Here is a 144179-nt window from a genome sequence, read left to right on the forward strand (position 1 = left end):
TTCTTTGCACATGCAGGCAACTTTTGAGTTGAAAATGTTTTGGACTTCCTAAGACTAACATTAATTTTTCTTCTGTTTCCTCTACTTCCTCCTTTCTGAGATATTGAACCAGATCCCCTGTGGTAGAAGAGGTGGCTGGGGAAGAGCCACAGAACCAGCTGAGGGGTTGGGAAGAGAGAGTGGAAAACTGTCAGAAATCTTTATTGGGAATTAGATTTTCCCTGTCTCGCCTCCTCCTACCCAAAAAGGGCTGCAGTTCTTCCGGGCCATGGTTTGAGTCTGCCATTCTAGAATGTTCCACAATGCAAGTATTACTTTCCTGCGGAGGTCATGAAATGTAGATTTTTGGCTTTCCGGTCTTGCTCAGAGATCTTCATTTCAGTGAAATACCAATCCAGAAGCTACTTTGAAAAGTGTCATACACTGTCTCCCCTCGGTTTAGGAATAACTTGTGCAAAAGCCACAATTGCTCTTCTTCACAATACCTCTACTGTGGTTTTCACACATCACTGCTAACTCGAGCGCAGTCTTTCCTCTTTCTTACAGGAGTAAGAGAAAGTATTAGCACTGTCAGCTCTGTTCACATTTCCGGTTTCAGAGGAGCTAACTCTGAAAACGCAGTAATGTTCATTGCTCACCAACTCTGAAGGATTCTCCCAAATCCCACCCACTGATGGAAAATTTTTATGTGTCTTAAGCTGCAAATGAACATTCTGTTCCCAGATGGGAGTGGATTTTGAGAGAGGTTTTGGTGAAGCATGAAAATAGGAACATTACTTCATGGGTTCAGCCACATGAGTGAAATCCTGGATGGGCCTTTTGTACCTAGTGGTTATCAGTGTTGCAAACACTAGAAAGCTGGGGGCAGAAGTATGCAATGTTGGAAAAGAAAAAGAAAACATCCTCATGACTCCCCTCCCATACAGCCCAAAGGCCCCAGAATACTTCCTTTCCCAGAATACATGTGGCTCTACCTGTTCACGAAAATGCATGATCTCTTTTGCTATCAAAATTGCACCTCGCCCCTTGTGTAGCAAATTAGTTAGAAATGATCCTTGATTAAGACGGTGGTGTGAGCTTGCTTTTTTAGGCAACTTCTTTACCTGCAATTAGTTGGTGCTTAATCCTCTTCAAGCTTCCTCTTCCTGTCCTGGGGTGTGTGGAAAAGGCCAAGGGAGGGGGGAGGTTGGGGAGATTCCTACAGGGCCCCAGAGCTCTGCTCCCTGACGCCAGTCCTCAGAGGCCCCCTGCCAACTCTCCTCTTTTCTATTTCCCTGGCCTCCTCCTCCCATCAGTCTTTGTCAGCATTGAGAATAGCCACATCCTCACCCCCCAGGCAGGGGAGGGGGCAGTTTTAATGCTTCCTGGAACTTCCAGGAAGCTTTCCCAGGATTTGTACTTGAAAAGGAGACCCGGATGGGGAGCCCGCTCCTCTGTACAAAGTCTGTCCTTTGGGAGACCTGGTCGTGACCTGGTGGAAAGGTGTCACCTGTTTCACCAAGATCTTCCTTCCTGACTTGTTTTTGGACACCTTTTGTACTCCTCTTGTCCTGTTCCAAAACTGTTTCCATCCACCCTTTTGCCACCTTCTCTGTCTCTGGCATTTCTTGATGTGTCCTGTTCCTTGGCCCAGAACTGAGTTATTCTGTGAGTGAAAGCACACACATCTGCAGGGCCTGCCCTCCCATTGCCCCTGGATCTTTTTGCTGGGTGGCACTAGGAAGCCTTTCCAGCCTCACCTTGAACCACACCACATAGAAGCCTCACTGTAGGTGATGTGAGGGGGCAGCCCTAGGAATTAGCTATCTCTTGTCTGGGGATGGGGGCCAGATGTGGAAAGGCAGAGATCAGGAAGAGAGCAGAACACCCTGTATTAGTCTGTTTGTAGTTGTTCATAACAGAATATCTGAAACTAGGTATTTATAAAGAAATGAAATTTGTTTCTTACAGTTTTGGAGGCTGGGAAGTCCAAGATCCAGGGGGCACATCTGGTGAGGGACTTCTTCTTGGTGGGGACTCTGTGCAGTCTAATGGGGATCAGGGTATCAATGTGCTTACTTGCTCTCCATATAAAGCCAGGAGTGCCACTCCCATGACAATCCAGTAAACCATTAACCTATTACTCCACAAATGGATTAATCCACTCATGAGGGCATAGTCCTCCTGATCCAATCACCTCTTAAAGGCACCACCTTTCAAATACCATAATAAGATTTCCCACCTTCTTAACATTGTTACAAGGGAGACCAAGCTTCAATGAATTTTAGGGGGAGAGTCAATCCATAGCACTCCCTCAGCATCCCTGTTTGCCTTCTGTAGAGCACAAAGGCCTGGCTTGAGCAAAAAATGTTCCTCAGGCAAAAATCACTTCTCAGGAGGAGCTTGCTTTCGTTATACTGTAATTATACATTTATTCAATGAAAATTTACTAATCAATTGCTATATGCCAGGCACTATTCTAAGTGCTGGAGATACACCGGTGAACAAGACAGACGAAAAGCCCTGCCTTTATGGATCTTACACTCTGGAAACTACTACCGGAACAGGCATCGAGACCATGAATTATTGGGTATGAGACCTTGGAGGAGTTTCTTAACAACTCTCTGAACCTCAGGTTCCTTATCTGTCAGAGGGACATCAGGTTGAATGTACCAATAGATATGGAAGTGTGCCCTTTCAAGAGTATCCAGTATCGTGTAAACATTTGGTTTTATTATTGTTGGCCCTGGTCCCTGCCATAGCTTTTAGGGAGTAGTTCCTAGCCTTGGGCCTACAAGAAATGATGTACCCTGGGATGATTTCACTTGGAAGGTTTCTGTGAGTACATGAAAATATAAGTAATTAAAGATAGGTAGATGGATAAATAGGTGATGGGCAGATAGAGCTATAGATACATATTTTTTACACAAGTAGTACATATTCATTGTGGGAAACTTCAAAAATGCAGACAAGTTAAAGCAAAAGGATAAAAATATCTCAAACCTATCACCCAGAGACAAACCTTGTGGTACTTTCCACCTTGTTTCTCTGTGCACGTGAAGAACAGAATCAAAGGAGCCCCACAGTCCCTCTGCTTGGAGTGTTTGCTCTGTTGATGAGCGTCTTCTTCCTCATGTCATGGTTGGAGCAGCATTTCAGAAGATGGGGCCGATGTCTTCTACAGAAGTGTTATATTAGTTTCCAAGGGCTGCTGTAATCCAGTACCACAAACCGGGGGCTTAAAACAACAGAAATGTATTCTCTCACAGTTCTGGAGGCCAGAAGTCTGAATTCAAGGTGCTGGCAGGGCCGTGCTCTCTGTCAAGGATTTAGGAGAGGATCCTGCCTGCTTCTTCCTACCTTTGGTTGTTGCCAGCAATCCTTGATGTTTTTTGACTTGTGGCAGCATCCCTCCAGTCTCTGTTTCCTTCATTTTATGACCATCTTCCCTCTGTGTGTGTCTGTGTCCAGATTTCCCTCTTCTTATAAGGACACCAGTTACTAAATTAAGGCCCACCCCAATCCAGTATGATCTCATCTTAATTAAACTAATCACATGTTCAAAGACCCTACTTCCAAATAAGGTGGCTTTCACAGTTTCCATGTAGACATGAATTTGGGGGGAGGGGGCAGTATTCAACTCCGTACCAGTGTCAGTCCCACTGCTTATTTGAACATGCTTCAGATGTGTTTGGTTCCCCCATATCAGGAGAGAGGTCTCCAGGCGTCAGCCCCTGTAACAACAATGGGCACCAGGACTTCTACTCCTCTCTGTCAGAAAGCGTCTTGATGTCAAAATCAGGAACTTTTGGGTTAGATGTGGATGTGCTCTAGTGGGGGCTGTTCCAAGTCCACATTTACCAAGATGGCACAGTTTACTGTGAGACAATGTGAAGGAGAAAAGTTCTCGACTCCATGAATTCGCAAGGGAACACCTGTGCTACCATAGCTTCCAAAGGTCATGGTGATCATTTTCCAACTATCAGCCTGGGGGGCAAAATTTAACACGGGTGCAGAGAACGGAGGGAAACACAGAGATAATTTTTAACTACCACTCATAGACACTTTGGGGACACTCTCAATTTATTTTGACAAAAGTGGACCCATAGGAACATATTCTTGCCATGATATTTGCACTAACAATGTCTTACAGGCGGTCCTTCTAAGCCAGTAAATATACTTCTGTACCAAAATGTATTTAACCAGCAATCCTAAACCTTTTAATGTGGCCCTTCCTCTTTCCACCCCACCCTCATGGTCCCTGTGGTACATCTCAGGCTGAGAGATTTACCTTTCATTCAGATTGTACTGTTTCACTGAATCTCTCCACCTCCTTTTGCACCCACCCCCCAGCCAGAAAAAAAAAATGCTTCCTGCCCCTGGAGTTTCCTTAATCATATGCAGACATGGCTGGATGCTATGTCTTTGCTAGGCTGCTGAGTCAGAAGCCTGGATGGGCCAGCTTTGCTTTTAATGCAGTGGCTCAGGAAGGAAGTGCTAACAGAGATGGGTGCACAGTGCAGGCAGTGGGTGGGAGCTGATGCTGGCTTGAACACCGGGCCTTGTGAGACGCAGCCTGATTCCTGGCAAAGAGCATTGGGCTGGAAGTCAGGAGGCCTGGGCTAGTCTCAGCTGTGCCACTAACTTGCTACGTGACCTTGGTAAGTCATTCCCTCTCTTTGAGCCTCAGTTTCCCCACTTATGAAACAATAGGGCTGGTCCCAGGAGACACTGTGGGAGAACTAGAGGTCTCCTGGGCCAGGTTTCCAGTAAGAAGACAGTCTCTTGTGAGGATACTTAGGAAATGAGTTAGAAGCAGAAGGCTCATTTCAGAAACAGCCCCTGAGGGATTATTAGAAACAGATCACAGAAGGGATCAGAGAAGTACTGCCCAAGCCTAGGATCAGAACTGAGGAGGGCAGCCTGGAGGAGAGCAGGTAGAAGTTGGAGAGAGAGAGAACCATGAACGAGTTAAGTCAAGAAGGATTCGGGTAGGGGGAAATGGGGGGGCCAGGGAAAGGTTATATAAAGGGGTGTCTAGGCATAAGAGCTAGGAGCTAGCCTACCAGAGTTCTGGAACTCTGGAGGAGATGCAGAAAGCAGGCTGAGACTGGAGCAAGGGAGGTAAGAAATAGGCTAGCACCACACAGACCAGTCTTACATGTTCAATTATGTCAGGCTGAATTTTGTAGGAAAATGGGTACCCATAATGTACCCACCTGCAGAGCACTCAATCCCCGAGACTCTTCACCCTGGAAAAAAGGGCTTTTTTTTTTTTTTTTTTTTTTTTTTTTTACTGTAAAGGCCTTATATTCCATGTTCTACATTAAGGGCCCATTGGGAGAAACTGGGGTGCTGTGCAGAGCCCAGAGCCAGGCTTTGGTCCCAAGCAGACAGCCTCAAGAGGAGAAAAGCCACTGATCAACAGCCTCTGGGTCCTTCTTCTTGCCATTCCCTGTACCTGGAATGTATTCTTCCACCACCCAGAAAGTTCCCTTGTGGCTCTGATGTTACCTCTTCCAGGAAGCCTTTCCTGATCTGTCACCCTCATATGCTTCCTCTTCCATGCTGCCGAAACTTCACTGTGGTGCTTACACAGTACACTGTGGTCGACTCCTTGCTTTTCTAGCTCCTTAACTAGCAGTCCTTTCTTTTCCATTTTGGATCCCTAGAGCTATCAGAGAGCCTTGCTAAGTGCTGGGCAAATATTTGTTGAGAGGATATTGACTACTTGGTGTCAACCACAAGACCCCTCAGGCAGTCCTGTTGTAGGAAACATCAATGGGAGAACTTTGGGGAATTATATAAAAAGATGCCATGGGGGCTTGTGTCTTTCTGCTAGACACACAACAGTAGGTGTTAAAGTTATACAAGGAGTTTGACGGTATCTAAGAGCCCAGTTATGACTAGAAATTTCTTCCAGAATTTTCTTCAAAGCAGGATGCTCCTGCTGTGTTCAGGAGGTAGGTGGGCAGTAGTGGGTGAGAGGACAGAATCCTGCCTCTAAGACAAAATTCTGGAATTTTTACCTTAGAGCCAGAGGAAGGGGAGTTGTCTATCCAATTTCCCTCAGATACTAAGCCACTGACTGCCTCAAGGACGATCCTCTCTCCCTTGCCCTCTTTCCAGGCTTTCCAAGAAAGGCAGAGAGGACACTAATGAACATTTACTGGGTCAGGCATGGAGCAAGGAGCCTTATATAATCTTTTCACAGAACCTCAGGACAACCCTGCAAAGCAGAAACTGTTATTATCAGAAACTATTGTTATGCTTTATAGACAAACAACTGAGGCACAAAGAGGTTAAATACTTTGCCTAAGCTCTCACAGTAAGTAGAGTAGTCCAGAATGCCCACAATCAAATTATGGCTTTTTCCACCACAACTCCAATCTGCCTCTTGGAAGGATTGTTGCACTCAAAGAATATTCCCTAGTCAGGTTAATGGTGCTAGTATTTTCAAGCAAGTTTTAAAAATAAATGATTACGTCCTATAATTATGAAAGATCTTACCACCAAAGAGGACATATGGATGGCATATGAGCACGTGCAAAGATGTTCAACACCATTAGCCATTAGAGAAATGCAAATTAAAACCACAATGAGATAATACTACAGACCTATGAGAATGACTGAGATAAATAATATTGATGATAAGTGCTAGTAAGATAGGGAGCACCTGGAACTCTCAGTCAAAAATCTTTGGTGAGAGAAGAGATAATAGTGGTTACCTTTGAGAGAAGTGGAGGTGATTGGAAGAAAACAGGGAGGGGGCTTCTGAGATACTAGTAAAGCTCTACAATCTGGGTGATGATTACAGTCAGTGTGTTTACTTTATGAAAATTCATTAAGCTTATGACTTGTACACTTTTCCGTATGTGAAAGTTTACTTCAAGAAAAAGTTTTTCGGGGCCGGCCCGTGGCTCACTTGGGAGAGTGCGGTGCTGATAACACCAAGGCCACGGGTTCGGATCCCATATAGGGATGGCCAGTTAGCTCACTGGGTGAGCATGGTGCTGACAACACCAAGTCAAGGGTTAAGATCCCCTTACCGGTCATCTTTTAAAAAAAAAAAAAAGTTTTTCAAAAAATGAATTATAATGAGGAATGGGTCAACGGACACAAAGAATGATTGCATACTGTAATGATGAATAAGCTAACTATACTGATCTAACCACCACACATTGCACACAATTATTGAAAATCAACATTGTACCCCACATTTATATATAATAAATTATCTTTAAAAAGTTTGATTTCACTTATAAAATTAATTAATCTCACCTAAACATTTTAAGCTTTATATTTAATTTTATTATATTTTACTTCCTATTAAAATAATTCAATTGTATAAGCAGCAAACCACAAATAAAATCTACAAACACTTGAATAATTTTAAAAATCTAGTAAGGAGAGCCTATAAACAAAGTGAACCTTATATTTTCTTAAATATTTCTATAATAAATATGTGCTTAATACAATTAAAATAAATAAATAAATTAATATATAAATATAAAAGTAAAATATGCTCATTGTAAAATTAATGCTAGGGCCAGCCCGTGGCTCACTTGGGAGAGTGTGGTGCTGATAACACCAAGGCCAAGGGTTCGGATCCCTATATAGGGATGGCCGGTTCACTCACTTAGGAGAGTGTGGTGCTGACAACACGAAGTCAAGGGTTAAGATCTCCTTACCAGTCATCTTTTTAAAAAATAAAATAAATAAAATAAAAATAAATAAAATTAATGCAAAGAGCAAAGAGAGTATAGAGTAAAAAGTAAAAATTGTCCACCCTCCCCATGTCCCAGTTCTACTTCCTAGTAGTAGCCACCATTACCTGCATTTCTTTCTATCTAGACACATCTACAAATATAGCCTTTTTTCTTGTACAAATTGGGAGTGGTATCAGAGCACCCCACGAGTCAGAAACAGAGAGTGGATATTTGCCAAGAAAGTTTACCTTGGGGACCTGAGATGGAAGTAGGCAGCTGGTAGAAAAGGAAATTGAGGATTCTGGTCACAGTCACAAAACTAATACCTGAAACCAAGCCAACACTCCAAACATCCCTGTTCCCAACCACACTCGACTATGCTGGGGATGATTATCCCCAACCCCCTCCTACCTTACTCCTCCTGAGCCTTTGGATTTTCAGAGTAACTGTAGCCAACTAGAAGACTTCTGCAGAATAAAAAATGGTGGAATATTCCAAACTAGAAAAGCCAAGGACAGCAGATGGACACTGAACATTGGGATTCATCAGTGGAAAGCTATAAGTCAGGATGCAAAGTTACAACAGGGGTCTCTTCTTCCAAGCAGCCTTCCCTGCTATCCTTCTATCCCACCCCCTGGGTAGGTACTCCTTCTTAAGATTCCCACAACATTCTGTATTCACCTCCACTTTGGCACTTTTTACGTTGTTTATGATTGTTTGCTCATGTATAGGTCAGCTCCTGGTAAGACAGGGACTATCATCTTTTTCTTTGTATCCCTAAGGTCCAGCTCAGCACCTGGCCCACAGTAGGCACTCAGTGAATATTGATTTAAACATACGAGCTGATTCAAAGAGGTGTCTCCTGAAATTGCTTCTTACCAGTCCAGACAACAAATGGGGCATCCTGTGAACCCACGTGGAAAATACTGTGGTGCAACCCAAAATCCTTAAGACCAGATAGGACTTTGCATTAGGAAGCTTTAAAATGCAATGTCTGGCTTTAAAGAGGCTATATAACACAAATAATTTACTGTGCATTGATCTGACTAATAGAAAATAAACAATAGCTCTTAAATCATCTTCCTTTGAGTGTGATGTGTTTAGGTAAGATGTTGACTGGTCAATGTTAAAATAATTGTGAATTTTAGTGTTCCAGATCCCATGAAAATGTCTGAAAAGAAACTTTAAAAAATGAATAAGTACAGGGTTATTTGTTGCAGCATTTTTTTAATATCATATGACTGAAAACAACCTGAATGTTCATCAATAGTTAAATAAATTATGGTACATCATTCATACAATGGAATACTATGCAGTTGTAAAAAAAGAAAAAAGAAGTGTTTTGCTGACATGGAACCATCTCCAAGATATACTGTTAAATGAAAAAAACAAAGATGTAGAACAGTGTGTTATGTACTACTTGTGTAAAAAGGGTGTAAGAGAATATCTGTGTATTTGCTTGAATGTGCATAAAAGCATCTCTGGAAGATATATAAGAAACTGACAACACTGGTTGACAATGGAAGACTGGAAGGAAGGCATGGGAAGAAGACTTTGCATTGCATACTATTTTGTGTCCCTTACATTTGTTACTATGTAATGTATTACTTAGTCAAAATTACATGTAAAAAGAAGTCAGGCACAGAAAGAGAAATACCACATGTTCTCACTTATTGGAGGGAGCTAAAAATTAATATATAAATTCACACACACACATACACACACACACACACACACAAACGGGGGGGGGGGGAAGAAGATATAACAACCACAATTATTTGAAGTTTATACAACAAACAAACAGAAAGGACATTGTTGGGGGGGAGGGGGGGAGGGAGAAGGGAGGGAGGTTTTGGTGATGGGGAGCATTAATCAGCTACAATGTATATCGACAAAATAAAATTAAAAAAAAAACAAATAAATAAAAAAAAAAAAAGAAAAAAATAAAAAAAAAAAAAGAAAGAAACCACAACAACCACGGGCAACAAGAAAAGGTAACATGAATGTGACATTACACTTTGAGGGATACCAGGAAGCAAGAAAGGCAATGAATTTGGACTAACAGAGAAATCAGAGCTTTTTGCTCATTGCAATTCAAGAAATCAGAGGTAAGAGTATGTTTTTCCAAAGAAGCACTAATCTCAAGAGTCCATAAATGTGAAGAGCAGGGGTGGGCTGGGAGGCAGTGTTATGGTAACTCATTAAAGAGCTGCAATGGAAACAGCTGGGACAGATGGGCCCTTTCTCCCTCTCTGCTATCCCCCAGTGAACTGTTTGTTAGCAGTAGCATTTGGCCTTTGCCCTCAGGCTAAAGTGGCCTGGGGAGGGATCTAGGGAGGGTGCTGAGACCTCTACAACAGATAGGAGGAAGAAAACAAAAGGGAAACCAGCATCAGCTAAGAGTGAAACCTTCAAAAGGGGTCCACCCCCAGAGAAAAGCCCTCTTTTCTTTATCAGTTGTGGGGGTCCCTGGTCTTCCTGCTTCTCTCCACCCACATAACCTAAAGGGAAGCCTGCCTGTTGACAGGCCCTACCCACTTAAACAGAACCCACAGTCAGCCTTCCCATTTTGGAGAGAGGTTTGTGGGAGAAAGAGATCAACACGATTACAAAGGAAACCCTTGCCATCTACCCATAATAACCAACAAAGTTTTTCATTCATAAATATGACCACACAACTAAGGATCACCAGGCATTTGAGGGAAACTGTCAACATGAAAGAGAAGGACCAAAATAAACAAATGGAACTGACTCCAGAGGAAAGTGAGATAATTTAAGATATAGAAGAAAACTTAAAGGAAATATATTCTTATTTGTATTACGAGAGAGGCTGGCCAGAGCCATTCATCCAGCTTAGAATGTTTTACAACTCCACCTTTTATCTCCTTAAAACAAAATTTAGTAATTGGGCAAATATTTACTGATTTCTTGCACTGCATCAAGACCCAAGGATTCTGAAATGTTTTTATTCTCTTTTCTCTAAAAAATAATGGCAGAGAAACAATAAAAGTCAATTATGATGTGATGTGGCCAGTGCTATGATAGATTAAGCATGGAAGAGAGCACCTCATTAGCTGGGAGGGGATATTTCACTTCAACATTAATCATAAGAAAGGAGGGAATCCGCCTGTGCACAGGGAACAGCATGAAAGAGCACAGCACATTTAGGGAAATAAAACTAGCTTAACATGCCTGGTGCTCAGGGTTGAGCATGAATGAGTTGTGGAAGATGGGAGAAATGTGGGCAGGGGTCAGCTCATTTGCCATGCTAAGAATCGAGACCCAGGGCCAGCCTGTGGCTCACTTGGGAGAGTGTGGTGCTGATAACACCAAGGCCACAGGTTCGGATCCCTATATAGGGATGGCTGGTTAGCTCACTTGAGAGAGCATGGTGCTGACAACATCAAGTCAAGGGTTAAGATCCCCTTACCAGTCATCTTTAAAAAAAAAAAAAGAATCGAGACCCTGTACTCTAGGCAAGAGTTTTCCAGACATACTCAGGGAAAAGAGTCCTTGTGAAGCCTTAATAGAACAAACAAAATACTGATATACTTAACTCTTTCATACGTACTGGAAATAATTTTCCTAGCAGCAACTATGACTGTGTTCTAGGTTATCAATATAAAATCACAACCACAAGCATATTCACATCAAAAACAAGCTGTTGAAGTATGATCCATTGTTTTTTTTATTTTTTCCCTTGATACTTATCTGCTACAGATCAATCATTAGCTAGGAGAAAAGCAGTAGTAGAAAGTGGTGACAAAGATTTAAGGAAATTCTGTGTAAGAATAACTGAAAAATAAAACATTCAGTACATTAACTTAATCCTTTCTGTAAACTAAGAAAAAGATGACCAATTGTCTTTGGCTACACACACTTTCATGCACTGCATAGATCTACAAATTTCTTGGAAACTAAGTCTGAAGATCATTTCTGGATGTGTTAGGCAGTGGAAGATTTAAAAAAGGAGGCCCAACACCACAGCCAGCCCTCATTAGGGAGAGAGAAGTATGGGAAGTCCTGACACAAGGGACTTCTGATACAGAATCAGAAACTGGAAAATAAAGTTTAAGTTGGAAGCTGGAAAGGTAGTCAAGTGTTGCATCAAGCTAGAGCACAAGGCTGAAGAAGGATGGGAGAAAGAAGAAGCTTCAAGGATTGAAGTACAAGCAAGGCTTTCTGGAGCTAATCCCCTTCATGTGAACATTCAAGGGTATTTTGTCAATATGTTTCCTTGGGTCTGGGACAGAGTCTTAGGGGATCAAATCAGATTAGATAATAGGATCATTTATAAGATTTAGAATTAACATTCTGCCAGCAGTGTAGAAGATGGATGGAGTGGAGCAGAAAAGGAAGCAAGGAGGTAAGTTAATCCTAACAATTCAGTAATGTGGGAGAAAGAGGATATGTGGGCCTAGGCTTAAATGTTGGCAGGGGACATGGAGGGAAGTGGTGGTGATCACAAAGCTTTGGGGAAGAAGAAGCCACTGGGATTGGGGAGCAATCTGGGACAAGAGAGAGGGAGGAATCATGGATGAGTCCCAGGTCTCTGACCTGGGCAGTTAGGTGGGTGGTGAGACCCACTCAGGCACTGAGATACTGAGATAAAGAGAACCTTAAGGGAGAACAGGTCTGGGTTGGAAGTGGAGTACAGAGATGAATTAAGTTTAGGGCATGCCAAGTGTGAGATGGCTTTGGGATATCCAAGTAAAGATATTCAGAGGTAGCTGTACTTAAGTCTGAAATTCAGGGTTGCAGTTATAGATTTGGGATTTACGACAATGAAAACCATGAAGGTTAAAATCGTGAAGTGAAAACCATGAAGGTGGTTGGGAATCATCCAAGGAAAACGTGGAGAAGGAGAAGAGAGGGGAGGGGGAAGGAATGGAATGGGACAGCAGAAGAGAGGGGATAGAGAACGCCAAAGTTTTAAGGGGTAAAAAGAGAAAATGAGATCACATGAAGAAAGATTCTGAGAGGCAGAAGCCCTTAAGAGTATGGCGGTATAGAATTCAACGGGGGAGGGTATTTGTAAGGATGACAACAGAATAATAGGTCAACAGAATAATTCGGAGGTCATTAAAATGGAACCCTACAAAGTATTCAGCCAAAATTACTATTGAGCTAATAATGGTGGGAGCAGTTTCAGGGCAATACTGTGGGCAGAAGTCAGACTGCAGGAGGGTGGAGACCAAGAAGTGGAGGCAGGGAGGTTGGACAACAACTCTTTTGAAGTTGATCACATGAACAAATTCTGACATTGTCTGCATCTCCGTGGCTCCTCCAGCATCCTCTCCCTTGGGGCTAGGCTAAGCTGATAGCAGGGCCCTTGCAGCTCTGGCATTATGCAATTGTATGAAACTGGCCTTGGAGAAGTCCTTGAGCCCACTTTGGCTCTTGTGATAATTTTCCTTCAGCGGAACTAAGTTTACTTATCTAAGAACTGAAGCCTCTGACGTGACTGATCAAAGCTCATCACATTCATTGAAGCCACCTACTTGGCAGATGTAGTGAAAAGCTACACGGGTCTGAGCCCAGGACAGGATGCTGGGGCGTGGGAGGGAAAGAAAGCAGGTGCTAACTATACAGACAGCATGCCTATCAGAGCAGTTTTTACATTTCCTATCTGTCTCTCAAAACAATTTTATAGGAATCACCAAAGCAACCTTATCATGGTTTCTAGACCAGGTTGGAATGTGGGGCAGGGATTTCCACAGCTGCTTTTAGTTTGAAGGCAATCTGCTAAGATGACACAAAAGCCATTCAGAAATGTAAAATCCTACACACCTCAATGGTTCAATTCGTTGTCAAAACTTTAGGTGTTTTTGATGCTGTTACTCATTTTTTGTTTTGGGTTTTTGTTTTTGTTTTTGTTTTTTTTACCAGTATATAAGGAGTTGGCAATTATTTGGAAAACTCATGTCTTAGGCTAAATTCCGAAAAATTGGGGATGAGAGTTGTCTGTTGCTTAACACATTTCAAATCTCTTTCATGCACATCTTTATTTGATCTTCACAACAATCTATGGGATAGGCGAGGCAGGTGCAACTGCCTCCTTTGGGTATGAGGAAGCTGAGGTCTAGAGAGGTGAAGTGATTTGCCCAAGGTACACAGCAATATATTGGTAAGGCAAGGACTAGATTCCAGGTTTCTTAACTGCAGCCTATTTCCCCTATTCTGAACCATTACATCCGCATTAGAAATCATCTGATAGATAGGAAGAGTGTAGACCGGCAACTTAGTAAGTCAAGCAGATATTCCTACTTTCACTTCAACCCCAGAGTTTTGCCTTGATTTCCATCAAGACCTTACTTTTTTTTGCCTTTGAGAAATTTATTTTTCTTGCATTATCTTTCAGCTAAATTTTATTTAATAACTGTCAGCATCCTCTTTTAGTTTATGTCATGTAGACTTGACTTGAAAAGCTGCTGGGAGTTCGTTGAATTTAAAGATGAAAGATTGGTTAAGGGTCATGAAGAACAATTACATTTTGTAATGATGAATATACTAATTATCTTGTTTTGATCATCACACACTGTACATAGGTATTGACATTCAATCCTGTACCCCACAAATATGTCTAATCAATTATATTTCAATAAAGAAAAAAGATTAAGGAAGTAGTCTTGAGAAGCAATTAGCTAGCAGCATACTAGTCATAAAATCAATCCAAACTTTTGTTGGCATTTGTTTCTTTCCCCATGTATCAGTTTCCCGCTTTATATTAGTAAGACTGAAATTGAAATAAGTCTGTTGCTGGTGGATGAATTTGTCACTTTCCTTGAAACGGGTGAACCCAAAAAGTTAGACAGCAATAGGAAAATACTGCCATTGTCTGTTAAAAAGTCTATGACATTTCAAGGCAAAAATGAATGTATGGAAGAAGAAACTTGTTTCTTCTTTACTAACAAAAAGGAAAGCCTGGAAGTGAATGATATGGGTATAATTTAAAAAAAAAAAAAAGTCTTTACGTAACTTTTTTGCCAGGAGAGAAGACTACGAAGCACATTTTCCAGGAAGTGTGGGCTGCAACGATTGTGCGCTCTTAACTAATCCTGAGTAAGGTGGCCACTTTGACAGTCTTCTCATGCTGCCTCTGCCACCTTCTCGGTCAGAAGATACCAATTCAGCTTTAACACAGCATGATCGAAACATACAGCCAACCTTCTCCCCGAACTGTGGCCACTGGAGCGCCCGTCAGCATGAAAATTTTTATGTATTTACTTACTGTTTTTCTTATCACTCAGATGATTGGGTCAGCACTTTTTGCTGTGTATCTTCATAGAAGGTTGGACAAGGTAAGATGAACTGCAAGTTTTTCTTAACTAAATTTGGGGTCTTTATTGATTTGTGGGTTGATCAGTTTTAGTTCTACCCAAATGACAGACGATGGTAGAAACCCAAATAGATGAATGGTCTTGTGGCAAAATGTTTGTTGTCTAGTCAGTGAAGTTTGATATTCTTGTCTCTGGTTAAGATTTGGGGATCTGGAGTCGGGCTGCCTGGGTTCAAAGTTTGGTTCTGCCCCTACCAGCTGTGCGATCCTGGGGCAAATTACTTTACATTTCTATGCCTCAGTTTCCACATATGAGAGATGGTGATGGTAATGGTACCAATCTCATAGATTAAATGAGTTTAGCCTTGTAGAGAGCTTAGAACACTGCCTGGCACATAGTAAGCACTATGTAGGCACGAGCTATAATTATTTGCTGAAGTTTTGCTTGAAAAGTAAACTTTTTCTTTTTCTGAAGAAGACTTTTTACTTTTAAATTTCCTACTAGGGAAGAAGAGCATCAATTCGATCTGAAATTTCATAGTGCTTCATATTATAGACATGAATAATTCCCAAAATGTATAGTCTTTTTTTAGTAAGAGTGGCTTTCTCTGTATAATTCTTCGAACACTGTAGTTGTAAGCGATTCAGTTTCCCTCTGAGATGTTTTACATTCTGAAAGGATTGGACTTACAGGAACAAAAGAGTAGAGTCACATAGTATGTTATTTTGAATTCTTAGGAAAAGATAACAGGATTTATCCTGTTTCCATGTATTTATCTACTTCCACTGAGGGGTGTTATTGCCTATGTTGACAAAATACCAATCATACATGAAAAGGAGAAAACTGATCAATTGTCTGGCTGTTCCTAAAAGTCTGGATGTGGGAACTGTAGCTGGACAGCATCTGGGTGACTGCATTTTCTCAGGAATGTTTGGGTGTTCTCTCTTGGGATGTAGACCTAAAATTAAGGCCATGAAGTTTTTATCGGCATAAGGTGAGGCAGTGAGGATTGAGGCAATCCACCAGGTTACTCAAATTTCAGGTTTTACTGCTGAGAAAAGACAGGAATTATGGGTCTGGTTGATTGGTTGTTTGTGTTGGCCTGGTGGGCTCTATCAATCAAATGCCTGGACATAGGCCTAGCGTTTAAAAGGGGAATAGTGACCTGATTAGACTAAATTTACCATAGTAAATAGGTGTGCTTTTAATTACAGCAAAAGCCACCGGCTAACTGGATCTTATTTTGAATCTAAAAAAATCCACTCTTAAAACAAGAAAATGGTACAGAATTACTTGATGATGCTTGTGAATTTCGTGCATTTAACTATTCTAAGACATTAGAAAAAGAAATATCTTGTTAACTTTGGGGATTAAAGATGATTTCTTTAAAAATGCAAATTTGTTTTTATAGATACTAAAGTTAGAGACGTGACTAGAATTCACATTAACTGACACATATTGCAAGTTAACTACTTTTTGTAAAGCACTACATCACAGACAAGAAAATAAAGTGGGAAAATCAGCTCAGCAGAAAACTGTTTTGTAGGCTGCTCTTTATAATGAGCAATCGTTACTGGAGCAATGGGAAATATGACAATTATAGAAACTATATTCCTAGGAAACGTTTTTATGATTACAAAATATTTTAGTTGATTGCTTAAAATACTGAAAGGTCTTTATTTTAAAGTGATGTGTACATATGCATGTTTTGGGGACTTAGCCCTTCTGATGAGAGGCCCTCCTCAGTACTCTGAATAGAATATTGCTGCTACAGTACATTGAAAAACTGTACATTTTGTAATGAAAGTTTATTAGATCAGCTGTGATTTTTACCTAGAGTTTTAAATAGTGTGACATCTTAATTGCTGGCTATTGTAGATTTTTAAACTGCAAATACCAAATAACAATAATCCAGTATAATTTGTCATTCCTTTGTTGATGCCATGGAAGTGAACGTGGAGGCAGACGTCCTTAGCTGCATTCTTCTTCAGAATGACATTTCTCATATTTCCGTTATTTCAAAATAGATAGAAGATGAAGGGAATCTTCATGAGGATTTCGTATTCATGAAAATGATACAGAGATGCAACAAAGGAGAAGGGTCCTTATCCTTACTGAACTGTGAGAAAATTAGAAGCCAGTTTGAAGGCTTCGTCAAGGTAAGGAGTTTTGTTGTTGATAAAAGTGTCACTGAAAAGTTTTGCTTCGTGTGCTAGGTTGAGAAACTGAAACCCAACAATGTAAAAGTTTAAACATTCATTATCCACACACAAACACACATATCCATATATACTTATATGTATATATGCACATACATGGGTGCGTGTGTGTGTGTGTGTGTGTATTTTAAAAAGCTAAAAATTGAAGCCAATATCCTATGTAAGAAAGAGAAAGTAAAGTTGGAAATATACACATTCCTACCTGATAAGAATAAAAAAGGCTCTCTCTGGGGAAAATACGCACTGACATGGCGTAGTCACACGTACTCACGAGCTCACATGTGCGGCTGCCACTGAGCAAAATTATGAAGTACACCAAGTTTGTTTTTGGCATTTTTGTATCTCCCCATCCACACCTTGATGCCTCACCACTGTGGATCCATGATCTGATCCCCATTTTCCAGAGAAGCAATGACCACTGACCACTGCCATGTTGTCAGGCCACAAGTGAAGGTATTGCATTTACTGGGAGTAGTAGAAACTACTGAAGACTGATCCTGTCTCTGGTGCTTCTCGGATGATGGAATTTCAGGTGCTATGAAAGGGAGATCTTTCCCTTTTATTGTGGAAAGAGGTGCAGGGAATGGGTAATGAACATTCTCAGTGCCGCTCAAACCAGACCCCACATAACATCACTTGCTCATGAAGCCAGTCCACTCTAGGGCCAGTCATGATCGGAGGCAGAGAGGGTTTGGAACCTTCTAGCCACCAGGCTGGTAACCAGCATAAAGTCACTTCAGGGACTGTGGCCTATAATGGGTAGCCAAAACAAGAATTTTCAGGACCTTTAGATTAATTCCATCATCATAGACACGGGGTCTGGGGTTCTTTCTCCTGGCAGAACTTCAAGAATTGTTTCTGCTCATTTCCCTCTCAGAACACTGCATCAAATCCTGTTGGCCCTCACCTCACTTAGGGGTCCTGTCTAGGAGGTAGCACTCTGCACTGAGGGCAGCTCCATGCCAGGTGGGTGGCAATCTGGATAAACTAACAGGAATTAGTTCTCACATGTAGAAGATGTGTGATTTAATGTGGGAGTGGAGGGCTTAAGATCTTATTTCTGAGCTATCTTCCTGTACTGTCACCGATGTGTAATTTAATCTAGTAGTGAAGACTCTAAGAGCTTATTCTTCAGCCACCTACAGGGATTAGAAAGCGGCTCAAATCCACTGCTGGCTTTCAGGTTCTTTACACTAATCCAGGTTTTAGATGAAACTCCTAACCCTTTATCTGCAAGACTGGCCAGGTCCAGGAAATGATTTACATTTCTTGGTTCTTTGAGGATTCTGGCCACTATTACAGGGTATTGGAATGTGTTGCAAATTTAAATGTGAATAAAAGCACTTTCAAAACAGTGGTTAATAATTCAAACAGCATATTGAATGTGCTTGATTGTGTGACCTTGAGCAGATGGCTTCACCTCTCTGGGCCTCAGTTTCTCATCGACAACATAAGGGAGCTGAGGTTATCTGTAAGGGCACTATCGGCTCTGATATTCTGTAATTATGTGATCAACTTTTAGTTCTCTCCAATGGCAGTGAGAGCAGCACATTGGTTCTTTCCCCCCTCTCTCCTTCTTCCTGAGAGTTTTACGGTTGAACTGTGGGTTCCTCATGTCTTTATCTAAAGTTGGATATGTGAAGCTTCCAAAATCAGCTACCAAGAATGGGAGTAAGGAAAACAGTCAGTTTGGCCTCCCTGCTTATGCTTGTATGAAACAAGTGACAGCTTCGAAGTTCCATGGTCTAAAAAGGCAGACCTTCTCAGCATGTCAACTGGGGCCCCCAGGATCTCTTCCTTACATGTGACAGAGGAGGCTCCTTGCATTTACTGCAACTGGTGGAACCCTAGTTAACTCTATCTGTACCTAGGATATGCGCAGTGATTAGATACAAAGTCCTCCAGCTACCTCGTCCAATGACTGACTCCCTTTCCAATATTCATTCGTCCAAATTTCTCACTCTATAACAATATTTTAGACTTTTTTTTAACCCAACAGGTCAACTACAGAATAACTCCAGATTGGATCTTTCTCAGCTAATGTTAGCAAGATTTCTTTCTGGGCCACTTTCTGGGTGGTCCAGAGCAACCTTAAGTTTGAATCTGGGGGCTTTGAATCATAGGGCTTGACAGGGTCTTAGAAATCATCAGATTCGGTTTTCAATCCAGAGCTTCAGCCTTCTCTCCACCATTCCTATGAAATGGCCACGCAATCTTTGTTTAAACACCTCTAGTGACAAGGAACTCATTGTCTCCTGAAGCGGGTAGCACCAAGCTCTCATGTTGGGGAGAGGATGGGATTCAGGGCTCATGTCAGAGTAAGCGGAGGCATCATTTTGAGTAGTGTGATTTCATATTAAAATTTACTACCCACCCCAAACCCTGCTAGAAACATCAGTTACACGATTATCTGCCCACTGATGCCTGAGGTACCTTTGATAGGGTCCAAGCATTTCCTTTGCCAGTTAAAAAGCAACCTATTCTTATCTGCCACGTAGAGTGCCCACTAAGAGAGAAATAACTAATTCTAGATTTTTGGAAAGCCAACTTGTAAAAGTCTTTCACTTGAGGTGGGGAGTGAAGCAAGAAAAAAAAAAAAAAAAAACGGCTCTGGGGAGTGTGGCTGGGGGAAAGTTCACAAAAAGGCAAGGCTGGGTGCATGAAAGACAGACTTTGCTGACTTCACGTTTTCATGTTGGCCAGGCCCTGACACCAGTGCAGCCACCTAGCCTAAAAGTATCTCGACCTCAAACATCACACTCCAGTTTTTGAAAAGACACTAAGTAGTCATTTGTTTACTTGTTATCTCACAAACATTTTCCTGTTGCCACCCTTTCATAGCGCCACATTTCAGCTCAAATGGAAAGTTCAAGCCTGGCGGCCCATGTGAGCAATTCGAGGCTCAGGTTCCCCTTGGGGCTCTGTGACCTACGCCCTCACATCTGGCAACTGAGCTGAGCCTACAGCAAGACACTTGACAGTAAAAACAAATTCCTTTTAGGGAAGTAATGAAAAGGAAGGGCCCTATAGACAACTGATTCCAGGAATGGGAAGGAGCACAGGACTTTGAGAATGAGAAGATGTGATAATATCACTGTCTTCCTCCATTGCTTTCAGAGTATATGAAGAGAGATGGAATGAGTTGAGCCCATCCTGTGACTGTGATCTTACACTTTCGACTCTTGGTATAAGCCTCAGACTCTTTGGGTGACCTCTAGGCCTTTTGTTCAGTCACTTTGAAATGGCAGCCGTAGCCTTTATTCTCTTCCAACATGTGTTGATGGAAGTCTCTGTTAGCTTCTTTAAGTACCTCTAGCCTTCCTGCAGTTTATAAGTGAAAAGAAATCTTTTAGGAAGTGTTGCATTTGCCTTTGGACATCAGCAGCATTGGGAGATTACCTGTGTGTTTCCTAAATGCTGATTATTCTAAATAAACAGGCTGTGTAGGACAACCATCAAGAGAAGCTCTTTAGCCCATTGAAAAGGATAACAAAATTTAAAATATCTAAGGGTCTTTTCAAAGTCTGGAATCTCTCTCCTAACGTCAAACTTACTCTTAGCCTTGGCTATGAGATTTCAGACCAATTTTATTCTAATAGATGTACACCATCCCTTTATGTTTAATAATATACCATACACCAGCTCCCCGGGTAGAATCATCTCCTCATTCAGCACTTTTTGTCAATACCTGTCAAAACCAGGGAGGTCAGGGTCATAGCAAGGATCAGTATCATAGCCTCTGGCCTGGAGAGAGCACCAGAATGGAGATAATAAGGCCCGAATTTTGTTTCCTAGTTCTCCCCTGGGCTTTCTGGGCTGTCAGCTCATCTGTCAGAGCCATGGGTTCCCAATCAGTATGATGGAATTAATGACAGGATCTGAGTTTATATGATAATCCTCACCAGAAACAGGCAACAGAGTAATGACAGATGCCAGATGAATGATACCTCTAACTCCCCATAGCAGAGCCCCTGTCAAAATAACCTTTTGCAATGATTCTTCTTTTAGGATATAATGGTAAGCAAAGAAGAGGAAAAGAAGAAAGAAAATAACTTTGCAATGCAAAAAGGTAGGTTGCTATTCACCAATTTCTAGAAATGCTTGAAAACTAAAAGGAAGCTTTAGGCTGATCATATTGGACAACCCAATGTTGAATCAGGGAACTTTTAGCCTTGGAAATAAAACACTAACACAGTTGTCAGATTGACACCTTCTCTGGTCCCTGTGATTTAGAAAGACTTTATATGTACGTATTTATGGGGAAGGCTATGTCCTTTTAATGCTGACAATACCAAGTATGAAGAAATCCCATTATGTTCAATACCCAAATCAAAGCAACCATGCAGCCTGGTACCACCTACAGAGGAAGAGATGACAGGAAATTCATCCTTTCGTAGCAGTGGTGTTCATCGCTCAATAACTGTTATTCATGGGGAACAGAGTCCAGTGGAGTGACAGTGTGGCCACATTCGATTCTTTGCACTGTACGTGAAGTCAGAGTGTCCTGAACATCTCAGGGTTGGAAGGGACCTTGATGGGTCTCAAATCGAGCACCATCCCCATAAAACAAATCTCCTTCACAACAGCACTGACCATCTAGGGATGAAGCACCTTCTACTTCATAAGGCAGCCTGGTTCATCTCTGAACGGCTCCAACAATTATAGTAAGATTACTGTACTGCTGGAGAGAAGTCTTTACTCCTCTTGAGTTTTATTTGTTCCTGTAATCTCCAACCACTGGACCCAGTTCTGCTCTTTGGGGCTGTACTAAACTACTGATCTGGATGCTAAAGGGTTCTCTAATTCCAATGAAGTTTTCATCTTCAGAATGATGGCAAGATATGTTCAGTGGTACCATGTTGTCTGTTCATTATAGTGAAATTTGAGGGAACAGTTCCTGTGGATGCTGCCTAGCAGTCTTCAGGAAAATGATACGCGTAACCAAACTGGTCATTCAGGTCATGCAACCTAAATGCAAATGACAACATTTATAAACATTTATAGGGCACCTACAAAGTGCCTGGTACCAGGCTCATAACTGGAAAAAAGGAAACTCCCACACAGTCTCTGTTCTTAGTAGATGGGCACATCTAATTAAGGAGCAAGCCTTTTACATGAAAAACAATTATAGATAGATACAGTAGTTTGGCCAGTTGCTTGACCAAATCAGACACCACAAGCATCTTACTAGTTAAGGGGGGACAGGAAGGGAAGGGGGTTGGGGAGTGATTGGTTGGGTAAGGGGCATAAAGAATAATTACTATTTGTAATAATGAATATGCTTATAAAAAATATTTTTAAAAAGTGTGCAGACACAACCTTGGGGCCCACTAAGATCCCCAATGTATAGGACTTGGTCCTAAAAGCAAGATTCAAGAAGGTATGTCTAACAGAGACCAGTGTTTTTAGCCTGTGTCAGTCTATGTAGAGTATAACTGAGTATTGAACAACTGTGAGGAGGATAGGATTAATGGAAACAGCCAATTCAATTATTAAGATATTAGAAACCAACTTTACCTTCAGGGGAAGGATTTCAAACTGTTTTATCCTTCTTTTTACATAACCTGTGCTAGCATAGCCACTATTGCACAGTTGTAGAACTAGATCAAATAGTTCTGTGGGCAGTTTTGTATTACTTTGGCTTGACAGTTTGCTATTGGTTTCATTTCAGGTGATCAGGAACCTCAAACTGCAGCACATGTCATAAGTGAGGCCAGTAGTAAAACAGCATCTGGTAAGTCCCATAGCATCTGAGCATCAGCCACCCAAGGGGGAAGGCTGGGATGCCAAAGCAATGCAGCCTGATGATTGGGCTCGTCTATTCCTCTGGGGCCCAATTTACAAACCTACCCATACATCTCTCATATGCTCTCCTTTGTCTTCAAAGTGAGCTCAAATGCACAGATGGGACTTAGAGGGACAAAAGGAGGTGGGAAGCAATCCCGATGTTCTCATTACGTTCTTGCTCAATGGCTGATTCTAAATGATGAATTACTGGGTGGAGGGACCAGTATTCTGACGACATAGAAGAGATGGCAGTTAGTCTCCTGCCTGGGAGCATCCTTCCTCCTGAGCCTTCTACACTGTGTGTAAATGGGCCTCAGGGGTTATTTTCTGCCATCGGTCAATCCCTGTATGATTAACCCCAGCCTCAATAGGGCCAACCTCAGGGAAATTAAAAGTAAAATCATCCTGTAAAGATCAATAGGTGGCAAGACGTTAGATTTTCCAATGAAGTAACAACAGACGACACACTGTGATCTTTTCAACTATGAACGATTTTATTTCCATATACGTTCTGCCATCATTCTAGCCCTTAGAGGTTTTATTTATTTATTTATTTATTTTTTACCAAATCTGTACCTTGCAATAGCTGGTGCTGGAGAATGTGTCACATCTGATAAATGGATGGAAACATGCACGCTAGCATAAAATCCCCCATTGACATAAAGGCAAGAGCATCAGAGCAGTCTTTGAAAGAGTTAGCAGAGTGCTCTGGAATGGAGTTCTAAACAGTGTGTTAGTATGTGTGTGTGCACGTGTGTGTGTGTGACAGAAAGAGACAGATAGAGAGAGAGAAGACACAGCTTCTTCTCTGAGGTAGCTTGAGCCCTCAGTGCTTGTAACACATGTACAGTTATCACGGATCATAGTATGGGACTAAGAGCACTGGATAGGTAGTTTTTGAACACTGGGGTTCAATAATCATGGCCACCACTTGCTAGATGACCTTGAGCAGGTCCCTTTACCTACACAGCAGTTTCCTGCCTCGTCTACTTCACAGGTTGGCTTTGAGATCAAATCAGCTAATGTGGGAGAAAGTTATTCTGTTGAGCGCTGTACAAATGTAAGGTGCCACGACTTAGCTTACTTTACTGTGGTTTAGATGTCAAAAGAGTGACATAAAGTCTCTCATTAATACTAGTTATTCCCACAATATTTAATAATTCTATGAAGTACCCCTTTCTCAAAAATACACTTATGGGAAACCATCACAACTATATTGCCATATCCAGGGTAGCCACCTACATGACACCTTCTCTTTTGGATTGGATGACAGCAGAGAAATCTCCTAGATGAATAGCTTCCCACTGGTCTTCGTCCACCTGTATCTAATTCCTTGCCCCTGAATATATTTCATGGATATATATTTGACTATATTTCATGAATATATATTTTTTCTCCCGAAAAGCTCATAATTAATATTGGTCCTACAATATCTTACAGTCTGCATCACAGTAGGTCTGCAGGGGATCAGGTTGGAAGACAGTAACATTCCTCCCCCAGTCCCAAACTCTCATTCCTACCTATAGTCATGCTGCTACAAACTTAACCTACATCCCACAGCAAGGACTAAAATAAGGTAAGGACTTACCAAAGTAAACTTAGTGGACTGAAGATACAGAACCTTCCCTTTTTTCTCAATAAAATGATCCAAGAGTGAAAACATCATAAAGAGGCATCATTTCTGGAATGGTCTGGGGCCTGGGTATGTCAGGCATTTCAGGATGCCTTCCTGTTACTCAAAGATGAGTCTTAGCAGGTAGGATCTTGTGCCTGATAGACCTACGACTAACAAATAAGATTCTTTAAAAAAAGCTCCAGGAAACAAATGCATCAATACTTTCACCTCTCCCCACCCGCCCCAACCCCGCCAGTCAGTCTAGCTCTGTGCAGTAACTGAGATTTGATATCGGGTCACACACTACTTTGAACCCACTCAACATCTCAGCCAAGAAAATGGCACATTGTTGGTGGGTACACCAGCTCAGCCACAAGAATACAGGTACTTTCAAGTTGGTGGCGCCCACTACAATGGGAGATCAAAACACACAGTGAAATGAACACACAGTTTATTTTCATACTTCCTTGTCTAATTTTAGTTCTTGCTTTGGGAGGCAGGTCGAGTTTGCAACAGCATGATCAGGTAGGAAGAAATGGGGTCTTTTCTCTGTGCTGAGGCTGAGCTAAGTAGACTGACAACTCTTTGACTTTGTAAATTTCAAGGCAAGCAAGCTGTCGATGTTAATATTAGCAAGGATTTTGTCTGAATAATTTGGTATGCATATTTCATGATGTGGAATTTTGAAATCATTTGCACTTTCTTAAGTTCAAGGGCAAATTGACTTAACAACTGTAAAGAGATAAGGAAACTCAGTGTGATCTGTTACTTTATGTAATCTTCACAAGTCTCTGAAATACTCTCTAATATTAGCCCCATGTTGTAGATGAGGAGATTAAGTGAATCAAGTCTGGACTGGAACCTGGCTCTGTGTGCCTCTAAACCCACGCTGATCCGTTAACCATAACTCCTCCATAGATTCCGAAGGCCACAAGGGCACTCGAGAATCCATTCCTATACAAAACCAGTATCCAACATTCAACTCTACTTTCTGTTAGAATGGGAGCCATGCTCTGCTTCACCTCACCATAAGTTTTTACTCTTTTTGTTACAGTTCTACAGTGGGCAGAAAAAGGATATTACACCATGAGCAACAACTTGGTAACTCTCGAAAATGGGAAACAGCTGACCGTTAAAAGGCAAGGACTCTATTATATCTATGCCCAAGTCACCTTCTGTTCCAATCGGCAAGCTTCGAATCAAGCTCCGTTTATAGCCAGCCTCTGCCTGAAGTCCACAAGTGGATCCGAGAGAATCTTACTCAGAGCGGCAAATACTCACAGTTCCTCCAAACCTTGCGGCCAACAATCCATTCACTTGGGAGGAGTATTTGAATTGCAACCAGGCGCTTCGGTGTTTGTCAACGTGACTGATCCAAGCCAAGTGAGCCACGGGACTGGCTTCACATCTTTTGGCTTACTCAAACTCTGAACAGCATAACCTCACAGGCTGCGGCTGAGCTGCCGCTGGCAGTCTTCATAATACAGCAAAGCAGTTAAGACCACCCCCTGTTGAACTGCCTATTTATAACCCTAGGATCCTCCTCATGGAGAACTATTTATTATACACCCCAAGGCATGCAGAGCTGTAATAAGTGAATTACAGGGTGGGCGAAATCAAAACAGGCCCTGCTCCATAAGAGCTTACATTCTTTTTTTTTTTTTTTTTTTGTGACCGGCCGCACCGCGCTCAGCCAGTGAGCGCACCGGTCATCCCTATATAGGATCCGAACCCGAGTGCGCCACGGGGTCGGCCCAAGAGCTTACATTCTGAAGCAGCAACCCCACTGATGCAGACCTCCAGAAAGTCCTGTGGAAAGACAAGGCCATTATGCACAGATTGAATTCTGAGTAAACAGCAGATAATTAGACCAGCTCAGGTTTTTTTTGTTTTTGGGGTTTTTTTTTTGCATGCAGTGGATAATGTAGTTGATTTATCAGTGAAGATGCAGAAGTGAAATGGGGAGCCTCAGCTCACATTCAGTTATGACTGACTCTGGGTCCCTGTGGCCCTACTGGAGGGGGCCAGGCTCTAGAAAGTCTAAAGCAGTGGGGAGTTGAAAGACTGCCCCCACCACCCACCCTGACACTCATTCAGTCTCTCTCAATCTCACGCTATCTCTCTTTCTCTCAATCTTTTTTTCTCAGTATCTCTCCCTCGATCTTTCTCTTGATCTCTCTCAATCTCTCTCCATCTCTTTCAATCTTTCTCTTTCTCAATCTTTTCTTTCTGTCTCTCTTAATCTTTCTCCATCACTCTCTCTCTCTTTCTCTCTCTCTCTCTCTCTCTCACACACACACACACACACACACACACACACACACACACACTCAGGCTGTTGCTACTCAGTTATCTCATTCCCATCTTGACTTTATCACCACCACTGTAGATGAGAGGGGGAGCAGAGAGAGCAGCTCCAAGCCTGCCCACTCCTCATCCTGATATGACTGTATTTAAAGGAACCTATTGTATCTACCCACAGTCTCCATTGTTTCCAGAATGAATTTGTGATTATCTTGTTATTTATTTTTTGAATAATAAAGATCCCTTAACATTATTGCTGTTGTTTAGTACCTAAAGCTTTCAACAAGATTGGAGGAAGAGGAAGCATCTGGGGAGAATTTTCCCAACTTTCTGATGTTTTTATAAACTTGGTCCTCAAGCTTGTTACACCACAAAATATCTTGGTGACAGCACACTCCCTGGAAGTCTGTGATATCCTTTGATGAATGACATGGAAGCCTATTCAGTGAAAAGCAATCTGGGTCTTTATTTCCACCTTGCTGCAATAAGGTTGCAGGAGATTGAGAAGGATTTTTTTCTCCCTGATTTATCACAGCTAAGTGAGGCTGGAGGGAGGATCTTAAATAAGAAGCAATAGTGTATCTTTTTAATAGCTGTCTAGGTAGTTCCATCTTAAGCTAGAGGAAATGCAGCTGGGACAACGTGAAGGGAAGTATTGGCCTCACAGTCTTCTACTGATGCCAATGGAGCCATTTCTTATCACCTCTAATAGAGCAATTTTTCATGGAAGAGATCCAGAGTGGCTTCTTCATTTTTACTGGTAGAGTGCTTTGCTTAAGACAAGCACCACATTTTTATCTGAAAAAATCATTACTGTAGGAATAGGAAAGTGGAGTGATGGGGGGTGAGGTCAACTCTTCAGTCCTGTGGATAGCACCGTCCCTTCTTGCTTGAGTGACTCTGAAGACCTTGAAGCATGAACATCTAACACAATGCTGAAATCATGCCAGATAAACTTGCTTGGTTGCATACTTTCTCTAACAAGAGAACTTTGGTGTGAGCGGGGATGACATTTGTTGATGCAGAGACTTATTAGGGATATATATGTCCACAGTACTATCTTGTCCTCCAGGAGCAGAGATTCTTCTACAATGTCAACTTTTTCAAAATTGTTCCAATAAATGATGAGGACTTGAGTACATTTCTGATCTAACTGAAATATTCTGGTCATAAATTATCTAATTTTGTTCCATTTTTATAAGCATGTCACTTCTGCATTCCTTCTAAGGAGGGGTTCACACAGGGCCTGATGCCAGTGTGTTGGAAGCTGCACTGCCTTAGGCATTCATAGCAGTCTGAAGTACTTTGAAACACAGAACATGGCACTAAGTATGATTTTTGTCATGTTATTTTTCTCTGTGAACCACATACTCATTTAAGAAAAAAAAAACAAATATTCATTGTAGTGTAGTAGTTAAGTGTAGAGTGAGATAGATATAGTCATAGCCTAGGATCCACTATTTATCAACTTTAAAACCATACACAAGTCATTTCACCTCCTCTGAGTCTCAGTGTCCTTATCTGTAAAGTGAGAATAATAAGAATACCTATTTTGCAAAGTTTATAAAGATCCAATGCGATCGTCCACAGAAAGTCCCTAGCAGAGTTGGTTCTCTGGAGCAGAGCATCATATAGAAAGCGCTAAGGTGGGTCTCCACATGTTGCCGAGCAGACCTGTGTGCACCCAGTGTTGCGAGGAGACAGGATGCCTTGAGAACGAGGAGAACGCCTGGCAACCCACATACACGTGAGCAACCTGGCCCATGTGGTAGACCAAAGACCACACCCAATGTGAAGTAAAGTGAAAGCAAACAAAAAGAAAAAGCAAGGTTTGATTATGGAAGGACATACACATAATATTAGAGTAGATCTGTGTGTAGCAAAGGTTCTTTTTTATAGTTTCATTGTCAAAAACAGTTAACTACTGGGGGCTTGAGGTTGCCAAATTTTTCAGTAGGCTTAAGCCTATTTATTTAGGAAGGATTGAAAAGAGTATAATCATTGATTCTCAATCTAAAGACATCACACAAACCTACTGCTTCTGTACCACACTTCTCTGAGCAACACTGTAGGCAACTCAGCAACTCTCAGTAAAATCAGTTAAATATGTAGTTTTTTCCCCATTTCCCCATTCTGGAGTTCCACTGAGCTATCTATAAATCCACATTTTTCCTGTTAATGTAATCTCATTTAAAGCCCAATAATTTTTGGTCACAAGCTGTACTCCTATCTTCTGTACTTCTCTGACTGCAAACTTCTTTGGAGTCTAAAATGCAACCTTTTAGCACATCTTATCAGCACCACACTGTCCCGAGTGAGCCACAGGTGGGCCCAGCACATCTTATGTTTGATTCACATTCTTGTACTGGGGAGTTAAAGAATTTTTTCATCTATCCACCCACCCATCCAACCCTGATTGAAGTTATACATTCTATACTATGCATTTGGGGTATACAGAGATAAATACGAACCAGTCCCTGCCCTCAAGCAGCTTACAGTCTTTTACAAAACATGTTGAAACATTTCAAGCCCAGTGTAAATGCTGCAGTAGGGTAAGGATTGGTGTTACAAGGAACACACAAGAAGCAAGGAGATGCCAAGTGCCAAAATTAGACAATGGCCATGAGGATGGAGAGGAGGAATTCAGGGAATATAGTAGAGTTAAAAATGGTAACATTTGATGACTAGATTTATAAAGGGTTAGTATATACATTTATAAAGGATTGAGGGAGAGAATAGAATAAAGGATAATGCCCGTGCTTCTAGCTGGGGCAACTAAGTGGCAAAGGGTGCTGTTCACTAGGATGGGAAACATCAGAGGAGTAAATTTGGGAATAGAGATGAGGAGTCCAGTCTTGAACATGTTGAGTTTGAGGTGCTATAGAACACCCAAGCTGAGATGTCCAGAAGGAAGCTGCATTTATGGGACTGGAACTCAGGGTAAAAGTCATAATGGAAAAATATGGACACGGGAGTCCTCTGCATTTTGGCAAATGAAGCTATAGAAGTAGACAAGGCTGTCCAGGAAGAGGCCGTAAAATGGAAGGGAAGAGGAAAAGAGTGTTGGGGATCAGCCATGTTCAAGGTATAGACAAAGGAAACTGAGGGGTGGTCAGAGATGTTGAATTAATACCAGGAAAGTGTGGATCACAAAAATCAAGGAAGGAGAGATTTATCAAGAAGGTGAGGGTCAAATACTGCAGAAAGGGCAAGATGGGTGTTGAAAATCATCCCCTGGATTTGTCAATTAAGAGCTCCCTGGTGACTTCACAAGGGTGGATGTCTGAGGGTAGAAGCCTTAGTTAGCAGGCACCAAGTGCAGAGAAGGAAATGTGGTAGAGAGCATGGGTCTGAGAGGCAGATAGAACAAGGCTTCAAATCCCAGCTCCACTATGTACTAGCATGTTGTTCAACATTGCTGCACCTCTGTTCATTTGTAAGATGGAGATAACAACAGTGGATGCCTCATAGAGTTGCTGTGAGGCTTACATGAGCTTGACAATGTAAACCACTTAGTACAGTGCCTAGCACACGGGAAGTGCAAAGTCACATCTATTGATTGGTTCAGACTGAGAAATATTTTTATTTTTATTTTTTTTATTTTTTTATTATTTATTTATTTATTTATTTATTTAAATTTTATTTTGTCGATATACATTGTGGCTGATTATTGCTCCCCATCACCAAAACCTCCCTCCCTTCGCCCTCTCCCCCTCCCCCCCAACAATGTCCTTTCTGTTTGCTTGTCATATCAACTTCAAGTAATTGTGGTTGTTATATCTTCTCCCCCCCCCCCCCGGTTTTGTGTGTGTGTGTGTGTGTGAATTTATATATTAATTTTTAGCTCCCACCAATAAGTGAGAACATGTGGTATTTCTCTTTCTGTGCCTGACTTGTTTCACTTAATATAATTCTCTCAAGGTCCATCCATGTTGTTGCAAATGGCAGTATTTCATTCGTTTTTATAGCTGAGTAGTATTCCATTGTGTAGATGTACCACATTTTCCGTATCCACTCATCTGATGATGGACAGACTGGGAAATATTAACCGCTGAAAGTTTCTTGGGCAGAAAGGTAATGAGGTGTCTACAAAACCATTGGGCTAAAGAAGTGGAAGTCAGGGGCTGCCACTGGACTAACGGCTTCAAAGTTATACCACTGCAATTGTGATCCAAATGTTAGCAAGCTGCTGCTGCTACTACCACCACTACTACCACTATAGCCTCTCACCCACAAAGCTTGAGTAGACACACTGTAATGGGGAGTACAGAAGCCACAAACATGTCTTTGGAATTGCCTGCCTGCCACCAAGCCCCAAGATGACAGCCTCTGCCTAACTTAGGCCTTCTAAACCTTGTTGGCTGAACTGAAAATGTATCAGAACCCACATTGTATCCAGAACCCTAGCTGCAAGGGAGTCTGAAAATGTATTTTTTTAGTGTTTATGTTTTGGGGAAGAAACATAAAAGGGGTAGGAATGGATGCTGAGTAGCAGATAATATCCAGCTCATCTATCTTGAAGCAGAACAAATATTTTCATCCTGACTGCTGACACCAACATTCCAAACTGTGGTCAAAATATAGGATTATCTCAGATTGACAAAATCCTGCAAAATATAAAGAGAGATGGGGACAAGATCACGGGATAAGCCTGAACAGGAAAATGGATGTATTTTCCTCTAATAGTGGAAGGAAAATGGTGAAAAGGGGTATAGACAGTGTATAGGTTGGGGCCAGAAGAAGAGAGGTGGAGACATTAAGGAAGCTTCTATCTTGTGGTATGTATTATCTCTGTAAAGCAGGGAGCAATTGTCATCTGCCCTAAGTGGAAAAGGTAGAGGCTGGCTACAGGTCCTGATGAGAGTGGACAAGCTAATGAGAGAAATGGCAGAGGAAGGTGACATGGCACAAGAAATCTTTCTGCACATTGGCTAGCATAAAAAAGAAACAAAGGACTTATTTTATAAAGCACTGTTTATTCTTATTTATTGAAAATGTCCATTTTAAAAGTCTTCAAAATAAAAACGAGTTAGAAAATTTGAGCTTGGGACATGACAGAAAAGGAACTGAAAGGCCTCTAAGGGCAGCAGTTTCATTACAGGGTAACAGGAACCCATTTATAGAGGATTATAAACAACACAACTACGGAGACACTGCTCTCAGGTTAACATGGCTTCATTTCCTTTATATTACTGTTTAGTGTGTAAGAGCGGACACCATTCTGCACAAACTTCATTACCCAGAGTACCAAGGAGGGCCTCTCCTCAGAAGGGCCAAGTCCTAAAAACATGCATATGTACACATCACTTTAAAATAAAGACCTTTCAATATTTTTAGCAATCAACTAAGGTATTTTGTAATCACAAAAACATTTCCTAGGGATATAATTTGCACATTTATTGCAAGCCATTGACTAACCACAGACAGAGCAGATGCAAAGATCTGTGTTGGTTTTGTTGTTTTTAATTTTTAGGTGAAGGATGTCACATCTAAACCGCTGTGCTTAAAAGAACACCAGCCATTCTTAGAAATCTACTCTTCAGCTTCCAAAGATTGTGGTGTGTGGTTGGTTGATGTTGAACTGCAGGAATTAGTCCATTTCCTGTGGATGGTGTAATTTCTGCTGTGCAGCTAGCAGACAACAGTCCTGTACCATGTAGCTATGGAACCTTGAGACACACCGTACCAGAAATATAAAGGGCTCCTCAGCAAGCTATGGGGTTCAAGTTTCAAGTTTGGTTTCTAAAGAACATTTGCAAAACTCACATTTACAGAGACCCATCAAATGTATCTGGAAGACAACTTTGATCAGTCCATTGGCCCCTTGCTAGTCTTTCTGGTGACCTTCTCCACCCAGCTGAACTTCCCCTCTCTTTGGGGAAGGAAGGGGCAGGTTGCACAGTTCTGTCCTACAGCCTTGGGCTGACTTTCAATTTGCTGAATTTGGATGTGCACTGTTCTTCTGTGGCTCTGTCTTACACCTAGTTTCTCACAGTTCTAATTTCTGGGATACTTACAAAGTTGATGGTCTGATTCAATGAGCAGCTTGAGTAAACCAGTTCCAAGTAATCAGCTTCACTAATAACAGCTATTAGAGGGGGCCTTTCATTCTGGATATACAAACTAGACAAACAGCACATTTCTGCAAATAATGCTTAGAGTTCTACTCAGACAGGACGATGAATATTACAACTTCTCACAGCATATATAGAGAGCAATAAAGTGAATGAAAGCTGTCTACCAGGACACAATATCTCCTCAATGCACACTGTTTTAGAGGATGAAAGGTTGTAGTTTGGATATGCAATGTAGATAAAGTAACTGCTCACAGTCTAACTACATTTTTTAAAAAGTAAGCAAAGGACATACATACTAGTTTACACACTGCTCCATACAGTTGGCTAAAAGCACTGGGAAAATAGAAAACTTACACCGAGGCAGAAGGCTAGGGGGAAAAGCTGTCATGCATTGGGAAGAGATGGCCAACTCTGCTGAAGGGGAGGACTGGCCAAGGCAATTCACTGATGGATTTGGGGTTGGCCTGGATGACCAGAGCTTCTGCCTCACTGAGTTAAAATGTATGCCTACACAAAAGAGTAAGGTACTACAGTCTTCTTCATCTTACAGGCAACATTGGGTAGTAATTTTAAAAAGGCATGATTGAGGGGTGGTTCTTGACAGTCTAGAGAAGGGCAGCTGCATCAGGGCAAATGTGTTAGTCTTTCCTCCTACTCTAGTCATAGCTCAGGAAGCTCTGCTTCAGTGAATTAGGTTCTGAGGGGCTTGCAGGTACAGGAGAGCACTGTGGGAAAAGTTGGATTCACACGTAATAAGCCATGGCCAGCTGCTTTGCGACAGCAGCCAGCCCAATGAACGTGACCCGAGGGCAATGGCTGTTGCAGAGGCACTGTGAATTGGAGGTCATCTCAAGACCCTGTAAGTCATTTTCCTGCATCACCTTTCCTTTTCTTATTGAATGGAAAAGACTCTGGGGGCACTTCCACCACTACCTCCTGCTTTTCTCTCCTGTTGAAAACAAACAACCAATCAATAACCAAACAACAACAAATACCCAGGCAAACACGCACACAAAGAAAAAGAGAAAGAGAGAGACTCAAACACAAAATAAAAGCCAAAGAAGTGAGCAAACTGAGTCAAATCATTTAGCAGGACATTACAAGACGCCCTGCAGGTACACTCTGCCCAGCGGCACAGTGACAGTTATGGAAGAATCGAGGTCTTGCTACTGGATTCAGCTCGAATACACTCATCTGTTTGCTTCAACAGCCGTCGAACAAGCTTTTCTAGGTCCCTTCTTGACTTCAATTCTTCTTCTAGGCATTGCTTCATTCTTTTATTCTCCTGGGATGGGAAAAGACTGGTTGACTACCAAACAGAGGGAGGCCCTCCTACGGCTCCTCCTGCTCATCTTCTTGGTAGACTGCACTTTCTTCCCCAAATCCTCTCCTTTAGCTTCTGAGACAAGGCAGCCTCTTGATTCTCTGACCCACCTTTTGCATTCTTCTTCCCTGAAATCCAAGCATTCTCTAAGGCTCTGGCCCCCTTCTCATCCAACACTCATTTTGATTAGGGACTCTTCTCTTTCAACCCCGGTATCTATCAAGGGGCCTCACAAATATCTCTGGTGCTAACCTCATCTCCTGAGCACCAGGTCCACAATCCCAAATGCCAATTTGGTATTTCCACCTAGATACAGTACAAACACCTCAAGGTCATTAGGTCCTAAAGTGAACTCAGTATCTCCCCCGCTACCCCAAACTTCTCCTCCTCCTGTGATTTCTGATCTCCATAAGGAGCACCACCATATCAAACTAGATACCAAGGGAAGAGAGAGAGGCTTAATCTCTAATTCCTGGCTCTCTCCTGATTCCCACATCACGTCACCATATTTCACAGATCTGAACTCTGTAATATGCTCTCCTTTGCATTCCTTCTCCTCCTCCATGACAATACTGGCTGCCTGAATTCAGGACTTCATCATGTCTCACCCTGAGTTTTGTAAGAACCTTCTAAGTGGTCTTCCAGTCCCTGATCTCTCTCCCCTCCCATCCATCCCTTACCCTGTCACCAGGTACATACAGTCTGTCCTTGCACACAAGGCAGCATGTGCATCGTGGAGCACTGCACCACACCTGCAGAGGAGCTCACAACCATGATTTATGGTTCTCTTTACATTTACACCCTCATAAATAACTTGTGTTTTCTTACAGCCTGCTTTACAGATATCAGGGAACAGGAAAGTCGTAGCTAAGTTTGGGACCCTACTGCAAGACACCCGATAGGAATGTAAGCAAACCCAAGGTCATGAGGCAAAATCAACAAAACACATCTTGACGACACAAGGGAAATGAAAATCCCCCCTCACCATTTTGTTCCTGGACCTTTCCTGACAGCATCTACCAGTGTGTGGCAAGGAAGAGGGAGTGGTTCTATCACCTGAGAAAATGACTTTTATATTTTATTACCTGCTTCAGTTCTTTAACTTCATCCTTCAAGGCATAAACAGTATCGACAAGGCTCCTAAAACATAAAGGTAAAATTCAGAGATGAATGGCTGTCACTGAAGTATTGTTAAGTAATAAAAGCAGCCTTATAAAAATGCAGATTCTGAAAAGCAGTGGACATTCTAGCTGATCAGGAATGGTACTGCTCTGAATGAGCCTCATGTTGCTCATTGTTCAGGGAGAATAAGCACCACTTCACATGCTAATTCAAATGCCAGGTCATGGCACCTTTTCTGTACTACCTTCCTCCTTTGCTACTTGCTCCCCAGCTTGGGAGAGTTGAAGAACAAGAAAATAGGGCCCATCATAAGGTTTTTCTTTTTCCAGCTTTATGAGGTATAATTGACAAATAAAAAGTGTATATATTTGAGGTATATAACATGATGTTCTGATATACATATACATTGTGAAATGATTACCACTATCAAGCTAATTAACACATCCACCGTCTGACACAGTTAACATTTTGTGTGTGTGTGGTGAGAACACTTAAGATCTACTCTCTTAGCAAAGTTCAAGTATACAATACAGTGTTGTTAGCTATAGCCACCATGCTGTATAGTAGATGCCCTGCCTACTCTATAATATGTGTCTTATAGCATCTCCCCTCTCACCCCTCTGACCCTACACAACACCACATGACACAAAGTCAGAAGCATTATTTCAAGAGGTCCTATATGTTATCAAAAAAAGGATGAGGCATGCTGGCTGACTTGTGGAACAGTCTTTTCCTAGAAAAAGAATGTTTTGCCCTCTCCCTGGACAAGGACTTTGGAGATCTGAGTTCCAGCTATGATCCTGCCACTTTTTAGTCCTCTAACCTTGGGTAACCAGTTTCTTTCTCATACTCTCTTGGTCTTAGTTTCTTTACATATACAATGGGTATAATACCACATTTCCTGAAAAACTCACAAAGTTGTGAAGAATAATATAGCTATAATAATAAGAATTAGTATAACTATCATTATTTATTGAGTGCCAGCCTTTATACTTATCATTCCATTTAACCTCACAATAATTCAAAGTATTATTATCATCCCCATTTTACAGATGAGGAAACTGAGGCACAGAGAGTTAAAGAAATTTGCCCCAGGTTACACAGCTAATGGGTAGCGGAATTGGTGTTGAACCAGGACCCTTCTTAAGCCCAAGCGCTTTACTTTTTTGCTGCATCATTTCATACACCAGATGTAAAAATACATTGACAATATCATGCACTTCAAAATATGCTGTGCTATGCAAATTTAGGCCTGACTTCAGAAATGACTCAAGTTTAAACAAATTAATTATTTGACTACTTTGCGTTTATTTTGTGAGCTGTTAAGGTACTTAACCTGATTTTCCCCCATTAGGTCACACTCATTACTGTGCACAGGTAAGCCAGAGACATCATTTCCCTGAACCTCAGTTTCCTCATCTGTAAAAGTAGTGAGAATAACACATCTCACTGGATTACTATAGGATTTTAAATGAGGTCAAGTATGTGAAATCCAACTCCTGACTCAAAAAATATGAGAGGCATATGCTATGGGGCTAAATGTATCCCTCAAATGTTCATGTGCTGGAAAACTGATTCTCATTGTAACAATGTTAAGAAGGTGGGAAATGTGATTATGGTATTTGAAAGGTGGGGCCTTTGAGAGGTGACTGGACGGTGAGGACTCTGTCCTCATGCATACATTAGTCCATTCATGGATTAATGGGTTCATGGTTTAGTGAGTTATCATAGATGCAGAGTGGTGGCTTTATAAGGAGAGCACATGAAAGACTTCTTGCCATCCTCACCATGGAACATCCTGTGTTGTCCTGGACCTCTGAAGGGAGTACCCACCCAGAAAAAGACCCTCACCAGATGTGCTCCCTGGATGGTGGACCTCCCAGCCTCCAAAACTATAAGAAATAAATTTCATTTCTTTATATATGATCCAGTTTGAGGTATTCTGTTATAAGCGACAGAAAATGGACAAATACAGCATTCCTCCAGGCAGGGAAAGTGGTGCTGTGGTCTTCCCAGGCACCTCCTAAACGCATCTAGAGCACTGACATTCTCTTGTATCTGGAAGCAGCTTACTATATGGGGGAGCTGGCTGCAGGGACAGCCACCCACGTCCAGCTGCTCCGGAGGGCTCTAGCCCCTCGGCCTCTTCTTCTCCCTTCCCTCTGTTGGGGAGACTCTCAAGAGCATGCTCAGCAAAGAGGACCCCATTCTCAGATGAGGAGGGGCTGATCTGCAGTGCATGCTTTACAAGAGCCACACTGCCCTGCCCTTCTTGCGGGCCTCCAGGCAAGCCAGGAAAGGTTCTGTCTGCTCTACTCACTTTTCTTCGATGATGGTCTGGCCATTGCTTCTGGTTTCTTCGATGATGAGTTTCTCTTCCTCAGGGAGTAAGACTTGTGGAACAGAATCTTTGCGAGTACCTATAAACAAGGGTTGCAAGAGGGAGGGGAGGAGAGAATTACTAGTGAAGGCTACTTATCAGCGTTAATTCCTTCCCACTGATGTTACAGAAGAGGCTTTGTTCATAGCACGTTGCTACCTTGCACCCAGAAGGCAGTCACCCGACACTTACTGGCTAAATCTTCCTGACTTGAAGAATTCTAAATGGCCAAATACACTGATTCAATTTTCGGCAGGGGGTGAGGGGGTGGATTTCATATTCAGAGAAATAATGTGAAAGAGCTGTTGAAATACCTGTTTTCAGCCAAGACCCCCATACTTTCCTGCTTTGGCTCTCCCAGAGCCAAGAGCTGACCAGTGATCTCTCTGTCCATGCACATGTCCAGGAAATGACACATTACCTCCTATGCTATGGGGTTCTGTAATTTCAGAAAACTCAAGTTGAGTAGCACTTCACTGGGACACGACGTGCTTAAAGGGTCTCAGAAACATCATTCATGCTCATCTATTCTCTTTACAGTCCTATAGGGTAAGGTAGGGTCACTTAAGACCATTTTGATTAAGGGGAGAGTGGGCTTGGGAGATTATCACAACAGCAGCAAAGATGCAGGTGTCTTCATTGCTCTCTGCTCAGACTTGCCCCAGGCTCTGGGACGGAAGAGGTGACAGAACAGACATGGGGGCCCGACCAAGCAGCTCTCCTGCATCTCCAACCTCCCCGTCACTCTGGATCCTTCTTCTTAGAGCTCAAGTCCTTAATCTGAGGTCTCCCTGAGCCGCTGGCCTCCTCTCTTCTAGGCCAAGTTCCTTCAGAGGTGCCTTCATTTGATGTCCCCCTTTCCTGAGGTGAGATGTTTCTCTGCCTTCCCCAGGGCCTAGCACATCATAGGTGTTTTTTTGTTTTTTTTTTTAAAGATGACCAGTAAGGGGATCTTTACCCTTGACTTGATGTTGTCAGCACCATGCTCTCCCAAGTGAGTGAACCGGCCATCCCTATATAAGGATCTGAACCCATGGCCTTGGTGTTTTCAGCACCGCACTCTCCCAAGTGAGCCATGGGCCGGCCCCTATCATAGGTGTTTAATAGGAGGTCAGCAGACTGCCTGACTGGCCAACTGAATGCAGCGAGAGCCAGCAGTAGTCAGTTCTAGGGACACAGGACTCTGGCTAAAGAAGAAGAGAGAATGGCAGGTCACCATGATGTTAAAAGGTATTCTGTGTGCCAAGCACGACACTGGACCCTTTCCATGTGTAACAGGCAAGCTGGGGGGGGGGGGCGTCAAAAATGTGCCTCTTTAGGCCAGAACACCTGCCTGTGCCTCCCAGTAGATCGAGCGACTCTATGGATGTAAAAAGAGGTGGTGGGGGAGGAGGAAGAGGCAAGGTCGGATTTCATATGAGGGATGCTTCTCTGGTGTCTCCTTGTCCCCCTCTCTTTCCTAGTTTTCATGGTAAAAACTGTCCTCACTTTTCTCTCCTGGCTCCTCAAAACTTGTTATCAGAGCTGGACACACCCAAAGCCACAGCCAGGTTTTTTCTGTGAAGCAGAAAGTGTGACAGTCCCCTCTTCATGATGAAATGTGTCAACTTTTACATCCAACATTTTCCTCACTACAGCCTTAGAGACATGTTACTTTGAAAGAATATGTCAAGGCAGTCCACCTAAGGAATCCATCCCACACTCAAGGGATCCGTCAGTCAGTGGCTGTCCAAAATGGAGCCTTATGGAGTATTCATTTCTTATGCAGATGTAAAAACCTCATGAAAGGTATCCTGAATGTTTATAATAATGGAAGACAAAAGACATAATCGATGTGACCTGGCTTTTAAAAAGCCAAGGACGAATCAGAAAACATCTCGCTTTTAGTTTGTAATCTGAAAGTTGTTTGGGGAAATACCCTCACCTAATAGCTCCGTGATAAATTTTATACATTTTGAGCAACCCCTGCTAAGCAGCTACATTTCCAGACCTTCAGAGCAACTTTAAAACTTGAGTTTGGTGAAGCACTGTTTGCTTAAATAAGTAGCTGATCAAAGATAGTATTTTGACTTCCTTTCCAAATCTGCCTATAAGACAAGATTAGCATCAGTTCACAGACACAGGAACTCTCTGGGCTCTTTAATTCCTAACTAGTGTTGGTGAAGGTATCTGTGTACTTCAAAGAAGAATGACTTTTTAAATTTTTTTTCATTTCTATCACCTCCACCTTTTTTCCTCTTGCATCTCTCTTTCTCTCTGGGCGAAAAACAGCAGTGGGTGAACAAACCGCTTGGTAGCTAAAACCACCTTATCTGAAAGACGCAGTCCTGCCCCGCTCCTATGCATCAAGTCACCTGCTTTCTACACCCTGCAACCTATCTGGGTTGCTTTTCTCTTTTTCTAAGAGACAGTAAGCGGTAAAGAAGAAACATCATTCATTAGAGAAAGTAGTTTGGAGGAACCTACTTGAGCCATGACCTTGTTGAAAATTTGCACTGGTGCAATAGGCTTCGATCACTTTAAGAATCTGAGCATCCTCTTCCAGAGCAGCTGTACCTGTGAAATGTAATTAATAATGACTTTTCATAGATATATGCCTCTGGACCATCAAAATGATGCTATGCACTCCACTGCTGGGGACTGGCTTCTCTGACCACTAAGTGTTCCTAAAAGGCAGGAGAAAGAGCTACCCAACTCTTCTGATGGAGAAGAGTTCAGCACTGAGCAGGGCCTGCTTCTGAAGCCCAGAGCTCTCAACTAGGGGGTCATGTCAGTCGTCTCTTAGAGGCCAAAATCAGCACAGGGCTTGGTGCTGGCTTCAGCTCTCACCCAATACACTACAGCCTTCCTCTCCCTTAAATTTCAAGGCTCATCTTTTCTAGGAAGCTTTCCCCCACTAACCCCACCCATTTTTCCAATCAGCCAGCATAGTCACTTATTCTCCCTCCTCCTTCCTCCCTCCCCCACGAAATCATTCTTGAAATGACTGGATGGCTGCACCTCGTTAACATGCTGAGGTGCACACCCAGGTGGGGGGTAGGGGGTGGGGCATGCAGAAGCTGGAGTAGAGGAAAAATTTAGCCAAACTACATTTCCAGCTGATGCACACAATTCTGCCACCTCTTTGTGAAACATCACTTACTCCTTCACAGGTGTCTCAAAGTACCTTGTTCCCAGCCTTATAGCCAAATATATCCATATCGATTGGCTGACTGACTTTGCAATCTCTCTCTAAGTCAAGCCAAGTTTCTAGACGTCATAGATAGACATCACTGAGCATTAGACTTCCAGAAGGATTTCAGCTTTCAGGTAGATGAGGGTACATCGAAAAGTTAGTACAAAAATAGAATTAGAAAATAATATGAGTCTTTCCATGAACTTTTTGAAGACCCCTCATATTTAGTCTATCTCTGTACAGGAAAATATCTTAGGCATCAGAAACTAAGAAAAAAAGGTATCTATAGCAAGTGGGTTCCTTTAGTGGTTCTAAACCAGATGGGGCAGGATGATCAACACAAAAATGATACAGACGATGTCTGCCTAAGATAAGATGAAGTACAGCTGGAGGCAGCCTATTCAAAAGTCTTAGAGGTGACCAAACCTTTCCATGCATTTTTCTTTATGGGACAGATGATGCCAAGAACAGATTGCTCTAATCGTCTGCTTCTAAAAAATTCTCATGTAAAAAATATAAAATTCTGTCAACTAGTACAAAGAGGTGACAAATGTTTGATGTGATGGATATGCTGGACACCCTGACATGATCACTGCACACTGTATAAATATACCCAGATAGCACACTGTACTCCATAAATGTATACAATTATCATGGGTCAATTAAGAAAAAATAAACTAAAAAGGAAAAAATTTTTCAGATACAGGAGTACGTTAGAGGTTACCCGAAACTGGAGGGAAGGAATAATGAGAAGATATTGTTTAATGGGTACAGAGTTTATGCTTAGAATGATGAAAAAGTTTTGCAAATAGATAGGAGGGGTGGTCACAGCATTGTGAATGTAATTAATTCCACACAACTGTATGTTTAAAAATGCTTAAAATGGCAATCCTTATATTATATATATTTTACCACAATAAAAAAATTAAAAATTAAAATAAAAAACTCAAAAAAGTTCTCATGTTAGTTCATCCGTAAATAGCTTTCAGAAAGAACAAAACACATACTTTTCCTAATCACATACTCCTCCTCTGATGGTTTTCTCTCGGTCTTTCTTTTATGAAGAAATTTCTTCATCGTTTTGGGGCTTTTACTAGATTCCTGTAAGGACAGAGGTTTCTTAATGAATTAAAATTCTTCTCCCAAAGTAAATTTAAAAGAGCAAATGAAATTAAACAGAATGCTTCTCTCTTATTTTGACAGTCTCAGTTAGAAGCTCATCAAAATTTAATACTATATGCAATAAAAATGGCTCCAATAAAATCTAAAAGGTTAAATAAAAGATAGGCAATGACATTATCCTTTCAGTTGCCATAGGGGTGGGAATACGAGTGCAGCATGCCTACTGAAGATGCGGTAGGTTCTCCAGAAGGCCAAATGCCTTTAGGGTACCATCTGCAGATAAAGTACTAGATGACAACCCTAAAAAAAATAACAGTATTACTAACTTGGTTTATGTTCCCCACCAATACAGTTTTAAGGGAATTAAATAACAATTGTAATTACTAATGTAGTATTTATCACTTTTCAAAGAGCTTCAAAACTATTTAAATAATTCTTCTTTAGCAACAGTCCCAGAAAGAAGAATTTAATGTCCATTTGTCAGACGGGAAAATTAAGGCAGAGAGACTAAGTAATTTTCCCAGTCAGAGAGAAGAGCCCGGTGAAGAATTTCCTGGTAAATAATTTGGGTTAGAAGTAACATACTCACAGCCAAGCTTAACTATACATATATAAAGCCATATGCTTCATTAGGAAATAAAAGAGATGGTAATTATCGAATTGGCTTTTGCCATATGAATAACCAGTAGGTTGAAAAAAAAGTGCTCATTGTCAATATCCAAGTAAACAATTAGGATCTTAGACTTAGAAAAAAACATTTGTGATCATCTTATCCCAATCTTCCATGCAATGTATACACATGATGCATGGATAAAACTAGTACCTTAAAAATACATGCAACAAAGAATTTAATTTCTTTCACCTAGCCACAGTGATCCACTTAGACTTGAAAACAGACAGCCATGAAAAACTCACATGTGACAAAAATAACAGGAAAAAACAACATTAAAAAACAAAACAAAACAGGAAAATGGGCATTTTAAGTCATTATAGGAAAACATTTTCAAAAATATTTCACACAAGCCTGCTTTTTGAAGAAAGTACTTACATGTCAGAATTGCATCTTCATATTTTAGCCACCAATTATAACAAGGAACAAAACAAGCATAAGGGAAAGCTTCATTCATCAAAGGTTACAGCACAGCATTATGATGTCACTGTAAGCCAAAGATATTGTTCTACCCTTACCTTTAAGATATAAGACATCCTCTAAAATGAATATGTAAAGAAAGAGAAGATGAGCGTGAGAGGTCGATGGTTATAATGACCAAATCCACTTATCAATAATTCTAAAACAACATTTGAAATGTTAGTGTTATCACAAATTCCACAGAGAGAACATCATCACATTTCCCATATTAGTTTCAGATGCAATATCGTCATGCAAAAGCCCAAGGAATACTGTTCTGTGCAGAATAATAAATGCTGAAAATAACTGAAATACACACTACATAGTAAGAATATATTAATAACTCTCTTTCCCCAGCGGAAACAAAGTGATCATGCCTTAGTTTTAATAGATTAGTTATGTGAAGGATTAAGTCAACTTTACCCTTCAAAGCTCACCTTAATTTGAACTTAGTAACTGACAATTACAAAAATATCCATCACTAAAAAGGGGACCTAGGTAACTATGAAGTGGCACTCCTGGTTTAGGTAATCAAAGCAGAAAATCGGATGATTGCAGGTCAATTTTCAAAGCAAATCTGTGGGACCGTTTCCTGTCCAAATTCTGAATAAAGGTACACAATAAAGTTTCAGCTCAAGGGTTATTTCTTCTATCATTTCAGGTTGAAAAGATCAAAAAAATCCTCCAGTGTTCAAATAGTGTTCTATCTTTACTGCACTAAAAGTTGGAGACAATAATTAATTGACACAGAACATTGGTGGTTTAAATCAAAACACACTCAAAAGTGAGCTAAGTCTGCATCACTCATCAAAACGCACATTTGATATAGAGATGTATGCTGCCTTTGCACCATGATTTTAAGACTCATCTCATAACTGTCACAAACTTAATCTTTACTCAACAAGACCTATGTAAAGAACAGTTACTAATAAATGAGCATCGTTTCTGAAATCTGAAACGATTAGAAAGAGGTGAGGGAAAAAAAAACACTGTTCGAATGGAAAAGGTAACACTCCACACAATTACAGAAGCTAGTGACTGACATTTCCTGACTACAACTTCAAGAGGAAAATTTTAAAAAAGAGAACTTTAAAATCCCCACACTACCCAAATATCAAATGTCCTTTAAGGTTGTTGGTAAGAAGCCTCTTTTTAAAAGACATTTCTTTCATTAAATTCTTTTCCCTTTCTATCTACAGCAAATACCTCTTTCCTAGTTTGGATTCATGGTTTGGTCCCATAACACTTTACTAATTTGGTTTGAAAGATCAGAATGATCCAAAATGCAGAACTGGGTTTGCTTGCTTGGAAATTCAAGTCCAATGAAGTGGCTTTTGTTGGAGATGTGTGTACATCGTTAACTAATTTAAAGAATTATCATAATCATCATAAAGATAAACCAGAGGTGCTTCTAGAAGAGGCCAGGGAAATTTAGGCAGTGCATAAACCCTATGGATGTTCAATAAGTATTTGTAGATGAACAGTGGGGGGAAGAAAAAATAAAAAGCAAAAAAATCAGTGAGTCTAACAATTCAAGATTGACTGACATATATCACCTATCATAAATTCTAGCACATTCCCACAGAACTATTTGCAGAAAGCTACAAAATTAGCTTGTCAAAAGCATTTTATACCACATGTAGCAAAATTACCTCTTTATAACCTAGTGCTGCTGATGGTCTAAGTGGAGGTGCAGGTCGTAGACAACTTAAGCTCCACGGTTTTATAATTTGAGGAGGCTCCAAGGGTCCTCGGGGCTGTCCAGTAGAGCTAAAAGACTGGGAAAATGTCTGATGAGATGCTGACAATCTGCCATCTGAACCCGACCTTGTGCCACTCAGTGAGAGAACAATAACAGCTTCACTGGATCAACAAAGCCAGCCATAGACAGGAGAAGATGGAAAAACAAAATTCTCCAGTTTGAGAACTCACACTTTCCAATCAAGATTATGGGATCTCTAAGTAATAACATGAAACTGACTCAACATCCCATGATCCTGTCCTCTCTCTCTCTCTCTCTTCTAGAATTTCACTAAAAGCAGGTTATATTTCCTCTGTAAGGGAGGAAAGTGGAGTAATAGTCAACATTTGAGTTCAGCGATGTGTCTGGCACTCTACTAGGTGCTTAAATAGATTACTTCACCAGAACAACCGAAGACATAGATTCAGCAAAGTGAAATAACTAGCTAGGATTTGGCAAAGCTAACACTTGAACCCAGATCTGATGCTAAAGCCCATATTCTTCCCACCACAACACACAGTGCTCAAAACTGGAATTTCGGCATCACAGGTTTGAGTGTTAACAGACAACACAGCGTATCTTCCATCTCACTCAGCAAGTACAGTAAAATCTCATCAATCCAATTCTGCGAATTCTAAATTTGCAATAACTTGGAAGAAGACAACACTAAAAGTTTATTTTTGAAGAAGGTTACCAAGCAAATGTGATAGCATGAGTGAGATTACATGGAAATGTTTAAGTACTTAGGGAAATAAACTATTTGAGTTAGAACATTATTAATATGAGAATAATGGTTGCTAACTAAAATAAGTCATGTTCATCATTAAAACACCTTAGCAGGACTTCTGGTTAGAAACACTTGGGTAGCAGTTAGCTGGAGTATCTGAATACTGTCAATTACAACTGCACACCTCTCAGTAAACCTTTTTATTAGTTTGGATGAGTCTCACAATGAGAAATCAGAATTAGTGAGGTTTTACTGTACTTCAGAATCAACAAATACAGACTACCCAAAGACTAAGAACATGCTTGCTGTTTCTTGGAAGTCTTCAGCAGTCAGGATTTGATGAAAGACTTAATAATCCCTGGGCAGAACAAATGGACTCCTTACAGAATGAGCACTGCATGACGACGATGTTTTGGATAACGAACTGCATGAGGCAGGTCCTCTGATCAGTCTGCTCAGCTGCTCCAACCACTCCTGGAAGTCCTGGTTGTTGTTGCAATGGACCACGATCCTCTCTACCATGTTACCTGCATCACCCAATCATGAGCATTTGAAAATACAAGGCAAGGAGAACCCTGAGCTTGCCTCATTCATAAATATACTTCACACAACTAGGACTCAGGTGTCTGTTCTCAGGATTTTTCATACCTATGGGATAACCCTGTTGAAACTTCTATATCAGGAACACATAAGCTGCGATAACAAAGTAAAGAAACAAATATTCATGGCTGATTTCTAAAACTATCTTTGATTTCTACTGCTTGCAGACTCTAAGAAGTACTGTAAAACTTCACCATCAACAAACTTGCAATATGAAAATTTAAGAACATAGTCCATCTAATTAATAGTCTAAAACGAGAATATTGTGCTGATTCTCACAATATCAAAGTTGCAACAAGATCCAACTAAGACTGCTTACAATCTTTGGGCAAACACCAAATCTTAGGCTCCCTATTGGGAAAGAAGAGGGTAAGGCCTGGGGCCGTTATCCCAGGCTTAGCCACAATGACATGTAAATCACACAGGCCTGCCAAAAAGGATAACAGGCCAAAATGTCAGGGAGCATTATCGAGGCCTGGCATTTTGCTTAATTTGTGAAAAGTTTCATGGCTTTTCAGCACTTTTTAGAAACACAACCAAATCTTTCTAATTCATACACTGATGATAAGATTGCTGATAAAAGTCCATATCTTTGGCTCCTCTGCCACCAGGGAAGAGATGACAGAAGGAGAGAAAATGACATTTACATCAGTCTATTTCGTTATTGCTTAGCTCTCAGAAGTAGCTCTTATGCAAGAGAAGATTGAAACTAATGGAAAAGCCGAGGTTTCTGAAAGACCAGGAGACTTCTCTTTTCAATCACTGTACCCTAATTATCCCAGGAAATGGAATATACTTTGTCGTGTTCCCGTAAAACTTGCTCATGGACTATATAACAGAAAATAATAGCATTTATTTATTTAAACTCTACTTCATTCCAAAAATGATTTGAAGTAACTACATGAAAAAGAGAAAATTACCTACCTGTGATTTCAAATGTGCAGTCATTCCCTTCAATTTCATCTAATCTAGTCACCACCATTCCTGCTATTGGTATTTTTCCCTACCAGAAAAAGAACATTCCCATTAATTCTGTGGTTATACTTGTCTCTGCTTATTTCTCTTAGATTTTCTGACTCTCTCAGGAATCACTGCTGAATTACAACTAGACAGATTTCTCTAGTCTAGCAATAGATATGTTTCTCTGCTCTAAGTTTTAATCAGACAAGATAGTAAGGGGAAAATGTGGGTTGTGTTTGGTTAACACACCCTAAACCATAACATCAGGATTTACAAAATAGTTTACTTTTCTAACGCATTTTCACAGGAATCGGTAAACAAAGTAAAGTCTCAAATTTTGTGAAAATTACTAATTGCCAGGCCAAGATAACAGGCAATAGTAATTTCAAATACTCTATATCTTGAGAGCAGACTGAGGAAAGTTTAATTTCCTAAGGAGTTTAATGACTTGCATCTGAGAAACTCAAATCATGTGATGTGACTGTAATAAGACAATCATAAGACCAGGTCCTGGCTTTATATTTTCTCAGCAATAATGATATGGGCCTGTAAAATGCTGATGTTAATTTACTAGTTGTAGACTTAGATTTTTATTTATACATTCAAAACCTAGCTCATAACCAGAGCAGTAGCTATTCAGGATAAACTCATTATACTAATACAAAGGTCTTTGATCTAAAGAACATCTGCTCTTTTAAGCTATTTAATTACAATGAAGGGTCAGAACATTCTGCCTTTTCTGGCTTGAGCTTTTAATGCCATAGTGGAGATATTGCATCTGGATGAAAACCTCTTTCCATTATGGGTCCTGCTGTTTGTTTTATATAAAACCTACTAACCTGGTAGATAAAGCCACTCATCCGAGGACTTGCAGATAGCATTACCAAGACATTTGAAAATAACATAAGGTACCGCTCCTCTTTTTCCTGACAGGGAACAAAAAACATTAAATGCAGGATAGAAATTGGACATTTGTCTGTTAAGGAGTTCAGGAATCGTGGCTTTGTAACACAGATATATAATCAACTGAAACATCAACAGTGATTTTTTAAAAAGATACCCAACTTAAAAGCACAAAACGAGTTGAATTTTCCTTTGACATGAACATAAACCCAGAGTTTATATCTCTCCTTACATAACAGCTAAATACATGTAGCCATGCTTCTTTCCTATGTATGTAAGCCTGAGAAGTCACACAGCTTGTGCAACCAGTGAGATGTGCTGGTCCTGGGCACAAAATAAGTCTCTAAGTTCTCAAAACAAAAATGTGATTTTACTTTGGATGCTCTAACATGTATGTTAAATTCTTATTCATAAAATTATTTCTAATCATTAAGAACAGGATAATTACTGCAACCATGTAAAACAAAGAACTACTTTTTTTTAATGGCACTAAAGAAACCTTTATACATGAGGGCTGCCCTGAACCCCTTAAACAGATATGCAATTAGTAGATGCAAAAATTACATCTTAGGGGCCGACCCCGTGGCTCACTCGGGACAGTGCAGCACTGGGAGCGCAGCAGCGCTGGAAGCACCGAGGCTGCGGGTTCGGATCCTATATAGGGATGGCCGGTGCACTCACTGGCTGAGCGTGGTGCGGGCGACACCACACCAAGGGTTGCGATCCCCTTACCGGTCACAAAAGAAAAAAAAAAAATTATATCTTAGCGACAATCATCCTTGTGCCTGACTCTGTCTCCTTCCTCCCATTTGAGAAGATCAACCTTTCGAAGCTGACTATTCTAACAAGTGTCCTGCACACTCTCTCACATCTTTCTCTGCTTAGTTTCCTTCTACAGACATCTCCTCTCCTCCTTCCAGCAGCTTCTCCTGTTTTACTAGCTTTTCGCCTTTGGCCTTTCTCAGATGCACATCTCCTGTCCTAATAGGCCTCCACTTGCCCCATGTGGCTCTTTATATGTGATATCCTATTTCTTGACATTTTATTGCCAAATTACTTGCTGCCTTCATTTTCTCCCCATTGATCCCTCCCTAACTGCACCCCCACTGATCTCCCAAACTCATCAATAACTGCCTTCTAGCAAAATTCAATGGCTTCTTCTTGATCCTCCCACTCCTTGACCTCTGAACCTTCTGCAGCAGTCGGCACTCTACTTTTGATGCTCCTCCTAGCATTTCCAGGACATCACACACTCCCAATTCTTCTCTACTTTCTTCTTTGTCCTTTTTTTTTTTTTTTTTCCTGGCACCAATTTTTCCTCCCTTCACCCAAGAGGTTCATACCAAAGGTGTGAATGAGTAAAATAGACTCACTGTATTAACCTTCCCCGGGGTATCTGCATTTTAAATGAGATTGCTTATTAACCCAAAGTAATGAATCTTCTCTGCCAGAGACATGTCAGGGAGTATAGGAAGATGTTTTGGGAGGGAGAAGACAATTCTAATACCCAATAAATCATACCAGGTGACATAATCAATCTTTCTCCCCTGCAGTGGCCCCTCCCTATAAGAAATAATCCATCTTCAGCCCACTGTGCTTCTCTGTGGATACTTACATCCTAAGTAAATAGGAAGGCACATTTGTCAGGCACATCTAAGTCACTGCCTCTAACTCTGACCTCTCACCCACATTTCCACAGTATTTTAATAGCTGCCTATAGGACATCTCCACCTGGATATCTGCAGTCACTTGAACATTAACAGGTCTAAACTCACATTTGTCATCTCCTCTAGCTCCTGGGTCACCACTTTCTGTTGACTTTCCCTTCTGAACGTGTCTCAGATTTGCCCTTTATGCTCCATTCCCTCCGCCATCACTGTCACTGGGGGTGTCTCACTTTCCATCCCAGCTGACCTTTCTGTTTCTAGTCCCACCCCCTTCAGTTCACCTGACATATATGGTGGTCAGAGTAAGTGTCAAACACCCCTTTCATCATGTTTTTCTACTCCTCAGAATACTTTCATTGTTTCCTCTTGTTTGTGGCATCAATCTGAACTACTCTTGCCTGACATCCAAAGTTCTTCATAACCTGCCTCTACTTGACTCAATCAGTCTTTTCTTTCACTAGGTCCAACATGCTTCCTCTGGTCCCAACATGCTGGGTTCCTTATTGCCCTTCCCCCAAAAAAGCTATGCTCCTATTCTCTTGAGATAAGAATAACCTCTACCTTATGGAATCCTCCCCTTTTCTTTTTGTGGCCCTCCTCCTCAAGTCCTGTCTCCATAAAGTCTTCTTGATCTCTCCCTGCTGTGAACTTCTTTTTTTAAAACAAATATGTATTATAAGCATATTATTATTACAAATTGTGGTTTTTCTTTATATCCTTTACCCAACTTATCCCTCCCCAAACGCCCCCCCCCACAACTCCCCCCCATTTCTAGTATCCTTAGGTTTGTTTTCCCCTTCTGAAAGTTTAATGTACTGTTTTGCACTCTCTCTCTCTCTCTGTCTCTGTCTCTGTCTCTGTCTCTCTCTCTCTGTCTCTCTCTCTCTCTCTCTCTCTCTCTCTCTCTCTCTCTCCACCCAGTGAAAACATGCAGTATTACTCTTTCCTCATCTGGCTTATTTCACTTAACATAGTTTTCTCCAGAGTCATCTACTTCTTATGAACTCTATTGTTGACATTGCACAATCTGACTTTGACTATTTGGTTTTGTTTTCTACTTGCAACTTGTGTTTTAATCTGTTTTTAATGAGTTTTTTGAAAGCAGAGATCATCGCTTATTTTTCCCTCCTATCTCCCACGGCACCTAGCAGTGTGCTGGGCAAAGAACAGGTGTTCACTTTCTGATTTGAATGTTCAAGCACTTGACCTTGACGGAAGAACAAGTCAAAGAAGAAAAGGATGAAAGATGGAAGAAATGGTATTGATTTGAAACGCCTTACCTCACACGTTCCATACTGCACCATGACTTGTGACATAAAAATCACATTTCCCAAGGTTTTAATATCCTCCCCTTCCCATGCCTGAATAGGTTCAGAAAGTATCTGCAACTCCAGCTGCTTTCTCTTTCTCAGATCTTGGCACTGCCCCTACAGAACCAAAGCAGAACATAATGGAATAGGCATTCTTATGAAACAGATCTAAAATAAGATCAAAGATGTGGCTTTTGATGCTTAGATATTTCCACTGTGTCCCTATTCCTCACCATGGATCCCATGACCACATCCGTTCCTGACAGACAGAAAGAGCCATTACCTTAAATCTTTAGCCTTTAGACCCCAAAAGTTTTGTGAAGAGGAGCTACTTTTCATTTTGCCAAAGCAGCAATCATTGCTTCGGAAAATTTGAGGTTATCTCAGAATAATTTAACAGCATTCATTCCAAATCAAATACAAAAATAAGCATACGGTTAGTTATGCTACTGTTTCCAAATAAATGTAATGTAATAGTTTTGATGGGATCTGTTTTCTATAAAATCTGTGCTGTCCCTTTCAGTTAAATGGAGACTTGAAGAAATAAATTCACTGCACACATATTTTTGAAGTACCTATAGCAGGAATAAATATACTGCAACCATCAAAGCACATTTTACAACATGTTCAGAAAGAAATATGGTTTTGTTTTTTTTTTTTTTGGCGGCTGGCCAGCATGGGGATCCAAACCCTGGACTTTGGTGTTATAGCTCTGTGTTCTAACCAACTGAGCTAACTGGCCAGCCCCGAAATATTTTTTTTATTTTTCTGAGAGGCATTTATATTCCATTTACATAGGAAAAAATAAAAGACACAAATTATAATAAGTACCATGGATTTTACTGGACTGTTCTATTAGGTAGAGCCATGTAAAACTGCCACTATTTGTTTTTGACCTATAACAATAGCAATTTAAACCTAATACCTTACTCTGGTCTTTGACTTGCTGTTTAACCATGAACATGTGAGTTACTTATCTTTCAACAGCAATAAAAATGAGGTGATGGTGAATGTTGCATCACAGCCTTACAGCAAGGGTCAATAACTAAACATTGATCCAGATCACCTAGAATGCTACAGAAACGTCTAAAATCAAGCTAAAGTATATTGAACCCAACGTAACGTTTTCTTTCCTTCTAAAATGGCACCAAGTGGTTTTACATCAGTGGCTTCAAGAAGACACATTAACCACCATGCTCAAAATACAAGATTCCAGTACCGTTGATAGCAATCTATATAACACAATTGTATTTGAGTAGTTTGGTTTCCTTTCAGATTTGATGAAGGATTTCTTTTTCATATGCAAAGAACAATCTCATGCCTTTTGGCATACGTAGTCGAATCCAGCATTGATGCCAATCAGTGATGACGAGTTACACAGACATAAGGTGAGCAATGGGGGTAAAGACAAAGAGACGAAAGGAAACCCCCCACCTACACACTGATGCTTAATGTGGCCGAGACTTCAAATGTGATTGCTTTATACCTTCAGCCTGGCAACCTTTCATAGGTAAGCATGATTTTTGAAGGACAAAATTAAATAAAACAATCACTGCGATACTGTCACGAAAGCTTATTGTTTCCATTCTAAAGACCTTTGCATAAGGAAAGAGACATTACACACAAATCATTCTTTCAGGAACAAAGGTATATAAAATGGAGAATTATAATTTTAGAGCATCACCTACCATGAGAGCTTTGAATGCTATGATTGCTTTCAGAATATCCTGATGATCTGGATGAGTATCCTATCAAAGGAATACATTTGAAAACAATATTAGAAGAGAATGGATCAGTGGTTGCCAGGGGCTAGGGGCAGGAGGGTGTGGCCGTAAAAGGATAGCAAGAGAGAATTTGGAGGGATAGGGAACTGTTCTGTCTCAATTGTGGTGGTGGTAACATGAACCTATAACTGTGTTAAAATTCACAGAACCGTGTACCATAAGAGAGAAGTCGATTTTACTGTATGTTAACTTAAAGATTAAAAAATAGAACAGCATTCGAGCATTTGGAATCTCAGCACATCCAATGATTAAGTGATTGAGAAGTTAAGACAATTGGACACTGTACCCCACAAATATGTACAAGTAAATATTAAATTTGTTTTAAATTTTTTTTAAAAAATGAAGACAATGGTAACACATTATACATTCAGTAACAACATAGCAGGTGTGGTTATTGAGGCAAGAGTTCTTATTTACCTTTTTGCTGTTTTACTTTAGATAATAAATATTTAATAATAAATGTGATAATTAAATAATTATTTGGGGACATCATCAAGTCATGTCATCATTAGATGGCAGGAGGTGGGGAATTATGGACACAGAGTGGTGGTAAGAAAAAAATCAATCTAATCTCATTTCCTAAAATGCCTCCGTTTTCTTTCAGCAGTCTCAACATGGCAGATGGGGAAAATGTCCAAGTTTCATACCATGTGCTCCTTCTTAAGCAGGGCTTTTACATATGGTCTGCAATTCCACGGTACTTACCACTCTGAGAAGTGGGCAGGTTCAAAAATGTCTTTGAGGAATTTGCATCTCCATAACTATTTACGAAGGGAAGGTGGAGATTCTTGGGGCTAGATCTGTACCTGATATTGAGGCATATGGAGTACACAGGTATACCTGACCTTAGATATATATATATATATATATATATATATATATATACACCTAACCACTGGAACTCAGCTGAAGTAATAAGAAGACCAAATTTCCTGTTCAACCAGTCTTGGGTGATAATATACAAAGCTGAACAGACTACAGGTCTGACCCAAGCCAAGAATGGTATTGCTCATGAAAAGTAAGATTGTATTTCTTTATAGTATAATTTATTCTTACCCAAATTAGCTGACAACTGAGAATTTCAGGTCCTATTCTACTGTTAGCCAGCAGCCGTGGCAAATGATCAGAAATCTGGATCAATTGTCTCACCCAGTGGTGAACTAGGACCAAGGGTGTGTACCATCTGCTGGTGGGAAACAGAGGGCAACCAAATACATGTGACCAACAGTAAATGGAGTCTCAATAGGCACTACTGTAAAGAAGGCCGAGATAGAGGATCCTGACAGTAGGAGCAGCTGGGGTTCTTTTCTCCCCAAATTAAGTGCATATTTGTACTTCAGCACTGCGAAGTAGCAGAAACAGGCTACTAGTTTCTGGATTTTTGTGATAAGCAAGGAGGGGCAAACCTCAAACGGTTCTGGCAAACTGGTTTGGCTTATGGAAAGGCAACCAGAGGTCAGCACCTTCCCAAGCCCTAACTGAAATCTCGTTCCGGCAGCCTTTACTCACCAGCTCCCTACTGCCTCCAGCTTTCAGGCAGGTCAACTACTCTGAGAATATGGTTTCACTCAGAGTACGTGCTTTCAATCCTTATAAACACTGACAAGCCCGCAGCGTGCAACCTTTTACTTTAAAGATAATCAAACCCTTTAAAACCTCAAAACCTTTCCCCAGACACAGGAAGAGTGACTGAGGTAAATGCAGCTTCCCCCAGGGGGCCCTCCTCTCCTACCCCCATGCACAATTGCCAAAGAATGGCTCAAGGAGCTATCCCTGCTGATTGGCTTTTAATAACAAGGATTTGGGCTCTTGATAAAAAAAAATTCAATTATCAGGTCTCACTGCAAATTTCAATATTTAAAAAAGATTATAGCTATGCCACAATACCAGTAAACTCTAAGTTTATAAGCAAAAATGTGAGGGGAATTTGATGCAAATGTATTGATGCATAGAGAGTTACACTAATATTGAATCCATTCATTAACTTTTAAGAAATATCAGAATCTTCCATTGTAATCAAGAGACAGAAAGCTGAATGATCACAGTATTCTAGAGATAAATATTCCTGTCTATAGTGAATGTGTTCTTTGTATTTTCTGATATTGGTTTGCTTTATCCCTCACAATAAAGTTGGTTAATATACCAGAACAACAGAAGATTTCTGGGTCTGATTTTGACTGAACCGCTATCTACAGATGAGAAAGCAAAAGAAAACCTAAGCACAGACTCGAGGGAAGCAGCAGGACCGAGGCCTGGGAGAGAAGACGGGGGAGGGAGAATGATCATGAATATTTTGTAAGAAAGAATGGGAGGATCATGTTTTGCTACATAAAGATGAAAACTAGAAGCCTGGGAGGAGGAAAGATTAGATAAAGTAAATTTTGAAACCATGACACTTTCTAGATTCCTCAGCAAGGCTACTTTGGAGGCTGACTGGCTGCGTCCTCCAGAGCAGAGGCCCATACCTGGTTCACCAGCTTGAAAACGCTCGCCTTCCCTTACCTCCATATGCCGTTCCAACTCTTGCAAGAGAGTAACATACTTTTCCAGTCGCATGAATGGTTTGCTGAGGCTTGTTGTTAAAATGAGGATACCTGGGCTGGATGCACCTTGATTTTCCATAAATTGTTCTAGATCATCACTAGCAAAAGAACAAGTATAGTTTTGTTACTGCTGTATATCCCATATAAAGAATTAGCAACCTAACATTATTTTACTCTATTTCACATGCTGTAAAATCACATAAAAAATTGTTTCACTAGTCCAAATGCTATTCGGTTCATTTCAACTCAATTTAATCAGCCGTTATTCAGCTCCTCCTATGCAATCAGCACTGGGGCTCCAGTGGTGAGCCAGACATTTGTGATCCCTAGTGTCACTCATTCAACAGTTATTGATGAGCATCTGCTAAGTGACAGGCTCTGTCCTCTGAGGAGGATTCAGCAATGCACAAAACAAAAGCACCCACACTTGAAGAGCCTGCACCCGTGGACATGGGGCATACAGTCTATCAGATAACCTCAAACTAAGGCTTGAAAAACAGATTTTCTTAAGCGCTTCAGACATTCTAGTTACTGGCTTGTCAGATGCCAAGGGTAGCAAGTCACCAAGAGCTCCCTATCACCTGTTTGTAATGTTCTAGAATCAAGTCCTACATTCAGACAGCAGCATGTTTATAATGACTAACCACAGAGTTACTTAGCCTAGGATCTGAAACCACTGCCGTGGGCTACCCAAACACTTCTATAAGGCGGCAACTTGGTGAAAAACTGTATTAATATTTTCTGAACTATGTCCTGTAAATGTCCAATTCTAACTGGTGCTTTGCCAGCCCTTCAGCACCCTTCCAGATCATCTCTTTTCCACCAATAGGGACGTTGGGTCCTGGGGCTGCAAGATCATTTTAATATACATTGTGGCAAAATGTTATTAGAGAAGGAAACCTACTGCCTAGCTGACCACATGCTTTGAAACTTTTGCTTTATCACCTGACTCCTTTCCCTTTCATATTCAGTCCCAAGTCTTCTCAGATCTGTCTATTCCTTTCCAGTCCCACTGCCACTGCTTTAATTCAGGTCTTCATCTCATCCCATCTGGCTCACTTCAACAGACCAAACGGGGTTGGCTGGTTAGCTCAGTTGGTTAGAATGTGGTGCTGATAACACCAACGTCCGGGATTCAATCCCTTTACTGGCCTACCATCACACACACACACACACAAAAAAAAGAACAGAAAAGAAAAATAGACCAAATGATCTCCTGGCTTCCATGCTTTTTCACCATCAAACCGCCCTGCAGACCACCACTTTGGCCCCATTGCTTTCTTACTCAAGAATATCTGAGAGCCTACAAGATCACGTCTTAACTTTTTAGTCTCCTACTGGCCCCACCAACCTTTCTCACCACTCCTCAGCAGAAACCCCCTACTGCAAAGTGACCTATTTATTCCCCTCGAACACACCTTATGCAGTGCTTCCCAACTGTGGTGTGTCACAATAGGTTGGGAAGTGTGTTCAAAGAAACTTGCTTTCAGTCATAAAGTACTAGGGGGGTTGGGAAGGCAGTGGATTGCAGGTTACCCCTATTACTAATAGACAATTTCCCTTCTTGGGTTTTTGTGAGCAGTGGAAAAAAGGATGGAGTTTCAGCTAATGCACCAGCAGCCTTGAGTCACACAGCATCACACAGATGTCAGGGGACAAAAGGGCTATTAATGGCTGCCTTAACAGAAGCTAGATCACACCTGAGTGGTCACATCTAACAATCACTGCTGACCATTTTTTCAGTTATCGCAGTCTTGTTTCAGAAACAGCCGAGGGGAGAAAAGTGCCCTGGACTTGGAGTCATAAAACAGATTTGAAGACACTGGATGAGTTGCCTGAGCCTCAATAGACACGTCTGTAAGAAAGAGACAGAACCTCCTTCCTGATAAAACTGTGAAGATTATATATTGGGGTTTTTAAGACTGCTATTTCATGCTAAGATCTTTACAGGCATTCATTCTCCCCACTTTACAGATGAAAAACCTGGACTCATGAAGGTTGAGTAAAAGCTAGTAAGTAGCTAAGGTGGGGTTCATACTCAGGTCTAAAGTCAAAGCTGCAAGTCTTTCCAGGACACCACACTGCCTTTTTACGGGAAAGTATTTTGTAAACTTTAAAGTAGTCAGTAGATGCTTTATTATTATTATTATTCCAAGACAAACACCTTGCTAAAATCATATCTTTAAAAACTACCAGTATCTGAGATTTCCAGCATAATGGAAATTCAGCTGATGTTTAATTTCCATCCAAGAACACAAAGTGCATAAAGAAGTTTGCAAATTCATTACATATGAAATATAATTAGGAAAATAGCTCAGATTTGGAGAGTGCATTTAAGTAGAAATGTAATTTGGAGAAAATCACTTTCTAATTTCTTTTCAATTTGGTAAACAAGTCTTACTTTTTCTTTCCATGACTAAATGACTGCATGCATCCTCAATGTTCTACTCTGATTGATGCAAGAGTTACAGCAGTTAAAAGCAAATGCTAATGTGTACTTTGTAATTACTTTCCATGCAGTCTTTTAACTTCTAGGCTTGCTAAATTTTATAAAACAACTTTTAAATTTTTTCAACATAACATGAGATTACCATCTTAGATTAAAACACGAGTGAGAAGAAAAATAATTTTTACTAGTGCAACAGAACAAAACTGTCTATAAAGCCACTGCCTATCATGATAAATAGAATCTAAAAGACACATTTTACTTAGCCAAATAAACTTAATATGCATATTAATATTGTTATACACAAATATAATGCATCATTGCACCCCAAAACAATCGGTCTTTAAAAACTGAAATTTTCGACTTTATATAGCCTGTTTGACATGGCAGTGGGTTGAGACTTGCTTTTCAAGCTTAAGATGTTTTCTATATGTGATATGATACAATAGAAGCAGTTCTCAATGTATAAATGCTGTTTGAAACCCAAAATACATTTATCTCATAGAAAGCATGGTGGATGGGGCTCTGCTACATTACGGGTTGGGCTGGAAAGCTGGAAAAAAACTATTACACATTATGATAACACTACAGAGCTTAACCATCTCATATAAGAGTGCTTCGGTGGAATCTTTGTATAGATTTCTAATTTGAATGATCATGACTCTACCTAGCAGAGGATCAGAGATTCCGCCTTCCCACCTCACTCCCTCCCCCACCAGCCTTTCACGGGAATTGCTGTGGCCTGGAAAGGGGAGGTGTGGCAAGAGGAGCTTGAAGGTCCAGGCCTCTGGCAAGTGAAAAATCCCAGGGGTGCTGTTCACACTGGGTTGGGTGGACCCCTTTTTCCCTTTTTCATGCACCCAGTTCCAGAGATTAGGCTGTCTGCTTCTTTTTTGTGCCCACCACTTTCTGCTTGTGATCAGTCTCACTCGCCCCCTTCCCTGGTTTCCTCAAAGACAAAAATAGAACAGCACCTAGGCTCTGAATTTTTCCTATGACCTTTGTCCGCAAAGCAGGTAAGCACACAATTCTTTGGGGTTTTCTTAAAGTCTTCATTGCTGGTAACAATGGTAAACAGAGAGCGAATAAAACTAACAAGAGGAAAAGTACACAGTGGTGTTTGTGGCAGTCGCCACCATAGGAACAGAAGGGAGGTCCAGATCTGTCTTAGCGCCAGCTCTGCTCCTCTCCCCACTCGCTCTTTTAACCCTCTCCCTTGTGAAAAGGATCAGTGCTATACTGAAGCAGGGAGAGAAGTGGGTATTTTTGTTAAGGGAGAGGTTATTCCCAGGAAGAAATAGGAGCTGCTGTTGCAAGCCAGCAGGGGAGAGAGAGGGGAAATCCCAAAAGACCTCACCCAGGGGATAACAAAAGACTGGGGCAGCTATTCAAATACATGCAAATATGGGGCCACAACAAGGTTGGGGTCTGATTACATATCCAAATTCAGTCAATACATTACTGCATTTTTAACAAGGCACCTGCATACAATCATACATTTTTTTTTTTTTAAATTGACACGTATTGATTGTACAGATTGATGGAGTACAGACTTATATTTCAATACATGTATACAACGTGAGATGACCAAAAATGTATCATTTCTTCGTGATGAGAGCATTTGAGCTCCTCTCTTCTAGCCATTTGAGAACATACAGTAAATTAGTGTTAACTATATATGCCTAGCACTACTCTACACCACTAGAACTTATTTGTCCAAAGGCCGGATGCTTTCTCGTGGCCAATTGTCAGAAGCATTTCTGGTATGATATTGCCACCTACAGGCCAAGAGGAAGAAGTTCACCCCAGCATTACAGCTTCCGCAGGGAAAGAACAGATATCCACCAACGTCCCTATTTCAGCTGAAACCTTCATCTAAAACATTTTCATCCGAATTTTCTGTGGATTTCATTCAACTATGCTTTGTCTCTAATATTTCAGCATAAACTACCATGAGATTCATGTAAAATAGCTGATACTATATTAAAAGCACATTTGAGGAAAAACCCAAAGTATTTTAATTCTGATCCCTCCCATGTAAATAAACCAGTAACATAAAAATTCAGTTTTATGGAAACTCCAGTGAGTCTTCCATCATTTCAAGGGATATTATAAAATTCTCAAAAAACACCACTAACCAAAATCAAGCAAACAGGGAATTCCCACAAAAGTTAAGGATCTTTAAATCAACTGTGTAACAAACTTTAAATCACAATATTTGAAGGAACCTCTACTGTTATTTATAAAATTAAATTCCTAACATAGGTAAATGCAATCAGTAACATTTTAACACATAGAGTTACAACATAAACTTCTCTAAACGTCACAGAAAGTCTGCTATTTGAGGTAAACCTTTTCTTTCTGGTATTCATCCAGAATTGCTCTTCTCTTGTCAAAACGTAAAGAACATGTGTTCATGTAAATAGTGACCTAACATGAGTGGGACCTTATCTTACTGGTATTAAGGAATTTGCCCTTATACACACAGGATGTTTGTGTATCCATCAAAGGAAAAATGCCTCTGAAACATTTTTTCTTTACTGTAGGTATGTAGCAAAGTATGAAAACATTCTTGGACATGATAAAACAAATTTAGGACTATGGTTCCCTCTGGTGAGGGAGAAAGGAGCAGGAATTATTGGAGAGTATACACAGGACCTGAATTGCATCTATAATTTGTTTCTTAAGCTGAATGGTGGGTATGTGGGTGTATGTTATATTATCTCTGTTCTTTGTATGCTCAAAATATTTTATTCTTTTTTTCTAAAAAGCAACTAGTAGCCCGTAGATAGAAGACAAATAAAGTAGATACAGGGCATGGTGACAAGTACGTCATGCTCTATGCCAGGTACTTTGTACACATTATTTCATTTAATCCTCACACCAACCCTGCAAAGTAGGTGGTTTTACAAATGAGGAAACTAACTCATTTTATAAGTGAGGAAACTAAGGCGTAGATGTCAAGTGAATTACCTTAGGTAACACAGCTTCTAAGTGGTAGAACTGTGAACTGAGACAGTATTAAAGTGGTAAAAAGTTTAGGTTTTGATCAGGTAGGGGCACATAAGGACTTAAAATGATATGGTGAGGAGTTCCACTTTCAGGATGGTCGCATGATATGCTCATTGGACCCACCTTCCAATGAAATGAGCATAACCAGTGGAAACTATAAAAACAGACTTGAGTCTCTAGAAATTATCCTAATGGCCTACAATAAATGAAAAAACATTTACTCAAGAAAGCTTACTAAAACTCAGTAAAAACAGGGAGCATTTGTGGCATTTGAGCCATGACCTGGTCTCTCCTTCTCTCATTCCTCCCATCTCAGCCCGACAGAAGTTCCACTCGAGGCAAGTGGCCAAGAAGACAGGCTCTTCTCACCCTCAGCTCCCAGTCAAAGGTGTGATACCTCACCAGGAAGGGCAGGCCAGCGGTACATCTCATCCCCTCCAACTCTTAGTAAAAAAGGCTACATTCCCAGTCAGTGTGGCCGAGAGGTCAAAAGCTCCTTTGACCCAGCTTCCACACATAGGGTGGAGGCTCTACCCCTGGACTGGCAGGCTGAAAATACTGGCACCCCCTCAACCTCATCCCAGCTCACTTGCAGGGCAGAGGTTCCATGCTGGCAAAGGCAAATTGAGAAGACCAGAGGCTACCACCCTATCCAGCCCCTAGAGTAGTGACTCCAAGATTTTGCCCAGGGGACTTCTGGTCAAGATGGTGGACCAGGTCTCCACTGCCACTCTTTCCCACAAGTCAACCAATTTACAACTATTAAAAAGCAATGACAGCCAAGCTCGGGCCACTAGAGCTCAGGCAAAGAGGAGGAGAGACCTATGAAATACATGAAGGCAGGAGAAGCCACAATGAAAGAAAGAAAAAACTGCTCTGACCATTTCGAATTCTGGCTGCATCCAGGCTGGAGCTGCTGAACACATGGAGCAGGAGCTGGCGAAAGCTGCAGCTATGCCCTTTGGATGGAGTTGCTTGCAGGCAGCAGGGGTGAAGAGGGCCTTGGTGGCCCCCAGGCCAGCAAGACCACTAATAGGGATCGCATGGACCCACATAAGACTGAGGAGCCACAACAAATAAAAAAAAGGAGCCACTCAGAGGCCAGTGAGTCATTACAAGGGACTAGAGCACAGCCTGTCCTGTGGGAAGTGTTTGGAGCATGGGTGGTGGCGGAGACAGGCCTACAGGGAGAACACTGGGGCACAGCAAGGACAGCTGATCTGCCCCCCAATCAGCACAGGACCACTCAGAGGAGACTGGTCAGGAATATAGAATTGCATGGGGTGCAGTTTGATGAAAAGACTCAGGCCCAGACCAGTGTTCCTACACAACCCAGGTGCAGCGGATTTCACTAGACCCAGAAGTACCTGTAAAGTTGACCATGAAACCCTGAGCTGCACAAAAAGCCTTCCCCATGGAATCGGCAGCAAAGCAGCAATTTGGATCAACCACACAGCTCAAGTACTGGTTCCCACAGCAAGTTCCCCCACTTTAGAAGTAAGCAAAGGACAACAAATTAGTTCCAGCACAGAGTTTAAGTGGTGGGAACAGCAAATAATCCAACACAGAACTGAAAGAAAAAACAGTACCCATTGGGGCCCGCCTGGGGTCCTGGGGTATGGAGCCAGGAGCCACCAGCAACTAGGTAAGGAGCATGCCAAAAACATCACCTCCATGTGGGTGGCCCACCACAGCCACCACAATAACCACATCTTCCATGAAAGTGGCTAGATGCCACAACCACAATGCAGATGGTCCACCGGCCACTGGAGTGCACTGACAGAAGGAGAGTCACCAGCAGAGATAAAGAAGAGGATGTCTCTCTCCACACAGAAGAAGCATCTGCTCTATGATAATATTGGGGGACCTGAACACACCTCTCAGCATTGGACAGATCATCTAGGCAACAAATTAACAGAGTAACCATTACCCTTTCAGAAGGAGAGAAGAAACCTAGGGTTATCAGAGCTGGGAGGGGGGAGGGAGAGGGGTATGGGGAGAGACTGGACAAGGGGCATAAAGAATAAGTATGATTTGTAACAATATATATGGGAGTAATATTGATTTGATCAACATATGTCAATGTTGAACCCCCAAAATATGTATAATCAACTATGATTCAATAAAAATAAAATAAAATAAAATATTACTCTCATTGAAAAAAAAAGATTTTGCCCAGGGGGAGAGGCAGTTCATAGGAACAGAGAGCTCTGAAGCTCTGCCAAAGGAACTGGTTTTACTTGGAAAAGAGTGTGGGGAAATTCAAGCCTAAGGGCTCTTGCAAAAACAATACAAATTTTGGTAGTAAGCAAATAAAAAGAGAGTGGTAGCTCCTCTTACCTAACAGCAGCAAGCTAAACCGAGAGGCCAGCTAGATCACCAAAGAGAATCAGGGAAAGAGACAGCTAGGAAGTGGTAAGAAGGGTCAGAACAAACCTCAAAATCTGTTCTCAAAAACTACCTCTGTTTGAATAAAAAAAAAATAAAAATAAAAAAATAAAAAAAAAAAAACTACCTCTGTTTGAGCTTAATTAGATCAGATGGTAGAGCAATTCATGCCCCAGGGAATTGTTAACAACATTAGAGCCAATCAGCTGGAAATTAGTGGAGCCTCGGTGTGATACTAAATGGGGCTGAACAGAGACATTAGGGAGAGAGACAGTCAAAGAGAGCCCTGCTAAGGCTGGCCAGTTAGCTCAGTTGGTTAGAGCACAGTGTTGTAATACCAAGGTCAAGGGTTTGGATCTCCAGACTGACCAGCCACCAAAGACAGCCCTGCTAAAACCACTGCCATTCCAGGGTGACCGCCTGCCTGATCAAGGCTGTGCCCTCTGAGGAGTGATAGCAGAGGTTGTACACAGTTGGGGAAATAGACTTCACTAAAATAGTCCAATCGAGTTACTAAACAAGCAAATAAGCAAAGAACAACAAAAACAAACCCCAGAGAAAGGGCAATGGAATCAGCATCCAGAGTTGTGAAACTTAAAATTACTGAAAATGTCTATTTTCAACAACAAAAATTTCGTGTCATGCAAAAAAAAAAAAAAAAAAAAAAAAAAAAAAAACAGGAATATGTGACCCACACACTAGGGGTAAAGTAAGAGGCAAGAGAAATTGTCTGTGAGAGTGACAAAATGTTAGACTTAATGAAGACTTCAAAGTAGCCATTATAAATATGTTAAAAGAATGAAAGGAAACCATGCTTAAAGTAAAAGAAACTATGATGACTGTGTCTCATCAAATAGACAATATCAATAAAGAGATAAAATTATTTTTTTTTAGAAGATGACTGGTAAGGGGATCTTAACCCTTGACTTGGTGTTGTCAGCACCACGCTCTGCCAAGTCAGCTAACCGGCCATCCCTATATGGGATCCAAACCTGTGGCCTTGGTGTTATTGGCACCACACTATCCCAGGTAAGCCATGGGCCAGCCCTAGAAATTGTTTTTAAAACAATAGAAATTCTGGAGTTAAAAAGTACAATAACTGCAATTAAAAATTTTATTAGAAGTGCTCAACAGTATATTTGAACTAACAGAAGAAAGATCAGTGAACTTAAAGACAAATTGATAGAGATTATGCAATCTGAAAAACATAGACTTAAAAAAAATAAAGAAAATAAACAGAACCTCAGTGAAGTATGGAACATCTTTAAGCGCAACAACATATGCATAATGAGAATCCAAAAAAAAAATAGGAGAGAGAATGGAGCAGAAAAAATATTCAAAGAAACAAAGAAATAATGACTGATAAGTTTCAAATTTGAGGAAAGTATTAATCTACACATGCAAGAAGCTTAAAGAATTCCAAGTAAAATAAATGCAAAGAGATCCACACCCAGACAAATTATAGTAAAAATGCTGAAAGACAAAGAATAAGAGAAAATCTTGAAAGAAGCAAGAGAAAAACAACTCATCATAGGCTAGGGAACCTGGATAATGTTAACAGCTGATTTCTCATCAGAATCATGGAGGCCAGTGGGATAAAATATTCAAAGTACTGAAAGAAACAAAACTGCTAACCAAGGATTCTATATCCATCCAAACTATCTTTCAAATCTGAGCGTGGAATGAGAACATTCCCAGACAAATAAAAACTGAGAAAAATCCTTTCCTAGAAAGCCCACCTTACAAAAAATACTAAAGGAAGTTCTTCAGGCTGAAAAAAAGTAAATCCAGATGTAAATTCAAATCCATGTATAAAAATAAAGAACATTCGTAAAGGTAATTATGCAGTCATAAAATACAATATAAATACATGCTTTTTCTTCTTTTAACTGATATAGAAGCAATTGTATAAAACAAAATTATATAATTTTATTGTCGGGCCTGTAACATACAGAAATTTATTAACAACCACAGCACAAAGGAGGTGGGTGGGAACAAAGGTCTACTGGAGTAAGGATATGATACCAGATAGTAACTCAAATTCACCAAAATACATAAAGAGAAACAAGGATGGTAAATTAGAAAGCTGAAAAAAAAAAACCCAGTATAAATATGCCTTTGTTCTCCTTTCTTTTCTGTTTAATCAATAGGCATGAAATTATATTAAATAATTAAAGAATGTATTATTGTGTTTATAGTGGCAAAAAAGAAGAGGAAACAGCTATATAGGAGTTATATTTTTATATCTCACTAGAATTAAGTAAGCATAAATATGAAGAAGATTCTGATAAGATATATATTGAAAGACCTGAAGCAACCACTAAAAAACCCTCAAAATTACAGTAAAAAAAATCATTACAGGACTTTTGGTTTTAGCTTTGACATGTAAAGAGTTTGGAAATCATAACTACTATCATAATAAGAAACATGCTGAACAAATTGAAAAATCAATGGCTTTTCTTAGATTCACTAGGAATTGAAATCACAGGGAAAACCATTACCCCAAAATCTGGAGAGACAGGAGAATACAGATAATTACAGCTGAGATTAGCTTCCCTAAAGCGGAAGCCACTGGAGCCAGTAACTGTTAGGAACACTCAAAGAGTAATTTTGACGAATTGCTGGAGGCTGAATGTGGACCAACTTGAGAGTTAAAATCTCCTCTAGGCCCAGTCTTGGGGAGGGGGCAACACTTTTCTGGGTTTTGCATCCAAGAACCCAAAAAGGTATTCACAGTGAAGATCAGAGAAAAAACCCCTCATGTTACAGGGAGGGGAAGTAACCATTTTTAAATAATCCCAGAACATTCTCCAATGTTCTGCCTTCCAAAGGAAACTGCATTGCCAGAGCCTTAGCTGACCTAAGGAAGGAATAGTAGGCCAGCTCCAGCCCTCTCTCATCTTCCTGTCACATGTGAGAGGAGAGAAAAAAGCTAATAAGTGCTTCTGAAGATCAAATCCCAGGAACTCAGGTCCACTAAAAAACTGAGATTTATTCATAACATTATAGAACCTTACCACCATATCAACAGGGCTCCAATATAATAACAGTAGATTACAGCTGAGAGAGCTATAAGACACAAATTCTTTTTATAAAGGAGTTCTTAGGAAACCCAAAGATAATAAGAGAGAAAAAAGAAAACTAGAAAAAACTAAAACCCCTGGTTCTTACAGCTACTGTAAACATTAAACACAGCCAAGCTTCTAGCCAGATTAATAAGAAACCTCACACTAAAAACCTAATTCCCTCAGTTCCTATTACTCAATATATCATGTCTGGCTTCTGACAAAAAATTACAAGGCATGCTAAAAGGCAAGAAAAAAACACAGTCTGAAGAGACAAAGCAAGCTTCAGGAACAGACTCAGATACAACACAGATTTTGATATTATCAGTTAGGAAACTTAAAATAACTACAGTTAATATGTTAAAGGCTTTAATGGAAAAGGTAGACAACATGCAGTAAGAGATCAGTAATGTAAACAGAAAGATGGAAACTCTAAGAAAGAATTTTTAAAGTGACAGAAATCAAAAACACTGTAACAGAAATGAAGAATGGTTTCATCAATAGACAGAACACAGCTAAGTAAAGAAACAGTGAGTTTGAAGTTATGCCAACAGAAATTTCCTAGACTGAAATGTAAAGAGGAAAAAGAATTTTAAAAATGGAAGATAATATCCAAGAACCATGGAACAATTACAAAAGGTATAACTTGTGCACAATGGGAATACAGATGGGAAAGAAAGAAAGGAGCAGAAGAAATATTTAAAGTAATGAGGGCTGAGAATTTTCCAAAATTAATGAGAGATACCAAACCACAGATCCAGGTATCTCAGAGAACACCAAGCAGAATAAATAGCAAAAAAATCTACACTTAGCTATACCATATTCAAACTGTAGAAAAGCAAAGACAAAGAAAATCTTCCAAGAAGCCAGAGGGGACAAAACATCTTAACTATACAAGAATGAGGATAATTACATCAGATTTCTCATTAGAAACCATGAAAGGGGGTTTGGGCGGATCCTAAGATGGTGGTGGCTGCGGCGGTTGGCGCTGAGTAGCTGAGGTAGAAAAGGCGGCCACTGGGCCTTAGGCAGCCGGGAAACTTGTGGACCTTCCTCTTGCCGTCTCTTAAGGGAGGACCACTGCTGGTGTCTGGTCGTGGGGGCTGACCGCCACTTTGCCCTTGGCAGGAGAGGCTGCCTCGTTTACAGGCAACAGCTTTGAAGTGTGGAGCAGGAAAAGAACTGTTTCTTAGCTGCAGCGGCCAGCTGCTCCATTCAGGATTCAAGGTTTCAGGCAGGCATAAAAGAAGATTCCTGGGAGCGCCTGAGCCGTGCCGTGGGACCGAGTGAGCAGCCCGAAGCGGCGGCGGCCGAGGACAGGGATGGCGATGACGCGGAGGCAGAGAAGGAGCCACCCGGACCGACCCAGCCCCGTGAGTGACCCCCGGCCGGTCACTGCTCGGGGGGTGGACGCCCACCCGGCTTCCGCCTGCCCCACTGGGCCACTCACTGGCCCCAGGGCTGCCTCCATTTTCTCAGGTGGTGGCGACTCCGGCCCGGCTCGGCCAGGCCTGTCCTCCTCGCCCAGCTCAGCTCCTCACTGAGCCTTCCCACTTGCTTGCCATGGCGTGGGGCTTCCCGGGGCCTGTGTGCCGGCCTCCCCTCCCACTCCCTCCACGGTTCTCTGGTGGGGCTGGTGGTGTGGGGCGTCCCCAGCCAGTGTCGGGAGGGCAAGGAAGTATGGGCTGGGCCAACTGTCACTCCACCGCACCCTGGGCTCCGGCCACGGGTAAACTTCCTGTTACCGGGAGGCAGATACCATCTCTGTGGCCACCAGTTTGGAAAAACACCTAACCGATTTCTGGTTAGGAATAGAGTGTTCGGAGCGTTCCTGAGTTCGCTTGAACCTGCCGGAGAGCTGACTGCAGGTGGGCACCAGAGTTGGTCCGCGCTGGGGGGATTCAAAGGTGAACTGTGTGCTGCAGGCTCCTCCCCTGAGGAGCTCACGCTCTGGTGTGGGAGGTAAGACAAGTAGACAAATAACCGCGATACCAGGAGGAAGGTGATAAGTCCCGAGAAAGATCTACACAGTGCTACAAAGGCACCCAGAGCGACCGCTCGTCTGCCCCTAGCAGAAACCTGGTAGACTTCCTGGGTGAGGTGGTGCCGAGCAGGGTCTTGAAGGCCTGGCCTATAGACGAGGGTTGCAGAAGACACGTCCCAGCCCAGCCCAGTGGGCACAGAATGGGGAGACGTCCAGCTAGGGAGGCAGAGACTCGGCAGAAAACACACACCCTGCGGGGCTGCCACTGCGAGATCCAACAGCCCAGCCTAGTGCGCACAGAGTGGGGAGACATCTGGCTAGGGAGGCGGAGACTCGACAGAAACCACACACCCTGTGGGGCCGCCACTGCATGATCCAGCAGCCCGGGCCAGAGCGCACGGAACAGGGAGAAGTCCTGCACAGGAAGTGGAAGCTCAGTACAGACCACACACCCTGCGGTACCACGCCGTGATCCAGCAGCCCAGCAGAGTCCAAGCTGAACAGAGAGGTGGCTCCCCGGAGAGGCTGAAGACCCGAGGCAACCACACACACAAGGCACTAGAGGCGAACTGAGCAGTCACGGAGGTAGCCATACCAAATTGGCAACCACAGCAACATCTTTGTTAGTCAATAGTCTCAAACCAGTGGACTGTGAAACCCCCTGCCACAATGAATAAACATCAAAAAAAAGATACCAGAAAGACAAAAAATCAAGAAAGTATACCACCAAAAGTTAATAAATCTCAAACTCTAGATCCTATAGAACAAGAAGCCCTTGAAATGACTGACAGTGAATTTCGAGTGATAATTCTAAGGAAACTGAATGAGATACAAGAAAACTCAGCTAGACATCATGATGAAATGAGGAAAAGTATACAGGACCCGAAAGAGGAAATGTACAAGGAAATCAATGTCCTGAAAAAAAATGTAGCAGAACTTGCTGAAATGAAGAAGTTATTCAGCGAAATAAAAAACACAATGGAGAGTTTAACAAGCAGGCTTGTCGAAGTTGAAGAGAGAACCTCTGAACTTGAAGATGGGTTGTTTGAAATAACACAAGCAGACAAAAAAAAAAAAAAAGAAAGAAAAAAGAATCAAAGGCATAGAAGAAAATCTGAGAGAGATATCCGACAACCTTAAGCGCTCAAATATCCGAGTCATGGGTATTCCAGAAGGGGAGGAAAAAGGAGATTGCATTGAAAACATATTCAACAAAACAGTGGCACAAAACATCCCAGGTACAGGAAAAATCACAGATCTGCAGATCCAGGAAGCTCAACGATCTCCAAATGTATTCGACCCAAAAAGGTCTTCTCCAAGACATGTTATAGTCCAATTGGCAAAACTCAAAGACAAAGAGAGAATCTTAAAAGCTGCAAGAGAGAAGCGTCAAATCACCTATAAGGGAGCCCCAATTAGGCTAACATCAGACTTTTCATCACAAACCCTAAAAGCTAGAAAGGAATGGGATGATATATTCAAGATACTAAAAGACAAAGATTGCCAGCCAAGAATACTCTACCCTGCAAGGCTATCCTTCCGAAATGAAGGGCAAATAGTATATTTCTCAGACAAACAAAAACTGCGGGAGTTCACTACCACACGACCACCCTTACAAGAAATCCTCAGGGGAGTACTGGGTTTGGTACCTGAAAAATAACTACCACTTCCATAAAAACCCAAGAAAAATCAAAACCCACTAGTATAATAAAAATGACATTCATGAAGAGAAAACAAACAAACAAAAGCACTATCTACAACCTAAGGAACCAACAAACACAGAAACCAAACAGTAAATCAGAAAGCAAGGAACAAAAGACACCTAAGACAACCAAACAACCAATAAAATGCTAGGAATAAATCAACACCTTTCAATAACAACTCTTAATGTAAAAGGCTTAAATTCCCCAATCAAAAGACACAGACTGGCTGACTGCATCAAAAAGGAGGACCAAACTATATGCTGCCTACAAGAGACCCACCTCACCCATAAAGATTCAAATAGACTAAGAGTGAAAGGATGGAAAAAGATTTACCATGCAAACAGAAAAGAAAAACGAGCTGGAGTAGCTATTCTTATATCTGACAAAATAGACTTTAAACTAAAAACCATAAAAAGAGACAATGAGGGACACTACTTAATAATAAAAGGACAGATCCATCAAGAAGACATAACAATCATAAATATGTACGCACCCAATGTTGGAGCAGCCAGATTTATAAAACAAACTCTATTAGACCTAAAGAAGGAAATAGACACTAATACCATAATAGCAGGGGACCTGAACACCCCACTGTCAATATTGGACAGATCATCTAGGCAAAGTATCAGTAGAGAAACACAAGATCTAAACAATACTCTAGACCAATTGGACTTGGCAGATATCTACAGAATATTCCATCCAACAACCTCAGAATATTCATTCTTCTCATTAGCACATGGATCATTCTCCAGGATAGATGACATATTAGGTTACAAATCAAGTCTCAATAAATTCAAAAAAATTGGAATTATCCCATGTATTTTCTCAGACCACAATGGATTAAAACTAGAAATTAATAACAAACGAAACTCTGGAAACTATACAAACACATGAAAATTAAACAGCATTCTACTTAATGACATATGGGTCCAAGAAGAAATCAAGCAGGAAATCAAAAAATTTATTGAAACTAATGAAAATAATGATACATCATTCCAAAACCTGTGGGATACTGCAAAAGCAGTATTAAGGGGGAAATTTATTGCATTAAATGCTCACCTCAGAAGAATAGAAAGATGGTAAGTGAACAACCTAACACTTAACCTTAAAGAACTAGAAAAACAAGAACAATCCAAACCTAAAGTTAGCAGACAGAAAGAAATCATTAAGATCAGAGCAGAACTGAATGAAATTCAAACCCAAAAAACAATACAAAAGATCAATGAATTAAAAAGTTGGTTTTTTGAAAAGATAAATAAAATTGACAAACCATTAGCATGGCTAACAAAAAAAAGAAGAAAGAAGATTCAAATAACAAAAATTAGAAATGAAAAAGGCGATATTACAACTGATTCATCTGAAATATAAGGACGCATTCGCGACTACTATAAACAACTATATGCCAACAAATTTGAAAATCTGGAGGAAATGGATAAATTTCCGGACACACACAAGCTCCCAAAACTGAACCATGAAGACATAGAAAATTTGAACAGACCAATAACAATAAAGGAGATTGAAGCTGTTATCAGAAAGCTCTCAAGAAAGAAAAGCCCAGGTTTAGATGTATTCACAGCAGAATTTTACCAAACATTCAAAGAGGAATTGACACCGATTCTTTACAAACTATTCCAAAAGATTGAAACAGACGCGAATCTCCCAAACTCATTCTATGAAGCAAACATCATCCTGATACCAAAACCAGGTAAAGATATAACCAAAAAAGAAAACTACAGGCCGATATCCTTGATGAATATAGATGCAAAAATCCTCACTAAAATACTAGCAAACAGAATACAGCAACACATATGTAAAATTATTCACCACAATCAACTGGGATTCATCCCAGGGATGCAAGGTTGCTTCAACATACGCAAATCAATAAATGTGATACACCATATTAATAAAGTCAAACACAAGGACAATATGATCATCTCTATAGATGCTGAAAAAGCATTTGATAAAATTCAGCACTCATTCATGACAAAGACACTCTATAAGTTAAGTATAGAGGGAAAGTATCTCAACATAATTAAAGCCATATATGACAAACCCAATGCCAATATCATCCTGAATGGGGAAAAACTGAAAGCTTTTCCTTTAAGAACAGGAACTAGACAAGGATGCCCACTCTCACCACTCCTATTCAACATAGTGTTGGAAGTACTAGCCAGAGCAATCAGAGAAGAGAAGGAAATAAAGGGCATCCAGATTGGAAAAGATGAAGTCAAACTGTCCCTGTTTGCAGATGACATGATGCTATATATTGAACAGCCTAAAACCTCTACAAAAATACTCCTGGAATTGATAAATGATTTCAGCACAGTAGCAGGATACAAAATCAACACACAAAAATCAGTAGCATTTCTTTTCTCCAATAGTGAACATGCAGAACGAGAAATCAAGAAAGCCTGCCCATTTACAATAGCCACCAAAAAAATAAAATACTTAGGAATTGAGTTAACCAAGGATGTGAAAAATCTCTATAATGAGAACTACAAACCACTGCTGAGAGAAATTAGAGAGGATACAAGAAGATGGAAAGATATCCCATTCTCTTGGATTGGAAGAATCAACATAGTAAAAATGTCCATACTACCCAAAGTGATATACAAATTCAATGCAATCCTCATCAAAATTCCAAAGACATTTTTCTTAGAAATGGAAAGAACTATCCAGACATTTATATGGAGTAATAAAAGACCATGCATAGCCAAAACAATGCTGAGCAAAAAAAATAAAGCTGGAGGCATAACACTACCCGACTTTAAGCTATACTACAAAGCTATAGTAATCAAAACAGTATGGTACTGGCATAAAAACAGATACACTGATCAATGGAATAGAATAGAGAATCCAGAAATCAACCCACACACTTACTGCCATCTGATCTTTGACAAAGGCACCAAGCCTATTCACTGGGGAAGGGACTGCCTCTTCAGCAAATGGTGCTGGGATAACTGGATATCCATATGCAGAAGAATGAAACTAGACCCATACCTCTCACCATATACTAAAATCAACTCAAAATGTATTAAGGATTTAAATATACACCCTGAAACAATAAAACTACTTAAAGAAAACTAGGAGAAACACTTCAGGAAATAGGACTGGACACAGACTTCATGAATACGACCCCAAAAGCACGGGCAACCAAAGGAAAAATAAACAAATGGGATTATATCAAACTAAAAAGCTTCTGCACAGCAAAAGAAACAATGAACAGAGTTAAAAGACAACCAACAGAGTGGGAGAAAATATTTGCAAATTATACATCTGACAAAGCATTAATATCCAGAATATATAAGGAACTCAAACAACTTTACAAGAAAAAAACAAGCAACCCAATTAAAAAATGGGCAAAAGAGCTAAGTAGGCATTTCTCTAAGGAAGATATACAAATGGCCAACAGACATATGAAAAAATGCTCAACATCACTCAGCATCCGGGAAATGCAAATCAAAACCACACTGAGATACCATCTCACCCCGGTGAGGATGGCTAAAATCCAAAAGACTCTGAACCATAAATGCTGGTGAGGTTGCAGAGAAAAAGGAACTCTGATACATTGTTGGTGGGACTGCAAAATGGTGCAGCCTCTATGGAAAATGGTATGGAGGTTCCTCAAACAATTGCAGATAGATCTACCATACGACCCAGCTATCCCACTGCTGGGAATATACCCAGAGGAATGGAAACCATCAAGTCGAAGGTATACCTGTTCCCCAATGTTCATTGCAGCACTCTTTACAATAGCCAAGAGTTGGAACCAGCCCAAATGTCCATCATCGGATGAGTGGATACGGAAAATGTGGTACATCTACACAATGGAATACTACTCAGCTATAAAAGCGAATGAAATACTGCCATTTGCAACAACATGGATGGACCTTGAGAGAATTATATTAAGTGAAACGAGTCAGGCACAGAAAGAGAAATACCACATGTTCTCACTTATTGGTGGGAGCTAAAAATTAATATATAAATTTACACACACACACAGAAAAAGAAAACCGGGGGTGGGGGGGGATGAGAAGATATAACAACTACAATTACTTGAAGTTGATACGACAAGCAAACAGAAAGGACATTGTTGCGGGGGAGGGAGGAGAGGGAGGAGGGAGGGAGGTTTTGGTAAGGGGCAACAATAATCAACCACAATGTATATTGACAAAATAAAATTTAAAAAAAAAAGAAAAGAAAAAGAAACCATGAAAGCAAGAACAGAATGGAATGAAATGTTTATAGTGTTGAAAGAAAACATGACAACCTAGAATTCTAAATACTTTCTCAAACAAAACTGTGGAAAATTGTCACCAGAAGATTTGCCTCACAAAAATTGCTAAAAGTTCTTCAGACAGAAGGAAAATGATATAGGTAGAAAAACTTGAATCCACATGAAAAAGGAAGAGTGTCAGAAAAATAGTAAATGCAGGTAAAATAAAATCTTTCTTTTTTCTTATTCTTGATTTATCTAATAGATACCTGTTTATTGAAAGTAATAATAGCAACAGGGTATTGGGTGATTTTATATTATGGATAAGTGAAATTAATGACAATGTTGTGAGAGATGAGTTTGAGGAATTAAAAATACTCTATTATAAGGTACCTGAACTATCTATGACATAGTATAGTGTTATGTAAAAATGTTGTCAGATTTAGTTGAAAATAGGTAACAGAAACTTAAGGGAAACTACTAAAAATTTTTAAGAAGAAGTATAATATGCTAAGAAAGGAAAGAAAATGAAATCATATAAATTATTTAATAAAAACAGAGAAGGCAGAAAAAGGGGTAAAAAAACAAAGAACAAGTTTAATGAATAGAAACCAGTTACAAACATGGTTGATATGAACCCAAATATATATCATTTATAACTTTAAATGTGAGTGGTTTAAATACACTGACCAAAAGACAGAGACCGTCCGAATGGATAAAAACCAGAACTCAACTGTATGTTGTCTACAAGATGCAGATAGATTAAAAGTAAAGTGATAAAATATATAATATATTAACACTAACTGGAAGAAAGATGGACTAGCTACATTAATTTCAGAAAAAGCAGATTTCAAATCATAGAAAATTACCAGGGATAAAAGGGAAAATTACATAATAATAAAGGAGGCAATTCTTCAACAAGACATAACAATCCTTAATGTGAATGTACCTAACAACAGAACATCAAAATACTTGAGGTAAAAATTGATAGAACTGAAAGGAGAAATAGATAAATTTACTATTATGGTTATAGACTTCAGCATCCCCTATGAGTAATTGACAGATTCAGCAGGCCAAAAATTAGTAAGGATACAGTTGAACTGAACAGCACCATCGACCAAGCGCTTCTAATTGACATTTATAAAATATTTCATTCAACAACAGCAAAATACATGTGCCTCTCAAGCTCACATGAAATATTCACCAAGATAGATCAAATTCTGGGTCATAAAATACAACTTAAATTTATAGGAATAGAAATCAACAAATGGTGCTGGGGCAATTGAACATCCACATGCAAAAGAATGAAGTTGGACCCCTACCTCATACCATATGCAATAATTAACTCAAAATGGACTAAAGACCTAAATGGAAAAGATAAAACTCTTAGAAAACAGTTAGGTGTAAATCTTCATGACCTGAATTGGGCAATAGTTTCTCAGATATAACACCAAAAGCACAGGCAACAAAAGAAGAAAATAGGTATGTTGGACCAAAATTAAAACTTAAAATTAAAACTTTTGTACTTCAATGGACACCATCAAGAAAGTGAAAAGACAACCCACAAAATGGCAGAAAAATTTTTGCAAATCACTTATCTGGTAAGAGTCTAGTATCCAGAATATATAAAGAAGTGTTGCAATTTAACAATGAAAAGATGAAAACCTGACTTAAAAATGGGCAAAGAATTTGAGTAGACATATATCCAAAGAAGTTATTTAAATAGCCAATAAGCAAGATGAAGAGCTGTTCAACATCATTAGCCATTAAGAGAAATGTGGAGTGACTGTTAATGAGTATGGGGGCTTTTTTTTTTTTTTTTTGGGTGGCTGGCCAGTATGGAGATCTGAACCCTGGACCTTAGTGCTATAGCACTGTGCTCTAACCAACTGAGCTAAACAGCCAGCACAGGGTATGGGCTTTCTTTAGGGAGTAATAAAAATGTTCTGGAACTAGAAATCGTAATGATTGCATAACTTTGTGAATATATTAAAAACCACCGAATTATATACTTTAAAATGGTAAACTTTATCTCAATAAAAAGACAAATAACCCAATTTAAAAATAGGCAAAGGATCTGAATAGATGCTTTTCCAAATGAAGATGTACAAATTGCCAATAAGTTCATGAAAGATGCCCAACATCATTATTCATTCGGAAAATGCAAATCAGTATTACAGTGAGAAACCTCTTCAGAACCACTAATATGGCTATAATCAAAAATACTGACAACAACAAATGGTGAGGGTGTGGAAAAAGGAACCTTCATACACTGCTGGTGGGAAAATAAATTGGTGCAGTCACTTTGGAAAACAGTGTAACAGTCATTCTAAAAGTAAAACAGTTACCACATCATATAGCAATTCAACTCCTAGGTATCTACCCGAAAGAAGAAAACATGTCCACACAAAGACCTGTACATGAATGTTCATAGCAGCACTATTCACCATTCATAAACTGGTAAATGGAAGAACAATAAGTGGTATCCATACAATGCAATATTATTTGGCAATTTAAAAATGATGTACTGACACATGCTACAACATGGGTGAACCTTAAAGACGTGCTAAACAAAAGAACCAGACACAAAAGGCTATATGTTATATAATTCTACTTAAATGAAATGCCCAGCATAGGCAAATCCAAGTATTTTAGTGTGGTTTCCTTGGGCTGGTGAGGTTGGAGGAAAATGGGGAGTGACCGCTAACAGGTATGGGCTTGTTCAGAGAGTGATGAAAATGTTCTAAAATTTATTGTAGTGATAGTCGCACAACCCTATGAATATATTAAAAATCATTTTACTGTACACTTTCAATGGGTGAACTGTATGGTATGTGAATTATCTCAATAAAGCTGTTATATAAAAAAGGAAATAGTAATGGTCTATTGCTTAAGCTGGATAATGGGTACATGGGTGCTCATTTCATTATAATTCTTTAAATTTGCCTTTAAATTATTCTCTTTGTGGATAAAATATATACCTCAATAAATACATTTTTGGAAGTCTGACAGACCTGGATTCTGGCTCAACCACTTAACAGCTGAGTTCTTGAGCAGATTACTTAACCTAAGCCTTCCAATGTCTTATCTGTAAAGCAGAGATGGTAATAATAGTAACTCTCTCATGGGCTTTTACATCATGTGCCTGGCACATGGTCAGTGCTATTATTAGTTAATGTTATGTATAAGCAGTTGGGCCACTTGACTAAAAAACCCAGGTTCATGGCCTCTCTTTCTTTAAACTCCAACTTCCATATTCACTGTTCCATAAGAGTTCAAAACTTTGAGCAGGGGAATAAAATTGACCTTCAAGTAGGACCTACTGAATTCAACCTTTAAAAAGCCCTTACATAAAACTCTATAAAACCAATAAAGCTTCTAACGAACCAGGACAAAAACCAAAATTTCTGCCACTTCTTAGGGTTGGTGTCAACTAATGTTCTAGTGTGGCTTTAGGAGTTCAAATCCAGGCCAGATTAAGAGAACACTCTTCAGTCTTGAGCAGCCTACAGAATCTATGCCCATTCTGAACCTAGTCCCCAAGTTAAGTCAACAGAGTCTCCATATCTTGGTCTTGCTATTGTCCCACCTGGATTTCTAGCAAATGACTTCCCATGTAAAAGTGCGACTTCGAGTCTATCATACAGTTTTCTGGCCCAAGCGAATGTGTCAGGGATGGGTAGTCAGAGGCTAAGGAAGGGTAGGAGAGATGTGGCATTTATTTAGGTCCCTTGCAAAGACTCTTATCCTTAAAGAAAACACTATTCTATTCTTCTTCATGAATCCAAAACAATTTATATCCATGTATAATTTTTATGAGTCCTTTGCTTAAAGTACTATCACACAGCTCACAGTAAGTGTTGGTTTCCTTCTGCCTTTCCCTGCCAATACCTGCCTTTTAGCCACATGGCTGCTTGAGATTTCCTCTACTCAGACAAGGGAAAGCAAAAAGAGATAAAGCTAGACAGTTTAGCTGTTTGTCAGCAACTCAGATAAAACATTCACTGGGGCAGGGGAAGGCTAAACCATTGGATCTAAATAGAATTTTGCTATAGGAAAGCCTTCCCTGACCTTTCTCCCCACTAATTCGATACCATCTTGCAAAGTCTCACAGTACTAAGTATTCTTTTGTAATATAACATGTTTACAATGTTTAATTTAATATCCGTATTTTCCCTAAGATCCTATGCTCCATGAGGGGAGGGGCCTTCTCTCCCTTATTCACTATTATATCCCCATCAGCTAGTACAGGGCCTTGCACATGGTAGGTGCTCAATAAATTATTTGTTGAATTAATGATGATTGATCTAGGTAACAATGAATCAATTCCTGGCATCATGAATAGGGATAATCAAGAGTTCAACCGGAGACTTTGGATTTCTAAATAAGGTGGTCGTAAGAAAGGATCTCATTGCAAAACAGCCTAATAGTGGAAATATTAATGACTTACCTGTGCTGGGTGAGCACGTTTACAGCTGAAGGATGGTTTGCACAGTAAGCCAGATACATAGATTTAAAATGAGGCATGAGACTCAGTAGACAACCTCCTACTCTGTGTTGGTTTTCTGGAAACCTGTAAGCAAAACAGGTGAATCATAGAATACGAAATAAACAGGAGGTAAAGGAAGTTGATTCCAATTAAAATTGGCAGCACGGTAAGTCTTTTGAATGCTTTGCAAAGTTAAAAGAGAAACTATATTACAGCCATTTTATCCATGAAATTCAGGTTCTTGATCACTGCTTTAAATGCTAGCCACCAAACATAGCTCTAATATATAGGGTAAGATACTTACTTGGAATTAGTAGGTAGGGTTGTTTGTTTGTTTTACTTTTATTTATCTATCTATATATAGTTGGTGGTGGTTGGCCAGTACAGGGATCCAAACCCTTGACCTTGGTGTTATAACACCACGCTCTAACCAATTGAGCTAACCGGCCAGCCCGTTTGCTTGTTTTTAATCTTACATTAAAATTTAGCTGGGCACACTAAAAATACTTTTGGATAATTTATATCAAGTTAAAGTACAAACAAAACTAATCAAATCCAAAAATGACACACCACAAAAGAATAGTACTTGGTGGCCTGGTGGTTGCTAGGCAGGGTGGCCTGGAGATTTTTTGTAATTAAATTTTTAAAATTACAAGCCACCTTTTTTCATTTGTAGAAAAATCAGAAAAGCACAAGAAAGAAAAAAACTACTAGAATCCCACCATTTGGAGAGATGTACCATAACAATTTTGGCATATTCCTTAGACTTTCTCTATAAAATGGAAAACATAAAGATTATAAATCTAGTTTGTAATCTGCCCTTCTCACTTAGTGAATATCCTTCCACATCAATAATCTTGATCCCTACTGGCATTTGAAGAGGCTCCTAGGGTTTCTTTAGTGTGGGCTCTCTCCATCTTCCACCATGGACAGCCACCTGTGTCCCACAAAGCTCAAGAAATAGTGAATAACCCCAATTTCCCCATAGAGATGAAAGTCACCAACTTCTCCAAGACACGCTGCTTGGAAAATTAATCTTGCTACAGAAGTATATTGCCTGATGATCAGTACAGTTCACTCTGTAGTAGGAAGTTGAATACCTCAACAATCCGGCTAGCTATCAAAAAAATGTGTTGTGGTTCACACAAAAATATACTTTTTTCTCCCACTTTCTATGTGTTTCAACTCGATATAATATAGTAGACACAATACCAGGAGTGATTAAAAGAGAACAAACTTGTGAAACTGAATGAGTAATCTGAATGACTTTTCCAAGTAATTTGCAATCTACAAAAAAAAAAAGTCTAACCGATGTCAAAGGCATCCTCCATGGTCAGTTAAGACCTTATGTGTCTTATACTAACCAGAAACAGTAAACTGATGTAATTTTTAATTAAAGTCAGAAATAATTTACTAGATGTAGAACTCTTCTGATATACAAGTGGTTTGAGGCTGCAAACACTACCACCTAGTGCATTTTCTCTGTTTTGTTACTTTGTTCTGGGACAATATATCAAAATTGTAACAAACGTATAAATATAAAACGCCCTTATCTATGGCAGCAGTTAAAAGGAAAACAAAAACACAAACAACAATCTTGCTGGCTATCCTAAAAGAAATATGGCATGCATACTTTGAACATTCTTCCAAGGCTTGGCAGAGTGTTTGTTGAAACGTGCATACGTCCTCGAAGTTTCCCAGTAAAGATGTAAACTCCACAGTACTCAGACTGAAAAGAAAAATACATGTAGTTTCAGTTAGAGAACTTGAGGATCCTTTAGTTATCCGTCTCTAGTCTAGTTAGCTGATAGTTTGCCAGTATCTGGAAAATACAAGGGAAGCAATCCCTATATTTGGACTTTTGCTTTTTAATTTACACCAACTCTACGGTCTTAGGCAACTTTCTTAAGCTTCTTTCCTGAATTTCCGTTTTCTATAATAAGAATAATGGATCCTAAAGAAAATGAGTGGTCAAAAAGAACACTCGGGTATTTTATAAAGCAGTAAGTAAATTAATAACAGTGCTTAATATCTAAGTATCTAAATATATAAAATACATCATGGCTAGAAATAAGTGTAAAAACTTTTGAGCCCTTTCCTCTAGAGGAACTGGAAAACTAATTGAAAGAAATGATATATGCTCATATAATTCATAAGAAAAAATATCAAAATCAGCTTTCTCCTAAACTAAAATGCTCATAAATCAACTGGAGGGAATCTTTATGGGAAGAAGTAGGAGGGAAGAAAATAGTGCTAATTTTCTGTTTGTTTATTTGTTTTTGGAGTGGAGTGGAGTCAAATAAAGGCAAACTGAACGGTTTTATCCAGGACCTCTGTATGAAGAATGTTCTCACCCATTCTTCCCTTAACAGTATGTGATAAAAAGAACAAGATCCAACACTCGTACAGTACCGAGCACTTATGCAAGCATTTTACAAAAAAGAACTCATTTTAACCTTACAATAAATCTGTGAAGAAAGTATTATTGCTGTCTCCATTTTGTAGGTGAGGAAACTCAGGCACAGAGAGGTTAAGCAAATCATCCAAAGTCACAAAGTCAGTGAATGCCAAAGACAGAAAGTGAACCAAAACATTTTAGCTCCAGAGTCCACACTCTTATCCACTTTTGGGGAGAAAAATTTTTGGAAGGTTTGCTTAAAAGGCCAGTGTTTGCCACATGTTCTTTCTCCTTAAGAATATAGTGATACTAGACGAGCATTTGCAAGAGAATAATTTTTGCTAATAAAAAAAGGGAAGACCTAAACAAACGTTGCCAGTAACCCCTAGAGTATAAAAAGCTCCTAGTTCCTCTGCTATAGTGCCCTCTTGAACCACAAGCTGGAAAACCCCTATTATGGGTGTCAAAAGTGAAACCTTCAGCCAGCCAGCTTCCCCAGCTCAACGTTGCTCTCCCATAGCAGCAAGAACCTGAGTCGGGGGTTTACCTAATTGGAGGCTTATTTGGCCTCTTCAGAATCAAACAATAAACAGTCTAGTTTGTTCAAATCCCTTTGGGGCCAACAAGACAGTCAGAACTGATGAAAACTTACTGTAGCTGCATTCTGAGTTTATTTAGGAAAGGTGCGGGTCTGACTCAGGGCTCTCACGTCCTCTGCCCTGGCTCTTTTCCTTTCCTCTCTTTCTGGTTCTTGATTGCTAATCAGTCCTTCCTTCGTCTGAAATCTTACCATCTCCCCTCCCAGGGAGAAACTTCAGTTTCCCTCTCCTCCTCTGCTTGTCACCTCCAGAAAACAGAAAGCACATTTCCCTCGGTGACATGAGGCACAGTGGATCCAGTCTGGCTACGTACTGGCTGTGTGATGGGCAAAGCAGAAAACCTCTCTGGACTTCAGTTTCTTATCTGTTCGATGGGGATAGTCATTTCTCCTAGGGCACTAGACCCAATGATTTACTGAGGCTCCATTCAGCTCTAAGAACTATGATGCACAGAACACTTCATTTGTCACATAATAATAACCAAAAAATAAAAATAAAAACACTTTGTTGTTGATCATGTTTAAACTCTTATGACACAGGAATGCAAAATCCTTTTACACCGCAGTAAGACTCCCATAGTGCCATGAGAACAACCAAGTGGGAAACTTAGCAAGACATTATGCCTAAAAAAACACGATTTGTAAAAAGGGAGAAAAATGGTGAAATATACTAAACTTACTTAAGCCTGAAGTTGATAGTTCAGGCAACTACCCAATAAAAGTAAACTCTTACTGAGGCAAAAGTGGAGGCTTTTTGCCTTCCATTATATGGGCAGACTGCTAAATTTTCTATTTGACTTATAGATCATGATCTCAACGTTACTCAATTCAATTCTTCACAGATATGTACAATCAACTATGTTCCAATAAAAAATAAAAAATAAATGAATAAATATGCATTCTTGCACTTGCCATATTTATTCATTTTCTTCAAAATGTAAATGTCTTAACACATGTTGCAAATGTAGAGAAATAAATTAACTTTACATCAAAGAGCAAACATCTCGCAAATGGCAACAAGAGACCAGCTGTATTGAAGAGGCCTGATATTGCTTTATGTCTATATTAATAATAAAACATTTTTATTCACTAAAAAAAATTCATGATTTCTAGTGAAACTTAGTGAATTAAAATAAAAACGCAGCTAAACACAGTTAGCCACTATTTGTTAAATATGCTGTGCCCACAACCAGAAAGAAATGAATAGTCAATATTTTTCTTTCACGTAAAATAAGTTTTCAATTTAGGCCTTAAACAATTACTTCAGATTTCTAAGACCAGAATAAAGTTTGAACATGTTGTTTTAAAAAACACTTTAACATCTTTCCATCATTCACATTTTCCTGGGTGAAATACTGGCTTGAATTGCTCTCATGACCATTCACAAAATGCCATGCTCTTTCCACTCTCAGAGCATGGGAAAGAAGTTCTGCCAGGGCAAGCAAAGGTCAGAGTGAGCACAAGAATTTCCAGTTTATGTGCTTTCTGAATAAAAGCACCAGGAAGTCCTTTTTCTGTAAGGTAAAACCAGACACATCACTTTAAAAACGTAAAAATAAAAATTGTAATAGGCAGAAATGCAGATCTATTCACTCCTTCTACAGCCAGAAGAGAAAGAAAGCCAGGCTCTCCAAAAGCAACATCTTGCATCATTTCTGTTGCCCTGACCATGTTCTTGGCAACCTGTGATCTGTGGAAATTCTTTTAAAGGTCAAAATCAATTATTCAGTGACATAAGAGTAATAACTCCATATGCTGACATTATCTTGCTTTATTTAGCAGAGGGTTTAAAATAAAAAATCTTACTTGTTATTGGACTGCAGGGGTCTTAAGTAAGTAACAAGGAGAGACTGAAGTTCTTTAGCATACTCCTTCTCAGTGTCCAGGATGTTCTGTAATACCTATGGAGGAACAAAGGTCAAGGTATTGTAATTGCCAAGACAGCTTTAAATCTGTTAACCAAATTGCTGTGGAGGAAATTCCTATTTATTCAGGCTATTACTGTAAGTAAGGAGCACAAAATCTAAACACACTTTGTTTCAATCTAGCAAACTTATGATTGCATGAAACTGGTTATATTGCATAACTCATACAAAAACAATTTTTCACAGTTATCCGTAACTGGAGGGACTTTGCCGTTTACACAGTACTATTCAAAATGCTTTCATGTGCTTCAAATCATTTTATCTTCAGAAAAAGTCTCAGTTAGTTAACAAAGTATCATTATTCCCATTTTATGGATGAGAAAATTGAGACCAGCTACCTTAAGACTTAGAGATTTGATGTCAGGATAAGTTAAGGACAACTGTGACATCAAACACCACAAAATAATTTGTTTAAGTTATGTTTCTGATTAGACCTTTAGGGAACAAAATTTGAGATACAATGAATTTTTTAGCAGCATTAAAGCCGGTCTTTTAATAAAGGTAAAAGGTGCTAGTGTGAACAATTCAAAGAGAAAAGCAGGCTGATGTGTGTGGAATTTAACAAGGGAAATAATACCTATCAGTATTACTAATAACACAATTAAAATCCTGCAGGCAAAACAACCATGTACGGGTCCGCAATTTCTCTTCCCCCACCAGTCCTAGGGTCATGCCCCATTTTTCAGACTCTTCTGGAGGCTAATCCAACCTTCATTTCAAGCTCTTAAAGATGAGCAAGTTAACATTTTGGTTTATTTCCTTTCACATTCTCTAATTCAAACAACAAAAATTTACTGACTGCCCACTCTGTGCCAAATGCTGTGCTGCCTACAGAGAGCTTCCACTCTATTTGCAGAGGGAGACATTAGACAGAGTGAAGCATTCTTAGATAGGAAAAGTGCATTAACCTACCAATATGCCAGATATATACTCACAAGACAATGCATGATGCTTTTGAAAGGTGGAATGGTCAAAAGTAAGTGGAAGTCCAGGTAGCTGTAGGCTTTCTGGAAAACAACTGGACTGGAGGGTGGTGGTCCTGACTCTGCTGCTGACCAACAGCTTGCTTCAGTTTTAAGGCTTCATTCACCTCATCTCAGATTATGACATTTCATCTACCTCAGGGACCATTGTGAAGAGGTAGTGTGTCACTTCTCGCTGTTTGATGGGGACGCAAAGATTACTCAGAGCCCAAATAGAGCAATGAGAAGCCTGAAAGGGACTGCACCAAGAAAAAACTCCCTCAAGTAAGGAGAATCATGGCGCAGCCCTGAGTCAGTATTTGCTTCAGAGTTTCTTGTAAAGACAAGGAAATACAAGAGAAAAAACAACTTAATCAAAGGAATGAAAAAAAATGGCTATGGGGCATTCTCTGGAAACAAAGGAAAGGGAGTGAAGCGGAAAAGAAATGACCTTAATGTCCTTATCTAGTCTAGCAGAACATCTTTGAAGATCTTTGTTGTGCGAAGGGTTTTTGCCCTGTGTAAGTTCCCTGGTCTTTCTCAATCTTAACATTCCTACACTCCTCCACAGTAGTGAGACACTGTACAAGTAGGTGCTGGGTGAGTGGAAAATAGTCCCACCAATTTAAGGAGTTAAAAAAGGGTTTCTCAATGGCAGCACTATTGACATTTCAAACCAGATAATTCTTTGTCGTAAGGAGATGCCCTGTGCATTGTAGGATATTTGGCAGCATCTCTGGCCTCTACCCACTAGATACCAGTAGCACCCCACCTTCAAAAGCTAGGGGTTAAGTTCTAGCCCTGACTCCCAGCCACTCATGTCTACTTTCAGTTCTTCTATTCCTTAGAAACTACTCCCTAAGAGTGAAAATCCAGATATCTGGAGGTGCTGATGTTCTCTGAAACTAATCCACTGATGGAATAGAAATGTTGCCCCTTATAGAAAGTCCAAGCACAACAAATGAACTTATAAACCTCTTTGAGATGAAGAAAATAAAAACATAATGTGCAAAAACTTATGGGATGCAGTTAATGCAGTGTTTAAAGAAAAATATATATTTGTAAACACCTATATTTAAAAAGAAGAAAGAGCACTTCCACTTTATAGTATGGCATGTAAAGAGCTTGGAAGTTGTTACTCCATCCCAATAAGAAGAAAATAGCTAAACAAACTGAAACAAACAAACAAACAAACAACTTTTCTTTAATCTGTCAGAGAAGTGAGGTCACAGGGAAAATTGATACTCCAAAAACTGGAGAAACAAACAGGTGGATAAAGTTAATCACAATTTACCACAGCAGAGACCCACAAGCATAAGCCTCCACAGAAACTAGTACCAGGATATGCTAAGGATTCTAAAAGAAAACATAGACAATATGCAAGAACAGATGGATATTGTAAGCAGAGAGATAGAAATCCTAAGAAAGAATCAAAAAGAAGTGCTAGAGATTTTTAAAAAACAGGAAAAAAAAAAAACACTCTAATAGAAATGAAGACTGCTTGTGAAAAGGCTCAATAGCAGACTGGACATAGCTAAGAAAAAAATCTCTGAGCTTCAGAGTATGTCAATAGAAACTGCTAAAACCAAAAAGCAAACAGAAAAATGACTGAAAAAAACCCAGAACAGAATATTGAAGAACTTTGGGACAATTATAAAAGGTGTACCAGAAGGAAAAGAGAGAAAGAAATAAAAGAAATATTTGAAACAATAATGGCCAGGAATTTCTCCCAAATTAATGTCAGACATCAAACTACATATTTAGGCAGCTCGGAGAACAACAAGCAGGATAAATAAAAAAAAATTCTAGGCATGCTGTATTCAAACTCCAGAAAATCAAAGATTAAAAAATCTTTAAGGTAGCCAGAGGAAACAAACAGCTTGCCTATACAGAGGCTTAGATAACAATTACATTTGACTTCTTTTCAGAAACCATGCAAGCAAGAAAAAAGTAGAGTGAAATATTTAAAGTGTTAAGAGATAAAACTCACCAACTTCAAATTTTGTATCTTGTGAAATTATCCTTCAAAAGTGAAGAAAAAAAAGACTTTCTTTGACAAACAAGAACTGAAAGAAATTGTCACCAATAGACCTACCTTGCAAGAAATGTGAAAAAGAATTTCTTTAGAGTGAAGAAAAATGATATAGGTCAGAAACGTGTATCTACACAAAGAAGGGAAGAATATTAAAGAAGAAATAAGTGAAGATAAAATAAAAACTTTTCTTTCTTTCTTTCTTTTTTTTGGATGGCTTATTGGTAAGGAGATCTGAACCCTTGACAGTTTTTTTTATTCTTAATTGACCTAAGAGATAACAGTTTACTCAAAATAAAAATAGCAACAATGTATTTGATTACGTGTGTGAGTATATACACATGTGTGCTTGTATATAAGTGAAATAAATTACAGCAATGATACAAGGGATAGGAGGGAGTAATTACAAATACTTTGTTATTATAAGGTACTTGCACTACCTGTAAATATAGTGTATACCTTTGTGTAGTGGTATTTGCAAGTGAACTTGAACTAGTTGTAAATGTTTAAAAAAAAAAGAAAGAAAAGAAAGAAAAAAAAGAAGAAAACTCTGGGGCAACCACTAAAAAAATTTTTTAAAGAAATATAATTGATATGCTAAGAAAAAAAATAAAATTGTATAAAATGCGCAATTAAAACAACAAAAAGCAGAAAAATGTAGGAGACTAAACTAGAACAAAGAACAAGGGCAGTAAACAGAAAATACTAACGTATGGTATGTATTAACCCAACTATATCAATAATCACTTTAAATGTCAATGGCCTAAATACACCAATTAAAAGACAGAGACTTTCAGAATGAATTAAAAAACAAGACCCAACCATATGCTGTTTAGAAGAAATCCTATTTAAAGATAAAGACACTTATAGATTCAAAGTAAAAGGGATGGAGAAAGTGATACCACGCTAACACTAATCAAAAGAAAGCTGGAATGGCTTTATTAACTTTAGATAGAGCAAACTTTGGAGAATGAAAAATTATCAGAGATAAAGAGCGACTTTTCTTAATGATAAAGGGGTCATTTCTCCAACAAGACATAACAATTCTTAATGTGTATGCACCTAACAACAGAGCATCAAAATAGGTGAGGCATAAAATGATGGAACTTCAAGAAATAGATTAATCTATTATTATTGTTAAATATTTCAACACTCCTCTATCATAAATAGACATATCCAACAGGCAGAAAATCAGTAAGGACATACTAGAACTCGATAGCACCATCAAACAACTGCATATAATTGACATCTATAGACTAATTCATCCAAAAACAGCAGATTACACATTCTTCTTAAGCCCACATAGAACTTTCACCAAGATAGATCACATTATTGGCCATAAAACATAGCTTAACAAATTTGAAAGAAAAGAAAAACAAATTTAAAGGAATAGAAATCATAGCATGCATGTTCTCAGACCAGAATGGAATCAACCTAGAAATCAATAACAGACAAATACTTGAAGATTAAACAACACACTTATAAATAATATATTTCTTTTCTAGAAAAGAAATTTCAAGAGAAATTTTAAAATATTTTGAACTAAATGAAAATGAAAATACAGCTTATCAAAATTTGTGTAATGCATGGAAAGCAGTGCTTAGGGGGAAATTTATAGCATTGAATGCATATACTAAGAACAAAAATCTAAAATAAATAATCTAAGCTTCCACCTTAGGATTTTTTTCCTAGAAAAAGGAAGAGCAAATTAAATCCAACATAAGGGGAAGAAAAGAAATAATAAAAATTAGAGCCCAAAACAGTGAAATTGGAAACAGGAAATCAGTAGAAAAAATTCAGTGAAACCAAAAGCTGACTATTTTAAAAGATCAGTATAATTGATGAACCTCTTGCCAGGCTCACAAAGAAAAAAAAAGAGAAAGAGAAGATACAAATTACTAATATCAGAAATGAAAGAGGGGACATTGCTACAGCTCCCATGGACGCTAAAAAAATAATAAAGGAAAACTATGAACAACTCTGCTATTGTTTGAATGTGTCCCCTAAAGGTTCATGTATTAGAAACTTAATCCCCACTGTGACAGTGTTAAGAGGGTGGGAAATTCCTATTATGGTAACTGACAGGTGGGGTCTTTACAAGGTGATTAGATTGTGAGGACCATACCCTTGTGAATGGATTGATCTATTCAAGAAGCAATGGGTACGGTGCTGATGACTTTATAAGGAGAGCAAGTGAGCAGGTTAGCTCTCTCTTGTTCAGCCATTTCACCACGTGATACCCCGCATCACTGTACAGAGTCACCACCACAAACAACAAGCCCCTAACTAGGATGTGTTCCCTGGACTTTGGACTTCTTAACCTCTGAAACTATGAGAAATAAATTGTATTTCTTTATAAATTACCCAGTTTCAGGTATTCTGTTATAGCAACAGAAACAGACTAATACAAACTCTACACCCCAAAATTCGATAACCTAGATGAAATGAACAAATTCCTTTAAGACATAATCTGCCAACACTCAACGGAGAAGAAACAGACAATCTGAGTAAGCCTATATCTATTAAAGAAATTGAATCAATAATAAGCTTTCCAAAACAGAAAATACAGGACCATATGAGTTCACTGCTGAATTCTATCAAACATTTAAGGAAGGAATTATATCAATTCTCTACAAACTCTTCCAAAAGATAGAAGCAGAGGGAGTTCTTCTTAACTCATTCTATGAAGCCAGTATTACTCTAATACCAAAACCAGACAAAGACACTATAAGAAAACAGCAACAACAAAAAACTACAGACCAATAGTTCTCATAAACTTAGATGGAAAAACCCTCAACAAAAATATTAACAAATAAAATACAGCAATATACAAAAACAAATTTTATACCATAACCAAGTAGAATTTATTCCAGGTATGCAAGACTATTTCAACATTCATTAAAAAGTACAATTAGTATAATTGATCATATCAACATGAACTAGAGAAAAAAATCATATGATCATATCCATAGATGGAAAAAAAACATTTGACAAAAACGTACCCACTCATAATCTAAAAAAAACTGTCAGCAAACTAGGAACAGTTTCTCAACTTGATAAAGAACACCTACAAAAAAGAAAACTTACAGTTAGCATCATATTCAATAGTGAAAACTAGAAGCATTTCTGCTAAGATCAGGAAAAAGGCAAGGATGTCTCCTCACACCACTCCTTTTTAATATTGTACTTGAAGTCCTAGCTAATACCATAAGACAATAAAATAAAATAAAATGTACACAGATTGGAAAGAAAAAAATAGAACTGTCTTTTTTCTCAGATGACATGTTTGTCTATGTAGAAAATAAGAATGAATTAGCTAATGAACAATTATAGAAAGATTGCAGGATACAAGGTCAATACGTAAGTCAATCACTTTCCTATATATCAGGAATGAACATTTAGAATCTGAAACTAAAATCACAATACCATTTCCATTAGCACCCCCAAAAATGAAATAGATATATATCTAACAAAATATGTCTAAAATCTGTACAAGGAAAATTACAAAACTCTGATGAAAGAAATCAAAGAAGAACTAAATAAACAGATATTTCACGTTCATGGATAGGAAGACTCAACATTCTCAAGATGTCAGTTCTTCCCAACTTGGCCTATAGATTCAACACAATCCCAATCAAAATCCCAGCAAGTTATTCTGTGGATATTGACAAATGGATTCAAAATTTCAATGGCATTTTTCACAGAAATAGAAAAAGCAATCCTAAAATTTATACGAAAACACAAAAGACTCCAAATAGCCTAAGCAATCTTGAGCAAGAAGAACAAAGCTTCAGGCATCACACTTCCTGCTTTTAAATTATTTTACAAAGCTATAGTAATCAAAACAGTATGGTAGAGACATAAAAACAGACACACAGACCAATGGAGCAGAACAGACAGCCCAGATATAAATCCATACATATATGGTCAACTAATTTTCAACAATGGTGCCAACAATATACAATGGGGAAATGATTGTCTCTTCCATAAATGGTGTTGGGAAAACTGGACAACCACATACAGGTAAATAAAATTAAACTCTTATCTTACATTGTACACAAAAATCAACTTGAAATGGATTAAAGACTTAAACATAGGACCTGAAACCTTAAAATTTTTAGAAAATGACATTAGGGAAAATTTCCTTGACATTGGTCTTTGCAACAACATGGATGAACCTGGAGGACATACTAAGTGAAATACGCCAGATACAGAAAGACCAATACTACATGATCTCACTTCCATGGAGAATCTAAAAAAAAAAAAAAATTAAACTCATAGCAACAGAGAGGAGAGTGGTGGTTTCCAGGGGCTGGGATTGGGGAAAAAAGACATTGGGCAAAGGGTACAAACTTCCAGTTACAAGATGAATAAGTTTTGGAGACCTAATGTACAGCATAGTGACTATAGTTGATAATAATGTATTGTATACTTTGTTTGCTGAGAGAGTAGATCTTAATTGTTCTCACCACACACACCAAAAATATGGTAACTATATGATCCAGCAATCCCACTTCTGGGTATATACCCAAAGGAATGAAAATCATCATGTTAAAGGAATACCCACACTCCCATGTTCATTGCAGCTCTATTTACAATAGCCAAGATATGGAACCAACCTAAATGTCCATCAACAGACAACTGGATAAGGAAAATGTGGTATTTATACACAATGGAATATTACTCAGCCCTAAAAAAGAATGAAATTCTGCCATTCACAGCAACATGGATGAGCATGGAGAAAATTACATTAAGCAAAATAAGCCAGGCACAGAAGGGGAAAATACCACATCTTCACTCAAAAGTGGGAGGTAAGAAAGAAAGAAGGAAGGAAAGAAAGACCACAGTGGTCCATTGGACTTGCAGAGGGAGAGAACAGACCTGGGGTTGCTGGGGGTGGAGGTGGGGATGGGCAGAGGGGAAGGGGGAGGCTGGGTGGAGGACATGCCATTTGTGATAACATGGATAAACCTGGAGGATATTATGTTAAGTGAAACAAGCCAGGCACAAAAATACAAATACCACACCATCTCATTCATATGTGAATCTAAAAATGTTGATCTCATAGAACTAGAGAGTAGAATGGTGATTACCAGGGGTTGGGGTGGTGGTGTACGAGAAGGGTTAGGGTGATGTTGGTTAAATGATACAAAATTTTCATTAGATAAGAGGAATAAGTTCAAGAGATATATTGTACAACATGGTGACTATAGTTAATAACAATATATTATATTCTTGGAAATTGCTGAGAGAGCAGATGCTAAGTATCCTCATCACAAAAATGATAACTATGTGAGGTAATGCATAGGTTATTTAGCTAGATTTAGTCATTCCACAATGTATATATTTCAAAACATCATGTTGTACACATAAATACACATAATTTATCTATCAATTAAAAAATAAAATAATAAAAAAGATACCTAGTACTAGCACATGAATAGATATATAGATAAATGGAGTGGAATTCAGAGTCCAGAAATGAACCCAAACATCTATGGTCAATTGATTATTTTTTTTTAAAAGATGACTGGAAAGGGGATCTTAACCCTTGACTTGGTGTTGTCAGCACCATACCCTCCCAAGTGAGCTAACCGGCCATCCCTATATAAGGATCTGAACCCATGGCCTTAGTGTTATCAGCACCACACTCTCCCAAGTGAGCCATGGGCTGGCCCAGGTCAGTTGATTTTTGACAAGGATGCCAAGACCATTCAATGAGGAAAGAATAGTCTTTTCAACAAATGGTGCTGGAGAAACTGGATATTCACATGCAAAAGGAAGAATTTACGCTCCTACTCCACACCACAAAAAAAAATAAACTCAAAATGGATTTAAGAGTTAAATCTACATAACTGCTTTTTTTCCATTTAATATATTTTTATTAGCATATTCATTATTACAAATCTGGAGAAAATTATGTTAAGTGAAATGAGCCAGACACAGAAAGAGAAATACTGCATGTCCTCACTCATAACTGGGTGCTAAGAAAGAAGGAGAGAAAAAAGGAAAGATACCTAACTCAAAGAAAACAGAGGAAGAAATCATCATGATCTTGAATTTGAGAATGGATTCTTGGATGACACCAAAAGCATAAGCAACAAAAGAAATAATAGGTAAATTAGAATTCATCAAAATTAAAAACTTTTGTGTCAAAGGACATTATCAATAAAGTGAAAAGACAACTCACAGAATGGGAGAAATACTTGAAAATCATATATCTGATAAGGGTCTAGTATTCAGAATATATAAAGAATGCTTACAACTCAATAATAAAAATATCAATTAAAAGTTAGCAAAGGATTTGAACAATTTGTCTGAAGAATATATACAAATGGCCAATAAGCACATTCAGCATCATTAACTATTAGGAAAATGCCAGTCAAAACCACAATGAGTTACTTCTTCACACCCACTAGGGTGTCTATAATAAAAAAAGAGCAGACAATAACAAGTGTTGGTGAGGATGTGGAGAAACTGGAACTCTCATACCTTGCTGGTAGAAATGTAAAATGGTACAGCCACTGTGGAAAACAGTCATCAAAAAGTCAAACATAGAGTTACCATATAACCTAGCAATTCAACTCCTACAGAAATGAAAACGTATGTCCACACAAAAATTTGCACATGAATGTTCACAGCAGCATTATTAATAATAACTCAAAAGTGGAAACAACCCAAAGGCCCATCAACTAATAAACGGATAAACAAAACCTGGTATATTCATACAATGGAATATTATTCAGCCATAAAAAGAAAAGAAGTACTGATACATGCTATAAAATGGGTGAACCTTGAAAATATTATGCTAAGTAAAAGAAGCCAGACACAAAAGGCCACATATTATATAATTCCATTTATATGAAACTTCCAGAATAGGCAAAATCCATAGAGCCAGAAAGTAGATTAGTAATTGCCAGGGCCTGGAGGGAATGGGTTGAGGGGAGTAACTGCTAATGGGTACAGGGTTTCTTACTGGGGTGCTGACAGTGTTACAAAGTTAGATGAGATAATGGTGATCATTGCACAACTCTGTGAATACACTAAAAACAATGAATTGCACACTTTAAAATGGTGGATTTTATGGTATGTGAGTTATATCTCAATAAAGCTGTTATTAAAAAACAGTCAAAGCACAAATTTCTCATGTGTTAATAAAAATTCTGGTTTTTTTTCCTGACTCCATGTCCTTATTCAGTGTGGGTGTTCCCCCAAACTCAAGTTTGTCCATCATCTTATCTCTCTGCCCACCTAGGCTGTTATTTACTGCAGTGCCTCAAGTAATCTCTTATATTCACACTCAGCACTAATATTCATTTTTTTTATCCATAGAAATGGAAAGAACTGCACTAGAATTCAATAGTACCATATTTTATTAAGCACCAAGGAGGAGGTAAGACTCATATGCAGATTCCTTTATTAAAAATATTTATTTGGTTATCTATAGTATTTGTATTGGGAGTGAAAAAGGATGGTGACATGCCTTCCCTCTTATATTCAGGAGGGAATAAAATCTTGTAATCATCCTTTTGTACACACTTTTCTGAAAAAGACCATGTCTGGTAATGAGCTATCTCACATCCTCACTCTCCTTTCAAGTACTGTTGTCTAAAACTGTCACATTACCTGAATTAAAATGTCTGTTGAAATAAAGAAAAACAAAACTAGCCATTGCCTGAAGGGGATTTTTAAATTAGAAAAACCACAGATAATATTTTCATCATAAAATATGATTTTTAAAACAATTAAACATTACTTTCATTCCATGATTGATATAATTCAACCTCCCTCTCCCCATTGAAATAGCTTTATTACTTCAACTTCCTCCAAAATGCTATTTTGTGGGGGCTCTTTTAAATAAAATTGCCAAGATTTTTTTCAAGAAAGGTGCCAACTATCCTACTCCAATGGGTTTATTCGCTAGGCGTGGCAATGCACTTTCTAGGGGTGCCAGCTCTGCTATAACCACTGGCATGGGACAGACCAAAGTCCTGCTGCCTTGGACTGAGCTCTGGAAAGCTAAATGGAAATGTACATTAAACTCATTCTATTGCAAGTTTTGAGGGTGGCAGAATGCCAACTTACAAAACTAAAAATGACAAAGGTGGTTAATAAGTCTTTTTCATCAAACTATGCCCCCTCCCCAATCCAAATGGCAATATATTAAATAGAACTGCCCTTGCTGTGGTTTGATTAGCAGAGATGCTTACTGGGGTGCATGCTTGGGATTCTTTCCCAGATTCACTTGGACTTTTATTGCTTTCCTCAATCTCAAAAGACCAACTGATGAACTTCTGAGACGGTCTTTATTTTTCAGGCCACACGGCATCTAATGTAAAAGGATAAGAAGGGAAGCAGACAGAGAAGGCTATGTGTTCCCAAACAGAAGGCCTCAGTGGTGAGTCAGAAGGCAAGGAGTTTGGCAAGCTAACCAACTTCAGAGCAGCACAATTTGACAGAGATGAAATCCACTCAAATAGTCTATGTCCAGACACAGCCTTTGCCTCCCTGACTCTGCATCTTTTTGTTCAACTAACCTTTGCCAGAATTCAGAATAAAACAGATGCTGAGACACCATAGAAAAAAAGGTGGAGGTCTTTTGCACCTGCATCCTGGGCTATTGATTTCCCAGTAAAATGCATTTCCAACATTTCCTGGAAAAGCTTTAGAGTAAGTTCATTTTTATAATTATGTTTTCCAAAGGGAAAGAGCCATACAAGTATGAAGAAATTATTTTAAGTGGCTAAAATATATAAATAATGGCTGAACTGAGAGGTATGTCCAATGATAAAAGAAGACTATAATGGCCTCAGGAAACTTTAAATCAAAGCAAAAAATATCATATTATAGGAATTCAGAGATAATTATGGTGCCTGTAAAATGAGTTAATGTTGGTAAAGTCCTTTGAGACAGAAAAAGGCAATTATATTGCTGTATTTATGTCATATTTGACTTATATGCCAGTAAAACTGCCTATGTTCAAGTGCAGTGATTGATTTTGCACTGCCATGTCTTTTGCTTTCACAAAACCAAGCAGCACTATCTCCCATTACTGTCAGATAGACTCACTAGCTCCATAAAATCTTGTCATTTCCTCTACCTCCAGCCCTCAGATGGAAGAGGTGTATGGAGGGGTAAGACAGGAAGAGTAAAAAGTAATAGGGTAATAGGTAAAAAGGAATAGGGGATAAGGAGATGAGAATCAATGGACAGAGGTGTAAGGTAGTTTAGGCTGGTGGAATAAAAATAGCAGGTGAGCGCTAAAAAGGTAGAGAAGATTCTGGGTGGGAGCAAGTGGGTAGATAGATGAGTGAGAGAAAAAATGAGGGTGAGCAGAGGTGGGAGGATGGAGCAAGGGTTACAGGCAGCTTTCCGGGATTTTTGTGATTTAACAGGTCACAGCCTTCCTCCCATCTTTCCTAGTTCATGTAGGTGCTGTAAGACATGCCCTTTAGGCATCTAGTGTAAGTTACATAAGGTAGAAGAAAGTTAAAATAAAATAAATAAAACTGGTGATAGAGTTTGGATGTGTTGTCCCCGCCAAACCTCATGTGGAAATCTGATCCCCACTGTGGCACTGTTGGGAACTGTTTGAGTGGGCGGATCCCTCATGAATGGATTAATGCTCTCCCTGGGGGAGGGGGGCCTGAGTGAGATCTCACTCTATTAGTTCCCGTGAGGGCTGATTGTTTAAAAGACCCTGGCACCTCCCCTCTCTTTTTCTTGCTTCCTCTCACCATGTGATCTGCTTGTACCCGCCAGTTGCCTGCTGCTTTCCGCCACGAGTAGAAGCAGCCTGAGACCTGTGCCAGGTGCAGCTGTCCCAGAATCATAAGCCAAATAAACCTCTGTTCTTTATAAATTACCCAGTCTCAGGTGTTCTGTTGCAGCAACACACAACGAACTAAAATAACTGGTCTTTACTGATTATAGTTTCCTATTTGGATGCAGGGAAATAAACATCTCTCACTCTGCAGACAGAAGCTCATTCCCAGAGTTGAATGTTAGGATTACTGTGAGTCTGGCCTATTTGTGACAGCACAAGGGACAGCTTTACTACAGTGTGTTGCAGTAGCTGTAGTGAGGTCTTTAATTTAATGGAATTCTTTAATTCCATCTTCCAAGAGACATTTTTTTTTTTTTTTAGAACTCTTTACCATGAAATTTTCAAACATAAACATAGGTGAGAAAAGAATATAACCCGGCTGTAGTATTGTTATAGCAGCCCTAAGTGACTAAAACAGAGAAAATGGCTGGTTGACAGGAAGAAAAAAAAATTTTTTTACCTTTTGAATTTTAAACCATGACAAAAGACAAAACATCAAGGAAAAAGAAAGAGAAGGGTGAAAAGGAGGAAACAATCACATATATCACCTTTTGCAGAGGGGCTGAAACCAGGCTGAAATTTTTGATTTCCAAAACTCAATCTTTTGGTGTACGATTGCCAAGCAAGGATGAGAGGCCAGCACTGAGAAACCTACAAAAACATGGAAGAGCTCCGGGAATCGAATGTCTTTCACACCATGTCTAGACTCACAAAACCAATCTTCACATCTGTAACTACACAATAAAGAGTATAGAAATCATATTTTGTTTTGGAAGGCCCACATCCAACAACACTTGAGAGCCTGAAGTCCAAGCCAGTTGTGGCGATCCTAGGGTGTTTATTCCATATACAAATACTTTATTAAAAAAAAAAAAAAAAAGGAAGAGAATGAGTCTTCTCTCTTGAATATTATGCCTAATAATCACATATAAAATACTTTTACCAAAGTCCTACACAATGCAGAAGAGTTACAGATGGCATGAAAAGGTAAAGGGTTATCTGTGTACTTCTTGCTTAGTTTTTCTTCCCAAATTTTCTGTTTTATAAAAAATTATAAAGAATGAATAGAAATGAATGCCTTCTTTCAACAAGTGTTATAAATTTTCATAGTCTCAAATGATATTTGTTTTTGCAGCATGATGTTATGTTCTTTCACTCTTACTTTATGTACACTGGTTATGTATGAGTTTCCAACCAAAAGTTTTCAGCTCTAAAAATGATCATAGTGTTTTATAAAATAAGAAAGCAGAAAGAAGTTCCCCAGATTAGCCTTTTATGTTGCCTCTGATAATTTAACAGATCCTTGGAGTTTCTGCTCATTTAGGTGTACGGATGAAGGTGTATCCAATCTAACCATGTAGTTGATAGTTGCCTTTAAAACAAGCTTTTATTAGAAGTAGAATGATGGAAGAGAGGGCTAGGTTCATTTTCTAAAATTAGATATTGAGGTACTGTTACATTGTTATTGAGGTAAACACCTTAAAAATAATCTAGAGTACCATTCTGTGCTGAATTTAGGATTTAATATGTTGTTCATATTACCATAATGTAGTATTGCTATCCCCAGTGATATTTACTCAAAGCAAAATTATAATAGGATTGTACTTAAATTAAAAGCATCTTTATCTTTGATTACAGAGATATTTAGCACATGGCTATACATCATTCCCCCCCGCCATATTGTCTTGGGCATCTTCTATTTATATATTAGGAAAGTTATTTCCTTATGTTTAAAATGGTGACATTTGCCTGGAATGTACCAGCAGAAGACGCAGATTTATTTATTTTTTTTATTTACTGAAAAATAAAGGCATTTTAGTTTACAAATGGACTGTTTTTTCCCCCAGGAAAACTAATATTCATGATTATGAGATAACCATGGTCTCTTCAAAAAGGCATAATAAAATGTAGGAACTAGACATTAAATTAGACATTAGCTATTTCAAAACTGTTTTTGTTATTTGCAAATTAATTAAAACAGTAACCATGCCCTGTGGAGGAGAGAATAACAGATGTAGTATGACTAGATGGAGATTTGAAGTAGTACATCACTTCTCTGGATTCTTTTCTAACTTCAAGCTTGTATTTACCCATATAAATAGTGCTTACGATGGGTCAAGTTATGCAAAAAACCTCACTTTTGAGAACCACAATGATTTACAAGATGAAAATTAAATTTACTCAAAGAATCATGTAAAAAAAATCAAAAGCAAGAGGTGGTTTTAATGGAAAGATTTTTTTTAAAAGATTTTTAAAACATGTTCTAGTAGAAAAAACTGTCAAGTGCAGTCAGGAGACCAGAGGTCACATGCTGATTTGTTCCTACCAATCTGTTTTTCTCTCCATTTTCTTTATCAGCAGAGGCTGATGTGCCAGGGAGCTGATAAAGCTTAAGCTTCGGGCCCCCTGCCAAGGCCCTGGGAGGGTCCTAGCACTGTGCTTACATGGTCATACGCTTAGGTAACACCAAGGTGCAGGGCCAGAGGTGTTCTAGAGTGCCTGGCACTGGAAGTTAAGTGGGTATTAGAGGAGAAAAAAGCTTGAAATGTATGAAGCCAGAAAGTAGTCTATAGAAAATGTCAAATACAGATGCTTCTTGACTTATGATGGGGTTATGTCCCAATAAACCCAATGTAGGCTGAAAATACTGTAAGCCGAAAATATACTTAAGACGCCTAACCTACCAAACATCATAGCTTAGCCTAGCCTACCTTAAACATGCTCAGAACACTTACATTAACCTACAGTTGGGCAAAATCATCTACCACAAAGTTATTTTATAATAAAGTGTTGAGTATCTGAAAAACAAAATGATTGTATGGGTACTCAAAGTACAGTTTGTAGTGAATGCATATGATGTTGGGGACTGTCTATAATCAGATATAAAAAATTGTTAACAAAGGATTCAGGTCTCATCAATACCTAACACAAACCTGCAGCAGTACTACAAACAGCTAGTGTACCTGAGTGTTAAGATATATTTCTTTATTTTGCATTCTGTCACTTAAAAAATATTTTGATCAATCATGCCAGAGGAAGGACTAAATTATTTCCCTATTCTCTATGTACAAAAAGAAGAGATATTACAAAATTATCATACTATGAAGGGACAATCAAAGAATATGTAGCCAAAAAAGTAGAAAAAAGTAATATATAGATATATCAAGCAGTCAATAAAAGTAGAATGTTATTTTTCTGGATTTTGTGATATTTGTGCTATTTGTCAAATTGTAAAACTTGTAATTTGTGATTTCTTTTATCATTCTAAATAAATATTCACATATGTAGTAAAGAGAGGAAAATAATATAATGACCCTCTGTGTATGTATTACCCACATTCACCAATTTTTAAAAAAAATTTTAACAATTACTTGTACATATTTGTGGGGTACAGTGTGTTGTTACAATACGTGCATATACTGCACAATGATTCACTTAGTATAGATAGCATAGTTTTGTACCTATTGGTCCACCCTTTCTCCTCCCCCACCTCCCTCCTCTCCTGGCCTCTGGTAACCATTATTCTACTCTCTACCTCTTTTTTTTTTTTTTAGATCCCCCATACGAGTGAGACCATGTAGTATTTGTGTTTCTGTGCCTGACTTACTTCACTTAACAGGATGGTTGCCAGGTCCATCCATCTTGCTGCAAATGATAAGAGCTTATTTCTTTTTACAGCTAAGTAGTATTCCATTGCGTATATATATACCACAGTTTTTTTTTTTTTATCCATTCATCCATCGATGGGCATTTATGTTGATTCCATCTCTTGACTACTGTGAATAGTGCTGTGATGGACATGAGAGCACAGGTGTCTTTCTGATGTATTGATTTCATTTCCTTTGGGTACATACCCAGTAGTAGGATAGCTGGATCATAAGGTAGATCTATTTTTATTTCTTTGAGGAACCTCCATTCTGTTTTCTACAATGGCTGTGCCAATTTAAGTTCCCATCAACAATGTAGGAGGGTCCCCTTTTCTCAGCATCCTCGTCAGCATTTGTTATTTTCTGTCTTGTTGGTAACAGCCATTCTAACAGGGGTAAGAAGATATAGCATTGTGGTTTTAATTTGTATTTCCCTGATGATTAGTGATTTTGAGCATGTTTTCATGTGCTCATTGGCCATTTATATGTCTTCTGAGAAATGTTTGTCCAGGTCATTTGCCCATTTTTTAATTAGGTTATTTGGGGTTTTTTGCTGTTGAGTTGTTTGAGTTCTTCATATATTCTGGATATTACCCCTTGCCTGGTGTGTAGTTTGCAAACACTTTCTCCCATTCTGTAGATTGTTTCTTTGCTTTGTTGATAGTGCCCTGTGCTGTACAGAAGCTTTTTAGTTTGATGTGATCCCATTTGTTTAATTTTGCTTTAGCTGTCTGTGCCTTTGTAGTCTCCCTCGAAAAAGCACTGCCCACTCCCATTTTGTGTAGCATTTCCTCTGTGTTTTCTTCTAGTAGTTCCATAGTTTCAGGTCTTAAATTTAGGTCTTTAATCTGTTTTGATTAGGCTGTCGTGTATGGTGAGAGATAGGGGTCTAGTTTCAATTTTCTGCTGGTGGATATCTAGTCTTCCCAGCACTATTTGTTAAAGAGGCTGTCCTGTCCCCACTGCATATTTTGACACCTTTGTCAACAATTAGTTGACTGTAAGTGCATGGGTTTATTGTGGGACTCTCTATTCTATTCCACTGGTCAATTTGTCTGTTTTTATGCCAGTACCATGCTATTTTGGTTACTATAGCTTTTAAATACATTTTGAAGTCAGGAAGCATGATGCCTCCAACTTTGTTCTTTTTGTTCAAGATTGCTTTAGCTATATGGGGTCTTTTGTAGTTCCATACAAATTTTAAGATCATTTTTTCTTTTTCTGTGAAGAACATCATTAGTATTTTGATAGGGGTTGCATTGAATGTATGGATTGCTTTGGACATTTTCATGATGTTCATTCTTCTAATCCATGAATATGAGATATCTTTCCATTTATTATGTCCTCTTTAATTTTTTTCAGCAATGTTTTATAGTTTTCATTGTAGAAGTCTTTCATCTCCTTGGTTAAATTTACTGCTAGGTATGTCACTTTTTAGTAGCTATAGTGAATGAGATTTCCTTCTTGATTTCTTCTTCAGCTATGTTGTTATTGGCATATAGGAAGGATATTGATTTTTGTGTGTTGATTTTGTATCCTGCCACTATACTGAATTCATTTCCAAGGGACATTTTGATGGAAGATAGACTAATTACAGGCACCCACAGTTTTACCTGGGGAAATTTGCTCATACAACTCCCCCTGCCTAAATTCCCTTTCATCTCTTCTCTGTTTATCTAAGTTCTGACCTTCTCCAGGACATGACTTCAATCCTACCTCCTCCATTCAACCTTTGCCTTTATTGGTTCTCAAATTTTAGTTGAAGTGAGCATCCAAACCACCTGTGTGTTGAGGGGAAGAGGTTGTGGAAGGGGTGGGGGGAGTTGTTCAAAATGCTGTTTCCTGGGATCTATGACCAGAAATTCTGATGTAGCAAGTCAGGTATGGGGCCTGGATGTCTGTAATTCTAACAAGCTCCCCAGGTGCTTCTGATGCAAAGGATCTCCCAACCGCATTTTGAGACACCCATCTTACAACACTTTACAACTTTACATCATTCTCTGCCATGTGGCTTACACTATCATGTCTGTCCTGCCTTCCCAATGAGACCATCGGTGCCAAGACCTAAGTGCTGCACACAAATTAGGCCTGATAACTAAGCTGCATAGATTCCTTTTTCTGTTCTTTACTGTTTAATCCTCTGCCAGGATTAAACATCAAGTAACAGTGGACAGAGAAAGCCAATGAGCAGAAGAAGATTATTAGAAAAATAATCAATAGGAAAATGAAATGCTTTTCTTCAATGGCGAGAGAAGTTTAACACATGGCAACAAAGGCAATGGCAATGAAGGAACCAAGGTCAGGGGCAATGAAAGTTTCCTCTGGGCTGCCATGTCCCTAAAGGATACTAAGCTCTCATTCAAAACAATAGGCCAGGAGTGGCCAAGCCTCAGTTACGCATATTATATATGCCTTGTGGCAGGTGTGAGTCTAAGCTGGATGCCCAAGGTACTTTGGTCACACTAGAGAACTTAACATTTCACAATTGACATGACACTAGTATTGCATTAAGGCCTAAATGGGGCTGAAATCGGCAGACAATCCCTTGGAAACTCGAAAAAGGGGAGAGAATGTCTGCAGGCTTGCAAATTCCAGAAGGTCTCTATTCTGCCCAAGTTTACATGATGTGATGGTTAATTTTATGGGTCAACTTGAATGGATCACAGTGTACCCAGATATTTAGCTAAACATTACTTCTGGGTGTGTCTGTGGGGGTATTTCCAAATGAGAATAGCATTTTTATTGGTAAACTGAATAAAACAGATTGCCTCCCTAATGGGGGTGGGTTTCATGTAATCCATTAAGGGCCTGAATGAAACAAAAAGGTAGAGGGAAGAAGAATTTGTTCTCTCTGCCTGATTACTTGAGCTGGAACATCAGTCTTCTCCTGCCCTCAGAATGAAACATACACCAGTGGCTCTCTGGTTCTCAGGCCTTCAGATTTGAACTGAATTACACCCCTGGCTTTCCTGGGTAGCATAAGAACAGACCTGGTCAGAGACAAGTATTGTTGGGGTTTGGGGATAGAAAAATTTCCATAAAGGAGAAATAATGAAGAATATACAGTTCCTGTTTTAATTTTTAAAAAATATACACACACATCCCCATAGACACACGTATGTATCAACAGGTTATATATATATACACACATATATGATGGTACTTCAAGAAGTTCATTGAAAGATTGTATTATCTTTTAATTCTATTTTCCCACAAACTTTTGAAGCACGCTTGCATGCCTACCTCAAACAAAGTTTGGCCAATATTCGCCAACATGTTAATAGTACTTATTTTTAAGTAGTGGAATTACAAGTGATATTTATTTTCATATTTATATATTTTTTTCTATATTGTCTGATTGTTTAAAAACAATTATTTACATAATTAGTTATATAATCATTAAAATGTTCTTTTTTTAAGTGGAGTAAAAATCAGTCACTAGTATTCTTATAGTTCTAGCAACAGGGAATGTCTACAATTAATGACTCTTAATTGGGAAGAAAGGTTAATATAAAATCAGATGGAGACACCTTCATGTGGGTGAACTTGATTTTCCAGGTCTCCAAATCCTGTGGGTGGGATAGAAATTTTTTGATTTGTATCAGGTATTTAACACAGATTAGAAGGACAATCAGAACACTCAGAACATATTTTGAATCAATTGATGCTAAAAATTTGCCTAAATATTTAAAGCCAAAGAAATGTGGATTTAAAAACAACAACAAGCCAAAATCTCTTTACATCCATGACTAGTTACAACAATATTCCCAACTGGTCTCTACTCAGTAATTCAGCAATATTCACACAGAAGTTCTACAGATCCTTCATAAGCCATCACGAGCTCCCCAAGACCTTCTCTTTTCTTTATTAAGTGTAAGGGTTGAGAAAATATCTACCAATTTTTTAAAAAACATATATATCTTTAGGCCCAAAAATTCAACTTCTAGGAATCCACCCTACAGACTTTTACATACTTTGGCAAAGTCACATGTACAAGTATAAAATGTTTACTGCAGAATTGTTTAAAAATAGCAAGGAACCAGGAAAAACAATGCACATGTCTTCCAGTGAGAGGTGGATTATACAAACTGCAGTACAGTCAGTTTGTACATAATATGTATGGGATTTATATAAAGCCCCCAAATCACACAGGTTACTCTGCCTTGGATAATCCTAACAACATTTTAATTGGTAGAATCAGCAGAGGTGCAATGGTAGAAGCTATGGTAACAAGTTCATCCATCATTCAACTGAAAACTTTCTTCAAAAATTAAATCATTAGGAGTCACCTGGAAACTAAAATAATTGGTCAGGAAAGAAGGGAAAAGGGAGCTTAGTTCTGCCAAGTAATATTTTAACCTCAGGAATGTGAGAGGAAAAATATTGACAAAATGGTCCTCTATGATTATTGTTCATATTACCTATGAGCTTCCTCCTTGATTTTTCATATCACCTATGCTCATGTCAATATTATGGAGCAAATTCATTGAAGAGTGAAATTTAATTTTTTGTAACCAAATGACATTCATATTCCTATATAAAAATACTTAAAAACTCTTTATCCATGCGCAAAATGAAATGAGCATGCAGTACAAACACACATAGGACACTGGGTTAAAACTGAGGCTGTATTCAGCACAGGTGGGGGGAGATGACAAGGCTATCAGACAGGGAAACTTAGAGGTAATGATGACCTGACCTTTTCATTAGTGACGGGCCAAGTCTGGAAAGGAGACATGAAGGAAAGCAGAGAGTAGATTAAAGAGAATTATGCAATTTCTTTTTCAAACAGGAACTTATTTTGAGTATTGCACATGCCCTATTTATAGCTAATACATTTTGACATATCTGTGTTCAAGTCAGAGCCATTTCATTCCTCCCTCTGTGCCAAAGGGCAGTCTTCCTTTTGGGCTCTCCTCAAGGACAAGGTTGATAATATTGAGAATATAATATTGGATTAATTATAACAGGATATAATAATGGATTAATTGATCCTAAAGTAAAATCACAGAATGCGATCACTTAAAACTTACCACATTACAGGAACTTGGGAATTCACCTTCTAAATACTCGTATCTGGTAAGGCTATGTCTAACTGCAGGATTTCAACAATGCCTACATATTAACCAGTTTCTCTTTCACTGCTGTTTAATAGGCCTTGCTCTGAATCTTTGTGCCACCCTTAACTTTTCAGTACAGTGGATGTAAAACTTTTAGATGTCTATAAGAAGCCTACAAGTGGAAAAGCTCCATTGTAAAGCAAATGGCATTGGATCCTCACAGTGCAACTTTATTCAGTCTTTCCTTTTGTGTCACCTCAACACATCAGTGGTTTGACATGTGAAACGATTCCATAAAAATTTTTGTTCATTATTTGAACACTCACCACAGTATAATAATTCTTGGTAAGTGGAGCACTTTCAAATCCTTTGACAGCCTTGGGGGAGAGAGGTCTCTCTGTGAAAAAGACATTTAAATTATGTTACTATCATACGAGTCTACGATGAACATTTTATAACATAGGTCAACTAACATACAATAAAAATTCCGAGTGGAAGGATCAATGGAAATGTTCCTAAACAAGTGAAACTACAACTTTACTAAACTACAGATGGTCAAAGTTAGATCTTCTTGTCCAGGCTCCTCAATTTCCAAAGAAGGAATAAGCCAAGGAGTTAAGGCAAAACAGATGAGCAAAACCAGCACTAACCAAAAGTATATTTGTAACTTGCAACTTACTATACAAGTATAATATAATATAAATAATAGCTATCGTGCCTTTTTTGGGACTGTCTACTGTGCCAACAACAAAATCATCAGAATCTTCAATTCACTGAAAACTAGCAGAAAATTCTTCTCTCTTTTATGTATCATTTAATATTATTACATTGTATTGTATACTACTGCCTTTCTTTTACAAGGTAAGCTTACCTATTAAAATTATGACTAAGGAACATCCTAGGATACTCCTTCTTTAAAAAACACTTGATAAAAATATGAGACAGTCAGGATAAATGTTTATCAGTGTCACTACATAGCATCTTTCCTATTCACATTTTCTCCTTAGCATCATTTTGTTTTATATTTCAAGTTTATCTTGCCATATTGTATGCTGCTTTAAACCCTTTCTGAAATATGGTAGAGTATAAATAACCAAATAATAGTATATCATCGGATCATGATTTTTCTTTTTAAAATATCATTTGTAAGTGCTGGATGGTTAGCTCAGTTGGTTCGCACATGGTGTTGACAAGGTCCAGGGCTCGATCCCTGTTACCAGGCACCAAGAAAAAATATTTTAAAGTTATAAATTTATTACAGTTCTACGTACAAAAATTCAAAATATAGATAAGAAAATAAAAACCAATGATTATCCCATAACCCAGAGCTGACCATCATCCTGAGTACCATTTGAAGTGTGCCTTCCCATTCTTTTTTGTTTGTGTTTGTAAACACACACACACATTTCAACCTTCTTTACCCACAGTTTTGTAACTCCTATTACAACATTATTTTGTGAATATCTTTCCATTTAACCTTGATTTTAAATTATTATTGTATTAAATATATATCTAATATTTATTTGGCACTTAGTAGCTTTTAAGACATTTTATTTGATCTTTACAGGAACCGTGACAGGCAGAGATGATCTCCGCATTTTACAGAGGAGACCACTGAGGTTCAGGGAGGTGAAGTCAGTTGCCTAAGGCATGCAGCTAGGAAATGGAAGAGCCAAGACTGAAGCCCAGGTGTGTCTTGACAAGAGCCTGTGCTCCTAACCAATATGATGCCCAGAGATAAAGCTACTGAAGGTCTTGGGCAAGCACTTGGGCAGAGGTTCTCACTGGAGTTCAGAGGAGTCATCAGTTTGATCTGGGTGGCCTTGCTGGGCAGAGGGTACTTGATCTGGCCCTGAAGGGTGGCTAGAATTCAAACAAGCAGAGAAGATAGCAAGGGGATTTCTAGGCAGAGAGCATTTCAGAAGCACAACTTTAGAAATGGCAATGCTAGGGGAGCATTAATCAGCTACAATGTATATCGACAAAATAAAATTAAAAAAAAAAAAAAAAAGAAATGGCAATGCTAAAGGTAGTTCTGTTCCTGTGACAGTGAATTGTCCAGGTAGGCCGGACTGGGCAGTAGAAATGAGACAAAAAGGCAGCAATGACGGCCAATTCTGTCACTCCCCAGGGATCACAAATAGGGTATGGCCAGTTCCTGGAAGCTTTAAGCTACTTCAAGATCCACCTGGATCCACTGGAGGCTTCATAAGGCTTTACGGGGCAAGCCTGACACAACAGAGTCACCCTGTCTAACCTGACATTATAAGTGGCAGAGCCAGGACCTGAACCTGAGTATCGTATCACCAAGCCTGGTGTTCTTAGACATTTTCAAAATTGACAGTTACGAAGTTCTTTCAGTTTTTTATTAGGCAAGTTTTCTACAATGTAGCTGTAATGGTTCTCATTAGAACTCACAGTTTTGTGCAATTATGATGCAAACCATCTTGATAAAAATGAAACTTTCTAGAGATACCACGAAGATATGGTCACCTTTCGAAAGCAAGGCCGAAAAGAAGGGTAAACAGTAATGCAATGCCTGCCAAGACGCAGAAGAGGAAAGGAAAGGGCACAGGAATGGGTAATTGCAATTGAAACAAAATGTGAACTATGTAAAGTAGGACAGAGGAAAAACACAAATTCAAAAGAAAGAAGTGGCTGCCTTGGAGATTCTTGTATAGCCCGACATGATGCAGAAAGAGCTGGTGCTAAGAGAGAAAGAAGGAAGGAAAGAAAGACCACAGTGGTGCGTTGCAGAGGCAGAGAGCCCACCTAGGGATATAAAGTGAAGTGGGGGAAAGGCAGATAGGAAGAGAGGTCAGAGATAATTGGGTGCGGGACACAGGTATAATCACAATTTGTGGAAACAGGCATGTTGCCAGTATGGATCTGGCCATCACATCTTGCGCACGAGTGGTGACAATCAGCTTTGTACTCCATGAATATTCATAACCAATTAAAAAAAAGAACTGGTGCTTCGAAAAGATCAATAAAATTGTAAAACCTCTAGCAAGACCAAGACAAAAGAGAGAGAAGACACAAATTACCAATATCAGGAATAAAACGGGATATCACTTCAGACCCAGGAGATATTAAAAGGATAATAAGGAACTTTATACATATCAATTAGACAATCAGATATAAAACAAACCTCAGGAAAAAAAAATGAATTCTAGTGATCTTGAAAACCAAACTCATAAATAAAATAAAATAAAATAATAAAATAAAACAAACCTCAGAATACGAAAACTACCACAACACACCCAACATGAAATAGATCATTTTAAAAGCCTTATAATGTATCAAAACATCAGATTGTGCCCCATAAGTGTATATAATTACAATGTGTCAATTCAAATTTTAAAAATTAATAAATAAATTTTAAAAGCCTTATAACTATTAAAAAAATTCAATTTGTCAATATAAAACTCTGGAAAAATAAATCTCCAAGCCCATATGGTTTCACTGGAGAATTCTATCAAATGTTTAAGGAAGAATCAATACCAATTTTACACAATCTATAGAAAACAAAAGAGGAGAGACCACTTCCCAATTCACTTTATAAGATCCTTATTACACTAACACCAAAACCATAAAAAAGTACAAAAAAAGAAAACTGCAGACCAATAACCGTCATGAATATATATGCAAAAAATGAAAAATAAAAACCCTTAACAAAATATAACAAATAGAATTCAGCAATATTTTTAAAGAATTGTATACCATGGGATTCATCCCAGGGATGCATGGTTGGTTAAGTATTCAAAACTCAATGTAACCCACAATCTTAACAGTCTAAATAGAAAAATCACATGATAATATTAACTGATGCAGAAAAAGCACTTGACAAAATTCAACACCCATTCAAGGAAAGAAAAAAAACAAAAACAAAAAGAAGAAAAAAAAAAAAAAAAAAAAAAAAAACTCCCCGGAAAAAATTAAGGTTAAAGAGGAACTTCTTTAACTGATAAAATGTATCTACAAAACCCCAACAGCTAGCATCTTACATAACAGTGAAAGACTGAATCCTGAGTGCTTCCCCCTGAGGGGATCAGGAACAAGGCAAGGATGTATGCTCTCAGCACTCTTAATTCAGCACAGTGCTGGAAGTTCTAGCTCTCCCTGCAGGCTTGGTCTAGGATTGGAGATCAACACAAAGAACAGAAGGAAGACAGATTTGGAAGGACAAACTTGGAAAGTCTAAAAAAAAAAAAAAAGTAAGCCCTTGCAAACAACTTGGCCCTGTGAAAAAATTCAAGAGGGGGATGCAAAGAGAAAAACAACAGCACCACGACCTCAGTGACAGTTTCTTGCTTCTTGTTCCTCTTTTGCCCCCCACCTCCACCCCTGCCACTGCTTACCCCCACCATGTGAAGTTCTCTCTGAAACTCACACTCAGCCACATGCTGAGAAGAAAGAAACATGTGGAGGTTCAGGGGAGACAAATTCAGTCCCTGGGGGTAGTTTAAAGTGACCTAACCAGAACTAACATGAAAACATAAACCTTTTAGGAGGTGCTTCTAAAGCACTGAAAAGATGGGTCAATTGGATTCAATTCAATCAGTGAAAAAAAAAAAAAGAAAGAAAGAAAAAACAGTCAATATAATGAAGAATTTTAATGGGCTTTTAGCATAATATAACTCAAACAGCAACAGTGTCACCCAGACGCAGGCATAAGAAACCCTCTAAATCCTGATATAAAGACCCCTTTCCAATTAACTTTTGATTCTTTCCCTTCCTTTGCTGTTGTACAGATTCCTATTGCCTGTTGGTGGTGACAGCACAAAAAGAAATCTAGTAACAGTTTCTCTGGACATGCAACTACACCCAGGGGATTAAAACAGGAAGTTTAAATATAAAACTCAATCCTAGCTTTGGTTTATAATAAGCAGGAAGAGGGATTTCTTAATCTGCCTTAATACACATTTAATTAACCATGTACCTAATCCTCTTAATTGATATCTATATTTTCTACTAATAAGAAGTTTTAGAAGAAGGATTTAATGACCCCTTAACACAATCAGTTGGAGAAAACAAAATTTGCTTAAAATATCTGCTCCAATAATACTTGCGTCAACATTTTCTTGGCATGGAAATTTTTGCCAGGAAAATTTTAATACAAAGTTCTAACAAAACCCTTAGTCATTCTAGGTAACAGAGCAAAAATAAAAATAAAAAGAGATATTCTTTACTACGTTATCAATGTATGGGCAGAAATTACTTTGAAGTATAAATAACATGTTAATTTACAGGTTACCACTGATTTTAAAAAGAGGACTGTATAAATGCCTAATATTCTTGTGTATAATGTATCTGACTCAAATGAAATAAAGGAGCAAAGGCTCTTAATACACCTTCTGTAGCTTATATAGTAACTAAGTTATCAATATCATGTATTTTTCATCAAGTGAGATTTTAAAATATATATATATATTTGCTCAAAATATATTTTTGTGCTCTCTCTCTCTATATATACATATATATATATATATATATATATATATTTTTTTTTTTTTTTTGCTCAAAATTTTTCTCATGTAATAAGAAATCCAGAGGTAGACAGGCAGAACTGGTAACAATGGCTTCATGATGTCACCAATGCCCAGGTTCTGTCATCCTTGGTGAGAAGTTTTCATTTTCTTATTTTTTTATTTTATCATTACACAATGTAAACATTTTTGTGGCCCTTTACCAATTTAGTGAGAGGTTTTTATCATCACAGTCACAAAAACCTACTCTATCTTCAGCCTCAAGCTCCTGTTAAAAGGCGATGTGTGTGTGTGTTTAAACTCAAATATTCTATTTCTTAACTTTCTATAGAATTAGGTGGGTGGTTCTTTATGATGTACATCCTCTGAAATCAGCCTCCTCTCAAAGAGCGGAAACAAGCTGTCCCCAGGGCTTTGGCCATAATTATCTCTAGATAAGAGCCACAGTGGAATCCAAAACTTAAAATGCCACTCCCCAAGGGCAAATTTACCAGAACACAAAGTGCCCTCAGTCAATGACAAATTCAAGGGAGGAAAACTATGCACAGCACTCCCATGGCACAGCAATCTGCAGGGTGAGGGTTGTATGGCTCTGGGCTTGCTTTGTTTTGATGTTAAGACATTACAAAAGGATGTGTAGTATCAGGCTGAATGGTTCCCCCAGGCTGCATGTATGAATTTGTCAGATTTTGACTATTTGAGTTATGCAGTTAACCCAGTAGTAAGCAGATGAAGATCACTGATGTTCTTCAGTTCCATGCCTGATTAACTTCATAAGCGACCCAAGAGGTTGTATAGCAGTGGGGTTTAAAACTAAATTGAAGGTTTTGTTTCTATGGCATATGCATTTCATCTACGAATCTTTTTTTTTTTTTTTTTTCAAATTCCTTAAAGACAAATCTTTCCTAAGCCTACACATCAGTATGGAGTTCATGGAGAGAAATAAAAAATTGACAGGTATTTTCTAGACCAAACACAAAACATCACAGCATTGAATTTATGTCTGTTGGCAACATCCTAGATAGGTTTTGACTTACTATTTTGTGGAGGCAGCAAGAGTTGGGGTGAAAAAGAATTCAGGTCAACAAAGATTTATCGAGCACCTACTTTCCCAACAAGACATTTTTATTACACCAGTCACCCACTGTGCCCCCAGCTCACTCTGCTCATTCCTACCACAGAACCTTCATGGTTTTTGTTTTCCATGACCAATCACTGTGACTGAGATTATCCTACCCTCTCTTCTGGGCCTAAGTACAGCTCACCTGTCTTTCAGTGTTCAGCCCGAGTCCTCAGCCACAATGCACTCTCTGCCTCTGAACACTGATGATCTGCTATGTATTTTACACTTCATCATTCACCACCTTGTACTGTTACTTTGTGCTTCATCTCCAGTTCTTATCTCTCTCCCATGCTCCATGTCCATACTGCCACCTGCTTACTGGAAATCTTCAGAACTGTCACTTGCTCACCTCCACTCAACAAGTCCAAAACAATCCACCATCTTCAGTACCAACCACCCCCTGTCACAAATGCATACGTGCAACCTCCTTCTCCTCTCTCTTCTCTGTTAATGAAGCGTATCAAAAATTTCCTATGTCTAACCACTGTGTTAGGCACTATGGAGACAGAAAGGTATACAAAGATAAACAAGCCCCTCTTGACCTCCCTGTCAAAATGAGTAAGGTGTCCCTCTTCTCCCCACCACTCTCCATAGCACTCTGTATTTAGCTCTATCACTAAACTTATCATACTATATTCTAGTGATGTCTTCCCCCACTAGACTGTGAGAATCATGAGGACAAGTCCTGTGTCTTATGCTTCTCTGCCTCACCAGCATCCAGGACAGAGACTGATATCTAATCATGGGAAATAAACCTTTGCTGGCTGGCTAGGTGGATGACAGTGCACGCCCTTAAGGAGCTCACCATCGAGCTGGACCCCCAGACTTGGGGTTATCCTCACCTCTTCACTTATCCTCATATGTAATTATCAGCAAGTTTTAAAATTATATTTCAACAGTATGTGCTACATCCATCCACTTCTCTTCCTGCTCAGTATCACCAGAGTAGTCCACACCACTATCCAGATTGCTGGATCTCAGCAGTAGCCTCCCCTGGTTTACTGACATCCTCGTTGTTTATCCCTACCAGTTCTCTGCAATCTATCCCCCACACTACCTCTACAAAGATCTTCCTAAACCACATGCTATTCTCTGCTTAAAATTTGATGTTGACACCCCTCTTAATGTAGCTGCAGCTCAAAGCTCCAGCCCTTCTCTTTACATGCCTGATTCTCAACCCAAATTATCCCACCAATTGCTCCATGCATTCCTACTTCCATGCTTTAAACTAACTCCCTCTAACCTTCTTCTACCAGTCAGAAGTTTCTTCCATTTTTCAAGGCCCAATTCAAGTGCTTTCTTCTCCCTAAGTCATGGTTAATCAAATCATTATTCTACTGCTACAATAGCATCTTACTTAGACCTTTGTCTGTGTTACTCTGTCCCATCCTGTCACAGTTAGTTGTGTACACACCTCTCTTGACTACTAGATGGTAAGGTCCTAGGGGCAGAGTCCATGAGGCACAGATTGTTACAGACCCCCTGAGTGCCTAAGAGGTACTCAACGAACAAGCTGAACAGAATTTAATTACCTATCTCACAACATTCATCCATTTTTACAAATATTCATTGAGCATAAACAAAACAGAAAAAAAAATTCTGCCCTTGTGGTGCTTACATTCTAATGGTAAGATACAGATAATAAAGGAAATAGAAAGTAAATGTATAGTATGTTAGGTGGAGTGAAATGATAAACAAAAAATAAAGAAATAAATAAAGAAGGGAAAGGGGATAGAGATAGTGGGAATAAGGTTCAATTTTTTCCTGGGTGGCCGGGGAAGGACCTACTGTGAAGCTGACAAGTGAGCAGTTCTGAAAGAGGTGAAGGAACCAGCTGTGTTGAAATCTGAGGAGAATGTTCCAGACAGAGGGACAGCAAGTGAGGCAGAAGCCTGCCTGGGACATGAAGCCAAAAGGCCAGTGTGGCTGACGTGACATGAATGAAGGGGAGAGAGGTCAGAGAGGAGGCCAGAGATGCTAGCCATGGCCCAAGTTACATGTTGAAAGAATCACTCTGGCTACTGAGTTTAGATTAGGTTATAGAAGTGACAAGGACAGAAGCAGGGACACCAATTAGAAAGCTACTGCAGTAAGCTAACTGAGAGATGCTGTTCCATTTACTTCTACTTCTAGGCCTTCCCTGACTATGAGGCTCCCTGGACCAAGCAGCCCAGACCTATCCTTGACAGTTGGACTAGATGCTTTTAGGGGTTACCTAAGTACTCAAATCAGAGTTGGAGCTTGCCATATGAGTCCTAAGCTGAGTCCTAAACCAAAGAGATTATAGGAGAAACTTGAAGAGAAGGGCCGGAAGACCAGGACAAACAGCCTGGGGCAGCCGATAGGGAGTGGCCAGACTGCTACAAGGCATCGCCTTATAAGAAGGTACATCAAAGTAAGAACTGTGCTGTGGGGTCCATATCCCATGTCTCTCAACAGTGCTTGGAATTCCCAGACAAGGCAACAAAACCTGTTCCTTTTAGTTTTGCAGATGAAGACACTGAATCACGAAACAACATTAGAGTGAGTCTGGAAAATTGTTTAGGGATCCTGATACCCAGATTATACCAATTGAAAGACATAGCAAGGGGTAAAAATCGCCTGTGAAAAGGAAATTCCAGGCAAGGCCTGTGAAAATACTTCAGAGCTCCACAGAAACTTCTCAAATCCCAGTCATTAAAACTGCTAAGAAATCTACATATAAATATATGATTATAAATCCATTAGTAAACACATTCCATTAAGGAGATGCCTCCTCCCCTGCTGGCTTAACCCAACACAGAACACAGAAAAGTGTGTGAACTAAATTTTATCTTAAATGCTTTAGGGAAACGTTCCTAACCGTGGTTATCTTGGGAAGGGGGTGAAGGGAAGAGGAACTTTTATTATCTGCGTTAAATATTTCTGTCATGTTTTATTTTATTTACAGTGAGCCCATAATTTAATTAAGAACTTAATAGTATCCACTTTGAGGCATTCAAAAAGCAATGAAGACATCTACAAAAGAAATAATGCACTGAAGAGCCGAACACTCAAAGGAGCCCTTGAGTAAATATTTTTGAAAAATGAAGAGATGTAATAATGTGAATAACTGAACTCTGTTTTATCTGTATTGCAGGTTTGGGATTTTTTTTTTTTTTTTTTTTTCTAATACAAGCGGAGCCTACCTTCGTAAATAATTAAGGGCGATCAAAAAACTCTAAGAAAAACTACTGAAGAGCAATTAGATTTTTATTGTCCGGATATGATTACAAAAAAGGGTAAGCAACTGGTGGTACACAATGAGTTAAGGGCGATCTGTTTAGAATCAAAGCAGCCAGACAGCTTCCGGCAGCCCTGTGATAGTTCTCTCTCACACACATCTCTGAGGCATTTCATCTTAGGTCCGCTTAAAGGGCTTAGGGCTAAAAAAAGAAAGTTAGCACATGGCCTCTCTTATTATTGTATTCTGCCATGGTGATTCTTACAGTAGCTGGAAAGACTATGTACTATATTACACGGGCTAGAATTAGTAGACATAAAAGGGCATAGCTAAGGTGGAACACTTGTCTGAGCTTTGAATTCCTTTGCTTTTTTAGCTTTTTGATGCCTCAATGTAATCTAAATACAACTTTGTTTCAAAATATCTAATCACAGATTTTTCCCAGTTCTGTTCTAGTCTTATTTTGACATATACATACAAGTATAAACAGTTTCTGTTAACCAATTAAAACTACAAGATTTTCAGTAAGAATGCCAAGAAAGTACAAGAGTCACATTCAAAAAGGCTTTTAAAAGCTTCACTTACCACTGGATTTAATTTCTCGAACATAATTACTAGGGAACCAGCCTGTTCTCCCATTTAATGTGCCTTCCCACCAGCCTCCTTCTTCAACTCGAGTGACATAAATAATGTCCCCTTTACAAACTGACAATTCATCTTCATTAGTCTGCTTAAAGTTGAATCTTGCCTTTACTATCAACTGGTGACTTCCATTTTCCGTCATCTCCTAGAGAAACAAAAGCCGCACCAGATTAAGGGCTCATCTAAATGAGGCAGCGGTAGAAATTATGTGGATTTCGGCAAATAAAGTGGTATGACCAAGGATAAAACTCAAGGTCGATCTCAGTTCTGAGGTTTTAGGAATCCATGAATGGGCCTCAGGGGAGGATTAATAAGCCCCTCGAAACTATATTCAAACTTTTGCACTTGTGAGAATGTGCATTTTGGAGGGGATCATAGCTCTGGTTTCCCTCTCCCCCCACCAATTATCTAATCATACCCATTTAACTGAGCCAGGTAACAAAGTAGAGTGATAAACTATTTCACTCTGCCTCTACCAAACATAGTCCACATAATTACATGACCAAGTTACTAAGAATTATTAATTTGACTACAACTTAGTCATACGCAAAGATCAAATACCCCATAGTTACCTAAATCAGGAGTTCTTTAACCTGCCATGCATGGATTAGGCTTAACTTTTTGAGGGTTACAGACTCTTTTGAGAGTCTAATAAGTACAACCAACAGATCTTTGTCTAAATTAGTTCATAAACATGGGCTTTTACATACAATTTGAGAGAGTCCAAGGGGTGGGGAGCCATAGTGTTCATCAGCATCTCAAAGAGATCTGTGACTTCAAAAAAGTTAAGAACCACCCATTTAAGTGCTTTGGAAGTAATAGGTCATGATAGCTTGCAGTGAGTGGGTGTCTTTTGATAGGGAATAAAGGTTTCACCCAAAGAGCAGAAGATAGGGGGTTTCTTCCCAAATAAAAACTCCCAATAAGACCAAATGCAAAGACAACTGGGAGATCCCAATATAGAAGTTCACCACAGGCTGATGATATTTAAAATTGGGTTTTACTCAATAGGAATGCAAAGAGAAAAATAAAGATGATGTTAATAATGAGGATAGCAATTAATATTTATTGATTGCCTACTATGTGCCAGGCACTATTTAGTTCTACTAATAAACAGAGGGGTAGGAAAAATAACAGCACACTGCCATCAGGAAGGAGTCATCATGACTTACATTTGCATAGCATTCTCAGTTAACTGACTTGCCCGATTCTAGTAAGGTACAGAGCTGGGGCTTCAACCCCAGTTTTCTGACTCTTGGCCCCACATGCCTCTGATTTGTTCCACTGGGCGAGCCTGAACTGCTGCTCAGTTTATAATTAGTTTTCTCGGTGATGCCCAAAACAAACAGGATGGCTATCTTAGCACATATAGAGATGCAATTGGGTTATTGATCTCATTTATGGATTTTTAGAACAGGCAGGGGGAATTGGGAAGTATACTTACCACTGCCTTTGACTGCCTTTGCAGCCCTGGAGCTATGGTAGAAACTGCTCCCTGTGGGTTTGTCTGAGAACTATTAGCAGCACTAAGAGAAGAGGAACGTCCACATGGTCTTTCTGACAGCTGATCTGTGAAAAGAGGAAAAGGCATGGTAAAGGAACCACTCACGTCAGAAAAACATCTACGACATAATATTTCATGGGACATTATCAAAGGCATCCTGGCTGTAATTCCAACTGTTATCATTACGAACATGCCAAGCGTATTTCATCCCTCCCTCCCTTTTTGGTGGCCAACTTTTTCTTAACCTTACTGGCCATCGCTCTCCAGTAAAATGAAAAACAGCGACAGAACCACATTTTCTCTTAACCCATTTCCCTACAACTCTTCTCTCCTGAACCAGTTGCAACAGTATGCCCTGTTATCTAAAGGCAGAACTATATTGGGTACCAAACAGCTGTTTGTGGCTCTTATTACTTTGAAATATTTCAAATTTCTCTCTTTGTTTTTTGGCTCATAACTCAGTGGTTCTTTTCTTACTCACATGTAACAATATATGTGGCACATACAATGTAAAATCTCCCTGATGGGTGGGGGGTGGAGGGACCTGGAGAGTGAGAACAAGAGAGAGCATGTGTCTGGAAAAGATGCAATCTTGATACTAGAATAATTTTTTACAATAAATCAAACTCAGGAGTCTTCTCTTCCTTGAAACCTTGTGAAATTTGATCAGGCCAGAGCTGAGCTTGATGTTTTCAGTATGCTGAGAGTGTAGTAAAGAGAGGAGCTGGCTTCTTGACAAATTCAAATGCGGGTTCTTTTCCTCTCCACTTATTTTTAAAAGATATAAACTGCAAAAGTCTAAAGCCCAAACATTCCCTAGACGACAAGCTCAGTATCCAAGTAATTTCCTTGATGCTGTGGGTTTTAACTTTCACCTCCTTGTATTTTTATAAATATCTGTGACAAGGGAAGAGACTGTAAAACTTGCTAGGAGAGTTTGGCAAAGGAACGTATAATTTGCGTGGCATAATGTTAGAATTATACGATCTTCCCTGCCCAGAATTGGATAGTTGTCATGTGTGTTAAATATAGTTACTTGAATTAGCTGTACTTTCTGCTATACGCCTTGCAATAGCTCAAAAGCATTTTTTTCCAAATAGCAAAAGAACAACTTGGGGCAAGTATTTTTACATGTATCGCTATTATATGCAGCTCTTTTTCTAAAACTATAATTACTTGATAGCTTCCTAGAGGCTCCATCCTATTTGGCACTTGATTATATTGTCTGCTCTTGTTCTCTAATTGTTTCACGTGGGTAAGTTGAGTCTCCCTAAATAGACGGTGATTTTCTCAAGGGCAGGGACCATACTGTCCACTTCCTTTGTAGCACTGGGCAGTGCTGGGCACAAAGCCTGTTGACCCTCTAACAGTTTGAGCAGCAAAAACCATGGTTGGACATAAGGGATCTGGAGTCAATCAGATGTGGGTTTGAATCCCAGCTCAGCCACTTACTTTCTAGTTAGGCAACTGGGGCCCTGACTTTCCCTATCTGTAATACTCGTATGAACCTAATAATAATAGTAGCTACCCCAGGATTGTTTCAAAGACTGAACGAGACCAACTATGGCTTTTCGGACAGCTGAGACCCAGGGTAAGGGTTCAAAGCCTTTTGACTATGATTACTAGTACCCAGCTGTAGGTAAGTTACTGTATCTCAGAAGGAGTGAAGTTAACACTCTGTTTATCATTGTTTTCTTCGCATTTACTAGGATTTATATTTAATACCCCCAGGGTGGCGGGTGTTAAACATTTATTTTTTATTTATTTATTTTTTTTTATAAAAGATGACCGGTAAGGGGATCTTAACCCTTGACTTGGTGTTGTCAGCACCACGCTCTCCCAAGTGAGCGAACCGACCATCCCTATATAGGATCCAAACCCAGTGCCTTGGTGTTCTCAGCACCGCACTCTCCCGAGTGAGCCACGGGCCGGCCCAAGGTGTTAAACATTTAAATAAAAGATATCCCTTTCACTCACTATGAACCTGAGGTTTCTTTTTCAGTGCAAAGTTACTGAGGGGTTCTTTTACATGGACAAAGACATACGGAAAACTATGAGAAAAATATCTCTAGTGGGGAAGAGGAAGTGATGGCTTGTATTTTGTAAACTTAATAAAAAAGGGAACGAGTTTTTTCCGTTTTGTTTTTGGTCTTGTTATACTCAGGTCAAGAGCTTTGAATGAAATAGTTTCTTGGTTCTTATGATTATACTAAGGGCATTAGAATAACATCTGTGATAGTTACATTTAAATCCTAAGCCATGAAAAATTAAAGCACTTAATGCTCATTGGTGTTTATTGGGGGGAGGGGGGAAATTTGCACCAATCGAACAATCCTGGCCATAGTCTGCTTCAAGAGTAATCAGAAACACATGGATGCAAAAACTCACCCAGAACTCATAAATCACAAGTCCTGCTTACCTTCTGTTGCTTTGCTGACAGCTAAAAGTGTACTCAGAACCTTGGCGAAATTGACCCCTGAATAAAGGTCATCAGGATCAAATACCTAAGAGAAAGGAAAATTGAAACTGTAAGACACTGTAAGTATTCAACTCAACAAACAAAACTATCAAAAGGCCACTTCCTCCAGCTCTCAGGAGATAAAATGTAAAAGCCAAAACGCAAACCTCTGTTTACCTTTGAGAGAAATGAGAGCAGCAGCTGAGCCATCTAATGACATGTGGCGGGCCATCAGTGAGTCAGAGCGAAGCAGTAATGGGAAATAAGAGCCAAGCTGAGAAGGGAGTGCCCACCGGGAAGTGCACAGCACACATGCAGACCCACTCTCCAGACCCGAACATATCAATACTCTCAGCCCAGTTACAGGAAGCTCACATGCATGGATTACAGTTAATGCCCATCACCCACAGAATGTCCTCAACGGTCCACAAATAGGAGGCAGAGCCTTCTTAACATGTTTTCCTCTTTACAGTTTATTTACGGTACTCGGTAGGGGCACTATCAGAACTGCCTTGCTCTGCTCCCCTTCCTCCCTGCTGCCACCACTGGACCCCAGCTGCTTGGGATGCCAGCTCCATGTTGCCCAAACTTTCTGCCCGGGTCTGCCTCTTGCTCCCAGCCTCACTGCCTGGTTTCTGCTGCTTGACCTTGCCCCTTCCAGCTCATCTTCTTGGCTTTGAACCTTTGCCTGCCTAAGCCTATGGGTTCTTCCTGGCCTTAGGTGACTGTTCCAGATATGACCTTTGGGCTTCCTGATACTACTACGCAAGTCTCAGCAGCAAAACGTTAAATAAATACATTTCATTTTCAACTATCGTTCTGATATGCTACTATCCCTAGTGAAGATACCAATCAGTTGTTGTTGTTTTAAATGCCATAAAGTTGTGAATTTTAAAATGTATTTAATGTACTAAAATGTATTGAGACTTCTAGTCTCATATATGAGAATACTAGAGGTATTCTCAAGCACGGAAACAATCTATTAATTTGCCAGTAAACAATGGAGATACGAGGGTACTTCAAAAAGTTCTTTGAAAAAAAGAGAATTAAAAGATAATACGAATCTTTCCATGAACTTTTCGAAGTACCCTCATATACATATCTATAGGTAACCACATGTCTACCTTCTGGATGGAAATGCCTCTTCTAAAAACGTTTCATTCCAAGATGTCTAGAAGTCTCTTGAAGAAAACAGATTGCATCATTATTTCCCAAATGTGGTGATGGGAATAAAATGTACCTTTTCATATGGGATGTGATTGGTGATGGGCCTAAGATTTTGAAGGGTCTGTCTTCCCATTAGGTAGTGCCATTTGTTCCGTTTTTAATCTGCATATTTTCTGGGAGCCATGTCAAGACAAATTTTTATCTTCTTTTTGTACATATTCTTGAAGACCTAAAATCTGTTTCTAGGTTTAAAATATATAATATCCTTTTTTTTTTTTAAGTTTGGGGGGTAAATATAGATACATGCAAATGTGAACCTACACAAGTCTATCTATACTGAGATTCACAACTCTACTGTTCATTTAATCAATGAATGTTTTACATTCAAAATTAAAATGACTAAAGGGCAAAATTGTATCTAAAAGTGAGATACTAATATACTTTTAGTGAAAGGGTAACGCTAATATTACTAAAGAGGTAAATGACACTATAATCTAAACACATTTCTGAATGCTACAATATAAAATCCAGAGTTTTCCAGGAACGAATTGACAGGAGCTCTGTTTTAGTTTGTCAAAGGCTGGGTGAACAAGATGCCATAGACTTGAAAGAGTGTATCTAGTATCCCAGGGGATCCCAGACTTATTGAATCCCCCTAAGGATTGATCAAGTGCAAAAGTGTTAATGACATCTATGCCAAAATGGTAGCAAAGCATAAAATTCACTTGTTTTTAGCCCATAATTCCTAGTGGGAGTGTGAATATGTGTGTGCATGTGGGTGTGTGTGTATTGGGTGGGTGTGGTGGAGATGGGTAGAGTCTAAAATAATAAGCAGAAGTAAATATTAGCAGAATAAGGCATGAGAGCAAAAGCTGTGATGAACACCTCCCTCTTTTGTTTTGGTAGTCCTTTATCCAGGTTAATGTGGATAGCACCGGTATTATTCACTTGTACTGGTAACTTGACTGAATTTGAAAACAAATTAACTGATTAGAAAATGACATGTGCACCAACAAGAGTCATTGCATCTGCTTGAGGGAAGTTGCTTAGACTGTACGCACTTCCCTTTTGAGAAAACCCCAATACACTTGACTTTATCCATGGACACTGTTTTCCTCATTGCAAACCTATTCTGTAGCACCAGGAACTAGGTAGGAAGGAGTTAGGTTAAGAGACATCTAGGGACTAGTGGAGAAGGCAATGCCTATGGATTATTATTTCAGAGCAGTTGGAACATCAGATAAAACCACAAACACCCTCCACCATGCCACACCCTCCTAAGTCCCAAATTGAATGATATTGAAATCCCACCCCACATCTTTCTTCCATGCACTTGAGATTGGTCCCCTATGAAAATGGAAATATTATTTGGAGGGAGCACAACACTTCCAGCCATTATCAGTCATTTATACCTTGTTGGAAATGAGAAGTGTGAGACCAAATTCAGACACGATGATGTGGAGAAAGACTAGGAGAAAGATAAGAAGAATCCCCCAATGTGGAGGGGGTGTGAGAAGAAAAGGAAAAGTAGATTATAGTACAGGCCATTTGCCTAGGACTAATCCCACTCATTTATGTATATAAAATGGAGAACCAATTCTTTCTGTCTGCAAAGCACTAGAACCTGTTAAAAGGATATACAAGTTTGCCCACTTATGCTGCATGTAATTTTCCAAAGTCATTTTCAAAAACTTTTCTCAAAGTTAAAGTCAAATCATTATAAAATCATGATGATATTCATCTTCTAGTACCCAGTGTAAGCCTCACTGGCCTGTTTAGTGTCTTTGGTATGTGACTGAGTCCCAGATTAGCTGAACTTTCTTTATACCTATTTTGGTCCAGAAATAAACTGGTTAGTTCCAGTTGGATCTGTGAAGGTCAGATGACCGGCAGGATTCACTCCTGCCATTCATCTTACCACTACTGTGACACAGACAAGAAAAAAAAGACTGCTTCTTAGACGACTGCTAGATGGTTTCAAGGTACCACTCCTGCAATTGAATGAGGCAAGGTTCAAGTTTAACATCAAAAACATTTACTTTATTCTGGGTAAGCAATAAGAGAGACAGGATTAAACTCCATTAAAGATTTTTTAAAAGTATTTACATATAGCAAGCCTAAGGCCCAATCGTACATCAGCAGATGAAACCAGACAAGACATTCAATTTTTAAATGTTTCCCCACATTTTTCCATTCTGGATATACACAATGATAGCAAAACCTATTTTCCATCCACTAAACACCAGGTGTTAATTCTGAACTGTTGGGGATCTGCCAGTATAAACTGCACAGAAATTAATATTTTTATGGCTTTACAAATAGATCCTTTTAGAATAGTGTTCAGTTTCAACATGTATGCTATTTTATGACACTTTCCCTAAACTGAAAAAAGCAAGGAAGCACATGAGAAGAAATTCCCCCACCCCTTTGTTCCATTCCCCCACTAAACTTAACAGTAGCCATTTACTGATTTACTGAGCCCCTGTTATGTGCCTGGCACCATGCTTGGAGATTATATAGATACTGTACATTGATTATAATATTATGTATACTATATGATGATTATATATACTATTATACACATAGTAAGAATGTTTGTGTTCACCCCAAAATTCATACATTGAAACCTAATCACCAATGTGATGGTATTTAGAGGTGATTAGGTCATAAGGGCAGAGCCTTATAAATGAGGCCTTTTATAAATAATGCCCTTATAAAAGAGACTCCAGAGAGTTGCTTTGCCTCTTCCACCATGTGAGGACACAGTAAGCAGGATCTCATCACACATTGAATCTGCTAATGCCTTAATCTTGGACTTCCCAGCCTCTAGAACCATGAGAAATAAATTTCTGTTGTTTATAAGGTACCCAGTTTGTGGTATTTTGTTACAGCAGCCCAAATGTACTAAGGCATAAATTTTTTTCATTGCATTTGATTCTCCAGGAAGCCTGTGATGTGTGAAAATTCTCTCTCCCATTTCCTAGATGAGTAAACTAAGACTGAGAGTGCTTAAGTCATACAGCAAGAAAGTGATGGAAGAAATAAAAATACACAAGCAAGTGTTCTCAGGGGTGTTGTAGCTCTGCATGCACACTTAAGGTTTCCATGAGACAGAAAAAAACAAAAAAGCAATCCGTGGGTTTGTACACAAAAGAAGTCCCTTGCTGCTTTCAATACAAGTAGCATCTGCGCCATCTGTGAAGAGTTCGTTACAACCTCTAAAATGACTAATTCAACTAATTATGGCGAAGAGAAAATCTCCCATGTGACAAGACTGTCTTCACAGGGGCTTTGCCTAATTCCCATTTCAAGGGGCAGCCCTGACCAGCAGGCACTTGGCCACATTTGCCAGAAGCAGGGAAGGGCTATACAGTCCATATCTGTGAGGTGCTTGTCAGGAGGGGGTCCAGGCCATGGTTACAGGACCAAGCTAAGCCATCTGGGCCACGTGCAATAACATTCCTTGGCATCATGCTGTAACCAGTCACAGCAGGCAAGCCACATCCTAGTTAAGAGAAGAAGCCATACTCTATTCCAGTTCCAAACTGGTAATGCCTTTAATGTCATGTGGCTTCAGTAACACCCAATCAACTTCCACTTAAAGTTAATTTAGGGTTTGGAGTGATCACAATAGACTCCATCACTGGACTGGCAAAATCTAATCAACTGAAAAGCAAGTGATTAAGTGGGACCACAAGGACATATAGCTTATGTTTCAAGCCCATTTTCTTAAAAAAAGATTCCAAATATTTAGGATCATTCCAGCTCTTCCCTGTTCTTATTGCTCTTATTGAACAAAATCTTAAATTAACTTAGCTTATCTTGAATCACATTCTCACAGCCTAATTCTCACAGCTGAGCACACCGCTTCTGTTAACCCCTGAACTTTGGAGGAAATGTCATTACATAGTGCAGTAGAGCAAGCAAATCTGAAGCTGCTTAGTCATATTTCACTGGGCAGCACCACTCTTGGCTCTGTGAACACGATCTGGGATGCTTCCACATAATTCCTACTAAAAGCAGTCACAAAGTCAGCAGCAGATAATGCCCTTAGCTCAGAAATTGGAAGCATTGCCCACTCGTATTCCACTTACTGGAATACAGTGTATGGTATTTGTGCCCTGCCTGGTTTTAAATAATAACTGCTCCTATTTGATATGGAGCAAACTTAAGAGAGCAATCCCTGCTCTCTGCTCCACTCTTATTTCCTCCATTTCTCCCCATTTCAACAATATAGGGAACAAGATCTGATTTATGCCTGTAGCTGCAATAAGTCAGAAGACCTTGACTCTAATCCCAGCTTTGTCACTGCTGAGCAATTGTGAGGACCTTAGGAAAGCAACACTTCTCTGTGACTCTGTTTCCCATCTGGAAAGTGAGAAGTGTCTTAGACCAAAGAAGCTCAATGAGAAGTCTGCTGGTCCATCATCGGAATAAGGGCTCTCAAAGGCAGCATGTCGGCTGGGTCCCTAAGGTCCGGAATCTGGTCTTCAATTCATGAGGCTCTTGAGAATGGACTCACACTAGCCAAGCTCACAGACGGCCAATGCATAAACCAAAATGCCAATTTCTTAATTTTTCTTTAAAAAAATGAAGCACTAAGAGAACTGGATACGCCCATTTTATAGCCAGAGCACTCTCTCCCAATAGAGAAATCTACATGGTAAGCCAAGTTATAATTACAAATGTGTTGGGTAACACGGAATCAGAGCAAAAGGAGTCTGCCTAACACAATTATTACCTGTTTATAAGTTGATTTACCAAAATGACGTCTTTAAATGTCCTATGTATAAATTCTGGCTCTATCTTACTACCATTACATAGTGGCATTTAGACTGTGATTGTGGACAGATTTAACCATCTGTGTTCTTTTGCTTCTGTGGATTTCTATAGAGTCACCTTACATAACTAATATGGGCTCCTAGATAACTTGAACCTCATAGAATCCAGAGTCAGGAAATTCAGTTCCATAGAGCTCCTATGATAGGAGCCAAGATCTGAGGTTTAATCCCTCCTTGTCACTCCTAATTTCAAAGTCACCGAATCTACTTCCTGATGGCCACCTCAGGATCACCGTATCACACCTTATGACCACCATTCTTCCCTGTTAGCACTCCTTTTAGGAAAACCCACTTTCTCCACAACAGAGATTTATCTTTATTGGAGTATGAAGTGTTCAGCAAAGAGAGGAATGAATGAGAAATAATATAGGAATCTTGGTGGGGACAGTCGCAGGATTAAAAAGAGAGAGCAAAAGAGAACAACTGCTTTTGGATAATCTCCCCCAAAAGAGAGCAGGCATGAAGGAAAGAAAAAGATAAAATCTCTTTTATCAGTAGTGCTTGCCAAGCCAAGGATAGGAAATGAGAGGTCTGGAACCAGCTGCCTCATTGCCAGACTGCCATTGTGCCTTGCCCCCTACACTTCCTTCCATGCTCCTGTCACCAGAGTCTTTGCAGGAGCCACACTGGCTGCCAGTGTTGAGGGGTGAGGGTGGACGTGTGATTGATGCCTTAGCTGCTAGAGCATCTGTGTGCCAGATCTGGGGGTGTCCTCCCTAATGCCCCCACCCCTTCAGAGAATGGGACTGACTTCCTAGTGTTCCAAATTGGAATGCAGAAAAGATTTTCCCAGAGACACAGCATCACACCTGCCACTTAGTCTCTGGGAGTTCTATAGTTCAGCCAGAGTAAGTATTAAATAGGCTGTTGTGGGCCAGCCAGAAAATATTATCACCGCACAGAACCTTGTTTCTATGGGAAAATGTTACAAATGAACTTTTGGAAAATAACTTACAAATGAACTTTTGGAGAATAATTCATTTTTATATTGCACAGTGCCCAGACCTGTGTTCCCAAATCAACGTCCAACATCCTTTACACTTTTTTCTTGTCCTTTCACATAAAAGATGAACAAGTGCCTTAGACACTCAGAGTACTGTGTATTTTAGAACTCTCCATGATGAAAGAATTAAGGTAAATGTATGAATACTATGAAGATCTCCTCAGGAATTTCAGTAGTCTGAAAGCTCCTCCCCGCCTGTTCAGTGTCCAGGCAGGAAGGGATGAGACGCACCTGTGAAGAGAGGGCTCCGCAGCCCTGCTTTCCTAGGAGCCTACTATAATTTAGGGTTGGAGCCCTAGAGCCAAGCAGAAGCAACTGCTACACTATGAAGTCCATGTCCAGGAGAGATCAATGAGCCCCTGACAAAGATTAGGGAGAGACGAGGCCCAGGACAAAAGGAGCCACTGCAGGTGGCTTTAAGCAGCAGCTCCTCCGGTAGTATCACCCGTTGCTTTCCATAAAGTCCTCCGCTGACCTGCCTTCACATTTCTTTCATCTGAACAGCTACAGCCTTACACTCTGTAGAGAGGCTGCACGCTTAAGCCCCCAATGATCTATCAGCGTACTATTCTTTATTTATTCTGTACTGTTGACTCCTGGATTTCCAATTAGAGAGCAGGCTCTTTGAAGTCCAAATTTCCCTAAAGCCCTGGCCCAATATTCGACATACTTGATAAACAATCATTCATTGGTTGATTGATAGGATTCTCTGTCAGAGACTTAAATGTAAATTATGCCTAGAATGTAAGCCCCATGATGCCAGTTTATTTATTTTTTTACTTCTGTATCTTCAGTGTCTAGAAGAGTGCCTGCCACCTGCCACATAGTAGGTGTTCAATAGATATTTGATTAGTTAATGAAAGTTTAGATGCTCTCATCACTAGATGATTAATCATAACTGAAGAAAGGGCATTGCTGAAAGTACAATAGACTCAGAAAGAAATATCACTTAGGAAAGAAAAAAAATGATCACAGAACTTTCCAGGAAATATTTATTATCTAAAATAAGATACACCTTTACTCCTCTGCAAAAGTAAGCCTCATGACTGTGAGGTGACCGAAGGTGCTTCAAACTCCACCGTTGTGGATTTTTGAGTTGTGTGCCAAGTATGGGCAACGCCTACAATTGCTGTCCTGTCCTAGGTAATAGAGGTTCCTTTAAATCCCATCACAAAGCACCATGACCCAATATAGAGAAGGGGAGCTGAAAAGAACTGTGTGATTTTACTGCTTTGCTGGAATTAGCTAGATTTCTTTAAACTGTTTTATTGTAAAACAGCGTAAATGACAAACACTGCAAGAGACACTCACCTGTTCATACCCATGCTCTAAAACCAGCTCTAAGTTACAGCAAGAACACAGTGGGACATGGCAAAATACTCGCCAGCAGCAAGAAGAGGTAACACACAGTGTGAAAGGTACAAATCGCAGGCCCAAAGTCCTTCTAACACTAGCTAATCTGGGCGGGAAGGACATGCCAAAGTTATTATCATTTTCTTTATTTAGTTAGAGATCACCTGCAGTAATTCATTTGGCAAAGACTTTTGGCACTCCTTGCTTCTATCTCTATGTGAGTCACTTTTTCAAAAGTATGTCAGTAGAGACACCCATCAATGCCTAACGGACATCAATTAATTAATCAGTTAATTAATTCATTTTACTCCATCTTATTCCAAACAGGTTTTGCATCTAGGAAACAATCCAAACACTGTGAGGTGGGCATTCAGGAGTTCAAATATCAGAGACATCGGGCATGGTGCTTTTGATTAGCACCCACGTCTCTCAAAGCAAAGCAATTCCATGCAGCAAAAGCCTAATGTAACCCAGCCTCGAACTGCCTACAAGATCGAGTCCACCCTTCTCAGGCTAGCATTCAAATTTTCTTTTCACGGTGGCCTCACCCTAGCTAGCCCATCATTTCTCATCATCCTCTTCCTGTATGCCTCAGAATACTTGGCTTTCTTCACTGTGCCTCTTTCTGATATTTATACTTCTTAAGAAAGTTCTCTCAATCATCTGAACCCTAGCTATCCTTCAGGGCCCATCCCAAATCACTCCTCTCCGTGGGATTTCTCCCAAACACTACACAATGGGCTTCCCTATTTCTGAATTATTCTTGCATTTAGGCTCTAGACTATGGAACCACTAACTCAGACACCTAGCCATGCACTGTGAAAGTCCACTCTTTCACATGCACAATGCCAGGCATGTCACTCACTGTATAGACAATGAACAATTGCTTGCTGAATGTCACTCTTTCCACCTAGTCTAAAATTCAAACGGATATGTCTTCCACTACAAATATCTGTCCTTTTGGCATGCTCTTCCTAGAAAGAAGGAGAGAGGAAAAGGTAATTCTTTTCTAGTAGAACTTGATAAATCAGGGTTCATATATTTTCCATCACTTGGTAAAATAAATTCTTGTTTGTGAAAAATATGATAGAGAGAGGTGAAGAATGCTCACAAAGCATTTACCTCACCAAAAGGAAGTGAAGTTACTGCCTGGCATCACTTTGGAGAAAGTCACAGTTAGAAGTGTCCTCACGTGCGAAGCTTACCCCTTGAAAGCCCAACAAAATCAAGAGACATTGGGTAACATAAGAAATAAGAAGTGGCCTGGGAACTGGAAAAGCAGAGAAGGGCTTCCATATGATATCATGGGACCTAATCTCTCACACCTCTAATTTTCTTTTTTTGTCGTTTATTTTTTTTTAATTTTTAAAAAACTTGAAACAGGTACTCTAGCTTGGCATAAAGAAATTGAGTAATGCTCCATTAGGGAAGACTCAGCTCTCTCTCTCTCTTTTTTTAATAATGATACTTGATTTTATTAGTTTCCGTTATGCAGACCCTTACATTTCTTTTTTGTTGTTGTTGTTTTTTTATTGATTATACACATTCATGGGGCAAGAGCTTACTGTCAGCACCTGTGCCCAAGTTGTGGTGAGCAAATCAGTGCTTGTCAGAATGCCCACCTCCTCCAATTTCAGCTCTTTTTTAATTCTTATTTTCACCCACTAGAATCATTTCTGTGAATAAAAGTCAACTCTTGATAATCTACATGTAGACTGTTAGATATATAAGCTATCTAAAATGAAATTTTAAAACTTCGTTTTCATTCAAAAATCTATTTATTAGCCTTTCAACAAATATTTACTGAACACCTGGTATATGCCAGGCACTAAGACATAAATTTGTTTTAAGATGACAAATAAAAAGGATGCTATATAAAACCTGACAAATGAAGATGTCATCCACAAATACACCAACCCTTAAAACATTGTTTTCTATTATGTTGTCTTTCCTTGAAGGTGATTTTTTAATCCCAAATCAAGATTTTCTCCAATACACAACACATTCCCAAATACCAACCTGTCTTCCAAGAATACAAATTCTTGGTTATATCACATTGTAAATGCTTATTTACACTATCACAATGTATATTTCCCCAAAGAAGTTGTTAAATTTCTTTTGTTAGTAAAGTACTGCATTATCTTGGTTACATCTCTCAGACATTATTGGTAAATATCCCCATTTTGCTGGAGACCTAGCCATGTAGAACAGACAAATTACAAGATGAAATGTTTCTGGGTGTTCAGGCCTGAGTCACAGGCAGGGCTCTTCATAAAAAAAAAAAAAAAAAAAAAAAAAAAAAAAAAAAAAAAAAGTTAAGAGCCTGACACCTTAAAGATGCCTCTTAAAATAATGTCCATGCTTCCATGGAGGAGGGAAACATATTTGTTGTTATTGTCTAGGGTGAGACAAGTCCTTAATAATGATTTCACTAGCTGCTTTGCAGATTGCTGCATTTCGTCTCCCCTTCATTTAATTCCTTCTTTTCCCTATTGCCCTATTCAATCCCTCAATTGACATGTCTGATCTCTGTAATAATATACAAGTCCCCAAGAAAGTATAAAGCTGAGATTTTACTCTATTTGTCTAAGCAGAACTTAATTAGGAAGGAAAATCTTCCGCCAGAAATCAAATAGAAAAGATGTGTGACTATATACTGCTTTGGATGATACACATCTCTGAAGGCATACATCTCTCTGTGTGGTAGGGTCTAGTTTGCCAGGGTATGACAAAGGCTGGAGCTAATCAAACAGATGTCTGATGTCATAAGTCTTACTCCAAGATTACAGCAGAGGAAGTGGCAATGCCAATGTTGAAATGGGAGTACAGAGCAGCTTCTGGATTGAGTGGACATACACCCCTCTAAAAGAGTTGGTAAGCAAGGCCCCTAAGAAACTGGCAAGTGCCTTCACACTTCTTCATTTGCAATTCAAAGGCCAGACCCTGCATTTCCTTTTGGCACTAACCCCAAATGTCATCACCAATCACTCTGTGTACCTTATGTTGTGCTGGCAACGTCGCATCGCCTCTCAGACTGATCCTTGGGGGCTGCCTCAGTGATAACATATGACCAATCAAAATGGGACTGGAATAGAAGCTACATGGCCAAGATTGTGTGATTTTAATAAAGAGGTATATTGTGCTTTGTTGTCCCCAGGAACAGCCTGGATTACAGTCAACATTAGAACCAAATTAGAGTGCTTTAGATTTAAAATGAGATATTGTACATCTCCAGTCCAGAAGATTCTATTGATCAAATTTTCTAACAAAACATATTCCTTTTGTTATGTACTTGGCACATTCAACACAATTCAGAAATAATGTGTTTCCTTTTTATATATTATATAGTGTTTTTTTTAATAGAGACTATTGATTTTAATTTTTCTCCCCAACTATGACCAATTCAACAGGTTTTTTACTTATTTCCTGAGGGCGAGGGGGAATGCTTTGGTCAATCATCACCAAAAATAAAAGTCCATTCATTGAACTGCTAAATTTAACTAAAACAATAAGCATCTTGCTCCGGATGTACCTTAACATTTAAGCTATTTTAATTATAAAATAAATGTCTGTTTTAAAAGATATAAAAATTAAACTATTTCATCCAGGTAAACATGAGAAACTGAAAACATTATTTTCTCACATTCTTCCGGTTTATGAACAGACTAGAGAAGAATGAAAAACTCTCCTCATTTTTCAGTTCCCAGAGGAATCTGTTCAAACTGTTTCTATTATTAGAACACAAAATGGTAGCTTATGAAGTTACTATGGTTAACAACTGAATAATTCATAATCTCTGAAGAATTCAGTTGCTTTTTCTTCTTCAGTTCCTCTTTACAACTGGATCCCCAAACATATTTCGAGTTCTGAGTTGTTGCAAAGGAAACCATATACAAATTGTTTTCAGCAGTTAAAAATTGGCCATGCTAAGCATCGAGAACAATGACAAGACAGTAAGCTGAAGAGAGAACAAAAACTATTACAACCAGTTCCTAAAACTCTTAAGATTACACGTATATAGTCTGAAACTGTAGTTAAAAAATTACAATCTCTGTTCCATGGATATCACTGGGTACAATATCACTGAGATTTAAACTATCTTCATGTAGCCTTCCAAATAAAATATATAAACAAATTAAATATGATATATAAATAATTTTAAACCGTTTTCAACACACTCTAATCCAAATTCAAATTATTTTCTATGATGAGAGGCACTGAGAATTTAAAGTTCAGGGGGAAAAAAAGCACTTCAATTAGTTAATAATGTTGAGAAGATTAATTTCTACTGTTAAGCAGGAGAACGGAGGCCAAGCCTGCCATCACTATTCATCTAAAATGCCCAGAAATGCTCAACTTTGTTTTGCCTTCTGAAGAGGCGTGTTAAGTATTAGAAAATATGTGGGAATGTTACCTTTGACTTTATTTTTTAAAACATTTTCCCCCAAACAAGCTGTCTCTGCCAAATAGAGCATGGAACTGAGACAAGATGGCTGGATTTCTTTCCTGCTTGAAGTTTCATCCCTGTCTAAATTTGCAATGTAGCTAGTGTAAAACCTCGGATCCCTTGCAGAGCCCACAGTTTACCCTTCCCTGCATCCAATTTTTTTCAATGTTAAGATTTCAAGAGGAAATCTTTCTAAAAAGCAATGACTCACTTCTTACATGGAGTTAGCATAACATAAACTGAACTAAGTAAATTTTTTTTTGGATAAAGCAATGTTATTTATGAACACCAGTCTACAGGGATATATTAAAATTACAATTAGGAACTACCTTCTATTGAGAGTTTAATATGTGCCAGGCACTGTGCTAAGTGCATTACTTGCTCTCTCTCATTTAACTGTAGGAGGTAGCACATACCTAATAAGTGGTATTACCTACCACTACCACCTAGGAGGTTAGCACATACCTAATAAGTAGCCAGCCTCAATCAGTCCAAGTCCAAAGCTCAAGTTCGTAGCCACTGTACTACTATAGTGCTTCTCAAGAAAAAAGGTTGCCCCTATGTATGTATTGAAACAACATACTCTACCCCACAAATATGTACAAGTAAATGTTAAAATATTTTGAATTAAGAAATAAAATAAAATAAAACTGCAAGTAACTAAAAAAAATAAATAAATAAAAAAGAGGAAGAAAGGAAGGAAGGAAGGGAAAGAAAGAAAGGAAAAAGTTGCTCTGATCAGGAATCAAACCCACACCAAGGCAGGGCGAGGAACAAATTCTAGCCATTAGACCACACAGCATGTGTTGAGTTGCCTGACCCCACACAAAAAGTCCCCAAATGGTTATGTATTGGGGGGTCTGTTTTTTATAGTTTTTCTGTCTCCTTTGCCAGTGTACTACTGTTGATTTCATTTCTTCCATGTTATCCAGAGATATGTACTGTCTGCCATTGCCAGTGTGTCTAATCTATATCAGCCCCTATTTTCCCTTTATCACAACTTTCTATTTAGATGCTGTTTTCCAGTTTACAAAGTGCTTCCACATACCTTACCTCATCTCCTCTAATTTGCTATTTCTAATCAGTTTTGGGCTGAACAACCAGATTACCTCCAAATCTAACATGCTTAGATAAGTAAAAGCAATTAGGCTCTGAGTGAGGGCGTGAGGCAGTCTCCCAGAAATAAAGTGCATAAGTCTTGGGGCAAAGATGGGACGTCTCTTTTGCAACCCAGATCTTCTCTGACCACTCAGTCATTCATTTAACAAACGTTTACTAAGCACCTGCTATGTGCCATGTTCTACACAGGGTGCTAGGGTTACAAGGATGATCAAGCTCTGATTCCTGCCTTTGAGAAGTTCCAAGACTAGCGGATAGATAGACATGTTCACAGATAACCATAGTGAGAGTGGACGAGCAGTGAAAAGGCAGCCTGGCACAAGCAATTATGGGAAAATGGATGTGAGCTGCCCAATCCAGCAGAGAAGATCATCTAGAAGATCTGAGGCTAAAGAAGGCTGGTATCTCCTCCTTTATGGTTTTCATCTAGGTTGTAGATGCTGAAGGTTGCTAGATTGCTGAACTTTGGATAAAGCAGGGAAATGGTTCTTAACTCTGGATGCACATTAGAATCACTTACTAAGGAATCAAAAAGAAAAAATCACAAGGCTTAGCCACTTTGAAAAACTGTTGAGCAGTATCTACTAAAGAACATATACATACCCAATGACCTAGCAGTTCCACTGCTATATATAAACCCAACAGAAATGTGCGTATATGTTCTCCAGAGGACACTCACAAGGGTATTCACCGTGGCATTGTTCTTAGCAATCGAACACTGGAAACTACATAGATATCCATCAACAAGTATGTAGAAAAAATATGGTACATCCATGTAGTGAAATACTACCCAGCAACGAGAAAGAACAAACCACTAGTACCTGCAACAACATGGGTGACTTGTATAAATAGTATACTGAGTGAAAGAAAGCTAATGCAAACAAGTACATACTGTTAGGATTCCACTCACATAAAATAACAAAGTAAAACAAAAATGAACCTACTGTCTTAGAAATCAAGGTAGTAGTGCCCCTTGGTGAGGGCTGGTGACTGGGAAGGGGCACTAGGGCGGCTTCTGGGTATCAGTACTGTTCTGTTTCTTAGTCGGAGTTCTGATTATATGGGTGTGTTCAGTTTGTGAAGATTCACCAAACTATGTATGAGTACTTAGAATTTGTGCAACTTCCTGAATGTCTGTTATATTTCAGTATAAAGTTGACTTAAAGATAAACATTAAAAAAATAAGGAAATACCAATACATGGGCCGCACTGCAGACCAATTAACCCAGAATCTCTGGGTTATGGAACCCCAACATTCATATATTTTTAAAGCACCCCAGGTGACTCTAATGTACAGCCATGTCTGAAAACCAAGGATCTAGGTGTTCCTGTATTTACCAATAGCTCCTCAGGGGCAAAGACAATGAGTTTTGGAATAAAGTACATCAGTGATCACATTCTGACTCTGCTTTGCACTGGCAGTGTGAGGTATTTGTCTGGATCATCCCCAAACTTTAGTTTCCACCACTGAATAGTGGGTACAATGCCACCTGCCTCCCCAGATTGTTGTAAGGATTAAGTAAGATAATAAACTTAACGCACTTAGCGTAATGCCTGGAACACAGTAGATGCTTGAGAAATGGGAGATTCTCAACTCCTTTTCCTCCTTCGCATCTAAGTTCCTAAGCACAGAGATGAACAGGTTGCTGTAAACGAACAAAACTCACACTCTCCAATTTCTCCTCCTGAATGAGTTTCTTTGTAAAGACTGAAGTAATATTATACTTGGACTAATGATGTCAAATGAATATCGGAAATGTCTGGGTCCTGGCCACTCTATTCAGCACCTGTTACCCCTGAATGTGAATGGAGAGGAGGCAGGTCGTGGGTAAAAACAAACCACAGACCCTCCTTTGGAAAACTCTGCTCCTGCCCTCACCCCTAAGAACAGCACCAGTCCTGTGTAAGCAATGGCAGGGCCAAAATGTGAGTTAGCAAAAAGAACAGAAAAAAATAGTAGCTCAGAAGAAATACCAATCATAAACTAAGTCAAATGAGCCACTTTTATATAAAATGTCACATTTTAGTAAAAACAAACAGAACAAAACCCTGGGCTGAGAACAGGAGATACAGATTAGAGTTTTGACTCTACCTCTGGTAAGCTGTTTGACTTTGGTTAACTAAACATTTCTGTTTCTTTGTCAAATGAAAGTAATGCTATCTCTCCTACATCTTTTATAAGGGCACGATGAGTTTCAGATAAGATAAGCAGAACGCATTCAAAAAATTAAGCACCAAAGAAATGCAAGATGAGAATACTAGGTGGAAATTTACTTTGTTCAAGACTCCAATCATCCTCCCCCCACCCCACCCCCACTGAGACAGAACACTCTCCTGTTTTAACTGTTCCAAGCACACCCAGAGCCTACACTGGCCTGAAGCTCACTTATGTAAGAAGGGACTGCAGCACTGTCTGGAATGTAGCATAATACTTTGCTTAAGAGAAATCCTTGGAAATGCCTCAGCTAAAGTACAAGGGCAGGCCCAGGCCTTACATTTTGGAGAGAGGCACTCTCAGTCACAGAACACCAGAACTGTGGCTGGAGCAAATGATGTCATCGGAGATCCTCTTACCATGGTCAATGTGAAAATTAAGATAGGAAGTTCAAGGACAAACTATGGATTTTCCAGGCAATTATAAGTTAGAAAAGCAGTTGGAATCTTAGAATCTAATATTTCACAGAACATCAATTAAAATTTATTTTATTCTGTAAGGTATTTCGGTTTATGTGAAGCTTTTATTGACAAAAATATACATAGAAAAATATATTCCTTTACTGTATTTTTACTCCCATTACACGTTAAGAAAGGGAGGAAAAATCATGTGAATCACCCCTATATCCAAAAACAATAACAAACAATAAAAATATGAGATCTTAGAAGAGACAGAGATAAACTTGAGGGCTCTCCACTCTAGAGCTAAAAAACGAAATAGCTCGAATACCTGTTGGGTCCCTAAATGACTGGAAAATGAAAACTCAAAATTAACTACGGGCACGTTGGAACACCTTGTAGAGCACCGGTCTTTCCCATCCACAAACCATTCCTGCGACAGACCTGTGTACTCAACGCCCAAAACATCCCCAAATGGACGGATGCCGGGGGTTGGGAGGGCATCAAATTAGTATCAAAAATAGTGGTGTTGACTCCTGCTCTGGTTCCAGGGGAAAGAAAGAATCCGGTCTGATGCAAACCTTACAGATAGAGCTGGACAACTCTCCCCTAAGTTTGGCGCGTCCTCGCTCTGCACCCTCGGCCCCAACCCCCTCTCCCGGCACCCGGGATCTCAGTGCACCGTGAGGCCCTGGCAGAGAACGGACCCCGCGGCTGGGGCTGGGAGCCAAGGCAGTGGGGAGGAAGGGCGGCTCCTCTCCAGCGGGGGTCCTCCGGCACCCACCCCCAAGCCCTTGAGCGCTCCCCTTCCCCTGACCCGTTGCCCCCCAAGCAGGTCACCTGGCTTGGCCGCAGCCCGCCTGTCCTCTGACTGCTCGCTCACTCCAGCCGCGCCGCCGCCGCCGCCACCTTCTGGAAGCGGCTCGCCCTCCCGAGTCACGGGGCCGGCGAGCGGGCGGGCGAGCCTGTGCCAAGGCTGCGGGAACCGCTCAACCCAGCCGGACCTGGGACCCTGCCCTGAGCGCGGCCGCCACCAGGGTGAAACTGGAGAGCTGGGCTCGGCTAAGCCCTGCGGGGAGGGGAGGCTGCAACTTTGCTCCCGGACACGGGCGCGGAGGGGGCGCCCGTCTCCAAACTCCGTGCCGCTCCCGCAACCTCTCCAGTCCTAGGATTTTTTTTTTCTTTTCTTTCCTTTTATTTATTTATTGATTTATGTATTTAATGCTTAAAAAAAAAATCTAAAAGGAAGTCAGATTCTTGCCCTGAAGTTCTCTCGGCGGGCGGAGGACAGCGGGGCCGAACAGGGGGGCGGGGGTGCGGAAGGCGCGCCCCGCTGGGTGCGCTGGCTGCGAGCCGGCCGAGGGCGCGCGAGGCGGCGGCGGGTGGGGAGCGGCTGCCGGGGGAGCCTACCCGTGAGGCTCCTCGGACTCCACTCAGCTGCCCGCACTGGCGCCTTCCTGCCCGGAGCCGGAGCCCGGGAGGGAAAGCGGCCTGGACGGGACTGGGCGAGCGGCGGGGAAGCAGTGACCCGGACCTGGATCAGAGAAGTAGGAACTGGAAGTGACAGCGGCGCAGGGCAGAGCAGCAGCAGCGGCAGCAGCAGCAGCAGCAGCGGCAACCCGGGTAGCCGCGGCAGCAGCAGCAAAAGCCGCGGTGTAGCGGCGGCGGCTACACTGCGCATGCTGCTGCCTCCTGGTTCAACCCCGAGCCCAGGGCAGCCGGCGCCTGGCCTGCCAAAGCCTCGAACGGGAATCCCGGACTCACGGACTAGTGGCCCTGGTGGCCCGCTTTTTCCCTCACCCCCAGATGCAACCGGGTCCCCCACAGTCTTTGGTGAGCCGCTGAAACACCCAAGCCGAGAAGCGCTCTCCAGCGGCCCTTCACATACTTCCGTTCCCCAAACTATCCTGGATGCCCTTTCTGGGCGCTCTGATAACAGGCCCCCAATCAAATAGTCTCTTTGAGGGAGAATGAAACGGTTCATAATAGATGGGAAATATTTATAACCTTACTCGAAGTCTAATTTTTACAGAAATGCAATGCAGTCAGTAAAAGATTAGGATCGCCAAAGTCATAGGTGAGTTAAAGTTACCCTTGATAATTCCGTTGGGAGGTGTCAAATTTGTTTAACCAAAAGAAAAAGAGGGAGGGAGGAAAAAACTTACCAATCCCCTTTAGTCTTCCCACTAGCTCAAACTAAGCAGCTAAATATGCAAAGCTTTGCCCAGTGGAAACTGATGGAAGCTGGCCAATTAAAAACAAAGGCCAACCATTAGACATTACTCAAGCCCTACTCTAGTCTCCTCCTCTACAGATGAGTTGACTGAGGCCTGCAGAAGAGAACTCTTGACTTCACACAGTGGCAGAGTCAGGGCTTGAAGGAAGGTCTTCTGATACCATTACAGCTACTGGTTACTTGTTTGGCCTTGTGCCTAACTCCTCCAGGGAGATACTTCTCTCCTAAAGACTTAGCCTTGAACTCATGATCATTTGTAGAGCTGCCTTACTTCCAGAACTGCTTGCCTGTAGAGGAGCCCCTGGGAAATGGCAAATCGTCCATCCCACAGGCCTCACTTTAGGGAAAGCACCCATGCTGTTCCGGCGACAAGGCATATGGAGTGACTCAGGGAGACAGGAGGGAGTGAGGGGGTGGGGGCAGAGAAAAAAACCATACTCCTACCAGCTGGTATTAGAAGGAAAGAAAGAGAGAGAAAGAGGAAGAAAAAGAGGAGGAGGGAAGGAGAAAAAGGAAGTACTAACTGAACCTCATATACATTCGATGAAATCCTTCATGAACAGAACATCTTTTTACAAAGTAAGCTTCACCCAGGAGCAGCATAGAAGATGGTAGAGTGTCTCTAGCAATGAGTTGGTAGTAATGATGGCAGAGGACAAAAAAGCCAGGACAATGCAGAGAAATACCATCCAGGCCATTCTTGACTGATCAGAAGAGTTGTATGTGTCTCTGACTCCCACCAACTTCAAAGGCAACACAGAACAAAACTACCATTGCTAGAACTTGTGTTGTCAAAGAACTTCCTGGTCACATTAGTGACACTCTACCTAGAGATGAGGATTTTTCCATATGTTCTGGAAAGCTTTCACTAGGGACCTGAGTATTCTCCCTTCCTTCTCCACTCTGTAAGAAAATAAGAAAGATATATTTGGTTCACAGAAAGGAAATACAAATGGACTATAAAGGGTTGGAGGATGTCCAAACTCATTAGGAGTCATGAAATACAAATTACAGCAATAAATGAAACACCATTTTTGTCCATCAGTTTAGCAAACATAAAAGATAAATAATATCCATTGTTGCCAGAGACATGAAAAAGAAGACACTTTCTACAGTATTGGTGGGAGTGTAACTTGGTATAGCATTATTCGTAGGAGGATTTGACATTATCTATCAAAATTTGACACAATAATTCCATTTCTATGAAGAAAGATGCTTCAAGAATAATCACAAATGTGCACAAATTTCTATGTGCATATGCAACATAACCCACTGGGATTTATCCTAGGAATGCAAGATTGATTTAATATGTGAAAATCAATGTAATATAACATATAAATATAATAAAGGACAAAAGCCAATTGTCATCTTAACAGATACAGAGAAAATATTTGGCTAAATTCAGCACCCTTTCATAACTGGAAAAAAAAAAAAACCTCAACAAACTAGGAATATAAGGGAACCTCCTCAACCTGATAAAGGGCATCTATAAAAAATTTCTACCTAACATTATACTTAATAGTATAAAAACTGAAGGTTTTCTCCCTTAAGATCATAAACAAGACAAAGATGTCTGCTCTCACCACTTCTACTCAACTGGAGGTTCTAGCCAGACAAATTAGAGAAGAAAATGAAATAAAATGCCTCCAGAATAGAAAGAAAGAAGCAAAACTATCTCTATTCACAGATGACATAATCTTGTATAAGAAAACCATAATGGATCCATCAAAAAGCTATTAGAACTAATGAACAAGTTTAGCAGAGTTTAAGGATACAAGATGTATACAAAAAATCAATTGTATTTCTATATACTTGCAATGAACAATCTAAATACCAAATTAAGAAAACAGTCCCACTTATAATAGCATCAAAAAGAGTATAATACTTTGGAATAAATTGAACCAAGGACATTCAAGACACATACACTGAGAACTACAAAGCATTATTGAATGACGTTAAAGAAGACCTATTAAATAAACGGAAAGACATCTCATGTTTGTGGATTCAGACTTAATATTATTAAGATGGCAATACTCCCCAAAGCGATCTACTGATTGAACACAATACCTATCAAAATCTCAGCTGGTTTTTTTTTTTTTTTTTTTTTTTTTCAGAAATGGACAAGCTGATTCTAAAGTTCATACGGACAGGTAAGGGATCCAGAATCATTAAGATAATTTTGAAAATGAAGAATGAAGTTGGAAGACTCACACCTTTTAACTTTAACTTACTATGAAGCTACATTAATCGATTCAATGGGAAAAGTCTTGTCAACAAATGGTGCTGAGACAAGTGGATGTGCACACACAAAAGAATGAATTTGGACCCCTACCTCCCACCATATACAAAAATTAACTCAAAATGGATCAAAGCAGCAACGCGGATGAACTTGGAGAAAATTACATTAAGTGAAATAAGCCAGGCACAGAGAGAAACACCACATGTTCTCACTCATATGTGGAAGCTAAAAAAAAGAGTAGAATAGTGGTTACTAGACACTGGTGGGTGGAAGCGGGAGAAGGGGATGGAGAGAGGGTGGTCAGTGGATATAAAATAGTAGAAAGATTGGAATAATGGGATCTAAGGTTCTATAGTAATATAAGGGAGACTACAGTTAACAACAAAGTACTGTGTATCTTTGAATAGCTAGTCAAGATGATGAATATTTCTAACACACAGAAATGACAAATGTTTGAGGTGATGGATATACTAAGCACCCTGATATGATCATTGCACGTACTACGAATGTACCCAATTATCATATCATACTCCATATATATATATGATTATCATGGGTCAATTAAGAAAAATAAATTAAAAAGACAGGGAAAAAAAAGAGAGAAATAGAGAGTAGAATAGTGGTTACCAGAGGCAGTGTGGGAGAGGTGGGGAAAGGTAACCATGAAGAAATGATGAATGTTTTGGTGATAGATATGCTATCTATTCTGATTAGATCATTATACAATATATGCATGTATTAAAACAACAAACTGTACTTCATAAACGTGTACAATGAAAAAAATTAAAAATTTAAAAAAAGATAAAAACAAAACAAAACAAAAAAATAACAAAATGGATCAAAGACCTTAATACATTAAGAGTTAAAACTATAACACTCTTAGAAGAAAACGTAAGAGTAAATCTTTATGACCTTTGATTAGGCAAGAGTTTCTTAGATATGATACCAAAAGTACAAATAACAAAATGAAAAATAGATGATTTTTGACTTCACCAAAATTAAAAATGTTTTGTGTTTCAAAGGATACTATCAAAGTTGGGAAGTGCTTCCAAAAGCACTTTGTTCCCCAGCTGTCCCAGCAGATTTCCCTGGTCATATACTAGCTGTGTAATTTTCTAGAGATCCTAAGACATTGTAGCCATATGAGAACACAAAGATAGAGGTCACTCAGAGAGGCCAACTGACCACCCAGAGGGACAGCAGTTAGCAGCTCTTTAATGTGGTCACCATGCCCCAGAGCCTCATACTCAATTTGTCAGTGTGGTGCTGCATCTCTGGTTCCATTTTTCTGCATTCCCAAACTGACCATTTCAAGCTGGCATTCTTTCCTTTGATAAATTATAGTGTGTTCTGGGAAGTGGTCAAGCCCTGTTCTTCTTGCTTTTTGTACATTTTCAGTTTCATAGAGCCAACAAAAATCTATTAGGCATGTCCTATGCCAGGCACTATGTTGATCACTTTAGGCCCAAGAAATATTTGACATTTGCAAGTATTTGTGTTTAGGTCAGTGCCTAGCTACCTGGAAGCTTGAGACTGGATGGTCAGCGTTCTTGTCTGCTTGCTACTCCCCAGCTCAGCTTTCAGTCTCATTCCTTACATATTGATTTTATTAGACTGCTCTCAGGGTTCTAGGAGTGCCTCAATATGGCTCCAATATATCCTTTACAGGCATAATTTTGTACATAGCAGTGCAAAGAACACTACCTAGTAATTACGTAACAGCAAACAGCTACTGTTCGTGTCTTATGTGCAGTGATATATTAAGTGCCTTAAATGCATTATCTCATTTGATCCTTAAAACAATCCTATGCCGTATTAGTAATGTCTCCCTTATACAGATGAGGAAATAGGAGCATGGTGAGGTCAAGTAACTTTTCCCAGACTCACACAGTGAGTAACTGACCTAGCCAAGACTCCAACCCAGTTCTGTCAAACTAGAGAAGGTATGTGCTGAACCACAATACGAGATAATGCCTCATTACGATGTTCATATAATTTTCAGGTCAGCCTGAATAATCAAAAAGAGATTTTTAAAAAATGCCCTATGCCTTTTAGGAGATAGAAATTGTGATATAATTTTTAGAAAGATCTCTATTCAAAGTGGGTAAAAATATTTTGAGCATTGGTGCTTAAAGGAGAAAGCATTAGTTATCAGAAAAATCTGCAACAATGCCAGACCCAGGAGGTATTTCTACAACATCTAGTTGTAACTGCTAAAAAGCTCAGTATACCTCCTGGCAGCTTCAGAGTGTAGAAACCATTAATGACTTTACCATTTTTTATTTGAAAACTAAAAAAGAAAATACTATAATCTGTCCCATAGTAGACATCATTATATAAAGAATATAGAGTGGTCTCAGGCCACACCTACCTCAAAAGCCACACACACACACACACACACACACACACACACACACACACACACACACACACACACACACACACACACACACACACACACGAGGGGGCACTTAAATTGGGCAATAGGGAAAACTGGAATAAAATATTCTGAGAAAGGTGTAGCCTGATACTAGGGCTAATTTTAGGAAAAATTGGGGAGGAAGCAAAGTTTATCTGGGGCAAAGCCACTGTTACTACTACTAATAATAGTAATAGCTACCACTTGGAAAATATGTACTATGTGGCAGGCACTCTTCTGGAGGATTTATGTGTATGAGTTCGTTGAAAGTTCACACCAATCCTAGGAGACAGTTGCCACTATTACTCCCATTTTACAGGTGGGGAGACCAAGGCATAGAGGCATAGTTAAGTAACACGCCCAAGGTCACAAAGCTGCTGTGAGAGAGAACTGAGATTTAAACCCAAGAAGTCTAGCAACAGAGTCCGTGCTTAAACCACTACTACTCATCCACAGATAATACTACCAATGCTTCTCTACTAATATAGAGCACTTCTTCCATACCTGGCCCTGTGCTGAGGACTCTAAATAAATTACCTCATAGATCTTATGAAGTTGGAGTTCCTGTCCCTAAATTATTATGCAGTATCTTATTTGATCCTTAAAACAACTCCATAAGGTAGCTACTATTACGTCCATTTTACAGATAACAACACTGAGGCACAGACAAGTTAGGTAAGCTGACACATAGGCAGAACTGTGTACAGAACACTGTTGCCTTCTTTCCAGTTACACCTCCTATACACACTGTAGGGGTCCATATAATATAAAATAATGCAACATAATTTAATACACAATTTATACCTCAGGGCCAGGTTCTCTCAGCTTTTCAAGGCTTCTGTTCTAAAGTGTTAATGGGAAAGAGTGACAGTGGCCTTTCCTCTCTTCCGAACTTAGAGGGATTACAGTGACCCTCTGCAGCAGCTAGTGGCCCACTGTTGGTTCCCCTTAGTAGGGAAGCTCTGTCACCGGAAGCCTGCTCTCACACTCACACAAACTCCGGCACCGGAAGCCTGTTTTCAGGGTTTGGATGCTGTATTGAAAAAGCATTAGTTCTTTTTTTTGAGTTGTGATTTTGCTTTGTTTTGTTTTCTTTTGTTTGGAATTAGTTTTTGG

General features: G+C 39.5%; 2 protein-coding genes across 3 annotated transcripts; one reads left to right on the forward strand and one right to left on the reverse strand.

The window, feature by feature from the left end:
- The first annotated feature begins 14833 nt into the window (after positions 1 to 14833).
- CD40LG (CD40 ligand) lies at positions 14834 to 26020 on the forward strand. Its single transcript, XM_063084440.1, has 5 exons — positions 14834 to 14989; positions 16996 to 17127; positions 21196 to 21256; positions 22859 to 22921; positions 25644 to 26020. The coding sequence occupies exons 1-5, from the start codon at positions 14834 to 14836 to the stop codon at positions 26018 to 26020; spliced, it is 789 nt and encodes a 262-aa protein (XP_062940510.1).
- Positions 26021 to 31849: 5829 nt separating this feature from the next.
- Positions 31850 to 119672, reverse strand: ARHGEF6 (Rac/Cdc42 guanine nucleotide exchange factor 6). Of its 2 annotated transcripts, XM_063083078.1 has the most exons (20): positions 119588 to 119672; positions 117109 to 117233; positions 115608 to 115809; positions 105535 to 105605; positions 83563 to 83657; positions 80394 to 80489; positions 78722 to 78844; positions 55417 to 55555; positions 52819 to 52878; positions 51101 to 51247; positions 48090 to 48176; positions 47215 to 47293; positions 46075 to 46217; positions 44875 to 45000; positions 43282 to 43302; positions 41979 to 42072; positions 40263 to 40352; positions 37737 to 37836; positions 35380 to 35434; positions 31850 to 34255 (listed from the first exon to the last, which is right to left on the reverse strand). In XM_063083078.1, exons 3-20 carry the CDS (start codon positions 115804 to 115806, stop codon positions 34115 to 34117), a joined length of 1866 nt encoding a protein of 621 aa, XP_062939148.1. In that variant the 5' UTR covers positions 115807 to 115809; positions 117109 to 117233; positions 119588 to 119672; the 3' UTR covers positions 31850 to 34114. The 2 variants fall into 2 exon arrangements, with proteins under 2 accessions (XP_062939148.1, XP_062939147.1); XM_063083077.1 differs by lacking the exons at positions 44875 to 45000; positions 119588 to 119672 and having other exon boundaries at positions 117109 to 117192.
- Positions 119673 to 144179: the final 24507 nt, after the last annotated feature.

The sequence above is a fragment of the Cynocephalus volans genome, chromosome X, assembly GCF_027409185.1.
Source record: "Cynocephalus volans isolate mCynVol1 chromosome X, mCynVol1.pri, whole genome shotgun sequence".
Classification (NCBI taxonomy): domain Eukaryota; kingdom Metazoa; phylum Chordata; class Mammalia; order Dermoptera; family Cynocephalidae; genus Cynocephalus; species Cynocephalus volans.

Excerpts from the sequence above, each read along its gene's own strand:
- CD40LG (XM_063084440.1), top strand. The coding sequence starts at position 14,834 with ATGATCGAAACATACAGCCAACCTTCTCCCCGAACTGTGGCCACTGGA. Across the intron at positions 17,128-21,195 it reads AGTTTGAAGGCTTCGTCAAG|GATATAATGGTAAGCAAAGA; the intron begins GTAAGGAGTTTT and ends TTCTTCTTTTAG. Across the intron at positions 21,257-22,858 it reads TAACTTTGCAATGCAAAAAG|GTGATCAGGAACCTCAAACT; the intron begins GTAGGTTGCTAT and ends GTTTCATTTCAG.
- ARHGEF6 (XM_063083078.1), bottom strand. The coding sequence starts at position 115,806 with ATGACGGAAAATGGAAGTCACCAGTTGATAGTAAAGGCAAGATTCAAC. Across the intron at positions 80,490-83,562 it reads CCCCTGCAGTCCAATAACAA|TCTGAGTACTGTGGAGTTTA; the intron begins GTAAGATTTTTT and ends TTTTCTTTTCAG. Across the intron at positions 52,879-55,416 it reads AGTTGGAACGGCATATGGAG|GATACTCATCCAGATCATCA; the intron begins GTAAGGGAAGGC and ends TTCCTTTGATAG.